Source organism: Dendrobates tinctorius, unplaced genomic scaffold (genome assembly GCF_039654945.1).
Source record: "Dendrobates tinctorius isolate UK_male_01 unplaced genomic scaffold, ASM3965494v1 ptg000432c, whole genome shotgun sequence".
NCBI lineage: Eukaryota > Metazoa > Chordata > Amphibia > Anura > Dendrobatidae > Dendrobates > Dendrobates tinctorius.
In genome coordinates, this window is record NW_027362095.1 from 666,281 (window position 1) to 792,695 (window position 126,415).

At 46.1% G+C, this 126,415-nt stretch overlaps 25 non-coding genes across 25 annotated transcripts; all 25 read left to right on the forward strand.

The window, feature by feature from the left end:
- Positions 1 to 5,697: 5,697 nt before the first annotated feature.
- Positions 5,698 to 5,770, forward strand: TRNAV-CAC (transfer RNA valine (anticodon CAC)). The gene has a single exon. It is a non-coding gene; the product is annotated as a tRNA-Val (tRNA).
- A 1,097-nt stretch (positions 5,771 to 6,867) lies between these two features.
- Positions 6,868 to 6,940, forward strand: TRNAL-CAA (transfer RNA leucine (anticodon CAA)). The gene has a single exon. It is a non-coding gene; the product is annotated as a tRNA-Leu (tRNA).
- Positions 6,941 to 7,037: 97 nt separating this feature from the next.
- TRNAV-UAC (transfer RNA valine (anticodon UAC)) lies at positions 7,038 to 7,110 on the forward strand. Its single transcript has one exon. It is a non-coding gene; the product is annotated as a tRNA-Val (tRNA).
- A 768-nt stretch (positions 7,111 to 7,878) lies between these two features.
- Positions 7,879 to 7,951, forward strand: TRNAV-AAC (transfer RNA valine (anticodon AAC)). Its single transcript has one exon. It is a non-coding gene; the product is annotated as a tRNA-Val (tRNA).
- Positions 7,952 to 8,366: 415 nt separating this feature from the next.
- On the forward strand, positions 8,367 to 8,439 carry TRNAV-UAC (transfer RNA valine (anticodon UAC)). Its single transcript has one exon. It is a non-coding gene; the product is annotated as a tRNA-Val (tRNA).
- Positions 8,440 to 8,695: 256 nt separating this feature from the next.
- TRNAV-UAC (transfer RNA valine (anticodon UAC)) lies at positions 8,696 to 8,768 on the forward strand. Its single transcript has one exon. It is a non-coding gene; the product is annotated as a tRNA-Val (tRNA).
- A 7,202-nt stretch (positions 8,769 to 15,970) lies between these two features.
- On the forward strand, positions 15,971 to 16,043 carry TRNAV-CAC (transfer RNA valine (anticodon CAC)). The gene has a single exon. It is a non-coding gene; the product is annotated as a tRNA-Val (tRNA).
- Positions 16,044 to 25,364: 9,321 nt separating this feature from the next.
- Positions 25,365 to 25,437, forward strand: TRNAV-CAC (transfer RNA valine (anticodon CAC)). The gene has a single exon. It is a non-coding gene; the product is annotated as a tRNA-Val (tRNA).
- Positions 25,438 to 31,585: 6,148 nt separating this feature from the next.
- Positions 31,586 to 31,658, forward strand: TRNAV-UAC (transfer RNA valine (anticodon UAC)). The gene has a single exon. It is a non-coding gene; the product is annotated as a tRNA-Val (tRNA).
- A 927-nt stretch (positions 31,659 to 32,585) lies between these two features.
- On the forward strand, positions 32,586 to 32,658 carry TRNAV-CAC (transfer RNA valine (anticodon CAC)). Its single transcript has one exon. It is a non-coding gene; the product is annotated as a tRNA-Val (tRNA).
- A 938-nt stretch (positions 32,659 to 33,596) lies between these two features.
- On the forward strand, positions 33,597 to 33,669 carry TRNAV-AAC (transfer RNA valine (anticodon AAC)). The gene has a single exon. It is a non-coding gene; the product is annotated as a tRNA-Val (tRNA).
- Positions 33,670 to 33,945: 276 nt separating this feature from the next.
- TRNAV-UAC (transfer RNA valine (anticodon UAC)) lies at positions 33,946 to 34,018 on the forward strand. Its single transcript has one exon. It is a non-coding gene; the product is annotated as a tRNA-Val (tRNA).
- A 942-nt stretch (positions 34,019 to 34,960) lies between these two features.
- TRNAV-AAC (transfer RNA valine (anticodon AAC)) lies at positions 34,961 to 35,033 on the forward strand. The gene has a single exon. It is a non-coding gene; the product is annotated as a tRNA-Val (tRNA).
- Positions 35,034 to 40,158: 5,125 nt separating this feature from the next.
- Positions 40,159 to 40,231, forward strand: TRNAV-AAC (transfer RNA valine (anticodon AAC)). Its single transcript has one exon. It is a non-coding gene; the product is annotated as a tRNA-Val (tRNA).
- Positions 40,232 to 40,317: 86 nt separating this feature from the next.
- On the forward strand, positions 40,318 to 40,390 carry TRNAV-CAC (transfer RNA valine (anticodon CAC)). Its single transcript has one exon. It is a non-coding gene; the product is annotated as a tRNA-Val (tRNA).
- A 4,747-nt stretch (positions 40,391 to 45,137) lies between these two features.
- Positions 45,138 to 45,210, forward strand: TRNAV-AAC (transfer RNA valine (anticodon AAC)). Its single transcript has one exon. It is a non-coding gene; the product is annotated as a tRNA-Val (tRNA).
- Positions 45,211 to 45,296: 86 nt separating this feature from the next.
- Positions 45,297 to 45,371, forward strand: TRNAV-CAC (transfer RNA valine (anticodon CAC)). The gene has a single exon. It is a non-coding gene; the product is annotated as a tRNA-Val (tRNA).
- A 20,942-nt stretch (positions 45,372 to 66,313) lies between these two features.
- Positions 66,314 to 66,386, forward strand: TRNAV-UAC (transfer RNA valine (anticodon UAC)). The gene has a single exon. It is a non-coding gene; the product is annotated as a tRNA-Val (tRNA).
- Positions 66,387 to 67,483: 1,097 nt separating this feature from the next.
- Positions 67,484 to 67,556, forward strand: TRNAV-UAC (transfer RNA valine (anticodon UAC)). The gene has a single exon. It is a non-coding gene; the product is annotated as a tRNA-Val (tRNA).
- A 9,025-nt stretch (positions 67,557 to 76,581) lies between these two features.
- TRNAV-UAC (transfer RNA valine (anticodon UAC)) lies at positions 76,582 to 76,654 on the forward strand. Its single transcript has one exon. It is a non-coding gene; the product is annotated as a tRNA-Val (tRNA).
- Positions 76,655 to 77,909: 1,255 nt separating this feature from the next.
- Positions 77,910 to 77,982, forward strand: TRNAV-CAC (transfer RNA valine (anticodon CAC)). The gene has a single exon. It is a non-coding gene; the product is annotated as a tRNA-Val (tRNA).
- Positions 77,983 to 101,248: 23,266 nt separating this feature from the next.
- On the forward strand, positions 101,249 to 101,321 carry TRNAV-CAC (transfer RNA valine (anticodon CAC)). Its single transcript has one exon. It is a non-coding gene; the product is annotated as a tRNA-Val (tRNA).
- Positions 101,322 to 102,429: 1,108 nt separating this feature from the next.
- On the forward strand, positions 102,430 to 102,503 carry TRNAV-AAC (transfer RNA valine (anticodon AAC)). Its single transcript has one exon. It is a non-coding gene; the product is annotated as a tRNA-Val (tRNA).
- Positions 102,504 to 113,886: 11,383 nt separating this feature from the next.
- TRNAV-AAC (transfer RNA valine (anticodon AAC)) lies at positions 113,887 to 113,959 on the forward strand. Its single transcript has one exon. It is a non-coding gene; the product is annotated as a tRNA-Val (tRNA).
- A 9,221-nt stretch (positions 113,960 to 123,180) lies between these two features.
- TRNAV-AAC (transfer RNA valine (anticodon AAC)) lies at positions 123,181 to 123,253 on the forward strand. Its single transcript has one exon. It is a non-coding gene; the product is annotated as a tRNA-Val (tRNA).
- Positions 123,254 to 126,415: the final 3,162 nt, after the last annotated feature.

Consider the following 126,415-nt stretch of genomic DNA (forward strand, 5'->3'; position numbering starts at 1 on the left):
GTGAGCTGGACTTGAGAGCTGCATATGGTGGAAGTAGCGGTGGACAGGGCGGACTGAGAGAGGGTTGATGATGGTGATGGAGTTGGTGTTCTTTCTGATGGCCTAGAATCAGTCTTTCGTTGATATAACAGTGGGATTCCCTGACTGCTGTGGCCTTGCAACGACACCTCAACATTTGCTGCTGTGCTAACCGGTGGGCTTACAGTGGGGGAAACAATGTAGCGTTGCTGACTACCTTCGTTGTGATCAGTTGCACATGTGGCACTTGAGGTTTGGTGTTGTGTCCACGCTTGCAAGTGCTTGCTGGTTAAATGTCTAAGCATGCAACTGGTATTCAAATTTTTCAGATTTTTCCCTCGGCTAAAGGTCTTTGCGCACTTCTTACAGATAACCTTGGCCTGATCATGAGGATTTTGTTCAAAAAAGTGCCACACTGCACTCTTCCTACTTTGGCAGACATTTTGCGGCCTAGCACGCTGTGATCTTTTGACCCTCTGGACAAGCTGTCCAGCAACTCTTTTGATGTTTGGAACCTGTCTTTGGAGTGCTCCGGGCCTGCCAGATAACAGCTGTTGCGATGTCGATGTCTGCTGTGGATGCTCCTCATCTGAGCTATTGGAAGCAGCACCCTCTTCCCCCAATGGATGCCAATCTGGGTCAACAACTGGGTCATCCATCACCTCCTCTTCTATGTCATGTGCACCTTTCTCTGTGTCACCGTGTATGGTGGTATAGTGTGCGGGAAGGGGCACCTGAGTCTCATCAGGGTCAAAATCTGGCTCTGTACACTGCGAGGACAATGTAGTGCTCTGAGTGAATGTACCAGCAGAATCATCCATCAGCGGCTGTGCATCAGTGCACTCCATGTCAGATTCATCTTGGCCTGGGTAATTCACCATTTGACTTGATAATCCAGGCATGGTATGTGAAAACAGCTCCATGGAGTAATCAGTAGTATGGCCTGCGTCATCCTTCAATCTTGGTTGGGGTGAAGGACACAAGGAAAGGTGTGGTTCATGAACATGAGCCTCCAATGACGACTCAGTGCTTTTACTTTTTACAACTGAAGAAGAGGAGGCGATAGAGCTGGAGGCTGAGTCAGCAATGTAAGACAAAACTTTTTCCTGATGCTCTGCCTTTAAAAGCGGTTTGCCAACTCCTAGAAAACTAAGCGTTCGAGGCCTTATGTAGCCAGACGATGACGCAGGGTCAGCACCTCCTGCATTCGGTCCTATTTTGCTCTTGCCACTACCATCAGATCCACCACCAACACCATCATTACCAGCTGCCAACCCCCGCCCAATTCCACGGCCTCTTCCACCATCCTTCCTCATTTTTGGTAGAAATGTAGACAAAGTCCTACAAACTATATAGTAATGTAAAACAAGGTACAAGGTGTCTATAGGACAGGGGAGATTTAGAATTTCTGCACACACTTGTGGACAGTGGACACTTTTGGATTGTGTGAGGCCCACTGATATCTGAGCGCTATGTGACACGCTCGATGGCACAGCTGCCGGTGACCAAAGTGACGAGAGGATAATGGAGATTTTGAATCTCTGCGTACACTTTTGGACACTGGACACTTGTGGATTGTGTGAGGCCCACTGATATCTGAGCGCTATGTGACACGCTCGATGGCACAGCTGCCTGTGACCAAAGTGACGAGAGGATAATGGAGATTTTGAATCTCTGCGTACACTTTTGGACACTGGACACTTGTGGATTGTGTGAGGCCCACTGATATCTGAGCGCTATGTGACACGCTCGATGGCACAGCTGCCTGTGACCAAAGTGACGAGAGGATAATGGAGATTTTGAATCTCTGCGTACACTTTTGGACACTGGACACTTGTGGATTGTGTGAGGCCCACTGATATCTGAGCGCTATGTGACACGCTCGATGGCACAGCTGCCTGTGACCAAAGTGACGAGAGGATAATGGAGATTTTTAATCTCTGCGTACACTTTTGGACACTGGACACTTGTGGATTGTGTGAGGCCCACTGATATCTGAGCGCTATGTGACACGCTCGATGGCACAGCTGCCTGTGACCAAAGTGACGAGAGGATAAGGGAGATTTTGAATCTCTACGTACACTTTTGGACACTGGACACTTGTGGATTGTGTGAGGCCCACTGATATCTGAGCGCTATGTGACACGCTCGATGGCACAGCTGCCTGTGACCAAAGTGACGAGAGGATAATGGAGATTTTGAATCTCTGCGTACACTTTTGGACACTGGACACTTGTGGATTGTGTGAGGCCCACTGATATCTGAGCGCTATGTGACATGCTCGATGGCACAGCTGCCTGTGACCAAAGTGAAGAGAGGATAATGGAGATTTTGAATCTCTGCGTACACTTTTGGACACTGGACACTTGTGGATTGTGTGAGGCCCACTGATATCTGAGCGCTATGTGACACGCTCGATGGCACAGCTGCCTGTGACCAAAGTGACGAGAGGATAATGGAGATTTTGAATCTCTGCGTACAATTTTGGACACTGGACACTTGTGGATTGTGTGAGGCCCACTGATATCTGAGCGCTATGTGACATGCTCGATGGCACAGCTGCCTGTGACCAAAGTGAAGAGAGGATAATGGAGATTTTGAATCTCTGCGTACACTTTTGGACACTGGACACTTGTGGATTGTGTGAGGCCCACTGATATCTGAGCGCTATGTGACACGCTCGATGGCACAGCTGCCTGTGACCAAAGTGACGAGAGGATAATGGAGATTTTGAATCTCTGCGTACACTTTTGGACACTGGACACTTGTAGATTGTGTGAGGCCCACTGATATCTGAGCGCTATGTGACACGCTCGATGGCACAGCTGCCTGTGACCAAAGTGATGAGAGGATAATGGAGATTTTGAATCTCTGCGTACACTTTTGGACACTGAACACTTGTGGATTGTGTGAGGCCCACTGATATCTGAGCGCTATGTGACACGCTCGATAGCACAGCTGCCTGTGACCAAAGTGACGAGAGGATAATGGAGATTTTGAATCTCTGCGTTCACTTTTGGACACTGGACACTTGTGGATTGTGTGAGGCCCACTGATATCTGAGCGCTATGTGACACGCTCGATGGCACAGCTGCCTGTGACCAAAGTGACGAGAGGATAATGGAGATTTTGAATCTCTGCGTACACTTTTGGACACTGGACACTTGTAGATTGTGTGAGGCCCACTGATATCTGAGCGCTATGTGACAGGCTCGATGGCACAGCTGCCTGTGACCAAAGTGACGAGAGGATAATGGAGATTTTTAATCTCTGCGTACACTTTTGGACACTGGACACTTGTGGATTGTGTGAGGCCCACTGATATCTGAGCGCTATGTGACACGCTCGATGGCACAGCTGCCTGTGACCATAGTGACGAGAGGATAATGGAGATTTTGAATCTCTGCGTACACTTTTGGACACTGGACACTTGTGGATTGTGTGAGGCCCACTGATATCTGAGCGCTATGTGACATGCTCGATGGCACAGCTGCCTGTGACCAAAGTGACGAGAGGATAATGGAGATTTTGAATCTCTGCGTACACTTTTGGACACTGGACACTTGTAGATTGTGTGAGGCCCACTGATATCTGAGCGCTATGTGACACGCTCGATGGCACAGCTGCCTGTGACCAAAGTGACGAGAGGATAATGGAGATTTTGAATCTCTGCGTACACTTTTGGACACTGGACACTTGTAGATTGTGTGAGGCCCACTGATATCTGAGCGCTATGTGACACGCTCGATGGCACAGCTGCCTGTGACCAAAGTGACGAGAGGATAATGGAGATTTTGAATCTCTGCGTACACTTTTGGACACTGGACACTTGTAGATTGTGTGAGGCCCACTGATATCTGAGCGCTATGTGACACGCTCGATGGCACAGCTGCCTGTGACCAAAGTGACGAGAGGATAATGGAGATTTTGAATCTCTGCGTACACTTTTGGACACTGGACACTTGTGGATTGTGTGAGGCCCACTGATATCTGAGCGCTATGTGACACACTCGATGGCACAGCTGCCTGTGACCAAAGTGACGAGAGGATAATGGAGATTTTGAATCTCTGCGTACACTTTTGGACACTGGACACTTGTGGATTGTGTGAGGCCCACTGATATCTGAGCGCTATGTGACACACTCGATGGCACAGCTGCCTGTGACCAAAGTGACGAGAGGATAATGGAGATTTTGAATCTCTGCGTACACTTTTGGACACTGGACACTTGTGGATTGTGTGAGGCCCACTGATATCTGAGCGCTATGTGACACGCTCGATGGCACAGCTGCCTGTGACCAAAGTGACGAGAGGATAATGGAGATTTTGAATCTCTGCGTACACTTTTGGACACTGGACACTTGTGGATTGTGTGAGGCCCACTGATATCTGAGCGCTATGTGACACGCTCGATGGCACAGCTGCCTGTGACCAAAGTGATGAAAGGATAATGGAGATTTTGAATCTCTGCGTACACTTTTGGACACTGGACACTTGTGGATTGTGTGAGGCCCACTGATATCTGAGCGCTATGTGACAGGCTCGATGGCACAGCTGCCTGTGACCAAAGTGACGAGAGGATAATGGAGATTTTGAATCTCTGCGCACACTTTTGGACACTGGACACTTGTGGATTGTGTGAGGCCCACTGATATCTGAGCGCTATGTGACACGCTCGATGGCACAGCTGCCTGTGACCAAAGTGACGAGAGGATAATGGAGATTTTGAATCTCTGCGCACACTTTTGGACACTGGACACTTGTGGATTGTGTGAGGCCCACTGATATCTGAGCGCTATGTGACACGCTCGATGGCACAGCTGCCTGTGACCAAAGTGACGAGAGGATAATGGAGATTTTGAATCTCTGCGTACACTTTTGGACACTGGACACTTGTGGATTGTGTGAGGCCCACTGATATCTGAGCGCTATGTGACACGCTCGATGGCACAGCTGTGACAAAAGTGACTAGAGGATAAGGGAGATTGGATTGCTTTTAAAAAAGCAGTTTGCAGAGCAGTGGGTAAACAGCAATGCCAGCGTGTCAGGAAGCCTTAAAAGGCAGCCCAACAACCAACACCACTGATACACCACAATATAGCCTCCCCTTGCACTGCACACACAGTGACTTGTGTGTTGTGCAGGCCAAATCGCTAGCAGCAGAAGCAGTTTTTTTGTCTTCTTCCCTGCCTAACGCTCTCCCTACAGAATCAGCAGCAACCTCTCCCTATACTAAGATCGGCAGAAGTAAGATGGCGGTCGGCGTGCACGCCCTTTTATACCCCCTGTGACGCCCACCAAAGCAAGCCAATCACTTGCATGCCATTCTGAAAGATGGTGGTGACCCGTGCCTAGGTCATCACGTTGCCCACATTGTCCGTGGATCCTGATTGGCTGAAAAAGAGCCCAAAACAAACTTTTGAAACGCGACTTTGGCGCGTAAGTCGCCGACCTCGTGGCCGACCTCATCCTAGGGTCGGGTTTCGTTTCATGAAACCCGACTTTTGAATTTTTTCGACCCGTTTCGCTCAACTCTAGTTATCACGTTCGCCTAACACGCGAAAGGTCCCCAGATCGAAACTGGGCAGAAACACGCTTTTACACTTTGGTATCCAAGCTTTTGACTTTCAGTTCTTGATCTCGATTGCTTGTTGTCACCACAGTAAGCACTTGCATCCGGTTTCTGTAGTGTAGCGGTTATCACGTTCGCCTCACACGCGAAAGGTCCCCAGTTCGAAACTGGGCAGAAACACAGCTTTTTCTCTTGGAAAACGATCTTTTTGACTTTCAGTGCTTGTTCTTTATTGCTTGCCATGACCACAGCATTTTTTTTTTGTTTGAATCGGTTGGTTTCTGTAGTGTAGCGGTTATCACGTTCACTTTACACGCGAAAGGTCCTCAGTTCGAAACTGGGCATAAACACAGCTTTTCTCTTGCAAACTAGTGCTTTTGACAATGAGTGCTTGATCTTTAATGCTTGCCATGACCACAGTAAACGCTCTTGTCTGGTTACTGTAGTGTAGTGATTGTCCTGTTTGCCATCCTCCTGAAAGTTCCCTGTTTTGATCCCGGGCAGAAACATGTGGCTTTTCTTTATTTTGATCACAAACGTATATTGTTGGCTTAATTAGCCTTAGTTAGCATATTCTATTGCTGGTTTAATGAGCATTACTTTTACCAATGTGATTATTTCTACCCGATTTTGCTTTTGGCAAGCATATGTGTTTTTGACAGTGTCTAAGTGTTCCTAATTCAAGTAACACCTGATAGGATCAAGGTGCGAAAGCAGGCATCTAGGTGCTTTTTCTTTTTGGCTTTTGGACAAAGGCATGAGAATGTTTTGTGGAGCATGGTTTTGTTTCCCTGTTTGTTCTTTTTTTCCAATAGCCTGACAAATGAAAGGTTCCTGTGTTGCAAAATGCACTTTGTCCTGTCTTCAGACATAGAGGAAGACCTCTTGACTTTGGCTGGCTGTTTTTTTCTCTTTCAAGTTCATTTCAGCATGTTTAAACATCTTTAGCTTTGCATGGAGTTTCTGAAGTTTAGTTGTTGTCACGTTCACCTCACACGCGAACGGTCCCCAGTTCGAAACTGGATAGAAGCATGACATTAGGCGTTGATATTAAAGCTTTTGATGTTGAGTCTTTGTTCTCGATGACTCGTCATGACCACAGTAACCTTCCACAGCCGGTTTCTGTAGTGCAGTGGTTATCACGTTCGCCTAACACGAGAAAGGTCCCCAGTTCGAAACTGGGCAGAAACCCGCTGTTACCCTTTGGTATCCAAGCTTTTGACTTTCAGTTCTTGATCTCGATTGCTTGTTGTCACCACAGTAAACACTTGCATCCGGTTTCTGTAGTGCAGCGGTTATCACTTTCGCCTCAAACGCGAAAGGTCGCCAGTTCGAAACTGGGCAGAAACACAGATTTTTCTCTTGGAAAACGATCTTTTTGACTTTCAGTGCTTGTTCTTTATTGCTTGCCATGACCACAGCATTTTTTGTGTGTTTGAATCGGTTGGTTTCTGTAGTGTAGCGGTTATCACGTTCGCTTTACACGCGAAAGGTCCTCAGTTTGAAACTGGGCAGAAACACAGCGTTCCTCTTGCAAACTAGCGCTTTTGACAATGAGTGCTTGATGTTTAATGCTTGCCATGACCACAGTAAACGCTCTTGTCTGGTTACTGTAGTGTAGTGATTGTCCTGTTTGCCATCCTCCTGAAAGTTCCCTGTTTTGATCCCGGGCAGAAACATGTGGCTTTTCTTTATTTTGATCACAAACGTATATTGTTGGCTTAATTAGCCTTAGTTAGCATATTCTATTGCTGGTTTAATGAGCATTACTTTTACCAATGTGATTATTTCTACCCGTTTTTGCTTTTGGCAAGCATGTGTGTTTTTGACAGTGTCTAAGTGTTCCTAATTCAAGTAACACCTGATAGGATCAAGGTGCGAAAGCAGGCATCTAGGTGCTTTTTCTTTTTGGCTTTTGGACAAAGGCATGAGAATGTTTTGTGGAGCATGGTTTTGTTTCCCTGTTTGTTCTTTTTCTCCAATAGCCTGACAAATGAAAGGTTCCTGTGTTGCAAAATGCACTTTGTCCTGTCTTCAGACATAGAGGAAGACCTCTTGACTTTGGCTGGCTGTTTTTTTCTTTTTCAAGTTCATTTCAGCATGTTTAAACATCTTTAGCTTTGCATGGAGTTTCTGAAGTGTAGTGGTTGTCACGTTCACCTCAAACGCGAACGGTCCCCAGTTCGAAACTGGATAGAAGCATGACATTAGGCGTTGATATTAAAGCTTTTGACGTTGAGTCTTTGTTCTCGATGGCTCGTCATGACCACAGTAACCTTCCGCAGCCGGTTTCTGTAGTATAGTGGTTATCACGTTCGCCTAACACGCGAAAGGTCCCCAGTTCGAAACTGGGCAGAAACACACTGTTACCTTTTGGTATCCAAGCTTTTGACTTTCAGTTCTTGATCTCGATTGCTTGTTGTCACCACAGTAAGCGCTTGCATCCGGTTTCTGTAGTGTAGCTGTTATCACGTTCGCCTAACACGCGAAAGGTCCCCAGTTCGAAACTGGGCAGAAACACGCTGTTACCCTTTGGTATCCAAGCTTTTGAATTTCAGTTCTTGATCTCGATTGCTTGTTGTCACCACAGTAAGCGCTTGCATCAGGTTTCTGTAGTGTAGCGGTTATCACGTTCGCCTCACACGCAAAAGGTCCCCTGTTCGAAACTGGGCAGAAACACAGCTTTTTCTCTTGGCAAACGATCTTTTTGACTTTCAGTGCTTGTTCTTTATTGCTTGCCATGACCACAGCATTTTTTGGTTGTATGAATCGCTTGGTTTCTGTAGTGTAGCGGTTATCACGTTCGCTTTACACGCGAAAGGTCCTCGGTTCGAAACTGGGCAGAAACACGCTGTTACTCTTTGGTATCCAAGCTTTTGACTTTCAGTTCTTGATCTTGATTGCTTGTTGTCACCACAGTAAGCGCTTGCATCAGGTTTCTGTAGTGTAGCGGTTATCACGTTCGCCTCACACGCAAAAGGTCCCCTGTTCGAAACTGGGCAGAAACACAGCTTTTTCTCTTGGCAAACGATCTTTTTGACTTTCAGTGCTTGTTCTTTATTGCTTGCCATGACCACAGCATTTTTTGGTTGTATGAATCGCTTGGTTTCTGTAGTGTAGCGGTTATCACGTTCGCTTTACACGCGAAAGGTCCTCGGTTCGAAACTGGGCAGAAACACAGCATTCCTCTTGCAAACTAGCGCTTTTGACAATGAGTGCTTGATCTTTAATGCTTGCCATGACCACAGTAAATGCTCTTGTCTGGTTACTGTAGTGTAGTGATTGTCCTGTTTGCCATCCTCCTGAAAGTTCCCTGTTTTGATCCCGGGCAGAAACATGTGGCTTTTCTTTATTTTGATCACAAACGTATATTGTTGGCTTAATTAGCCTTAGTTAGCATATTCTATTGCTGGTTTAATGAGCATTACTTTTACCAATGTGATTATTTCTACCCGTTTTTGCTTTTGGCAAGCATGTGTGTTTTTGACAGTGTCTAAGTGTTCCTAATTCAAGTAACACCTGATAGGATCAAGGTGCGAAAGCTGGCATCTAGGTGCTTTTTCTTTTTGGCTTTTGGACAAAGGCATGAGAATGTTTTGTGGAGCATGGTTTTGTTTCCCTGTTTGTTCTTTTTCTCCAATAGCCTGACAAATGAAAGGTTCCTGTGTTGCAAAATGCACTTTGTCCTGTCTTCAGACATAGAGGAAGACCTCTTTACTTTGGCTGGCTGTTTTTTTCTTTTTCAAGTTCATTTCAGCATGTTTAAACATCTTTAGCTTTGCATGGAGTTTCTGAAGTGTAGTGGTTGTCACTTTCACCTCACACGCGAACGGTCCCCAGTTCGAAACTGGATAGAAGCATGACATTAGGCGTTTATGTTAAAGCTTTTGACGTTGAGTCTTTGTTCTCGATGGCTCGTCATGACCACAATAACCTTCTGCAGCTGGTTTCTGTAGTGTAGTGGTTATCACTTTCGCCTAACACGCGTAAGGTCCCCAGTTCGAAACTGGGCATAAACTCGATGTTACCCTTTGGTATTTAAGCTTTTGACTTTCAGTTCTTGATCTCGATTGCTTGTTGTCACCACAGTAAGCACTTGCATCTTGTTTCTGTAGTGTAGCGGTTATCACGTTCGCCTCACACGCGAAAGTTCTCCAGTTTGAATCTGGGCAGAAACACAGCGTTTCTCTTGCAAACTAGCGCTTTTGACAATGAGTGCTTGATCTTTAATGTTTTCCATGACCACAGTAAACTCTCTTGTCTGGTTACTGTAGTGTAGTGATTGTCCTGTTTGCAATCCTCCTGAAAGTTCCCTGTTTTGATCCCAGGCAGAAACATGTGTCTTTTCTTTATTTTGATCACAAATGTATATTGTTGGCTTAATTAGCATTAGTTAGCATATTCTATTGCTGGTTTAATGAGCATTACTTTTACCAATGTGATTATTTCTACCCGTTTTTGCTTTTGGCAAGCATGTGTGTTTTTGACAGTGTCTAAGTGTTCCTAATTCAAGAAACACCTGATAGGAACAAGGTGCGAAAGCAGGCATCTAGGTGCTTTTTCTTTTTGGCTTTTGGACAAAGGCATGAGAATGTTTTGTGGAGCATGGTTTTGTTTCCCTGTTTGTTCTTTTTTCCAATAGCCTGACAAATGAAAGGTTCCTGTGTTGCAAAATGCACTTTGTCCCGTCTTCAGACATAGAGGAAGACCTCTTGACTTTGGCTGGCTGTTTTTTTCTTTTTCAAGTTCATTTCAGCATGTTTAAACATCTTTAGGTTTGCATGTAGTTTCTGAAGTGTAGTGGTTGTCACGTTCACCTCACACGCGAACGGTCCCCAGTTCGAAACTTGATAGAAGCATGACATTAGGCGTTGATACTAAAGCTATTGACGTTGAGTCTTTGTTCTCGATGGCTCGTCATGACCACAGTAACCTTCCGCAGCCGGTTTCTGTAGTGTAGTGGTTATCACGTTCGCCTAACACGAGAAAGGTCCCCAGTTCGAAACTGGGCAGAAACACGATGTTACCCTTTGGTATCCAAGCTTTTGACTTTCAGTTCTTGATCTCGATTGCTTGTTGTCACCACAGTAAGGGCTTGCTTCTGGTTTCTGTAGTGTAGAGGCTATCACTTTCACCTCACACGCGAAAGGTCCCCAGTTCGAAACTGGGCAGAAACACAGCTTTTCTCTTGGAAAACGATCTTTTTGACTTTCAGTGCTTGTTCTTTATTGCTTGCCATGACCACAGCACTTTTTGTTTTTTTGAATCGGTTGGTTTCTGTAGTGTAGCGGGTATCACGTTAACTTTACACGCGGAAGGTCCTCACTTCGAAACTGGGCAGAAACACAGCATTTCTCTTGCAAACTAGTGCTTTTGACAATGAGTGCTTGATCTTTAATGCTTGCCATGACCACAGTAAACGCTCTTGTCTGGTTACTGTAGTGTAGTGATTGTCCTGTTTGCCATCCTCCTGAAAGTTCCCTGTTTTGATCCCGGGCAGAAACATGTTGCTTTTCTTTATTTTGATCACAAACGTATATTGTTGGCTTAATTAGCCTTAGTTAGCATATTCTGTTGCTGGTTTAATGAGCATTACGTTTACCAATGTGATTATTTCTACCCTTTTTTGCTTTTGGCAAGCATGTGTATTTTTGACAGTGTCTAAGTGTTCCAGGGGAAGAGTCTTGAGGAGATCATTTGCATATTCCCAGTGCCTTCTGGGATAAGTGAAGAGTCTCCGTGAGCTCAACGATCACTGGGTTTTGGCCGTTGCAGCTGAAAAGAGGAAATCGGAAAATTTTTTGCTCATCTTTCATCATTTTTAAGAAATCTCAAGATGGAAGAGGCCAGGAGCCATTTGGTGAGCTGCATTTCTTGCTACATGTTTACAGATTTACCAGTGGAAAAGCCAAACTTCTCTTGCCACAAATGCAAGCTTGTGACCCTGTTGGAGGAAAAGTTGCAAAATCTCGAAGAGAGGTTAGCTACGTTGAAGATCATTAAGGAAGGTGAAGAGTTCTTGGACAGGGCAGAATTATCTCTTCATGTTACAGAAAGAGAAGAAATTCGAAGTGCACCTGAATAAACAGAGGAATGGAGACATGTGACCCAGAGAAGCAGGAGGATCAGGAGGCAGTCAGCACCCATACTGCTCAGAAACCAGTACCAGGCTCTCACGCAGGAAAATGATGACGAAATACATCAGGATAAGACTTTGCCAACAAACAGCAACCTTGTACGCCTTCAGAGTCCTCCTAGATGGAGAAAGAAAAATGTTGTGAAGAAGAAACGGAGAGCGGTGGTCATGGGGGATTCCCTGTTGAGAGGAACAGAGGCCGCTATCTGCAGACCGGATATAACTTCAAGAGAAATGTGCTGTCTTCCAGGTGCAAAAATTAAAGATGTGTCTGACAGGATATCAGGACTCTTCAGACCTACAGATGACTATCCATTCCTGCTACTACATGTGGTAACAAATGACACCGCAAGAAACGACCTGGAAACCATCTGCAGAGACTTTGAAGACTTAGGCAAGAAAGTGAAAGAACTGGGAGCGCAGGTGGTCTTCTCTTCCATCCTCCCAGTGGATGGCCATGGAACAAGGAGGTGGAATAAGATTCTGCAGGTGAACAACTGGCTACGTCGATGGTGCCGTCAGCAACGATTTGGATTTCTGGATCACGGAGTGAACTACTTATACGATGGACTACTTGCTAGAGATGGGGTGCACCTTACGAAGACTGGAAAGCATGTATTTGGAAGTCGCCTTGCTACACTTGTAAGGAGAGCTTTAAACTAGAACAACATGGGAAGGGAAGCAAAAGACCAGAAAAAGCCATACACCTGACAAATGCTATTGAGAACTCTGCTATTAGAAGTGGAAAGGAAGAACAAAGACGAAAGAATCTAATTAATAAAAATATTGGAGAAAGAGAAACCAATCACAAACTAAAATGTTTCTATACTAATGCACAAAGCATGGGCAACAAACAAGGAGAATTGGAACTACTAACACAGGAAAAGAAATATGATGTCATTGGAATCACCGAAACTTGGTGGGACAATACACATGATTGGAATACAAGACTAGAAGGATACAACTTATTTGCAAGAAACAGACTTGATAAACGAGCAGGGGGTGTCGCATTGTATGTTAGAAACGCGTATATCTGCACAGAGATTGAAGCTTCAGAGACTGGGAGTTCTGTGGAAACTGTTTGGGTAAGAATACAAGGACAGAACAATGGAAAGGACACCATTGTAGGCATTTACTACAGGCCGCCTGTGCAAGCTGAAGATATGGATGAACTCTTTATGCATCAAATGGCCAAGTTCTCCAAAAAATATGACATAGTTGTCATGGGAGATTTCAACTATCCAGACATTTGTTGGGAATCTCTCTCAGGCAAAACTAACAGGTCAAGGAAATTCTTATCCTCTCTTGCTGACAACTTTATCTTCCAAAAGGTAAGGGAGAAAACAAGGGGAACTGCTACCTTGGATCTAATCCTTATAAAACAGGGAGGAAATGGTTGAGGAGGTAAAAGTGGCTGGGACCCTAGGAGGTAGCGATCATGCTATTTTAGAATTTTGGATAACTAGAGGCGGAAGACCTGTGAAGACTCAGACGTCAAGGTTAGATTTCAGAAAGGCAGATTTTAAGGGATTCAGAAAGAGAATTGGAGGGATCCAATGGCTGGATATCCTTAAAGACAAAAATGTCCAGGAAGGATGGGAAATCTTGAAAAATGAAATTCTCAAAGCACAGTTGTTAACAATTCCGAAAAGAGGGAAGAATAGGAAGCATTTAAGGAAACCAGGATGGATGAACACAGAACTTAAGCACATGCTAAAAAGGAAGAAAAAAATGTTTATAAAATGGAAAGAGGGAGGCATATCTAAAGAAGAATATAATTCTGTCTGCAGAACCTGCAGGGCACAAATCAGATTAGCTAAAGCTGAAAATGAATTGAGGCTTGCAAGAGATGTCAAAAGCAATAATAAAGGATTTTGGGGATATGTCAAAAGTAAAAGAAAAGTCAAAGATGCTATAGGATTTTTACAGGATGAAAATGATGAAATGGTAAGACAGGATGTTGAGAAGGCTGAACTTTTAAATTCCTATTTTGCATCTGTTTTCTCTCAGAAAGGAAATGTAACATCAACTGTTATTCACTGTGCTATTAAGGGAATAGAAGAATCCAGGATATCTATAAACAGAACGATAGTGAGAAAACACTTAGCTAACCTAAATGAATTCAAGTCTCCAGGTCCAGATGAATTACACCCCAGAGTACTGAAGGAGATAGCAGAAGAAATTTTTGAACCCCTCTCCATAATCTTTGAAAATTCTTGGAGAACAGGAGAAGTGCCAGAAGACTGGAGAAGAGCAAATGTTGTTCCTATCTTCAAAAAGGGGAAGAAGGTGGACCCAGGCAACTATAGGCTGGTGAGTCTGACTTCTATACCAGGAAAGATCTTTGAACAAATTATTAAACAACATGTATGTCAGTACCTGGATAAGAATGAAGTGATTAAACAGAGTCAGCATGGGTTTCTAACTAATAAGTCATGTCAGACTAACTTAATTTCCTTCTATGACGGTATCACTGATTGGGTGGATCAAGGAAATGCTGTAGATATAGTATATCTTGACTTCAGCAAAGCATTTGACAAAGTCTCTCATACAATCCTTATTGAAAAAATGACTAAGTATGGAATGGACAAGGCAACTGTTAGGTGGATTCATAACTGGCTTAGTGATCGGACCCAAAGAGTGGTCGTAAATGGCTGCACATCCAGTTGGAAGAATGTCTCAAGTGGGGTACCACAGGGCTCTGTCCTGGGCCCTGTATTGTTCAACATCTTTATCAATGATTTAGATGAAGGAATTGAGGGTAAACTGATTAAATTTGCTGATGACACAAAGCTAGGAGGGATAGCTAATACTAGAGAAGAGAGAGAGAGGATTCAAAAAGATTTAAATAAACTGGAGAAGTGGGCAGCAACTAACAGAATGGTTTTTAACAGGGAGAAATGCAAAGTACTACATCTGGGCAATAAAAATGAAAAAAGCATATATAGAATGGGAGGAATAGGGCTAAGTGACAGCACATGTGAAAAAGACTTGGGTATACTAATAGATCACAGACTGAATATGAGTCAACAGTGTGATGCAGCAGCAAAAAAGGCAAATGCAAATCTAGGATGTATTAACAGAAGCATACAGTCTAGATCACGTGAAGTCATTATTTCCCTCTACTCCTCTTTGGTCAGACCTCATCTGGAATATTGTGTCCAGTTTTGGGCACCACATTTTAAAAAAGACATCAACAAACTGGAGCAAGTTCAGAAAAGAGCGACCAGAATGGTGACCGGTCTGCAAACCCTGTCTTATGAGGAAAGGTTGCAGGATTTGGGAATGTTTAGTTTGCAAAAGAGAAGACTGAGAGGAGACTTAATAGCTGTCTACAAATATCTAAAGGGCTGTCACATTGTAGAAGGATCAACTTTATTCTCATTTGCACAAGAAAAGACTAGAAGCAATGGGATGAAACTGAATGGGAGGAGACACAGATTAGATATTAGAAAAAACTTGATGACAGTTAGAGTGATCAATGAGTGGAACAGGCTGACACGAGAAGTAGTGAGTTCTCCTTCATTGGAAGTCTTCAAACAGAGGCTGGACAGATATCTGAATGGGATGATTTAGCGAATCCTGCTTTGAGCAGGGGGTTGGACCAGATGCCCCAGGAGGTCCCTTTCAACTCTATGATTCTAATTCAAGTAACACCTGATAGGATCAAGGTGCGAAAGCAGGCATCTAGGTGCTTTTTCTTTTTGGCTTTTGGACAAAGGCATGAGAATGTTTTGTGGAGCATGGTTTTTGTTTCCCTGTTTGTTCCTTTTCTCCAATAGCCTGACAAATGAAAGGTTCCTGTGTTGCAAAATGCACTTTGTCCTGTCTTCAGACATAGAGGAAGACCTCTTGACTTTAGCTGAATGTTTTTTTCTTTTTCAAGTTCATTTCAGCATGTTTAAACATCTTTAGCTTTGCATGGAGTTTCTGAAGTGTAGTGGTTGTCACGTTCACCTCACACGCGAACGGTCCCCAGTTCGAAACTGCATAGAAGCATGACATTAGGCGTTGATATTAAAGCTTTTGACGTTGAGTCTTTGTTCTCGATGGCTCGTCATGACCACAGTAACCTTCCACAGCCGGTTTCTGTAGTGTCGTGGTTATCACGTTCGCCTAACACGCGAAAGGTCCCCAGTTCGAAACTGGGCAGAAACACGCTGTTACCCTTTGGCATCCAAGCTTTTGACTTTCAGTTCTTGATCTCAATTGCTTGTTGTCACCACAGTAAGCACTTGCATCAGGTTTCTGTAGTGTAGCGGTTATCACTTTCGCCTCACACGCGAAAGGTCCCCAGTTCGAAACTGGGCAGATACACGCTGATAGGCTGGTTTCACATTTACGTTTTTTTTCGCGGTATTTTAGCGCTAAATAGCGCATGCATTTTTTTTCTCCTATACTTTGCATGGGATGCGCTTATGTGCGCATACACATGCGTTTGTACTCTTTTTACCGCGCATGCGTTTTTTTGCGGTATGCGCTCGGGCGCACAAAATGCAACCTGTTGCATTTTTTGAGCGTCCGACTTGCCTCAAAACAATGCATGCACGCGCAATGCATTTTTTTACAGCAAGACACCCATTATAAGTCTATGGTGAGCATATGTGCGCATTGGCATGCTTATGTATGCTTTTTTTGCACATGCGTTTTTTTTTTTACCATTAGTTTAGACAATGGAATTTAGGGGTTTGGGTTAGAGTTAGGGTTAGTTAAGGGGGTTTAGGGTTAGGGTTAGGGTTAGGGTCAGGGTCAGGGTTAGGATCAGGGTATGGTTTGGTTAAGGGTTAGGGTTAGGGTCAGGGTCAGGGTTAGGGTTAGGATCAGGGTATGGTTTGGTTAAGGGTTAGGGTTAGGGTTAGGGTCAGGGCTAGGGTCAGGGTCAGGGTTAGGGTTAGGATCAGGGTATGGTTTGGTTAAGGGTTAGGGTTAGGGTCAGGGTCAGGGTTAGGGTTAGGGTTAGGATCAGGGTATGGTTTGGTTAAGAGTTAGGGTTAGGGTTAGGGTCAGGGTTAGGGTTAGGGTTAGGGTCAGGGTCAGGGTTAGTGTCAGGGTTAGGGTCAGGGTTAGGGTTAGGGTCAGGGTCAGGGTTAGGGTTAGGGTCAGGGTTAGGGTTAGTAAAGTCATGGTTTGGGTTAGTGTGAGAGGCCACCTAATGTTGGAAAAAAACGCAAACGCGGTAAAAACGCACTAAAAACGCATACAAACGCATAAAAACGCTGCATTTTTTCATGCATGCTCATAATAATGCTTGAAAAAAACGCAGCATCTGTATGCTTTTTTATGCGTTTTTTAAACTAGCCTTGCCCTTTGGTATCCAAGCTATTGACTTTCAGTTCTTGATCTCGATTGCTTGTTGTCACCACAGTAAGTGCTTGCATCCGGTTTCTGTAGTGTAGCCGTTATCACGTTCGCCTCACACGTGACAGGTCCTCAGTTCGAAACTGGGCTGAAACACTGCTTTTCTCTTGGAAAACGATCTTTTTGACTTTCAGAGCTTGTTCTTTATTGCTTGCCATGACCACAGCATTTTTTGTTTTTTTTTGAATCGGTTGGTTTCTGTAGTGTAGCGGTTATCACTTTCGCTTTACACGCGAAAGGTCCTCAGTTCGAAACTGGGCAGCAGGGCCGCCATCAGGGCATTACTGCCCTTACTACTGTATGGGGCCCCATGAACAGTAGCAAAAGGAGAGGCCCGGAAGCGCTGGCAGGCTGGGCCCTCCTCTCTTGATACTGCTGTTTGGGCTACAGGTGCAATAGGTCATGGCCGCTGCAAGCCAGATACCTAACAACACCGCGGTGATTTAAAGATACACCTACAGTGTTGTTAGTGAATGCGGCGGCCAGAATTCAGTGCTGTACCTTTAAAGCAGCAGCAGGACCAAGTGCATCATGGTCCTGACGCAGGTCATGTGACACACTGCGCGCTCTTCTTCATTCTCCAGCAGAGCAGCAACATGTCATGTTTCTGGGAGACAGAAGATGCTGAAATCGGCAGAGGCAGAGGAGGTGGGCAGTGTGCCAGGACTTGCAGGAAGTTGCAGAGGGGAGTGAGGTGAGGAGATGGCAATCTGCTGAGGAGATGGGAGGTTGCTGAGGTGAGGAGATGGGAGGCTGCTGAGGTGAGGAGATGGGAGGCTGCTGAGGTGAGGAGATGGGAGGCTGCTGAGGTGTGGAGATGGGAGGCTGCTGAGGTGTGGAGATGGGAGGCTGCTGAGGTGAGGAGATGGGAGGCTGCTGAGGTGAGGAGATGGGAGGCTGCTGAGGTGAGGAGATGGGAGGCTGCTGAGGTGAGGAGATGGGAGGCTGCTGAGGTGTGGAGATGGGAGGCTGCTGAGGAGAGGAGATGGGAGGCTGCTGAGGTGTGGAGATGGGAGGCTGCTGAGGTGTGGAGATGGGAGGCTGCTGAGGTGTGGAGATGGGAGGCTGCTGAGGAGAGGAGATGGGAGGCTACTGAGGTGAGGAGATGGAGGCTGGTGAGGAGATGGGAGGCTGCTGAGGAGATGGGAGGCTACTGAGGTGAGGAGATGGAGGCTGGTGAGGAGATGGGAGGCTGCTGAGGAGATGGGAGGCTGCTGAGGTGAGGAGATGGGAGGCTGCTGAGGTGTGGAGATGGGAGGCTGCTGAGGAGAGGAGATGGGAGGCTGGTGAGGAGATGGGAGGCTGCTGAGGAGATGGGAGGCTGCTGAGGTGAGGAGATGGGAGGCTGCTGAGGAGAGGAGATGGGAGGCTACTGAGGAGAGGAGATGGAGGCTGGTGAGGAGATGGGAGGCTGCTGAGGAGATGGGAGGCTGCTGAGGAGAGGAGATGGGAGGCTGCTGAGGAGAGGAGATGGGAGGCTGCTGAGGAGATGGGAGGCTGCTGAGGAGAGGAGATGGGAGGCTGCTGAGGAGAGGAGATGGGAGGCTGCTGAGGAGAGGAGATGGGAGGCTGCTGAGGTGTGGAGATGGGAGGCTGCTGAGGTGTGGAGATGGGAGGCTGCTGAGGAGAGGAGATGGGAGGCTGCTGAGGTGTGGAGATGGGAGGCTGCTGAGGTGAGGAGATGGGAGGCTGCTGAGGAGATGGGAGGCTGCTGAGGAGAGGAGATGGGAGGCTGCTGAGGTGTGGAGATGGGAGGCTGCTGACGTGTGGAGATGGGAGGCTGCTGAGGTGTGGAGATGGGAGGCTGCTGACGTGTGGAGATGGGAGGCTGCTGAGGAGAGGAGATGGGAGGCTACTGAGGTGAGGAGATGGAGGCTGGTGAGGAGATGGGAGGCTGCTGAGGAGATGGGAGGCTGCTGAGGAGATGGGAGGCTGCTGAGGTGAGGAGATGGGAGGCTGCTGAGGTGTGGAGATGGGAGGCTGCTGAGGTGTGGAGATGGGAGGCTGCTGAGGAGAGGAGATGGGAGGCTGCTGAGGTGAGGAGATGGAGGCTGGTGAGGAGATGGAAGGATGCTGAGGAGATGGGAGGCTGCTGAGGTGAGGAGATGGGAGGCTGCTGAGGAGAGGAGATGGGAGGCTGCTGAGGAGAGGAGATGGGAGGCTACTGAGGTGAGGAGATGGAGGCTGATGAGTAGATGGGAGGCTGCTGAGGAGATGGGAGGCTGCTGAGGAGAGGAGATGGGAGGCTGCTGAGGAGAGGAGATGGGAGGCTGCTGAGGAGAGGAGATGGGAGGCTGCTGAGGTGTGGAGATGGGAGGCTGCTGAGGAGAGGAGATGGGAGGCTGCTGAGGTGTGGAGATGGGAGGCTGCTGAGGTGTGGAGATGGGAGGCTGCTGAGGTGAGGAGATGGGAGGCTGCTGAGGTGTGGAGATGGGAGGCTGCTGACGTGTGGAGATGGGAGGCTGCTGAGGAGAGGAGATGGGAGGCTACTGAGGTGAGGAGATGGAGGCTGGTGAGGAGATGGGAGGCTGCTGAGGAGATGGGAGGCTGCTGAGGTGAGGAGATGGGAGGCTGCTGAGGTGAGGAGATGGGAGGCTGCTGAGGAGAGGAGATGGGATGCTGCTGAGGAGAGGAGATGGGAGGCTGCTGAGGTGTGGAGATGGGAGGCTGCTGAGGTGTGGAGATGGGAGGCTGCTGAGGAGAGGAGATGGGAGGCTGCTGAGGTGTGGAGATGGGAGGCTGCTGAGGTGAGGAGATGGGAGGCTGCTGAAGAGATGGGAGGCTGCTGAGGTGAGGAGATGGGAGGCTGCTGACGTGTGGAGATGGGAGGCTGCTGACGTGTGGAGATGGGAGGCTGCTGAGACGACCAAAAAAATTCTAGAATTCCACTTTTTTCAATTTCAACGCACTTTGAATTTTTTTCCCATTTTCGAGTACGCTATTTGATAAAGCCAATCATGTCATTCAAAAGTACAACTCGTCCTGCAAAAAACAAGCCCTCACACGGCCATATTGATGGAAAAATAAAAAGTGGGTATATATGACTGGGAAACATCTTTATTTGGGAAACTAGCTGAAGAGCCCGGCGCTGCCCGGGCATAGTAACTAACTGTGGTTAGTTATAGCAAATTATAATTATCCGCCATCCCATAGTCCCGTGCCCATATACCCATCATACATATCCTCCATCCCATAGTCCCATGCCCATATACTCATCATACATATCCTCCATCCCATAGTCCCATGCCCATATACCCATCATACATATCCTCCATCCCATAGTCCCATGCCCATATACCCATCATACATATCCTCCATCCCATAGTCCCATGCCCATATACCCATCATACACATCCTCCATCCCATAGTCCCATGCCCATATACCCATCATACATATCCTCCATCCCATAGTCCGGTGCCCATATACCCATCACACATCCTCCATCCCATAGTCAACCATAGTGACATCATAATGAGGGGCGGGGCTTGATGCGCACACACTGGTTCCCCAGTATGCAAATAGGGGCATTATAACATCACAATGAGGGGCGGGGCTTGACGCGCACACACTTTTTCCTCATTATGTAGATAGGGGCAAAATTGGTGAATTGGAACGCACGGGGTTAAAATTTTGCCTCACAACATAGCCTAGGACACTCTCGGGTCCAGACGTGTGACGTGTGACATTTTGTGGCTGTAGCTGCGACGGTGCAGATGCCTATCCCGGACATACACACACACACTTTGAGCTTTCTATATTAGATTGTTCTGCGCTCGCACTGCGGTGCATGGACTGGGCGCCGATCTCCTGGCCTGCATCCTCATACATGCTGTGAGGCTGCTGAGTTCTAGTCAGGAGACCGGCGGCCCGTCCATGTACTGCGGTCCGAGCGCAGATCGATATCCACCGACAGCTTCATACATGTACAGAAAACAATACAATAATCTACAATCAGAAATACAGATTATAAAAAAAATCACAATCTGGTTTCAATTATTTTTTAAAAAAGTATGTGACTCATTTCCTTAACCCCTTACCTACAATTGACGTAATATTCCGTCCATGTGACCCTGGACCTAATTACCATGGACGGAATATTACGTCATCGCGATCAGCGGCGCCCACGTGGTGAGCGCCGCTGATCGCGGCCGAGTGTCAGCTAATTATCATAGCTGACACCCGGCACAATGTGTCAGGGACGGACACGATCGCGGTGTACCGGGGGTTAAAAGGAAGCATCGGCAGGGAGGGGGCTCCCTCCGTGCTTCCCTGAGCCCCCCACGGCAGCGCAATGTGCAGCGCTGCTGCGGGGGGCTCTTTCCCTGCAGGTCCCCGGATCCAATATGGCGACGGGGACCTCCGGGGGCCTGCAGGAAGCTGGCTTCCTCAGTGCCTGCAAAGCGCAGGCATGAGGAAGCCTGTGCAGTGCCTGTGACAGATCGCTGATCTGTCACAGTGATCTGTGATGTGACAGATCAGCGATCTGTCACAGGACAGTTATGTCCCCCCTGGGACATTGTAATAAAGTAAAAAAAAAATTAAAAAAAGTGTAAAAATAATAAAAAAAAAATCGCTAAATAAATTCAAAAAAAAAAAAAAAATATTCCCCAAAAAATTCATTTTTTGCAAATAAAAAAACCCAAAAACAATAAAAGTACACATATTTGGTATCGCCGCGTCCGTAACGACCCGCCCTATAAAACTGTCCCAATAGATAACCCCTTAAGTGAACCCCTTAAAAAATAAAAATAAAAAACGAAGCAAAAAATAATGATTTATTATCCTACCGCCGAACAAAAAGTGCAATAACGCGCGATCAAAAAGACGCATATAAATATCCATGGTACCGCTGAAAACGTCATCTTGTCCAGCAAAAAACAAGCCACCATACAGCATCATCAGCGAAAAAATAAAAAAGTTATAGCTCGCAGAATAAAGTGATGCAAAAATAATTATTTTTTATATAAAATTGTTTTCATTGCATAAAAGCGCCAAAACATAAAAAAATGACCTAAATGAGGTATCGCTGTAACCGTACTGAACCGAAGAATAAAACTGCCTTATAAATTTTACCGCACCCGGAACGGCATAAACGCACCACCCAAAAGAAATTCATGAAACGCTGGTTTTTGTTCATTCTGCGTCCCAAAAAACGAAATAAAAAGCAATCAAAAAATGTCACATGCCCAAACATGATACCAATAAAAGCGTCAACTCGTCCCGCAAAAAATAAGACCTCACATGACTCGGTGGGTCAAAATATGGAAAAATTATAGCTCTCAATATGTGGTGATGCAAAAACTATTTTTACAATAAAAAGCGTCTTTTAGCGTGCGACAGCTGCCAAACATAAAAACCGCCATAAATAGTAAATCAAACCCCCCGTTATCACCCCCTTAGTTAGGGAAAAATAATAAAATTAAAAAAATGTATTTATTTCCATTTTCCCATTAGGGCTAGGGTTAGGGCTAGGGCTAGGGTTAGGGCTAGGGTTAGGGTTAGGGTTAGGGCTAGGGTTAGGGCTAGGGTTAGGGTTAGGGCTAGGGTTAGGGCTAGGGTTAGAATTGGGGGTTTCCACTATTTGCGTACATGAGGTGCTCTCCAAACGCAACATGGCGTCTGATCTCAATTCCAGCCAATTCTGCGTTGAAAAAGTCAAATGGTGCTCCTTCCCTTCCAAGCTCTGCCATGCACCCAAACAGTGTTTTACCCCCTCATATGGGGTATCAGCCTACTCAGGACAATTTGCAAAACTACTTTTGGGGTCCTATTTCTCCTGTTGCCCTTAGGAAAATAAAAATTTTGGGGCAAAAATATCATTTTTGTGGAAAAAAAATGTTTTGTTATTTTCACGCCTGGGCGTTATAAACTTCTGTGAAGCCCTTGTGGGTTCAAAGTTCTCACCACACATCTAGATAAGTTCTTTGGGGGGTCTAGTTTCAAAAATGGGGTCACTTGTGGGGGGTTTCCACTGTTTAGGTACATCAGGGGCTCTCCAAACGCGACATGGCGTCCGATCAGAATTCCAGCCAATTTGCATTGAAAAAGTCAAACGGCGCTCCTTCCATTCTGAGCTCTGCCATGCGCCGAAACAGTGGTTCCCTCCCACATATCAGGTATCAGCGTACTCAGGACAAATTGCACAATAATTTTTGCAGTCCAATTTCTCCTGTTACCCTTGGTAAAATAAAAAAAATTGAACCTGAAGTAATTTTTTTTGTGAAAAAAAGTTAAATGTTAATTATTTTTAAATATTCAAAAAATTCCTGTGACGCACCTGAAGGGTTAATAAACTCCTTGAATGTGGTTTGTGAATGTGGCACCTTAAGGGGTGCAGTTTTTAGAATGGTGTCACTTTTGGGTATTTTCTATCATATAGACCCCTCAAAGTGGCTTCAAATGTGATGTAGTCCGTAAAAATAAAATGGTGTTGCAAAAATGAGAGATCGCTGGTCAACTTTTAACCCTTATATCTTACTAACAAATAAAAATTTTGGTTCCAAAATTGTGCTGATGTAAAGTAAACATGTGGCAAATGTTACTTATTAAGTTTTTTGTGTGCCATATCTCTGTGGTTTACGGGCATAAAAATTCAAAGTTGGAAAATTGCGGAATTTTCAAAATTTTCGCCAAATTTCCGTTTTTCTCACAAATAAACGCAAGTTATATGAATGAAATTTTACCACTAACATGAAGTACAATATGTCACGAGAAAAGAATGTCAGAATCACCGGGATCCATGGAAGCGTTTCAGAGTTATTACCTCATAAAGGGACAGTGGTCAGAATTGTAAAAATGGGCCCGGTAGTTAACGTGCAAACCACCCTTGGTAGTGAAGGGGTTAAAGAAAAAGAAAAATATACCTAAACAGAGTATTGGGTATTTTAACAAATGATTAATAAGTTACAGTACAGTAGAGCTCATCCAAAAGAGTCTACCTTGTTGTGGTGGCGGCTTAAAATTCTTTTGGCCAGAACAAAAGCTGCTGGCTATATGTATGATCTGGGAAATGTTAATGTGTGATTGTTGAGGACGTGGTGCAGAAGTGGAGTTTTTCCAAGAGTGGGTAGTGGGACTCTTGAGGGGTGGAGGCAGGGCTGGGGTGGAGCCTGGACGGAGTCTCAAGGGGGTCCAAACATTTTTACAGTATGGTGCCCTGAAATTCCTAATGGCAGCCCTGCTGGGAAGAAACACAGCGTTTCTCTTGCAAACTAGCGCTTTTGACAATGAGTGCTTGATCTTTAATGCTTGCCATGACCACAGTAAACGCTCTTGTCTGGTTACTGTAGTGTAGTGATTGTCCTGTTTGCCATCCTCCTGAAAGTTCCCTGTTTTGATCCCGGGCAGAAAAATGTGGCTTTTCTTTGTTTTGATCCCAAACGTATATTGTTGGCTTAATTAGCATTAGTTAGCATATTCTATTGCTGGTTTAATGAGCATTACTTTTACCAATGTGATTATTTCTACCCGTTTTTGCTTTTGGCAAGCATGTGTGTTTTTGACAGTGTCTCAGTGTTCCTAATTCAAGTAACACCTGATAGGATCAAGGTGCGAAAGCAGGCATCTAGGTGCTTTTTCTTTTTGGCTTTTGGACAAAGGCATGAGAATGTTTTGTGGAGCATGGTTTTGTTTCCCTGTTTGTTCTTTTTCTCCAATAGCCTGACAAATGAAAGGTTTCTGTGTTGCAAAATGCACTTTGTCCTGTCTTCAGACATAGAGGAAGACCTCTTGACTTTGGCTGGATGTTTTTTTATTTTTCAAGTTCATTTCAGCAAGTTTAAACATCTTTAGCTTTGCACGTAGTTTCCGAAGTGTAGTGGTTGTCACGTTCATCTTACACGTGAACGGTCCCCAGTTCGAAAATGGATAGAAGCATGACCTTAGGCGTTGATATTAAAGCTTTTGACGTTGAGTCTTTGTTCTCGATGGCTCGTCATGACCACAGTAACCTTCCGCAGCCGGTTTCTGTAGTGTAGTGGTTATCACGTTCGCCTAACACGAGAAAGGTCCACAGTTCGAAAATGGATAGAAGCATGACCTTAGGAGTTGATATTAAAGCTTTTGACGTTGAGTCTTTATTCTCGAAGGCTCGTCATGACCACAGTAACCTTCTGCAGCCGGTTTCTGTAGTGTAGTGGTAATCACGTTTGCCTAACACGCGAAAGGTCCACAGTTTGAAACTGGGCAGAAACACGCTGTTACCCTTTGGTATCCAAGCTTTTGACTTTCAGTTCTTGATCTCGATTGCTTGTTGTCACCACAGTAAGCACCTGCTTCTGGTTTCTGTAGTGTAGCGGTTATCATGTTTGCCTCACACGCGAAAGGTCCCCAGTTCGAAACTGGGCAGAAACAAGGCTTTTCTCTTGGAAAATGATCTTTTTGACTTTCATTGCTTGTTCTTTATTGCTTGCCATGACCACAGCATTTTTTGTTGTTTTGAATTGGTTGGTTTCTGTAGTGTAGCTGTTATCATGTTCGTTTTACATGCGAAAGGTCCTCAGTTCGAAACTGGGCAGAAACACAGCGTTTCTCTTGTAAACTAGTGCTTTTGACAATGAGTGCTTGATCTTTAATGCTTGCCATGACCACAGTAAACGCTCTTGTCTGGTTACTGTAGTGTAGTGATTGTCCTGTTTGCCATCCTCCTGAAAGTTCCCTGCTTTGATCCCGGGCAGAAACACGTGGCATTTCTTTATTTTGATCACAAACGTATATTGTTGGCTTAACCCCTTCCTGACATGAGACGTACTATCCCGTCCACAGTACCCGGGCCCGTATGACCGGGGACGGGATAGTATGTCTACCGCGATCAGCGGCGCCCACGTGGTGAGCGCCGCTGATCGCGGCCGGGTGTCAGCTGATTATCACAGCTGACACCCGGCACAATGTGTCAGGGGCGGTCACGGACCGCCCCCGACACGTTAACCCCTTGCACACCGCGATCAAACATGATCGCGGTGTACCGGGGGTTAAAGGGAAGCATCGGCAGGGAGGGGGCTCCCTCCGTGCTTCCCTGAGCCCCCCACGGCAGCGCAATGTGCAGCGCTGCTGCGGGGGGCTCCTTTCCTCCAGGCCCCCGAATCCAAGATGGCGACGGGGGCCTTCGGGGGCCTGGGGAAGCTGGCTTCCTCAGTGCCTGCAAAGCGCATGCATGAGGAAGCCTTGTGCACTGCCTGTGACAGATTGCTGATCTGTCACAGTGATCTGTGATGTGACAGATCAGCGATCTGTCACAGGACAGTGATGTCCCACCTGGGACTATGTAATAAAGTTAAAAAAAATATTAAAAAAAAGTGTAAAAATAAATTAAAAAAAATCGCCAAATAAATTAGTAAAAAAAAAAAAAAATATTCCCCAATAAATTCATTTTTTGAAAATAATAAAAAAAAAAACAATAAAAGTACACATATTAGGTATCGCCGCGTCCGTAACGACCTGCCCTATAAAACTGTCCCAATAGTTAACCCCTTTAGCGAACCCCTTAAAAAACAAAAATAAAAAACGAAGCAAAAAATAATGATTTATTTTCATACCGCCAAACAAAAAGTGCAATAACGCGCGATCAAAAAGACGCATATAAATATCCATGGTACCGCTGAAAACGTCATCTTGTCCCGCAAAAAACAAGCCGCCACACAGCATCATCAGCAAAAAAATAAAAAAGTTATAACTCGCAGAATAAAGCGATGCAAAAATAATTATTTTTTATATAAAATAGTTTTCATTGCATAAAACTGACAAAAACATAAAAAAACGACCTAAATGAGGTATCGCTGTAACCGTACTGACCCGAAGAATAAAACCGCTTTATCAATTTTACCGCACGCGGAACGGTGTAAACGCACCCCCCCCAAAAGAAATTCATGAAACGCTGGTTTTTGTTCATTCTGCGTCACAAAAATCGGAATAAAAAGCGATCAAAAAATTTCACGTGCCCGAAAATGGTACCAATAAAAACGTCAACTCGTCCCGCAAAAAATAAGACCTCACATGACTCGGTGGATCAAAATACGGAAAAATTATAGCTCTCAATATGTGGTGATGCAAAAACTATTTTTACAATAAAAAGCGTCTTTTAGCGTGCGACAGCCGCCAAACATAAAAACCGCCATAAATAGTAAATCAAACCCCCCGTTATCACCCCCTTAGTTAGGGAAAAATAATAAAATAAAAAAATGTATTTATTTCCATTTTTCCATTAGGGTTAGGGCTAGGGGTGTGTTGGGGTAGGGTTAGGGTAGGGTTAGGGTTAGGGCTAGGGCTAGGGCTAGGGCTAGGGCTAGGGTTAGGGCTAGGGTTAGGGCTAGGGTTAGGGCTAGGGCTAGGGTTAGGGCTAGGGTTAGGGCTAGGGTTAGGGGCGTGTTGGGGTTCGGGTTGGAGTTAGAATTGGGGGTTTCCACTGTTTGGGCACATCAGGGGCTCTCCAAATGCAACAAGGCGTCTGATCTCAATTCCAGCCAATTCTGAGTTGAAAAAGTCAAATGGTGCTCCTTCCCTTCCAAGCTCTGCTATGCGCCCAAACAGTGTTTTACCCCCACATGTAGGGTATCAGCCTACTCAGGACAAATTGCAAAACAATTTTTGGGGTCCAATTTCTCCTGTTACCCTTAGGAAAATAAAAAATTGGGGGCAAAAATATCATTTTTGTGGAAAAAAATGATTTTTTTATTTTCACGTCCGAGCGTTATAAACTTCTGTGAAGCACTTGGGGGTTCAAAGTGCTCACCACACATCTAGAAAAGTTCCGTGGGGGTCTAGTGTCCAAAATGGGGTCACTTGTGGGGAGTTTCAATAGTTTAGGTACATCAGGGGCTCTCCAAACGCACATGACACCCGCAGACCATTCCATCAAAGTATGCATTCCAAAACGTCACTGCTTCCCTTCCAAGCCCCGACGTGTGTTCATACAGTAGTTTTCTCCCACATATGGGAAATCAGCGTACTCAGGACAAATTGGACAACAAGTTTTGGGGTCCAATTTCTCCTGGTACCCTTGGGAAAATAAAAAAATGGTGACTAAAAGATCATGTTTGTGGAAAAAATACGAATTTTTTATTTTCACGCCCGGGCGTTGTAAACTTCTGTGAAGCACTGGGGGGGTCAAAGTGCTCACCACACATCTAGATAAGTTCCTTGGGGGGTCTAGGTTACAAAATGGTGTCATTTGTGGGGGGTTTCCACTGTTTAGGTACATTAGGGGCTCTCCAAAGGCAACATGACACCCGCAGACCATTCCATCAAAGTCTGCATTCCAAAACGTCACTACTTCCCTTCCGAGCCCCGACGTGTGCCCATACAGTAGTTTTCTCCCACATATGGGGTATCAGCATACTCAGGACAAATTGGACAACAACTTTTGGGGTCCAATTTCTCCTGGTACCCTTGGGAAAATAAAAAAATGGTGACTAAAAGATCATGTTTGTGGAAAAAATACGAATTTTTTATTTTCACGCCCGGGCGTTGTAAACTTCTGTGAAGCACTGGGGGGGTCAAAGTGCTCACCACACATCTAGATAAGTTCCTTGGGGGGTCTAGTTTACAAAATGGTGTCATTTGTGGGGGGTTTCCACTGTTTAGGTACATTAGGGGCTCTCCAAAGGCAACATGACACCCGCAGACCATTCCATCAAAGTCTGCATTCCAAAACGTCACTACTTCCCTTCCGAGCCCCGACGTGTGCCCATACAGTAGTTTTCTCCCACATATGGGGTATTGATACTCAGGACAAATTGGACAACAACTTTTGGGGTCCAATTTCTCCTGGTACCCTTGGGAAAATAAAAAAATGGTGACTAAAAGATCATGTTTGTGGAAAAAATACGAATTTTTTATTTTCACGCCCGGGCGCTGTAATCTTCTGTGAAGCACTGGGGGGGTCAAAGTGCTCACCACACATCTAGATAAGTTCCTTGGGGGGTCTAGTTTACAAAATGGTGTCATTTGTGGGGGGTTTCCACTGTTTAGGTACATTAGGGGCTCTCCAAAGGCAACATGACACCCGCAGACCATTCCATCAAAGTCTGCATTCCAAAACGTCACTACTTCCCTTCCGAGCCCCGACGTGTGCCCATACAGTAGTTTTCTCCCACATATGGGGTATCAGCATACTCAGGACAAATTGGACAACAACTTTTGGGGTCCAATTTCTCCTGGTACCCTTGGGAAAATAAAAAAATGGTGACTAAAAGATCATCTTTGTGGAAAAAATACGAATTTTTTATTTTCACGCCCGGGCGTTGTAAACTTCTGTGAAGCACTAGGGGGGTCAAAGTTCTCACCACACATCTAGATAAGTTCCTTAGGGGGTCTATTTTCCAAAATGGTGTCATTTGTGGGGGGTTTCCACTGTTTTGGTACATCAGGGGTTTTCCAAACGCGACATGGTGTCCGATCTCAATTCCAGCCAAAAACGTCAAGTGGCGCTGCTTCCCTTCCGAGCTCTGCCATGCGCCCAAATAGTGGTTTACCCCCACATGTGGGGTATCAGCGTACTCAGGACAAATTGCACAATAACTTTTAGGGTCCTGTTACCCTTGGGAAAATAAGAATTGAGGGTGAAAAGATCATTTTTGTGGAAAAAAATATGATTTTTTAATTGTATGGCTTTATGTTATAAACTTCTGTGAAGCCCATGGGGGTTCAAAGTTCTCACCACACATCTAGATAAGTACCTTGGGGGGTCTAGTTTCCAAAATGGGGTCACTTGTAGGGGGTTTCCACTGTTTAGGTACATCAGGGACTCTCCAAACGTGACATGGCGTCCAATCTGAATTCCAGCCAATTTTGCATTGAAAAAGTCAAACTGCGCTCCTTCCATTCTGAGCTCTGCCATGCGCCGAAACAGTCGTTCCCCCCCACATATCAGGTATCTGCGTACTCAGGACAAACTGCACAATAACTTTTGCAGTTCAATTTCTCCTGTTACCCTTGGTAAAATAAAAAAAATTGAACCTGAAGTATTTTTTTTACGAAAAAAAGTTAGATGTTCATTTTTTTTAAAATATTCAAAAAATTTCATGTGATGCACCTAAAGGGTTAATAAACTTCTTGAATGTGGTTTTGAGCACCTTAAGGGGTGCAGTATTTAGAATGGTGTCACTTTTGGGTATTTTCTATCATATAGACCCCTCAAAGTGGCTTCAAATGTGATGTGGTCCTAAAAATAAAATGGTGTTGTAAAAATGAGAAATTGCTGGTCAAATTTTAACCCTTATAACTTCCTAACAAAAAAAAATTTTGGTTCCAAAATTGTGCTGATGTAAAGTAATCATGTGGGAAATGTTAGTTATCAAGTTTTTTGTGTGCCGTATCTCTGTGATTTAAGGGCATAAAAATTCAAAGTTGGAAAATTGCAAAATTTTCAAAATTTTCGCCAAATTTCCGTTTTTCTCACAAATAAACGCAAGTTATTTGAATGAAATTTTACCACTAACATGAAGTACAATATGTCACGAGAAAACAATGTCAGAATCACCGGGATCCATGGAAGCGTTTCAGAGTTATTACCTCATAAAGGGACAGTGGTCAGAATTGTAAAAATTGGCCTGGTCATGAACGTGCAAACCACCCTTGGGGGTGAAGGGGTTAATTAGCCTTAGTTAGCATATTCTATTGCTGGTTTAATGAGCTTTACTTTTACCAATGTGATTATTTCTACCCGTTTTTGCTTTTGGCAAGCATGTGTGTTTTTGACAGTGTCTAAGTGTTCCTAATTCAAGTAACACCTGATAGGATCAAGGTGCGAAAGCAGGCATCTAGGTGCTTTTTCTTTTTGGCTTTTGGACAAAGGCATGAGAATGTTTTGTGGAGCATGGTTTTGTTTCCCTGTTTGTTCTTTTTCTCCAATAGCCTGACAAATGAAAGGTTCCTGTGTTGCAAAATGCACTTTGTCCTGTCTTCAGACATAGAGGAAGACCTCTTGACTTTGGCTGGCTGTTTTTTTCTTTTTCAAGTACATTTCAGCATGTTTAAACATCTTTATCTTTGCATGTAGTTTCTGAAGTGTAGTGGTTGTCAAGTTCACCTCACACGCCAACGGTCCCCAGTTCGAAACTGGATAGAAGCATGACATTAGGCGTTGACATTAAAGCTTTTGTCGTTGAGTCTTTGTTCTCGATGGCTCGTCATGACCACAGTAACCTTCCGCAGCCGGATTCTGTAGTGTAGTGGTTATCACGTTCGCCTAACACACCAAAGGTCCCCAGTTCTAAACTGGGCAGAAACACGCTGTTACCCTTTGGTATCCAAGCTTTTGACTTTCAGGTCTTGATCTCGATTGCTTGTTGTCACCACAGTACGCGCTTGCTTCCGGTTTCTGTAGTGTAGCGGTTATCACTTTCGCATCACACGCGAAAAGTCCCCAGTTCGAAACTGGGCAGAAACACAGCTTTTGTCTTGGAAAACGAGCTTTTTGTCTTGGAAAACGATCTTTTTGACTTTCAGTGCTTGTTCTTTATTGCTTGCCATGACCACAGCATTTTTTGCTTGTTTGTATCGGTTGGTTTCTGTAGTGTAGCGGTTATCACGTTCGCTTTACACGCGAACGGTCCTCAGTTCGAAACTGGGCAGAAACACAGCGTTCCTCTTGCAAGCTAGTGCTTTTGACAATGAGTGCTTGATCTTTAATGCTTGCCATGACCACAGTAAACGCTCTTGTCTGGTTACTGTAGTGTAGTGATTGTCCTGTTTGCCATCCTCCTGAAAGTTCCCTGTTTTGATCCCGGGCAGAAACATGTGGATTTTCTTTATTTTGATCACAAACGTATATTGTTGGCTTAATTAGCCTTAGTTAGAATATTCTATTGCTGGTTTAATGAGCATTACTTTTACCAATATCATTATTTCTACCCGTTTTTGCTTTTGGCAAGCATGTGTGTTTTTGACAGTGTCTAAGTGTTCCTAATTCAAGTAACACCTGATAGGATCAAGGTGCGAAAGCAGGCATCTAGGTGCTTTTTCTTTTTGGCTTTTGGACAAAGGCATGAGAATGTTTTGTGGAGCATGGTTTTGTTTCCCTGTTTGTTCTTTTTCTCCAATAGCCTGACAAATGAAAGGTTCCTGTGTTGCAAAATGCACTTTGTCCTGTCTTCAGACATAGAGGAAGACCTCTTGACTTTGGCTGGATGTTTTTTTCTTTTTCAAGTTCATTTCAGCATGTTTAAACATCTTTAGCTTTGCATGGAGTTTCTGAAGTGTAGTGGTTGTCACGTTCACCTCACGCGCGAACGGTCCCCAGTTAGAAACTGGATAGAAGCATGACATTAGGCGTTGATATTAAAGCTTTTGACGTTGAGTCTTTGTTCTCGATGGCTCGTCATGACCACAGTAACCTTCCGCAGCCGGTTTCTGTAGTGTAGTGGTTATCACGTTCGCCTAACACGCGAAAGGTCCCCAGTTCGAAATTGGGCTGAACCACGCTGTTACCATTTGGTATCCAAGCTTTTGACTTTCAGTTCTTGATCTCGATTGCTTGTTGTCACCACAGTAAGCGCTTGCATCCGGTTTCTGTAGTGTAGCGGTTATCACGTTCGCCTCACACGCGAAAGGTCCCCAGTTCGAAACTGGGCAGAAACACAGCTTTTTCTCTTGGAAAATGATCTTTTTGACTTTCAGTGCTTGTTCTTTATTGCTTGCCATGACCACAGCATTTTTTGTTTGTTTGAATCGGTTGGTTTCTGTAGTGTAGCGGTTATCACGTTCGCTTTACACGTGAAAAGTCCTCAGTTTGAAACTGGGCAGAAACACAGCGTTCCTCTTGCAAACTAGCGCTTTTGACAATGAGTGCTTGATCTTTAATGCTTGCCATGACCACAGTAAACCCTCTTGTCTAGTTACTGTAGTGTAGTGATTGTCCTGTTTGCCATCCTCCTGAATGTTCCCTGTTTTGATCCCGGGCAGAAACATGTGGCTTTTCTTTATTTTGATCACAAACGTATATTGTTGGCTTAATTAGCCTTAGTTAGCATATTCTATTGCTGGTTTAATGAGCATTACTTTTACCAATGTGATTATTTCTACCCGTTTTTGCTTTTGGCAAGCATGTGTGTTTTTGACAGTGTCTAAGTGTTCCTAATTCAAGTAACACCTGATAGGATCATGGTGCGAAAGCAGGCATCTAGGTGCTTTTTCTTTTTGGCTTTTGGACAAAGGCATGAGAATGTTTTGTGGAGCATGGTTTTGTTTCCCTGTTTTTTCTTTTTCTCCAATAGCCTGACAAATGAAAGGTTCCTGTGTTGCAAAATGTACTTTGTCCTGTCTTCAGACATAGAGGAAGACCTCTTGACTTTGGCTGGCTGTTTTTTTCTTTTTCAAGTTCATTTCAGCTTGTTTAAACATCTTTATCTTTGCATGGAGTTTTTGAAGTGTAGTGGTTGTCACGTTCACCTCACACGCGAAAGGTCCTCTGTTCGAAACTGGATAGAAGCATGACATTAGGCGTTGATATTAAAGCTTTTGACGTTGAGTCTTTGTTCTCGATGGCTCGTCATGACCACAGTAACCTTCCGCAGCCGGTTTCTGTAGTGTAGTGGTTATCACGTTCGCCTAACACGCGAAAGGTCCCCAGTTCGAAACTGGGCAGAAACACGCTGTTACCCTTTGGTATCCAAGCTTTTGACTTTCAGTTCTTGATCTCGATTGCTTGTTGTCACCACAGTAAGCGCTTGCATCCGGTTTCTGTAGTGTAGCGGTTATCACGTTTGCCTCACACGCGAAAAGTCCCCAGTTCGAAACTGGGCAGAAACACAGCTTTTGTCTTGGAAAACGAGCTTTTTGTCTTGGAAAACGATCTTTTTGACTTTCAGTGCTTGTTCTTTATTGCTTGCCATGACCACAGCATTTTTTGTTTGTTTGAATCGGTTGGTTTCTGTAGTGTAGCGGTTATCACGTTCGCTTTACATGCGAAAGGTCCTCAGTTCGAAACTGGGCAGAAACACAGCGTTCCTCTTGCAAACTAGTGCTTTTGACAATGAGTGCTTGATCTTTAATGCTTGCCATGACCACAGTAAACGCTCTTGTCTGGTTACTGTAGTGTAGTGATTGTCCTGTTTGCCATCCTCCTGAAAGTTCCCTGTTTTGATCCCGGGCAGAAACATGTGGCTTTTCTTTATTTTGATCACAAACGTATATTGTTGGCTTAATTAGCCTTAGTTAGCATATTCTATTGCTGGTTTAATGAGCATTACTTTTACCAATGTGATTATTTCTACCCGTTTTTGCTTTTGGCAAGCATGTGTGTTTTTGACAGTGTCTAAGTGTTCCTAATTCAAGTAACACCTGATAGGATCATGGTGCGAAAGCAGGCATCTAGGTGCTTTTTCTTTTTGGCTTTTGGACAAAGGCATGAGAATGTTTTGTGGAGCATGGTTTTGTTTCCCTGTTTGTTCTTTTTCTCCAATAGCCTGACAAATGAAAGGTTCCTGTGTTGCAAAATGCACTTTGTCCTGTCTTCAGACATAGAGGAAGACCTCTTGACTTTGGCTGGCTGTTTTTTTCTTTTTCAAGTTCATTTCAGCATGTTTAAACATCTTTAGCTTTGCATGGAGTTTCTGAAGTGTAGTGGTTGTCACGTTCTCCTCACACGTGACAGGTCCCCAGTTCGAACCTGGGCAGAAACACAGCTTTTTTTTCTCTTGGAAAACGATATTTTTGACTTTCAGTGCTTGTTCTTTATTGCTTGCCATGACCACAGCATTTTTTGTTTTTTTTGAATCGGTTGGTTTCTGTAGTGTAGCGGTTATCACGTTTGCTTTACACACGAAAGGTCCTCAGTTCGAAACTGGATAGAAGCATGACATTAGGCGTTGATGCTAAAGCTTTTGACGTTGAGTCTTTGTTCTCGATGGCTCGTCATGACCACAGTAACCTTCCGCAGCTGGTTTCTGTAGTGTAGTGGTTATCACGTTCGCCTAACACGCGAAAGGTCCCCAGTTCGAAACTGGGCAGAAACACGATGTTACCCTTTGGTATCCAAGCTTTTGACTTTCAGTTCTTGATCTCGATTGCTTGTTGTCACCACAGTAAGCACTTGCTTCTGGTTTCTGTAGTGTAGAGGCTATCACGTTCACCTCACACGCGAAAGGTCCCCAGTTCGAAACTGGGCAGAACCACAGCTTTTCTCTTGGAAAACGATCTTTTTGACTTTCAGTGCTTGTTTTTTATTGCTTGTCATGACCACAGCACTTTTTGTTTTTTTGAATTGGTTGGTTTCTGTAGTGTAGCGTGTATCATGTTCGCTTTACACGCGGAAGGTCCTCACTTCGAAACTGGGCAGAAACACAGCGTTTCTCTTGCAAACTAGCGCTTTTGACAATGAGTGCTTGATCTTTAATGCTTGCCATGACCACAGTAAACGCTCTTGTCTGGTTACTGTAGTGTAGTGATTGTCCTGTTTGCCATCCTCCTGAAAGTTCCCTGTTTTGATCCCGGGCAGAAACATGTGTCTTTTCTTTATTTTGATCACAAACGTATATTGTTGGCTTAATTAGCATTAGTTAGCATATTCTATTGCTGGTTTAATGAGCATTACTTTTACCAATGTGATTATTTCTACCCTTTTTTGCTTTTGGCAAGCATGTGTGTTTTTGACAGTGTCTAAGTGTTCCAGGGGAAGAGTCTTGAGGAGATCATTTGCATATTCCCAGTGCCTTCTGGGATAAGTGAAGAGTCTCCGTGAGCTCAACGATCACTGGGTTTTGGCCGTTGCAGCTGAAAAGAGGAAATCGGAAAAATTTTTGCTCATCTTTCATCATTTTTAAGAAATCTCAAGATGGAAGAGGCCAGGAGCCATTTGGTGAGCTGCATTTCTTGCTACATGTTTACAGATTTACCAGTGGAAAAGCCAAACTTCTCTTGCCACAAATGCAAGCTTGTGACCCTGTTGGAGGAAAAGTTGCAAAATCTCGAAGAGAGGTTAGCTACGTTGAAGATCATTAAGGAAGGTGAAGAGTTCTTGGACAGAGCAGAATTATCTCTTCATGTTACAGAAAGAGAAGAAATTCGAAGTGCACCTGAATAAACAGAGGAATGGAGACATGTGACCCAGAGAAGCAGGAGGATCAGGAGGCAGTCAGCACCCATACTGCTCAGAAACCAGTACCAGGCTCTCACGCAGGAAAACGATGACGAAACACATCAGGATAAGACTTTGCCAACAAACAGCAACCTTGTACGCCTTCAGAGTCCTCCTAGATGGAGAAAGAAAAATGTTGTGAAGAAGAAACGGAGAGTGGTGGTCATGGGGGATTCCCTGTTGAGAGGAACAGAGGCCGCTATCTGCAGACCGGATATAACTTCAAGAGAAATGTGCTGTCTTCCAGGTGCAAAAATTAAAGATGTGTCTGACAGGATATCAGGACTCTTCAGACCTACAGATGACTATCCATTCCTGCTACTACATGTGGGAACAAATGACACCGCAAGAAACGACCTGGTAACCATCTGCAGAGACTTTGAAGACTTAGGCAAGAAAGTAAAAGAACTGGGAGCGCAGGTGGTCTTCTCTTCCATCCTCCCAGTGGATGGCCATGGAACAAGGAGGTGGAATAAGATTCTGCAGGTGAACAACTGGCTACGTCGATGGTGCCGTCAGCAACGATTTGGATTTCTGGATCACGGAGTGAACTACTTATACGATGGACTACTTGCTAGAGATGGGGTGCACCTTACGAAGACTGGAAAGCAGGTATTTGGAAGTCGCCTTGCTACACTTGTAAGGAGAGCTTTAAACTAGAACAACATGGGAAGGGAAGCAAAAGACCAGAAAAAGCCATACACCTGACAAATGCTATTGAGAACTCTGCTATTAGAAGTGGAAAGGAAGAACAAAGACGAAAGAATCTAATTAATAAAAATATTGGAGAAAGAGAAACCAATCACAAACTAAAATGTTTCTATACTAATGCACAAAGCATGGGCAACAAACAAGGAGAATTGGAACTACTAACACAGGAAAAGAAATATGATGTAATTGGAATCACCGAAACTTGGTGGGACAATACACATGATTGGAATACAAGACTAGAAGGATACAACTTATTTGCAAGAAACAGACTTGATAAACGAGGAGGGGGTGTCGCATTGTATGTTAGAAACGCGTATATCTGCACAGAGATTGAAGCTTCAGAGACTGGGAGTTCTGTGGAAACTGTTTGGGTAAGAATACAAGGACAGTACAATGGAAAGGACACCATTGTAGGCATTTACTACAGGCCGCCTGTGCAAGCTGAAGATATGGATGAACTCTTTATGCATCAAATGGCCAAGTTCTCCAAAAAATATGACATAGTTGTCATGGGAGATTTCAACTATCCAGACATTTGTTGGGAATCTCTCTCAGGCAAAACTAACAGGTCAAGGAAATTCTTATCCTCTCTTGCTGACAACTTTATCTTCCAAAAGGTAAGGGAGAAAACAAGGGGAACTGCTACCTTGGATCTAATCCTTATAAACAGGGAGGAAATGGTTGAGGAGGTAAAAGTGGCTGGGACCCTAGGAGGTAGCGACCATGCTATTTTAGAATTTTGGATAACTAGAGGCGGAAGACCTGTGAAGACTCAGACGTCAAGGTTAGATTTCAGAAAGGCAGATTTTAAGGGATTCAGAAAGAGAATTGGAGGGATCCAATGGCTGGATATCCTTAAAGACAAAAATGTCCAGGAAGGATGGGAAATCTTGAAAAATGAAATTCTCAAAGCACAGTTGTTAACAATTCCGAAAAGAGGGAAGAATAGGAAGCATTTAAGGAAACCAGGATGGATGAACACAGAACTTAAGCACATGCTAAAAAGGAAGAAAAAAATGTTTATAAAATGGAAAGACGGAGGCATATCTAAAGAAGAATATAATTCTGTCTGCAGAACCTGCAGGGCACAAATCAGATTAGCTAAAGCTGAAAATGAATTGAGGCTTGCAAGAGATGTCAAAAGCAATAATAAAGGATTTTGGGGATATGTCAAAAGTAAAAGAAAAGTCAAAGATGCTATAGGATTTTTACAGGATGAAAATGATGAAATGGTAAGACAGGATGTTGAGAAGGCTGAACTTTTAAATTCCTATTTTGCATCTGTTTTCTCTCAGAAAGGAAATGTAACATCAACTGTTATTCACTGTGCTATTAAGGGAATAGAAGAATCCAGGATATCTATAAACAGAAAGATAGTGAGAAAACACTTAGCTAACCTAAATGAATTCAAGTCTCCAGGTCCAGATGAATTACACCCCAGAGTGCCAGAAGACTGGAGAAGAGCAAATGTTGTTCCTATCTTCAAAAAGGGGAAGAAGGTGGACCCAGGCAACTATAGGCTGGTGAGTCTGACTTCTATACCAGGAAAGATCTTTGAACAAATTATTAAACAACATGTATGTCAATACCTGGATAAGAATGAAGTGATTATACAGAGTCAGCATGGGTTTGTAACTAATAAGTCATGTCACACTAATTTAATTTCCTTCTATGATGGTATCACTGATTGGGTGGATCAAGGAAATGCTGTAGATATAGTATATCTTGACTTCAGCAAAGCATTTGACAAAGTCTCTCATACAATCCTTATTGAAAAAATGACTAAGTATGGAATGGACAAGGCAACTGTTAGGTGGATTCATAACTGGCTTAGTGATCGGACCCAAAGAGTGGTCGTAAATGGCTGCACATCCAGTTGGAAGAATGTCTCAAGTGGGGTACCACAGGGCTCTGTCCTGGGCCCTGTATTGTTCAACATCTTTATCAACGATTTAGATGAAGGAATTGAGGGTAAACTGATTAAATTTGCTGATGACACAAAGCTAGGAGGGATAGCTAATACTAGAGAAGAGAGAGAGAGGATTCAAAAAGATTTAAATAAACTGGAGAAGTGGGCAGCAACTAACAGAATGGTTTTTAACAGGGAGAAATGCAAAGTACTACATCTGGGCAATAAAAATGAAAAAAGCATATATAGAATGGGAGGAATAGGGCTAAGTGACAGCACATGTGAAAAAGACTTGGGTATACTAATAGATCACAGACTGAATATGAGTCAACAGTGTGATGCAGCAGCAAAAAAGGCAAATGCAATTCTAGGATGTATTAACAGAAGCATACAGTCTAGATCACGTGAAGTCATTATTTCCCTCTACTCCTCTTTGGTCAGACCTCATCTGGAATATTGTGTCCAGTTTTGGGCACCACATTTTAAAAAAGACATCAACAAACTGGAGCAAGTTCAGAAAAGAGCGACCAGAATGGTGACCGGTCTGCAAACCCTGTCTTATGAGGAAAGGTTGCAGGATTTGGGAATGTTTAGTTTGCAAAAGAGAAGACTGAGAGGAGACTTAATAGCTGTATACAAATATCTAAAGGGCTGTCACATTGTAGAAGGATCAAATTTATTCTCATTTGCACAAGGAAAGACTAGAAGCAATGGGATGAAACTGAATGGGAGGAGACACAGATTAGATATTAGAAAAAACTTGTTGACAGTTAGAGTGATCAATGAGTGGAACAGGCTGACACGAGAAGTAGTGAGTTCTCCTTCATTGGAAGTCTTCAAACAGAGGCTGGACAGATATCTGACTGGGATGATTTAGCGAATCCTGCTTTGAGCAGGGGGTTGGACCAGATGGCCCAGGAGGTCCCTTCCAACTCTATGATTCTAATTCAATTAACACCTGATAGGCTCAAGGTGCGAAAGCAGGCATCTAGGTGCTTTTTCTTTTTGGCTTTTGGACAAAGGCATGAGAATGTTTTGTGGAAAATGGTTTTGTTTCCCTGTTTGTTCTTTTTTCCAATAGCCTGACAAATGAAAGGTTCCTGTGTTGCAAAATGCACTTTGTCCTGTCTTCAGACATAGAGGAAGACCTCTTGACTTTGGCTGGCTGTTTTTTTCTTTTTCAAGTTCATTTCATCATGTTTAAACATCTTTATCTTTGCATGGAGTTTCTGAAGTGTAGTGGTTGTCACGTACATCTCACACGCGAACGGTCCCCAGTTCGAAACTGGATAGAAGCATGACATTAGGCGTTGATATTAAAGCTTTTGACGTTGAGTCTTTGTTCTCGATGGCTCGTCATGACCACAGTAACCTTCCCCAGCCGGTTTCTGTAGTGTAGTGGTTATCACGTTCGCCTAACACGCGAAAGGTCCCCAGTTCGAATCTGGGCAGAAACACGCAGTTACCCTTTGGTATCCAAGCTTTTGACTTTCAGTTCTTGATCTCGATTGCTTGTTGTCACCACAGTAAGCGCTTGCATCCGGTTTCTGTAGTGTAGCGGTTATCAAGTTCGCCTCACACGCGAAAGGTCCCCAGTTCGAAACTGGGCAGAAACACAGCTTTTTCTCTTGGAAAACGATCTTTTTGACTTTCAGTGCTTGTTCTTTATTGCTTGCCATGACCACAGCATTTTTTGCTTGCTTGAACCGGTTGGTTTCTGTAGTGTAGCGGTTATCACATTTGCTTTACAGGCGAAAAGTCCTCAGTTCGAAACTGGGCAGAAACACAGCGTTCCTCTTGCAAACTAGCGCTTTTGACAATGAGTGCTTGATCTTTAATGCTTGCCATGACCACAGTAAACGCTCTTGTCTGGTTACTGTAGTGTAGTGATTGTCCTGTTTGCCATCCTCCTGAAAGTTCCCTGTTTTGATCCCGGGCAGAAACATGTGGCTTTTCTTTATTTTGATCACAAACGTATATTGTTGGCTTAATTAGCCTTAGTTAGCATATTCTATTGCTGGTTTAATGAGCATTACTTTTACCAATGTGATTATTTCTACCCGTTTTTGCTTTTGGCAAGCATGTGTGTTTTTGACAGTGTCTAAGTGTTCATAATTCAAGTAACACCTGATAGGATCAAGGTGCGAAAGCAGGCATCTAGGTGCTTTTTCTTTTTGGCTTTTGGACAAAGGCATGAGAATGTTTTGTGGGTCATGGTTTTGTTTCCCTGTTTGTTCTTTTTCTCCAATAGCCTGACAAATGAAAGGTTCCTGTGTTGCAAAATGCACTTTGTCCTGTCTTCAGACATAGAGGAAGACCTCTTGACTTTGGCTGGCTGTTTTTTTCTTTTTCAAGTTCATTTCAGCATGTTTAAACATCTTTAGCTTTGCATGGAGTTTCAGAAGTGTAGTGGTTGTCACGTTCACCTCACACGCGAACGGTCCCCAGTTCGAAACTGGATAGAAGTGTAGTGTCGGTGGTGGTGGGGTGGTCCTACTTTTATACCGCGCAGAGATGACAACAGAGACACGATGGAGGCAGATTCTGGGTGCAACAGGTCCAAGTTTATTTCTTCACTTGCCGTCCGACTGACGGCACACCTCGCGGCCCTCCGTTTCCAGAGCCGCTTCTCACACCGTACACTGGAGACGTGTCTGCACACACCGTCCCCTCCTTTACTGTCGACGCTCCTGACAGTTCCGTCACTGTGGCCACCTTTGGCCCATTAACCAACAGCGCTTCTACTGCTCAGTCGTCGTGTCACATACGGTGTCTTACACCCAGTACCTCGTCTCAACTGCGGTCCTTTCCTGTCAGGACCACCCCCCTGATGTCCTCTCTCCTCAGTCCCCCTGGTCTGGATTCTCCTCAGGGCACACAGACTGGCGTAGTCCTCCTGTCACCTGGGCTTCCCCTGGGGACTGGATCTTTCTGGAACCCTCCCTCAGTATTTATAACTCCCCCGGTTCCTTGAAACTGTCACTCTAACTGTCACCACGCCCCCCATGACCAACGGTTTCTAAAGCCCTAAGCTGCTGTAAAGTCCTTTGCTCACACTCCACCCTGCCATCTAATGGTCATCCCAAGGTACTGCACGTCCACTACACTTTCCTAGTTGTTTCCCCACTGTAATCACTGACTCCTACCTACACTGTGCAAACCTATCTTTCTTCACTCTGACTAGTCCGTCCATCCGTCAGGTCACCTTCCCTACACTCCCCCTTCCTTTGTCCATTGTCGTCCTCGACAATCGTCATCCCTGCCTTCGTCGTTCTGAATCTACACCTACATTCTGTTGTCGGACCAGAAGTTGAGCCAAACCCACTATCTGCGGGGGCCGAACCATACTGGGAGCACTATGCTCTGAGCAGCCTACTGCTACTCACCAGCGCGCACGCCACATGACAATGTCTTTCAAATTGGGCAAGGTACACCCGTATTCTCTCTACGGCGTGTATCTTTCCCCTACTCTCCCCTACTGTTACCTTTCACTATCCGGTACGCCATGATCGAGGCCACTCACCTACCAGATCATTGCCGGCGCCCGCCTTTCCTTCTTCAGGGGTGTCCGTGGTGTTGGGGACCTGACCTAGGACGGCTGTCTTTCTCACGTCTTCCAACTCATTTTCCTTCTTTCAATTACATGTCATGGTCGGCGTCCCGGTCTCCCAGACCTCCTCAACTCTTAGATCCCTACCGGATCTCACACTTTCCTTTGGTCCCGCAGACCTTCCCTTACCCGGACCTGTTGCATTTACTTTGGCATATTATACATTAAACAACTTTATAATAGCACAAGTACCCATTTTTATAATTTTTTTTTTCTTGCTTTTAAAACCAAAATATAACATAACATTGCAAGTCTCCTTTCCTCCTCCCTTCCTTGGACATGGACACTCCCTCTCTTCTAAGTATCCCGCGCTCTGTCAGTCTAAAAAGTAAACACAATCTATCCTGTAAGAGGAACATAGAAAAACAGACATAAAAATCACAGATAAACATTTCTTTTTTTTTTTAAAAGCTGACCGCGAACTGTCCTTTTGACCTGCACAACGAACTCCTGACAGTTCAATCCTCCTTTCGGTGGTCAGTAGTATGGAACCCCACAACCGTGGAGCTCCCAGGATGCAAGAAGTGTCCCTTTCTGCAAGATAGTATAAACGAGCCATCCCGGGGGTCGTGCAGCCGCCATGCCAGCCTCTCCCCTCTCATGGAGCAGGTTCCAGACTTCCTGCCCCCTGGCCCTCTTCTTCTCTATAACTCCTGCGACCCAAACAGAGGGTCCGGCATGAGCCCTGGAGTCCGGTGGGCGGGACTTAACCGAGGAAGGACGTGGATCAGAGGCGGCCGATGATTCCTGCAGCTCAACAGCCGCTGGGGCCAGGTGGCAAATGGGGACAACCGGGTCCTTGGAGGCTGGAATCACAAGGCCCACTAAGTCGGCCGCAGTCGACTTCAGCAGCGGCATAACCGCGGCCTCAGGACAGGCCGCATCCACTACTTCCAATGGAGCCGGAGTAACGGCCGGTTCCAACGACGCAGCTGCTATCAGCAGGGGGAACGCAGCAGCGTCTTCTTTGGATGACTTCCGCACTGGCGGCTCCAGGCGGGGTACCTCAGGGACTTGAGCAGGGGCCTCGCACAACTCTGCATACACCACTGGGCCCGATGTACCCAGGCCTTCCGGTGCGCAGGGGGCAGCGTGCTGCGGCGGAATGATGAGGGCCGCTGGCGGAGGCACTAGTGGTGCCGGGGGTACTCTCACCTTCCCCGGCGCTGCGGCCTCCATCACATCAATACGTGGCTTCACCCGCAGCCTCCGTCCCTTGCTCCACTGTCCCGCGGGTTTTTCCCCTAAACTCGGGGGCTCCGCTGAGAAGTCCTCTGCTGGTATTGGTGGCGGCCGTTTTCGCTGACTCCGCTCAGGCTCCGCTCCCCAGCTCAGCATCCCGCTGCTCTCCCGTGGCTCTGAGGGCGACTTCTGGCACAGCTCCATCCCCTGCCGCCACTGCCACTCTAGGCGGCCGATGCCCCGACACCTGCAGAGTCTCATACCGTCCGTTGGGCAGCACTCGAATGGCATCAGACAGCCGCAGCCAAGTTTTTCTTCTGTGCCACTCCCTCTGTGAGGTGAGGTGTCGGCAGGCCTCTCCACCATCCTGTCAGGGTCCAATATATGGAAGCGTCGATTTCCAGGCACATACTGCTTCCTTTTGGGGTACGTTGGAGGGGGTCCCAGTCCATTCAACACGACTGCAAACACCCGGACCTCTCCTCTGCGCTGAAGCAACACCGCCATACTGCACAGTACCTGGTACCGCCCCGGATCCTCTGCTGGCCACACAGATCCGCCACAGCGCTTCCCATTTGTATTCCACAGGTAGGTCATTTGTAATCCACAGGTAATTGTAATCCAAACAGAGTAGTCCAAGTCCTTTTCCATTCTTTGAGGCAGGTCTGCCGCAGAAGATGAGGTATTAGCGGCGGCGATCCTGCTGACTACGCCAAATGTAGGGTCGGTGGTGGGGTGCTGAGCTGGGGGGGTGGTCCTACTTTTATACCGCGCAGAGATGACAACAGAGACACGATGGAGGCAGATTCTGGGTGCAACAGGTCCAAGTTTATTTCTTCACTTGCCGTCCGACTGACGGCACACCTCGCGGCCCTCCGTTTCCAGAGCCGCTTCTCACACCGTACACTGGAGACGTGTCTGCACACACCGTCCCCTCCTTTACTGTCGACGCTCCTGACAGTTCCGTCACTGTGGCCACCTTAGGCCCATTAACCAACAGCGCTTCTACTGCACAGTCGTCGTGTCACATACGGTGTCTTACACCCAGTACCTCGTCTCAACTGCGGTCCTTTCTTGTCAGGACCACCCCCCTGACGTCCTCTCTCCTCAGTCCCCCTGGTCTGGATTCTCCTCAGGGCACACAGACTGGCGTAGTCCTCCTGTCACCTGGGCTCCCCCTGGGGACTGGATCTTTCTGGAACCCTCCCTCAGTATTTATAACTCCCCCGGTTCCTTGAAACTGTCACTCTAACTGTCACCACGCCCCCCATGACCAACGGTTTCTAAAGCCCTAAGCTGCTGTAAAGTCCTTTGCTCACACTCCACCCTGCCATCTAATGGTCATCCCAAGGTACTGCACGTCCACTACACTTTCCTAGTTGTTTCCCCACTGTAATCACTGACTCCTACCTACACTGTGCAAACCTATCTTTCTTCACTCTGACTAGTCCGTCCATCCGTCAGGTCACCTTCCCTACAGAAGCATGACATTAGGCGTTGATATTAAAGCTTTTGACGTTGAGTCTTTGTTCTCGATGGCTCGTCATGACCACAGTAACCTTCCGCAGCCGGTTTCTGTAGTGTAGTGGTTATCACGTTCGCCTAACACGCGAAAGGTCCCCAGTTCGATACTGGGCAGAAACACGCTGTTACCCTTTGGTATCCAAGCTTTTGACTTTCAGTTCTTGATCTTGATTGCTTGTTGTGACCACAGTAAGCGCTTGCATCTGGTTTCTGTAGTGTAGCGGTTATCACGTTCGCCTCACACGCGAAAGGTCCCCAGTTCGAAACTGGGCAGAAAGACAGCTTTTCCTCTTGGAAAACGATCTTTTTGACTTTCAGTGCTTGTTCTTTATTGCTTGCCATGACCACAGCATTTTTTGTTAGTTTGAATTGGTTGTTTTCTGTAGTGTAGCGGTTATCACGTTTGCTTTACACGTGAAAAGTCCTCAGTTCGAAACTGGGCAGAAACACAGCGTTCCTCTTGCAAACTAGCGCTTTTGACAATGAGTGCTTGATCTTTAATGCTTGCCATGACCACAGTAAACGCTCTTGTCTGGTTACTGTAGTGTAGTGATTGTCCTGTTTGCCATCCTCCTGAAAGTTCCCTGTTTTGATCCCGGGCAGAAACATGTGGCTTTTCTTTATTTTGATCACAAACGTATATTGTTGGCTTAATTAGCCTTAGTTAGCATATTCTATTGCTGGTTTAATGAGCATTACTTTTACCAATGTGATTATTTCTACCCGTTTTTGCTTTTGGCAAGCATGTGTGTTTTTGACAGTGTCTAAGTGTTCCTAATTCAAGTAACACCTGATAGGATCAAGGTGCGAAAGCAGGCATCTAGGTGCTTTTTCTTTTTGACTTTTGGACAAAGGCATGAGAATGTTTTGTGGAGCATGGTTTTGTTTCCCTGTTTGTTCTTTTTCTCCAATAGCCTGACAAATGAAAGGTTCCTGTGTTGCAAAATGCACTTTGTCCTGTCTTCAGACATAGAGGAAGACCTCTTGACTTTGGCTGGCTGTTTTTTTCTTTTTCAAGTTCATTTCAGCATGTTTAAACATCTTTAGCTTTGCATGGAGTTTTTGAAGTGTAGTGGTTGTCACGTTCACCTCACACGCGAATGGTCCCCAGTTCGAAACTGGATAGAAGCATGACATTAGGCGTTGATATTAAAGCTTTTGACATTGAGTCTTTGTTCTCGATGGCTCGTCATGACCACAGTAACCTTCCACAGCCGGTTTCAGTAGTGTAGTGGTTATCACTTTCGCCTAACACGCGAAAGGTCCCCAGTTCGAAACTGGGCAGAAACACGCTGTTACTCTTTGGTATCCAAGCTTTTGACTTTCAGTTCTTGATCTCGATTGCTTGTTGTCACCACAGTAAGCGCTTGCATCTGGTTTCTGTAGTGTAGCGGTTATCACGTTCACCTCACACGCCATAGGTCCCCAGTTCGAAACTGGGCAGAAACACAGCGTTCATCTTGGAAAACGATCTTTTTGACTGTCAGTGCTTGTTCTTTATTGCTTGCCATGACCACAGCATTTTTTGTTTGTTTGAATCTGTAGGTTTCTGTAGTGTAGCGGTTATCACGTTCGCCTCACACGCCATAGGTCCCCAGTTCGAAACTGGGCAGAAACACAGCTTTTCTCTTGCAAACTAGCGCTTTTGACAATGAGTGCTTGATCTTTAATGCTTGCCATGACCACAGTAAATGCTCTTGTCTGGTTACTGTAGTGTAGTGATTATCCTGTTTGCCATTGTCGGGATCCCTCAGATATCTCTTTCTTCTGAAGGACCGATGTTCTTGCGTGTAAGGCACCATATGTCTCTAATTGATTGCTCCGTCGAGAAGGATAACACAGACACAAGCTGTATAATACCACTCTGGATGCCTGCCAAGACGCCTCTGGCTTATCAGTTAGGCTTCCATCTTTTATAGCAAAGAATTTAAACATTTACAGACATGCGCAGTATAAAAAATGATTTCCCAACTTGTTTTCTACAAAGAATGTCATGTAGGCTAAAAAGCAGGAGTATTTGACCTTGGTTCACAAGGGAACAGAAAAGATAAGTTTTAAACAAGAAAATGCAACATAGACAGAACTCAATTTAACTCCTTCAGTTCCTATCATTCCCCCCTTTGACATCTTTATTCTTCACAATCTGGAACACTGGATCCTGCAACGACAGCTGATAGTGCCCTATTCACCAGGTACTATCCCAGGCCGACGGGTTGCCCGAGGGAGACAGGTATCTTCTTTTACCCTCTCCATCCCCCAGTTACTAAGGCCACGTCTGTCATCACAAGAGTACGCTCCTTCATGCCAGAAATGAGATGTCAACCTAAAACCCCTACTGGTAACCATTTATATGCATTGTCTCCACATATCCAGTACATGTCACTAGGTAGGTCCCATAGGGCTGAATGTTGTAATACCAGTCTATGAACCAAATCTATGAACGCAGATACATTCTGAAGCATACACCAATTTGGAAGTTGTCCTAAAGGGCTACAATAGCCTACATCGGGATTTCCACAGGTGGGAATTCCTTTCTCATATCCAGATGACTCGTTGCAAGGTATATTACCTGAAATATTAAAACAAGTTTCATTATTGCCCTGGGGAAATAAATTGGAATACTCCCAGGACGTGTTATGCAACCTTCTTTCTAGCAGTATTGGTTTGAAGGCATCAGTAGAGTGGGAAGTTACATTAAAACTAACTTGTAGGCCATACATTGGAATTTGCCCCAGGTAGGTTAATCGAGTTCTATTCCTGGGTACCCGAGCCCCCCCTTTATATGCCAGATATTGAAGGTGTGCATTACTTCCTGAAAGGTTACCCTGCCACCAAGGGTATCCTACCCATCCCACAATAGGTATTCCAACAGTTGTGTTCCATAACTTCACATTATTTGTGGCATTATTAGCAAGTGTATCAGAACAACTGGTCCAGGCAAATAATTCCTCGGGTGGCACAGGAATAACAAGGAACGGAATACTAGTGGCTGATACTGGTGAATGTGTGCAGATCCAGCAATCTGCTGGAGGCTGAGTGTCATTTAACCTATCATTCAGTAATTTTTCATGATGTTGTATAAACTTATTATTCAAGGACATTGGAGAATTTAGACTGTCCCATGCAGCTACCATTATTACAGATAATGCAACAAAACTAAACCAAAACATTATGCACTCTTATGCTTTGTTAATTCCTGTGGCTAGTTTGCAATGTGATGCGTGGATCCAGGTTGGTCGTCCTTCCAACTTAACAGAAGTAGGCGTTGTCAGGAGTATTTGGTAAGGTCCCTGATATCGGGGTTCAAGGGTCTTTCTGGAGTGTTTCTTGACATATACGTAATCACCAGGTTGCAGACAGTGAGTTCCTTCCACACTATCTGGATCTGGAATGGAAGAGAAAACTAGAGAATGCATTTGAGTTAAATGCTTTTGCAACTGGATTACATAACTTGTCAAATTATCCACATTGAGTGTTAAGACCTGTGGGTAGTACAACCCTGTGTTTGGTGGTCTTCCAAACAGTATCTCGAAGGGTGACAGTTTAGCTTTCCCCATGGGTGTGTACCCTACTGAGAATAATGCTAATGGGAGACACTCTGGCCATGGTCTATGGGTCTGCTCCATGGTTTTCTGTATTTTCATTTTTAGTGTCCCGTTCATTCTTTCTACCTTCCCTGAACTCTGTGGGTGGTAGGGTGTATGAAATGCTTGTTCTACACCTATCATTTGCATTACATTTTGCATTACCTCAGCAGTAAAGTGTGTACCTCTGTCTGATTCAATTGTTTCAGGGACACCGAATCGTGGTACTAGTTCCATCACCAGTTTCTTTGCAGTAGCTCGAGCTGTAGCCGTTTTCACCGGGTAGGCCTCTGGCCATCCAGAGAAGAGATCTACACATACTAGGATATTTGCATACACTCCTACCTTGGTAGCTGTATGTCGTCAATCTGCCGTCTCTGAAATGGGTAGAGAGGCCTAGGTGTCGCTTTCTTAGGGACTTTTACTGTTTTACCTGGGTTGTGCTGTGCACAGATGAGGCATGATTGTACAAGTTTCGCGGCTGCGTAACTGAAACCAGGAGCGATCCAGAAGGCATCTACCATGGCACACATGTGACTTTTTGAGGTGTGATTGGGGCCATGTGCTGCTTGCGCCATGATTGGGAACAGGGACTTTGGTGGGCACATTTTATCCTTATTCTCCCATACTCCATTTGAGTTCAGCTCAGCTCCTAGTCTCCCCTGGTGTACCTTCTCTGTTTGGGCAGCCTTTTGCTGGAGGGATTTCAGGACATCTAGACCCAATGTGGCTGGAATACGCTGACTCCCCGCCACCGTCCACTGCTCTCTCTAGGCTGCCTTGTGCTATTTTAGCAGCCTCGTTCGCCCTTCTATTGCCCTCTACCTCCACGGAGTCACCTTTGTGTGTGCTTTTACCTTGACAATGCCAAACTGGACTGGTAACATCAATGCCTCCATCAATTGTTTCACCAGCTCTGCATTTTTAATGGGCTTCGAATCTGTGAAAATATTAGCGACTTTACCTGCAGCAGCTCTACACGCCTCAGTGAGTGCCTTCAACTCTGCCTCCTGCGCCGACATGTGAGGAGAGAGTGGTTCCGCTCGGATTACCTCATGTCAGTATACTACTGCATATCCAGTGTAGAATCGTCCATCCTGGTGGTATCTGGGGCCATCTACAAAAAAGAAACTCAAAGTCTGCATTAGGAACAGGTTTTTCATGAATGTGTGCAAACCCAACTGTCTCCTGACTCATCAGTTCTATGCAGACATGTTCATGCGTCATGTCAAAGTATCCTTCCTCACTTGCTAATACGGTCACCAATTCCCCCTTTTCTGAATCCACAGGCAGGAGGGTGGCTGGATTCAGAACGTTACATCTTGTGAGGAGTGACATACTCAGGAATTAGTAGAGCACACTCAAGTTGGAGCTATCTGGCCATAGACAGATGTTTTGGTTGAACTTGTAGGAGTATGGCATGGATGTCATGTGGGGAATAGATTGTCAAAAGAAACGTCAGTGTCATCTCACATGCCTTCCCTATTACGTCTCCACTTTTTTCCTTGTGCTCCAGCATACATGACAGGTCGTTTTATTGTCCTTGTTTGCTCAATTTCTTTAGCTACCTTAAGGAGGTCTTTCAGATCTACATGTCTCCATTCAGGTCTGGCTGTCTGTACTGCGTCTCGTAAGTCTTTGTTCATACCGTCAATGAATGCATTCACCAGTATTCTAACATCAAGTGGGTTTATGCAAATGTACCCCATGTCTGCCCATTTCAGCTGTAACCGTCCAAAGTACATCTCTACACTCTCTCCTTTTTGCTGTGTCACATTAGTCAGGAGTACAGACTGCTCTGATTGTTCCACTGCAGCCCATTGTCTTAGTGACTCACAGTACGTCTCCCCAGATCGTGCAGATTTATCATCCATGCCCCAAGCCTGATTCTTTGTCACATCTGTGTGTGTCTTAATTATATGTCCTAGTGCGTCACCTGCCTTTAAACTCACCAACCTCTCTAGGTCTGCCCAGGTACACTTATATGTCTGCTGTACTTCCTTTATGTGTCTGTAAAACAGGAATGGTTGGTCTTCAGGGTCAGGCAGCTGCTTCAGCAAAGCTAGCTGGTCAGAGGGGCTCCAGGGACAATACTCCTGCATCTTTCTTATTCTAGTCACACTTCTAGGTCCTGATGGGGTTGGTCGTCTGATGTCTACTGTCAGCTTACTCCTCAAGGGCCAATGTCCCCACTACCCACTATCCACACTATTATGTCAGCTTCTTATGATCTTGTCTGGATAGGATTTAGTGCAATTCGCTTAGGTCAGTAGCACAGGTCACACAAGTAGCTATTCAGTCTGGGTTTGTCTGAGTCTGACCACAGTGTTTACAAGTCCATCTGTTTTGTCTGGGTCTCTGGTTACACTTTGTCAATCAAACATTCATAATACACCTTCCATACTGCTGCACATTCTCAAGCATCATTTATTCACTTGCTATTTTCTTCCCTTGTCTGTGCCTTTTTGTACATCCAAACATTCACACTCTAGTATTTTTGCCTTTTTCAATATTTGTCCCACTTGTTTTACTGCTTCCTTCCTGCTCTGTCTTTTGTAATTTGACACAATTTGCTATACAAATCAATCACACAACTAGAAGCAGGTTCAAACACATTAATGACCAAGCAATCACTTACAATGACCAAACAATCACTTACAATTCCCTTCTAAATTAGGCACCATATCTTACTTTTAACTTCCAATCTTCAATTAAGTACTGTTGCTTTAAAATGCACAAATCTTTCAGCGCGTACCTTACGGATAGAATTACAGAGAATTTTGAGCACAGCTCACACTCAGCAGAGATAAGAGCGAAGGGAGAAGAAAAACTGCGCAGCGCCATCTTTCCTCCCTCCCGTCAGAATGCAGCGTCGTCCTTCACAGAATTCTGTAGTTCTTTAGACTTATCAAAATCAATTTCTACAAAGAAACTCAAAATCACGGGATTTCACTGTAAGGGTAGATAACTGTATAATGAGATTAACCATGCCTTGCCCTTTTTCTGGCCAAATGCATTCAGGAAACTTTACAATGTAATGCCACATATAACACGAACTATATCATTACTCAATTCATTCAGTCTCAGATGTAGATTTGAAATATCTATAACGCATCTGTCCGGGATTCCACCACAACTAGAAAGGTCACAAATCTCTTGACACAAAAATGATGTGTGATGATTCATTCATACGTGCTCATTCACTGATTTTTTTTTTTTGATTTTTTTTTTACTCAATTACTCATCTCTCATCTTATTCAAAGGTTCTCATAGACATATATACAAGGATTCACACAGCCTGCCTATCTTGCACTTTGGATTTGATTAATACTTTTTCCAGGTTCTTTGCTGCACTACTTCCATATCTATCCTCAATTATATCACATAACCGGTCTCCTTCTTCAGGTGTCTTTCCCTGACTGTTCCCCATCTTTCTATCCTGTTTCTCTTGTTTCTTCCTGTTAGTCCCCTGCCTTAGGTGGTGTATTGGGTAAGCTCAAGACTAGGCTCTACTATACCTCGTTACCTTCTTCCTAAGGTGCCAACAGGTTAAACGGGGTGTCTGTTCCTCCTTGTACTACGTGTCTCGTGTACTTATATGCTAGGTAGCATCCGAACAGTAACACTCCCACAACACACAGGATTGTAAACAAAGTATCCATTTATCGGGGTTCTTCAGTCATATCCTGTCACAGGCTCATTTCGTGGTCCTGTGCTCATTCGGTCACACTCTTATCTGTCACAAGGTTTATTCGTAAAGGGTGTTGATTTAAGCTTAGGCGGTGACCTCCCCGAAAGGACGCTGTCACATGACCCAGTTAGGCAATATCACCACTCTTTGAACGAATACCTACTGTGCAGCTTATTTGTCTACTTTCCACAGTCCTTCAAATCAAGGCAGTCACTCAACAACCTCCTCTATTCCTAGTGCGGAACCGTCTATTGTGAAAAACTTGTCCGTCCGGGCTGCGCAGTATGAACTGTTCACCCAGCCTTATATTCCGTAATGTCAGACCTCTCAACATGTCACTCAATGGGACATGTGTATTCAATGCTAACAATACCCACCACTGTTCTCCCTTCTTGAAGTGATGAAACTTTTTATGTTTGTGTCTGGGGTTGTCCCTGCAAATGTCCAATCACCATACCCGTTATGATTTGCATCAGTTCTTCTCCTAAAAATAGCAGTACACAGGCAGAATCTGCAATAGCCTCTCATTCGGACAGGAATTACATATGCGTGTCACACCCGATTTCCTCAGAGTTCTTATATGGACCTAATTTTATGGCCCCCTCCTCTACTAGATTCCCCTTGATACGGACCTTAGTTATAATGATAGATTATGAAGAGCAGAGAAGAGAAGAATTGATCTCTTACCTGGCCAGGTGTTTAGGTCTGCTGTTCACAATTTCATCAGTAACTGGAGTGGTCTGTAGATCGGATAGTCTTGGAGAGGTGCATATATAAGGTCCCTGTTTCGGGCGCCAGGAAACTGTCGGGATCCCTCAGATATCTCTTTCTTCTGAAGGACCGATGTTCTTGGGTGTAAGGCACCATATGTCTCTAATTGATTGCTTCGTCGAGAAGGATAACACAGACACAAGCTGTATAATACCACTCGGGATGCCTGCCAATACGCCTCTGGCTTATCAGTTAGGCTTCCATCTTTTATAGCAAAGAATTTAAACATTTACAGACATGCGCAGTATAAAAAATGATTTCACAACTTGTTTTCTACAAAGAAAGTCATGTAGGCTAAAAAGCAGGAGTATTTGACCTTGGTTCACAAGGGAACAGAAAAGATAAGTTTTAAACAAGAAAATGCAACATAGACAGAACTCAATTTAACTCCTTCAGTTCCTATCACCATCCTCCTGAAAGTTCCCTGTTTTGATCCCGGGCAGAAACATGTGGCTTTTCTTTATTTTGATCACAAATGTATATTGTTGGCTTAATTAGCATTAGTTAGCATATTCTATTGCTGGTTTAATGAGCATTACTTTTACCAATGTGATTATTTCTACCCGTTTTTGCTTTTGGCAAGCATGTGTGTTTTTGACAGTGTCTAAGTGTTCCTAATTCAAGTAACACCTGATAGGATCAAGGTGCGAAAACAGGCATCTAGGTGCTTTTTCTTTTTGGCTTTTGGACAAAGGCATGAGAATGTTTTGTGGAGCATGGTTTTGTTTCCCTGTTTGTTCTTTTTCTCCAATAGCCTGACAAATGAAAGGTTCCTGTGTTGCAAAATGCACTTTGTCCTGTCTTCAGACATAGAGGAAGACCTCTTGACTTTGGCTGGCTGTTTTTTTCTTTTTCAAGTTCATTTCAGCATGTTTAAACATCTTTAGCTTTGCATGGAGTTTCTGAAGTGTAGTGGTTGTCACTAGAGTTGAGCGACTTTTGGTTTTTTAGGGTCGCGTTTCGTTTCGTGAAACCCGACTTTTCCAAAAGTCGGGTCGAGCAAGATCGTCCGATTATAGGGAGAAGTCGGGGTCGTCCCGAAACACGAATCCCAATGTAAGTCAATGGGGAATAAAAGTCGGCAGTGAGAGGAGGACAGGAAACACACCTACAGTGCCCATTTGAATGCCAAAAGCATCAATTCTTCTTACTTAAGCTTGTCAACCTTAATTAACTTCATAATACAAGTTACGCACTGAAAAATGGGGGTTATTTGGCTAAATTTGTGGGGGGGAGGGCTGGCTGCAGGTTTTCATGTGCCCTGGGCGAAAGAGCGCCCCTTTAACACATACCACAACTCATCATGCTCCGATACGGCAGAGAAATAGCGGTATAGTACAATGAAAAATACCTCAATTTTTACATCTCATGACGAGGCCCATCTATTTCTCCATACAAAATCATTGGTCCCATATAATGTTTGAAACAGTATATGATGAGCTCCACATAATGCTACAGTATATGTTGGTCCCCATGGATGAAGCTCCACTGTCTTATGGGCCCAAATAATGCTCCAAACATAATGGGCCCCATTTCTAATGCTCTAGTGTATAATGGGCCCTGTAAATGCTGCTCCAGTGTCTGATGTCCACCTTTGGAATGTTCCAGTGTATGGTGGGCCCCATCTATCATTCTCCAGAGTATAGTGCGCCTCAAAAATTGCTGTCCCAACATAGAAAACAATCAAATAAGTCTCCTCGCTAGGGAATCCCTGTACTTGTCTGGACAGGTGCTGTAGCTTGCTTAACAGCTCGCCAGCCGTTCTCACGCCCAGTATGGATTGCACGTGATTGCACAAAGGTTAGAAAGGGTACCGTATCCCTGGATAACATGTATGGATAGCGTACACATTCAAAATATATGTCTATACAGCATGAGGCAGGCTCAGACGGTGTTAGGGCCAGTATGGATTGCACGTCATTGCACAAAGGTTAGAAGGGGTACCGTATCCCCGGATAACATGTATGGATAGCGTACACATTCAAAATATATGTCTTTACAGCATGAGGCAGGCTCAGAGAGTGTTAGGCCCAGTATGGATTGCACGTCATTGCACAAAGGTTAGAAGGGGTACCGTATCCCCGGATAACATGTATGGATAGCGTACACATTCAAAATATATGTCTATACAGCATGAGGCAGGCTCAGACGGTGTTAGGCCCAGTGTGGATTGCACGTCATTGCACAAAGGTTAGAAAGGGTACCGTATCCCCGGATAACATGTATGGATAGCGTACACATTCAAAATATATGTCTATACAGCATGAGGCAGGCTCAGATGGTGTTAGGCCCAGTATGGATTGCACGTCATTGCACAAAGGTTAGAAGGGGTACCGTATCCCCGGATAACATGTATGGATAGCATACACATTCAAAATATATGTCTATACAGCATGAGGCAGGCTCAGACGGTGTTAGGCCCAGTATGGATTGCACGTCATTGCACAAAGGATAGAAGGGGTACCGTATCCCCGGATAACATGTATGGATAGCGTACACATTCAAAATATATGTCTATACAGCATGAGGCAGGCTCAGACGGTGTTAGGCCCAGTATGGATTGCACGTCATTGCACAAAGGTTAGAAGGGGTACCGTATCCCCGGATAACATGTATGGACAGCGTACACATTCAAAATATATGTCTATACAGCATGAGGCAGGCTCAGACGGTGTTAGGCCCAGTATGGATTGCACGTCATTGCACAAAGGTTAGAAGGGGTACCGTATCCCCGGATAACATGTATGGATAGCGTACACATTCAAAATATATGTCTATACAGCATGAGGCAGGCTCAGACGGTGTTAGGCCCAGTATGGATTGCACGTCATTGCACAAAGGTTAGAAGGGGTACGGTATCCCCGGATAACATGTATGGATAGCGTACACATTCAAAATATATGTCTATACAGCATGAGGCAGGCTCAGACGGTGTTAGGCCCAGTATGGATTGCACGTGATTGCACAAAGGTTAGAAAGGGTACCGTATCCCTGGATAACATGTATGGATAGCGTACACATTCAAAATATATGTCTATACAGCATGAGGCAGGCTCAGACGGTGTTAGGCCCAGTATGGATTGCACGTCATTGCACAAAGGTTAGAAGGGGTACCGTATCCCCGGATAACATGTATGGATAGCGTACACATTCAAAATATATGTCTATACAGCATGAGGCAGGCTCAGACGGTGTTAGGCCCAGTATGGATTGCACGTCATTGCACAAAGGTTAGAAAGGGTACCGTATCCCTGGATAACATGTATGGATAGCGTACACATTCAAAATATATGTCTCAGGAGGCAGGCTCAGACGGTGTCAGGCACAGTATGGATTTGACGGCCCAGATTGCACAGCGGAGGAGCAGGGAGAGGTAAAGATTGCAAATGCTGGGGCCCTTGCCAAGCAAGGGGGGCCCACTCGTGGGCGTCGGTACTGGCACTGGGCCCCTCATAGTACAGCGGTGTGTCTGACGGCGGGTGTGCACCACCACCGTCAGAGACACTTGATTGCACTATGAGGGACCCTGTGCCAGTGCCCGCGCCCAAGAGTCGGCCTACCCACCTGTCCAGGGCAACGGCACTCGCACGGTGTCGTGCGTTAGGTGGTGACCCCGGCCATGGGGGGGAGGCAGCACAGTTAGGGAGTTTTAGAAAGTGGCATATGTTGATGTTGGACATTCAACTGATGCAAAAGGCGAAATAGGTGAAGTACCAGGAAGAGGTGGACCAAAGCAAGCCATTTTTCTGTCACCCTATGTGTCATCAGGGGAAGGTGGGACAAAATCCTTGGAAACCCATGCATGGTTCATGTTAATGAAGGCTAGATCATCCACATTTTGGGTTGACAGACGGGTCCTTTTTTCTGTCAGGATTGATCCAGCTGCACTGAAGACTCTTTCCGATATCACAGTTGCAGCTGGGCAAGCGAGCTCCTGTAAGGCATATTGTGCCAATTCAGGCCAGGTGTCCATTTTAGGGGCCCAATAGTCAAAGGGGAATGACCTGTGTGGGAGAACATCGATATGGGAGGAAAAGTAGTTTGTAACCATAGTTGACAACTGCTGTCTCCTGTCACTTTCCATCAATGCAGTATTACCAGTTGTGTGAGCGGTATTTGAAAAATCAGTCCACAACATTGTGATGAAACCCCTGTCTCCAACGCCACTTCTGCTGTGTGCACCACGAACACCTCTGCCAAGCTGCCCCCGGCCCGTACGGCTCGTGTGAGAACCATCACCGCTGCTGTGTGCTGGGAATGCCTCAAGCAACCGATTTACCAGAGTTGCTTGTTTATTAGCCAATATTAGGTCAAGGTTCTCCTGTGGCATGATGTTTTGTAATTTGCCTTTATAGCGTGGATCCAGGATGCTGGCCAACCAGTAGTCGTCATCGTTCATCATTTTGGCTATGCGGGGGTCCCTTTTTAGGATCCGCAAGGCATAATCTGACATGTGGGCCAATGTTCCCGGTGTCAATGATGCACTGCGAGTGCTGGGTGGAGGAGCACTTTCTGGCAAATCCACATCCCTCCAGTCATGCACAAACCCTGTACCAGACCTTGCCACGCCAACATTTTCACTTGCCCCACGAGATGCATCCTCCTCCCCTAAGTAATCATCCCCATCATCCTCCTCCTCCTCCTCTTCTTCCTCCACCTCGTCCAGGAGAGGTCCCTGAGCAGACAATGGCTGAATGTCATCAAGGATTCCCTCCTCCTCTTCCTCCTCATCAACATTGGCTGCAGACGCCTGCTCCTTAAGGTGCGTCAAAGTTTGCATGAGCAGACGCATAAGTGGGATGCTCATGCTTAGGATGGCGTCGTCTGCGCTTACGAGCCGTGTGCATTCCTCAAAACACTGAAGGACTTTACAAAGGTCTTTCAGCTTCGACCACTGCACGCCTGTCAACTCCATGTCTGCTCTCAAAGTGCCTGGCCGTGTATCCTCCCACAAATGCATTATGGCCTGCCTCTGCTCGCACAGCCGCTCTACCATGTGCAGGGTGGAGTTCCACCTTGTTGCAATGTCGATAATGAGGCGGTGGTTGGGAAGGTGGAGCAATCGCTGCAGCTTCTGCATACGAACGGAGTGTACAGGCGACCGGCGGATGTGCGCACACAGTCTTCGCACCTTCTGGAGCAGGGCTGTTAACTCCGGATAATTTTTGAGGAAGCACTGCACCACCAGGTTCAAGGTGTGAGCCAAGCAAGGTATGTGGCTGAGTTTTGAAAGGGCTATGGCTGCCACAAAATTACGGCCGTTATCACTAACTACCTTGCCTGCCTCAAGATGTACACTGCCCAGCCATGACTCAGTTTGTAGCTTCAAGTACTCGGCCAGCACCTCGGCGGTGTGTCTGTCGCCCAAACACATCATCTGCAACACAGCCTGCTGACGCTTTCCACTAGCTGCTCGATAGGGGGACACATCGTGTGCAACAGTGGCAGCTGCAGATGGAGTGCTCGTACGACTGCGCTCTGTGGACGAGCTGTCGCTTCTGGAGGAGGAGGAGGAGGAGGGTCGAACGCCTACAGCCAACTGTTTCCTATACCGTGGGCTAGGCAGCACTGTCCCACCACCGCTGTCCCCTGTGGACCCTGCATCCACCACATTAACCCAGTGCGCAGTGATGGACACGTAACGGCCCTGGCCATGCCGACTGGACCATGCATCAGTTGTGAGGTGCACCTTTCCGCTCACTGACTGCTTGAGTGCATGGACAATGCGGTCTTTCACATGATGGTGGAGGGCTGGGATGGCTTTGCGAGAGAAGAAGTGGCGACTGGGTAGGTCATAGCGTGGTACTGCATAGGCCATGAGTTCGCGGAAAGCTGTGCTTTCCACCAACCGAAAGGGCATCATCTCAAACGAGATTAGTTTGGCAATGTGGGCGTTCAAACCCAGTGTACGCGGATGAGAGACTGAGTACTTTCTTGACCTACTCATAGTGTCTGGGAGGGTGAGCTGGACTTGAGAGCTGCATATGGTGGAAGTAGCGGTGGACAGGGCGGACTGAGAGAGGGTTGATGATGGTGATGGAGTTGGTGTTCTTTCTGATGGCCTAGAATCAGTCTTTCGTTGATATAACAGTGGGATTCCCTGACTGCTGTGGCCTTGCAACGACACCTCAACATTTGCTGCTGTGCTAACCGGTGGGCTTACAGTGGGGGAAACAATGTAGCGTTGCTGACTACCTTCGTTGTGATCAGTTGCACATGTGGCACTTGAGGTTTGGTGTTGTGTCCACGCTTGCAAGTGCATGCTGGTTAAATGTCTAAGCATGCAACTGGTATTCAAATTTTTCAGATTTTTCCCTCGGCTAAAGGTCTTTGTGCACTTCTTACAGATAACCTTGGCCTGATCATGAGGATTTTGTTCAAAAAAGTGCCACACTGCACTCTTCCTACTTTGGCAGACATTTTGCGGCCTAGCACGCTGTGATCTTTTGACCCTCTGGACAAGCTGTCCAGCAACTCTTTTGATGTTTGGAACCTGTCTTTGGAGTGCTCCGGGCCTGCCAGATAACAGCTGTTGCGATGTCGATGTCTGCTGTGGATGCTCCTCATCTGAGCTATTGGAAGCAGCACCCTCTTCCCCCAATGGATGCCAATCTGGGTCAACAACTGGGTCATCCATCACCTCCTCTTCTATGTCATGTGCACCTTTCTCTGTGTCACCGTGTATGGTGGTATAGTGTGCGGGAAGGGGCACCTGAGTCTCATCAGGGTCAAAATCTGGCTCTGTACACTGCGAGGACAATGTAGTGCTCTGAGTGAATGTACCAGCAGAATCATCCATCATCGGCTGTGCATCAGTGCACTCCATGTCAGATTCATCTTGGCCTGGGTAATTCACCATTTGACTTGATAATCCAGGCATGGTATGTGAAAACAGCTCCATGGAGTAATCAGTAGTATGGCCTGCGTCATCCTTCAATCTTGGTTGGGGTGAAGGACACAAGGAAAGGTGTGGTTCATGAACATGAGCCTCCAATGACGACTCAGTGCTTTTACTTTTTACAACTGAAGAAGAGGAGGCGATAGAGCTGGAGGCTGAGTCAGCAATGTAAGACAAAACTTTTTCCTGATGCTCTGCCTTTAAAAGCGGTTTGCCAACTCCTAGAAAACTAAGCGTTCGAGTCCTTATGTAGCCAGACGATGACACAGGGTCAGCACCTCCTGCATTCGGTCCTATTTTGCTCTTGCCACTACCATCAGATCCACCACCAACACCATCATTACCAGCTGCCAACCCCCGCCCAATTCCACGGCCTCTTCCACCAGCCTTCCTCATTTTTGGTAGAAATGTAGACAAAATCCAACAAACTATATAGTAATGTAAAACAAGGTACAAGGTGTCTATAGGACAGGGGAGTTTTAGAATTTCTGCACACACTTGTGGACAGTGGACACTTGTGGATTGTGTGCGGCCCTCTGATATCTGAGCGCTATGTGACACGCTCGATGGCACAGCTGCCTGTGACCAAAGTGACGAGAGGATAATGGAGATTTTGAATCTCTGCGTACACTTTTGGACACTGGACACTTGTGGATTGTGTGAGGCCCACTGATATCTGAGCGCTATGTGACACGCTCGATGGCACAGCTGCCTGTGACCAAAGTGACGAGAGGATAAGGGAGATTTTGAATCTCTGCGTACACTTTTGGACACTGGACACTTGTGGATTGTGTGAGGCCCACTGATATCTGAGCGCTATGTGACACGCTCGATGGCACAGCTGCCTGTGACCAAAGTGACGAGAGGATAATGGAGATTTTGAATCTCTGCGTACACTTTTGGACACTGGACACTTGTGGATTGTGTGAGGCCCACTGATATCTGAGCGCTATGTGACACGCTCGATGGCACAGCTGCCTGTGACCAAAGTGAAGAGAGGATAATGGAGATTTTGAATCTCTGCGTACACTTTCGGACACTGGACACTTGTGGATTGTGTGAGGCCCACTGATATCTGAGCGCTATGTGACACGCTCGATGGCACAGCTGCCTGTGACCAAAGTGACGAGAGGATAATGGAGATTTTGAATCTCTGCGTACACTTTTGGACACTGGACACTTGTGGATTGTGTGAGGCCCACTGATATCTGAGCGCTATGTGACACGCTCGATGGCACAGCTGCCTGTGACCAAAGTGACGAGAGGATAATGGAGATTTTGAATCTCTGCGTACACTTTTGGACACTGGACACTTGTAGATTGTGTGAGGCCCACTGATATCTGAGCGCTATATAACACGCTCGATGGCACAGCTGCCTGTGACCAAAGTGACAAGAGGATAATGGAGATTTTGAATCTCTGCGTTCACTTGTGGACACTGGACACTTGTGGATTGTGTGAGGCCCACTGATATCTGAGCGCTATGTGACACGCTCGATGGCACAGCTGCCTGTGACCAAAGTGACAAGAGGATAATGGAGATTTTGAATCTCTGCGTACACTTTTGGACACTGGACACTTATAGATTGTGTGAGGCCCACTGATATCTGAGCGCTATGTGACACGCTCAATGGCACAGCTGCCTGTGACCAAAGTGACGAGAGGATAATGGAGATTTTGAATCTCTGCGTACACTTTTGGACACTGGACACTTGTGGATTGTGTGAGGCCCACTGATATCTGAGCGCTATGTGACACACTCGATGGCACAGCTGCCTGTGACCAAAGTGACGAGAGGATAATGGAGATTTTGAATCTCTGCGTACACTTTTGGACACTGGACACTTGTGGATTGTGTGAGGCCCACTGATATCTGAGCGCTATGTGACACGCTCGATGGCACAGCTGCCTGTGACCAAAGTGATGAGAGGATAAGGGAGATTGGATTGCTTTTAAAAAAGCAGTTTGCGGAGCATTGGGTAAACAGCAATGCCAGCGTGTCAGGAAGCCTTAAAAGGCAGCCCAACAACCAACACCACTGATACACCACAATATAGCCTCCCCTTGCACTGCACACACAGTGACTTGTGTGTTGTGCAGGCCAAATCGCTAGCAGCAGAAGCAGTTTTTTTGTCTTCTTCCCTGCCTAACGCTCTCCCTACAGAATCAGCAGCAACCTCTCCCTATACTAAGATCGGCAGAAGTAAGATGGCGGTCGGCGTGCACGCCCTTTTATACCCCCTGTGACGCCCACCAAAGCAAGCCAATCACTTGCATGCCCTTCTGAAAGATGGTGGTGACCAGTGCCTAGGTCATCACGTTGCCCACAGTGTCCGTGGATCCTGATTGGCTGAAAAAGAGCGCAAAACAAACTTTTGAAACGCGACTTTGGCGCGTAAGTCGCCGACCTCGTGGCCGACCTCATCCTAGGGTCGGGTTTCGTTTCATGAAACCCGACTTTGCCAAAAGTCGGCGACTTTTGAATTTTTTCGACCCGTTTCGCTCAACTCTAGTTATCACGTTCGCCTAACACGCGAAAGGTCCCCAGTTCGAAACTGGGCAGAAACATGCTGTTACCCATAGAATCATAGAATCATAGAATCATAGAATCTTAGAGTTGGAAGGGACCTCCTGGGCCATCTGGTCCAACCCCCTGCTCAAAGCAGGATTCGCTAAATCATCCCAGTCAGATGTCTGTCCAGCATCTGTTTGAAGACTTCCATTGAAGGAGAACTCACCACTTCTCGTGGCAGCCTGTTCCACTCATTGATCACTCTAACTGTCAAAAAGTTTTTTCTAATATCTAAACTGTGTCTCTTCCCATTCAGTTTCATCCCATTGCTTCTAGTCTTTCCTTGTGCAAATGAGAATAAAGTTGATCCTTCTACAATGTGACAGCCCTTTAGATATTTGTAGACAGCTATTAAGTCTTCTCTCAGTCTTCTCTTTTGCAAACTAAACATTCCCAAATCCTGCAACCTTTCCTCATAAGACAGGGTTTGCAGACCGGTCACCATTCTGGTCGCTCTTTTCTGAACTTGCTCCAGTTTGTTGATGTCTTTTTTAAAATGTGGTGCCCAAAACTGGACACAATATTCCAGATGAGGTCTGACCAAAGAGGAGTAGAGGGAAATAATGACTTCACGTGATCTAGACTGTATGCTTCTGTTAATACATCCTAGAATTGCATTTGCCTTTTTTGCTGCTGCATCACACTGTTGACTCATATTCAGTCTGTGATCTATTAGTATACCCAAGTCTTTTTCACATGTGCTGTCACTTAGCCCTATTCCTCCCATTCTATATATGCTTTTTTCATTTTTATTGCCCAGATGTAGTACTTTGCATTTCTCCCTGTTAAAAACCATTCTGTTAGTTGCTGCCCACTTCTCCAGTTTATTTAAATCTTTTTGAATCATCTCTCTCTCCTCTCTAGTATTAGCTATCCCTCCTAGCTTTGTGTCATCAGCAAATTTAATCAGTTTACCCTCAATTCCTTCATCTAAATCGTTGATAAAGATGTTGAACAATACAGGGCCCAGGACAGAGCCCTGTGGTACCCCACTTGAGACATTCTTCCAACTGGATGTGCAGCCATTTACGACCACTCTTTGGGTCCGATCACTAAGCCAGTTATGAATCCACCTAACAGTTGCCTTGTCCATTCCATACTTAGTCATTTTTTCAATAAGGATTGTATGAGAGACTTTGTCAAATGCTTTGCTGAAGTCAAGATATACTATATCTACAGCATTTCCTTGATCCACCCAATCAGTGATACCGTCATAGAAGGAAATTAAGTTAGTCTGACATGACTTATCAGTTACAAACCCATGCTGACTCTGTTTAATCACTTCATTCTTATCCAGGTATTGACATACATGTAGTTTAATAATTTGTTCAAAGATCTTTCCTGGTATAGAAGTCAGACTCACCGGCCTATAGTTGCCTGGGTCCACCTTCTTCCCCTTTTTGAAGATAGGAACAACATTTGCTCTTCTCCAGTCTTCTGGCACTTCTCCTGTTCTCCAAGAATTTTCAAAGATTATGGAGAGGGGTTCAAAAATTTCTTCTGCTATCTCCTTCAGTACTCTGGGGTGTAATTCATCTGGACCTGGAGACTTGAATTCATTTAGGTTAGCTAAGTGTTTCCTCACTATCTTTCTGTTTATAGATATCCTGGATTCTTCTATTCCCTTAATAGGACAGTGAATAACAGTTGATGTTGCATTTCCTTTCTGAGAGAAAACAGATGCAAAATAGGAATTTAAAAGTTCAGCCTTCTCAACATCCTGTCTTACCATTTCATCATTTTCATCCTGTAAAAATACTATAGCATCTTTGACTTTTCTTTTACTTTTGACATATCCCCAAAATCCTTTATTATTGCTTTTGACATCTCTTGCAAGCCTCAGTTCATTTTCAGCTTTAGCTAATCTGATTTGTGCCCTGCAGGTTCTGCAGACAGCATTATATTCTTCTTTAGATATGCCTCCCTCTTTCCATTTTATAAACATTTTTTTCTTCCTTTTTAGCATGTGCTTAAGTTCTGTGTTCATCCATCCTGGTTTCCTTAAATGCTTCCTATTCTTCCCTCTTTTCGGAATTGTTAACAACTGTGCTTTGAGAATTTCATTTTTCAAGATTTCCCATCCTTCCTGGACATTTTTGTCTTTAAGGATATCCAGCCATTGGATCCCTCCAATTCTCTTTCTGAATCCCTTAAAATCTGCCTTTCTGAAATCTAACCTTGACGTCTGAGTCTTCACAGGTCTTCCACCTCTAGTTATCCAAAATTCTAAAATAGCATGGTCGCTACCTCCTAGGGTCCCAGCCACTTTTACCTCCTCAACCATTTCCTCCCTTTGGTATCCAAGCTTTTGACTTTCAGTTCTTGATCTCGATTGCTTGTTGTCTCCACAGTAAGCGCTTGCATCCGGTTTCTGTAGTGTAGCTGTTATCACGTTCGCCTCACACTCAAAAGGTCCCCACTTCGAAACTGGGCAGAAACACAGCTTTTTCTCTTGGAAAACGATCTTGTTGACTTTCAGTGCTTGTTCTTTATTGCTTGCCATGACCACAGCATCTTTTGTTTGTTTGAATCGGTTTGTTTCTGTAGTGTAGCGTTTATCACGTTTGCTTTACACGCGAAAGGTCCTCAGTTCGAAACTGGGCAGAAACACAGCGTTCCTCTTGCAAACTTGCGCTTTTGACAATGAGTGCTTGATCTTTAATGCTTGCCATGACCACAGTAAACGCTCTTGTCTGGTTACTGTAGTGTAGTGATTGTCCTGTTTGCCATCCTCCTGAAAGTTCCCTGTTTTGATCCCGGGCAGAAACATGTGGCTTTTCTTTATTTTGATCACAAACGTATATTGTTGGCTTAATTAGCCTTAGTTAGCATATTCTATTGCTGGTTTAATGAGCATTACTTTTACCAATGTGATTATTTCTACCCGTTTTTGCTTTTGGCAAGCATGTGTGTTTTTGACAGTGTCTAAGTGTTCCTAATTCAAGTAACACCTGATAGGATCAAGGTGCGAAAGCAGGCATCTAGGTGCTTTTTCTTTTTGGCTTTTGGACAAAGGCATGAGAATGTTTTGTGGAGCATGGTTTTGTTTCCCTGTTTGTTCTTTTTCTCCAATAGCCTGACAAATGAAAGGTTCCTGTGTTGCAAAATGCACTTTGTCCTGTCTTCAGACATAGAGGAAGACCTCTTGACTTTGGCTGGCTGTTTTTTTCTTTTTCAAGTTCATTTCAGCATGTTTAAACATCTTTAGCTTTGCATGGAGTTTCTGAAGTGTAGTGGTTGTCACGTTCACCTCACATGCGAACGGTCCCCAGTTCGAAACTGGATAGAAGCATGACATTAGGTGTTGATATTAAAGCTTTTGACGTTGAGTCTTTGTTCTCGATGGCTCGTCATGACCACAGTAACCTACCGCAGCCGTTTTCTGTCGTGTAGTGGTTATCACGTTAGCCTAACACGCGAAAGGTCCCCAGTTTGAAACTGGGCAGAAACACGCTGTTACCCTTTGGTATCCAAGCTTTTGACTTTCAGTTCTTGATCTCGATTGCTGGTTGTCACCACAGTAAACGCTTGCATCCGGTTTCTGTAGTGTAGCGGTTATCACGTTCGCCTCACACGCGAAAGGTCCCCAGTTCGAAACTGGGCAAAAGCACAGCTTTTTCTCTTGGAAAACGATCTTGTTGACTTTCAGTGCTTGTTCTTTATTGCTTGCCATGACCACAGCATTTTTTGTTTGTTTGAATAGGTTGGCTTCTGTAGTGTAGCGGTTATCACGTTCGCTTTACACGCGAAAGGTCCTCAGTTCGAAACTGGGCAGAAACACAGCATTCCTCTTGCAAACTAGCGCTTTTGACAATGAGTGCCTGATCTTTAATGCTTGCCATGACCACAGTAAACGCTCTTGTCTGGTTACTGTAGTGTAGTGATTGTCCTGTTTGCCATCCTCCTGAAAGTTTCCTGTTTTGATCCCGGGCAGAAACATGTGGCTTTTCTTTATTTTGATCACAAACGTATATTGTTGGCTTAATTAGCCTTAGTTAGCATATTCTATTGCTGGTTTAATGAGCATTACTTTTACCAATGTGATTATTTCTACCCGTTTTTGCTTTTGGCAAGCATGTGTGTTTTTGACAGTGTCTAAGTGTTCCTAATTCAAGTAACACCTGATAGGATCAAGGTGCGAAAGCAGGCATGTAGGTGCTTTTTCTTTTTGGCTTTTGGACAAAGGCATGAGAATGTTTTGTGGAGCATGGTTTTGTTTCCCTGTTTGTTCTTTTTCTCCAATAGCCTGACAAATGAAAGGTTCCTGTGTTGCAAAATGCACTTTGTCCTGTCTTCAGACATAGAGGAAGACCTCTTGACTTTGGCTGGCTGTTTTTTTCTTTTTCAAGTTCATTTCAGCATGTTTAAACATCTTTAGCTTTGCATGGAGTTTCTGAAGTGTAGTGGTTGTCACGTTCACCTCACACGCGAACGGTCCCCAGTTCGAAACTGGATAGAAGCATGACATTAGGCGTTGATATTATAGCTTTTGACGTTGAGTCTTTGTTCTCGATGGCTCGTCATGACCACAGTAACCTTACGCAGCCGGTTTCTGTAGTGTAGTGGTTATCACGTTCGCCTAACACGCGAAAGGTCTCCAGTACGAAACTTGGCAGAAACACGCTGTTACTCTTTGGTATCCAAGCTTTTGACTTTCAGTTCTTGATCTCGATTGCTTGTTGTCACCACAGTAAGCACTTGCATCCGGTTTCTGTAGTGTAGCGGTTATCACGTTCGCCTCACTTGCGAAATGTCCTCAGTTCGAAACTGGGCTGAAACACAGATTTTTCTCTTGGAAAATGATCTTTTTTACTTTCAGTGCTTGTTCTTTATTGCTTGCCATGACCACAGCATTTTTTGCCTTTTTGAATCGGTTGGTTTCTGTAGTGTAGCGGTTATCACGTTCGCATTACACGCGAAAGGTCCTCAGTTCGAAACTGGGCAGAAACACAGCATTTCTCTTGCAAACTAGCGCTTTTGACAATGAGTGCTTGATCTTTAATGCTTGCCATGACCACAGTAAACGCTCTTGTCTGGTTACTGTAGTGTAGTGATTGTTCTGTTTGCCATCCTCCTGAAAGTTCCCTGTTTTGATCCCGGGCAGAAACATGTGGCTTTTCTTTATTTTGATCACAAACGTATATTGTTGGCTTAATTAGCCTTAGTTAGCATATTCTATTGCTGGTTTAATGAGCATTACTTTTACCAATGTGATTATTTCTACCCGTTTTTGCTTTTGGCAAGCATGTGTGTTTTTGACAGTGTCTAAGTGTTCCTAATTCAAGTAACACCTGATAGGATCAAGGTGCTGTCGGGAACCCTCAGATTACTCTTTCATCTGAAGGACCGATGTTCTTAGGTGTGAAGCACCATATGTCTCTAATCAATTGCTCCGTCGATAAGGATAACACAGACACGGGCTGTATAATACCACTCGGGATGCCTGCCAAGACACCTCTGGCTTATCAGTTAGGCTTCCGTCTTTTATAGTAAAGAATTTAAACATTTACAGACATGCACAGTACAAATGATTTCACAACTTGTTTTCTACAAAGAAAGTCACTTAGGCGAAAAAGCAGAGGTATTTGACCTTGGTTCACAAGGGAGACGTCTGAGACATCTCCTCGAAGAACAGATAAGGTTTTAAACAAGAGAATGCAACATAGACAGAACTCAATTTAACTCCTTCAGTTCCTATCATTCCCCCCTTTGACATCTTCATTTTCCACAATCTGGAACACTGGATCCTGCAACAACAGCGGATAGTGGCTCGTTCACCAGGTACTATCCCAGGCCGACGGGTTGCCCAAGGGAGACAGGTCTTCTACCTTCTCCATCCCCCAGATACTGAAGCCACGTCCATCATTGCAAGAGTACGCTCCTTCATGCCAGAAATGAGATGTCAATCTAGGACTCAAAGGAATAATAGTTAAATTCTTGTTGTTTACAGTCAAACTTCCTTATCTATTTCTACATCTTTTCTTGCATACAGAGATACACCAAAAAACAAGTTTCAATAGCACATATATTACGAAGATACAAACAACAATACGTAATAGACTTAGTATAATCCCAGTTATCCAGCCTCCAATACCCTTAAACCAATTAGCTGGATTAAGAAAGGAGAATGTATCTGACCACCAACTATCCTTAGTACCATCATTGTCTTTATCGTACTGATCTCTAAGTTTTTGAACATCCTCTATTTTCAATTTTAACTTTATAATGCTGTTGGGATCTATATAATGACAGCAAGCTGGTCCGATGACTTGACACATACCTCCTTGCGCTGCAGGTAAATAATCTAATACTATGGTATGCTGATTAGTGGCTATGATGAGCTGATTTTGGACAGCAACGGTGGTGTTCAATATATCCAATATATCCCATATTTGGTCATCTAAGTAATCTGTAGCCCTGACTAATTTATCCCACATTTGAGTAATCATAGGATAAATAAAAATAGAACTGACAATTTTATTAGCCACACTCATCTGCACTATATGTGGTCTCCCAGAGAGGCGAGGTGTATTGTCAGCAGCTCTTTTGTACAACGTGTGTTTAGGTATGCTCTGAGTATTCAACTGGTCATTCGGAATAACAAAGGTAGCTGGAGTCAAACGACCCAGAGTACAAGCACCTTTTATCCCTACTGGCAACCATTTATATGCATTGTCTCCACATATCCAGTACATGTCACTAGGTAGGTCCCATAGGGCTGAATGTTGTAATACCAGTCTATGAACTAAATCTATGAGCGCAGATACATTCTGAAGCATACACCAATTTGGAAGTTGTCCTAAAGGGCTACAATACCCTACATCGGGATTTCCACAGGTGGGAATTCCTTTCTCATATCCAGATGACTCGTTGCAAGGTATATTACCTGAAATATTAAAACAAGTTTCATTATTGCCCTGGGGAAATAAATTGGAATACTCCCAGGACGTGTTATGCAACCTTCTTTCTAGCAGTATTGGTTTGAAGGCATCAGTAGAGTGGGAAGTTACATTAAAACTAACTTGTAGGCCATACATTGGAATTTGCCCCAGGTAGGTTAATCGAGTTCTATTCCTGGGTACCCAAGCCCCCCCTTTATATGCCAGATATTGAAGGTGTGCATTACTTCCTGAAAGATTACCCTGCCACCAAGGGTATCCTACCCATCTCACAATAGGTATTCCAACAGTTGTGTTCCATAACTTCACATTATTTGTGGCATTATTAGCAAGTGTATCAGAACAACTGGTCCAGGCAAATAATTCCTCGGGTGGCATAGGAATAACAAGGAACGGAATACTAGTGGCTGATACTGGTGAATGTGTGCAGATCCAGCAATCTGCTGGAGGCTGAGTGTCATTTGACCAATCATTCAGTAATTTTTCATGATGTTGTATAAACTTATTATTCAAGGACATTGGAGCATTTAGACTGTCCCACGCAGCTACCATTATTACAGATAATGCAACAAAACCAAACCAAAACATTATGCACTCTTATGCTTTGTTAACTCCTGTGGCTAGTTTGCAATGCGATGCGTGGATCCAGGTTGGTCGTCCTTCCAACTTAACAGAAGTAGGCGTTGTTAGGAGTACTTGGTAAGGTCCTTGATATCGGGGTTCAAGGGTCTTTCTGGAGTGTTTCTTGACATATACGTAATCACCAGGTTGTAGACAGTGAGTTCCTTCCACACTATCTGGATCTGGAATGAAAGAGAAAACTAGAGAATGCATTTGAGTTAAATGCTTTTGCAACTGGATTACATAACTTGTCAAATTATCCACATTGAGTGTTAAGACCTGTGGGTAGTACAACCCTGTGTTCGGTGGTCTTCCAAACAGTATCTCGAAGGGTGACAGTTTAGTTTTCCCCGTGGGTGTGTACCTTACTGAAAATAATGCTAATGGGAGACACTCTGGCCATGGTCTATGGGTTTGTTCCATGGTTTTCTGTATTTTCAATTTTAGTGTCCCGTTCATTCTCTCTACCTTCCCTGAACTCTGTGGGTGGTAGGGTGTATGAAATGCTTGTTCTACACCTATCATTTGCATTACATTTTGCATTACCTCAGCAGTAAAGTGTGTACTTCTGTCTGATTCAATTGTTTCAGGGACACCGAATCGTGGTACTAGTTCCATCACCAGTTTCTTTGCAGTGGCTCGAGCTGTAGCCGTTTTCACCGGGTAGGCCTCTGGCCATCCAGAGAAGAGATCTACACATACTAGGATATTTGCATACACTCCTACCTTGGTAGCTGTATGTCGTCAATCTGCCGTCTCTGAAATGGGTAGAGAGGCCTAGGTGTCGCTTTCTTAGGGACTTTTACTGTTTTACCTGGGTTGTGCTGTGCACAGATGAGGCATGATTGTACAAGTTTCGCGGCTGCGCAACTGAAGCCAGGAGCGATCCAGAAGGCATCTACCATGGCACACATGTGACTTTTTGAGGTGTGATTGGGGCCATGTGCTGCTTGCGCCATGATTGGGAACAGGGACTTTGGTGGGCACATTTTATCCTTATTCTCCCATACTCCATTTGAGTTCAGCTCAGCTCCCAGTCTCCCCCGGTGTACCTTCTCTGTTTGGGCAGCCTTTTGCTGGAGGGATTTCAGGACATCTAGACCCAATGTGGCTGGAATACGCTGACTCCCCGCCACCGTCCACTGCTCTCTCTAGGCCGCCTTGTGCTATTTTAGCAGCCTCGTTCGCCCTTCTATTGCCCTCTACCTCCACGGAGTCACCTTTGTGTGTGCTTTTACCTTGACAATGCCAACCTGGACTGGTAACATCAATGCCTCCATCAATTGTTTCACCAGCTCTGCATTTTTAATGGGCTTCGAATCTGTGAAAATATTAGCGACTTTACCTGCAGCGGCTCTACACGCCTCAGTGAGTGCCTTCAACTCTGCCTCCTGCGCCGACATGTGAGGAGAGAGTGGCTCCGCTCGGATTACCTCATGTGAGGATACTACTGCATATCCAGTGTAGAATCGTCCATCCTGGTGGTATCTGGGGCCATCTACAAAAAAGAAACTCAAAGTCTGCATTAGGAACAGGTTTTTCATGAATGTGTGCAAACCCAACTGTCTCCTGACTCATCAGTTCTATGCAGACATGTTCATGCGTCATGTCAAAGTATCCTTCCTCACTTGCCAATACGGTCACCAATTCCCCCTTTTCTGAATCCACAGGCAGGAGGGTGGCTGGATTCAGAACGTTACATCTTTTGAGGGTGACATACTCAGGAATTAGTAGAGCACACTCAAGTCGGAGCTGTCTGGCCATAGACAGATGTTTTGGTTGAACTTGTAGGAGTATGGCATGGATGTCATGTGGGGAATAGATTGTCAAAAGAAACGTCAGTGTCATCTCACATGCCTTCCCTATTACGTCTCCACTTTTTTCCTTGTGCTCCAGCATACATGACAGGTCGTCTTATTGTCCTTGTTTGCTCAATTTCTTTAGCTACCTTAAGGAGGTCTTTCGGATCTACATGTCTCCATTCAGGTCTGGCTGTCTGTACTGCGTCTCGTAAATCTTTGTTCATACCGTCAATGAATGCATTCACCAGAATTCTAACATCAAGTGGGTTTATGCAAATGTACCCCATGTCTGCCCATTTCAGCTGTAACCGTCCAAGGTATATCTCTACTCTCTCTCATCTTTGCTGTGTCACATTAGTCAGGAGTACAGACTGCTCTGATTGTTCCACGGCAGCCCATTGTCTTAGTGACTCACAGTACGTCTCCCCAGATCGTGCAGATTTATCATCCATGCCCCAAGCCTGATTCTTTGTCACATCTGTGTGTCTTAATTATATGATCTAGTGCGTCACCTGCCTTTAGACTCACCAACCTCTCTAGGTCTGCCCAGGTACACTTATATGTCTGCTGTACTTCCTTTATGTGTCTGTAAAACTGTAAAACGGGAATGGTTGGTCTTCAGGGGCAGGCAGCTGCTTCAGCAAAGCTAGCTGGTCAGAGGGGCTCCAGGGATAATACTCCTGCATCTTTCTTATTCTAGTCACACTTCTAGGTCCTGATGGGGTTGGTCGTCTGATGTCTACTGTCAGCTTACTCCTCAAGGGCCAATGTCCCCACTACCCACTATCCACACTATTATGTCAGCTTCTTATGATCTTGTCTGGATAGGATTTAGTGCAATTCTCTTAGGTCAGTAGCACAGGTCACACAAGTAGCTATTCAGTCTGGGTTTGTCTGAGTCTGACCACAGTGTTTACAAGTCCATCTGTTTTGTCTGGGTCTCTGGTTACACTTTGTCAATCAAACATTCATAATACACCTTCCACACTGCTGCACATTCTCAAGCATCATTTATTCACTTGCTATTTTCTTCCCTTGTCTGTGCCTTTTTGTACATCCAAACATTCACACTCTGGTATTTTTGCCTTTTTCAATATTTGTCCCACTTGTTTTACTGCTTCCTTCCTGCTCTGTCTTTTGTAATTTGACACAATTTGCTACACAAATCAATCACACAACTAGAAGCAGGTTCAAACACATTAATGACCAAGCAATCACTTACAATTCCCTTCTAAATTAGGCACCATATCTTACTTTTAACTTCCAATCTTCAATTAAGTACTGTTGCTTTAAAATGCACAAATCTTTCAGCGTGTACCTTACGGATAGAATTACAGAGAATTTTGAGCACAGCTCACACTCAGCAGAGATAAGAGCGAAGGGAGAAGAAACTGCGCAGCGCCATCCTTCCCCCCTCCCGTCAGAATGCAGCGTCGTCCTTCACAGAATTCTGTAGTTCTTTAGACTTATCAAAATCAATTTCTACAAAGAAACTCAAAATCACGGGATTTCACTGTAAGGGCAGATAACTGTATAATGAGATTAACCATGCCTTGCCCTTTTTCTGGCCAAATGCATTCAGGAAACTTTACAATGTAATGCCACATATAACACGAACTACACTCACTGGCCACTTTATTAGGTACACCTGTCCAACTGTGTGTTAAGACTTAATTTCTAATCAGCCAATCACATGGCGGCAACTCAGTGCATTTAGGCATGTAGACATGGTCAAGACAATCTCCTGCAGTTCAAACCGAGCATCAGTATGGGGAAGAAAGGTGATTTGAGTGCCTTTGAACGTGGCATGATTGTTGGTGCCAGAAGGGCTGGTCTGAGTATTTCAGAAACTGCTGATCTACTGGGATTTTCACGCACAACCATCTCTAGGGTTTACAGAGAATGGTCCGAAAAAGAAAAAAAATCCAGTGAGCGGCAGTTCTGTGGCCGGAAATGCCTTGTTGATGCCAGAGGTCAGAGGAGAATGGGCATACTGGTTCGAGCTGATAGAAAGGCAACAGTGACTCAAATTGCCACCCGTTACAACCAAGGTAGGCAGAAGAGCATCTCTGAACGCACAGTGCGTCGAACTTTGAGGCAGATGGGCTACAGCAGCAGAAGACCACACTGGGTACCACTCCTCTCAGCTAAGAACAGGCATCTGATGGCTACTTTCAGCAGGATAATGCGCCATGTCATAAAGCTCGAATCATCTCAGATTGGTTTCTTGAACATGACAATGAGTTCACTGTACTCAAATGGCCTCCTCAGTCACCAGATCTCAATCCAATAGAGCATCTTTGGGATGTGGTGGAACGGGAGATTCGCATCAGGGATGTGCAGCCGACAAATCTGCGCCAACTGTGTGATGCCATCATGTCAATATGGTCCAAAATCTCTGAGGAATGCTTCCAGCACCTTGTTGAATCTCTGCCACGAAGAATTGAGGCAGTTCTGAAGGCAAAAGGGGGTCCAACCCGTTACTAGCATGGTGTACCTAATAAAGTGGCCAGTGAGTGTATATCATTACTCAATTCATTCAGTCTCAGATGTAGATTTGAATTATCTATAACGCATCTGTCCGGGATTCCACCACAACTAGAAAGGTCACAAATCTCTTGACACAAAAATGATGTGTGATGATTCATTCATACGTGCTCATTCACTGATTTTTTTTTTTTTTTTTTTTTTTACTCAATTACTCATCTCTCATCTTATTCAGAGGTTCTCATAGACATATATACAAGGATTCACACAGCCTGCCTATCTTGCACTTTGGATTTGATTAATACTTTTTCCAGGTTCTTTGCTGCACTACTTCCATATCTATCCTCAATTATATCACATAACCGATTTCCTTCTTCAGGTGTCTTTCCCTGACTGTTCCCCATTTTATCTTTTATTCTTATCCTGTTTCTCTTGTTGTCTTCCTGTTAGTCCCCTGCCTTAGGTGGTGTATTGGGTAAGCTCAAGACTAGGCTCTACTATACCTCGTTACCTTCTTCCTAAGGTGCTAACAGGCTAAATGGAGTGTCTGTTCCTCGGTGTACTACGTGTTTCGTGTACTTATATGCTATGTAGCATCCGAACAGAAATACTCCCACAACACACAGGATTGTAAACAAAGTGTCCATCTATCGGGGTTCTTCAGTCATATCCTGTCACAGGCTCATTTCGTGGTCCTGTGCTCATTCTATCACACTCTTATCTGTCACAAGGTTTATTCGTAAAGGGTGTTGATTTAAGCTTAGGCGGTGACCTCCCCGAAAGGACGCTGTCACATGACCCAGTTAGGCAATATCACCACTCTTTGAACGAATACCTACTGTGCAGCTTATTTGTCTACTTTTCACAGTCCTTCAAATCAAGGCAGTCACTCAACAACCTCCTCTATTTCTAGTGCGGAATCGTCTATTGTGAAAAACTTGTCCGTCCGGGCTGCGCAGTATGAACTGTTCACCCAGCCTTATATTCCGTAATGTCAGACCTCTCCCATTTTGATTTGCATCAGCTCTTTTTCTAAAAATAGCTGTGCACAGACAGAACCTACAGTAACCTCTCATTCGAGCAGAAATTACATATGCGTGTCACACCCGATTTCCTCAGAGTTCTTATATGGACCTGATTTTACGGCCCCCTCCTCTACTAGATTCCCCTTTATACGGACCTTAGTTATAATGATAGATTATAAAGAGCAGAGAAGAGAAAAATTGATCTCTTACATGGCCAGGTGTTTAGGTCTGCTGTTCACAATTTCATCAGTAACTGGAGTGGTCTGTAGATCGGGTAGTCTTGGAGAGGTGCCTATATCAGGTCCCTGTTTCGGGCGCCAGGAAACTGTCGGGATACCTCAGATTACTCTTTCATCTGAAGGACCGATGTTCTTAGGTGTGAAGCACCATATGTCTCTAATCAATTGCTCCGTCGAGAAGGCTAACACAGACGCGGGCTGTATAATACCACTCGGGATGCCTGCCAAGACGCCTCTGGCTTATCAGTTAGGCTTCCGTCTTTTATAGTAAAGAATTTAAACATTTACAGACATGCGCAGTACAAATGATTTCACAACTTGTTTTCTACAAAGAAAGTCACTTAGGCAAAAAAGCAGAGGTATTTGACCTTGGTTCACAAGGGAGATGTCTGAGACATCTCCTCGAAGAACAGATAAGGTTTTAAACAAGAGAATGCAACATAGACAGAACTCAATTTAACTCCTTCAGTTCCTATCAGTGCGAAAGCAGGCATCCAGGTGCTTTTTCTTTTTGACTTTTGGACAAATGCATGAGAATGTTTTGTGGAGCATGGTTTTGTTTCCCTGTTTGTTCTTTTTCTCCAATAGCCTGACAAATGAAAGGTTCCTGTGTTGCAAAATGCACTTTGTCCTGTCTTCAGACATAGAGGAAGACCTCTTGACTTTGGCTGGCTGTTTTTTTCTTTTTCAAGTTCATTTCAGCATGTTTAAACATCTTTAGCTTTGCATGGAGTTTCTGAAGTGTAGTGGTTGTCACGTTCGCCTCACACGCGAAAGGTCCCCAGTTCGAAACTGGGCAGAAACACAGCATTTTCTCTTGGAAAACGATCTTTTTGACTTTCAGTGCTTGTTCTTTATTGCTTGCCATGACCACAGCATTTTTTAGTTGTTTGAATTGGTTGGCTTCTGTAGTGTAGCGGTTATCACGTTCGCTTTACACGCGAAAGGTCCTCAGTTCGAAACTGGGCAGAAACACAGCGTTCATCTTGCAAACTAGTGCTTTTGACAATGAGTGATTGATCGTTAATGTTTGTCATGACCACAGTAAACGCTCTTGTCTGGTTACTGTAGTGTAGTGATTGTCCTGTTTGCCATCCTCCTGAAAGTTCCCTGTTTTGATCCCGGGCAGAAACATGTGGCTTTTCTTTATTTTGATCACAAACGTATATTGTTGGCTTAATTAGCCTTAGTTAGCATATTCTATTGCTGGTTTAATGAGCATTACTTTTACCAATGTGATTATTTCTACCCGTTTTTGCTTTTGGCAAGCATGTGTGTTTTTGACAGTGTCTAAGTGTTCCTAATTCAAGTAACACCTGATAGGATCAAGGTGCGAAAGCAGGCATCTAGGTGCTTTTTCTTTTTGGCTTTTGGACAAAGGCATGAGAATGTTTTGTTGAGCATGGTTTTGTTTCCCTGTTTGTTCTTTTTCTCCAATAGCCTGACAAATGAAAGGTTCCTGTGTTGCAAAATGCACTTGGTCCTGTCTTCAGACATAGAGGAAGACCTCTTGACTTTGGCTGGCTGTTTTTTTCTTTTTCAAGTTCATTTCAGCATGTTTAAACATCTTTATCTTTGCATGGAGTTTCTGAAGTGTAGTGGTTGTCACGTTCACCTCACACGCGAACGGTCCCCAGTTCAAAACTGGATAGAAGCATGACATTAGGCATTGATATTAAAGCTTTTGACGTTGAGTCTTTGTTCTCGATGGCTCGTCATGACCACAGTAACCTTCTGCAGCTGGTTTCTGTAGTGTGGTGGTTATCACGTTCGCCTAACACGTGAAAGGTCCCCAGTTCGAAACTGGGCAGAAACACGCTGTTACCATTTGGTATCCAAGCTTTTGACTTTCAGTTCTTGATCTCGATTGCTTGTTGTCACCACAGTAAGCACTTGCATCCTGTTTCTGTAGTGTAGCGGTCATGACGTTTGCCTCACACGCGAAAGGTCCCCAGTTCGAAACTGGGCAGAAACACAGCTTTTTCTCTTGGAAAACGATCTTTTTGACTTTCAGTGCTTGTTCTTTATTGCTTGCCATGACCACAGCATTTTTTGTTTGTTTGAATCGGTTGGTTTCTGTAGTGTAGCGGTTTCACGTTCGCTTTACACGCGAAAGGTCCTCAGGTCGAAACTGGGCAGAAACACGCAGTTACCCTTTGGTATCCAAGCTTTTGACTTTCAGTTCTTGATCTCGATTGCTTGTTGTCACCACAGTAAGCACTTGCATCCTGTTTCTGTAGTGTAGCGGTCATCACGTTTGCCTCACACGCGAAAGGTCCCCAGTTCGAAACTGGGCAGAAACACAGCTTTTTCTCTTGGAAAACGATCTTTTTGACTTTCAGTGCTTGTTCTTTATTGCTTGCCATGACCACAGCATTTTTTGCTTGTTTGAATCGGTTGGTTTCTGTAGTGTAGCGGTTTCACGTTCGCTTTACATGCGAAAGGTCCTCAGGTCGAAACTGGGCAGAAACACAGCGTTTCTCTTGCAAACTAGCGCTTTTGACAATGAGTGCTTGATCTTTAATGCTTGCCATGACCACAGTAAACGCTCTTGTTTGGTTACTGTAGTGTAGTGATTGTCCTGTTTGCCATCCAACTGAAAGTTCCCTGTTTTGATCCCGGGCAGAAACATGTGGCTTTTCTTTATTTGATTCACAAACGTATATTGTTGGCTTAATTAGCCTTAGTTAGCATATTCTGTTGCTGGTTTAATGAGCATTACTTTTACCAATGTGATTATTTCTACCCGTTTTTGCTTTTGGCAAGCATGTGTGTTTTTGACAGTGTCTAAGTGTTCCTAATTCAAGAAACACCTGATAGGATCAAGGTGCGAAAGCAGGCATCTAGGTGCTTTTTCTTTTTGGCTTTTGGACAAAGGCATGAGAATGTTTTGTGGAGCATGGTTTTGTTTCCCTGTTTGTTCTTTTTCTACAATAGCCTGACAAATGAAAGGTTCCTGTGTTGCAAAATGCACTTTGTCCTGTCTTCAGACATAGAGGAAGACCTCTTGACTTTGGCTGGCTGTTTTTTTCTTTTTCAAGTTCATTTCAGCATGTTTAAACATCTTTATCTTTGCATGTAGTTTCTGAAGTGTAGTGGTTGTCACGTTCACCTCACACGCGAACGGTCCCCAGTTCGAAACTGGATAGAAGCATGACATTAGGCGTTGAAATTAAAGCTTTTGACGTTGAGTCTTTGTTCTCGATGGCTCGTCATGACCACAGTAACCTTCCGCAGCCAGTTTCTGTAGTGTAGTGGTTATCACTAGAGTTGAGTGACTTTTGGTTTTTTAGGGTCGCGTTTCGTTTCGTGAAACCCGACTTTTCCAAAAGTCGGGTCGAGCAAGATCGTCCGATTAAAGGGAAAAGTCGGGGTCGTCCCGAAACACGAAACCCAATGTAAGTCAATGGGGAATAAAAGTCGGCAGTGAGAGGAGGACAGGAAACACACCAACAGTGCCCATTTGAATGCCAAAAACATCAATTCTTCTTACTTAAGCTTGTCAACCTTAATTAACTTCATAATATAAGTTACGCACTGAAAAATGGGTGTTATTTGGCTAAAGTTGTGGGGGGGGAGGGCTGGCTGCAGGTTTTCATGTGCCCTGGGCGAAAGAGCGCCCCTTTAACACATACCACAACTCATCATGCTCCGATACGGCAGATAAATAGCGGTATAGTACAATGAAAAATACCTCACTTTTTACATCTCATGACGAGGCCCATCTATTTCTCCATACAGAATCATTGGTCCCATATAATGTTTGAAACAGTATATGATGAGCTCCACATAATGCTACAGTATATGTTGGTCCCCATGGATGAAGCTCCACTGTCTTATGGGCCCAAATAATGCTCCAAACATAATGGGCCCCATTTCTAATGCTCTAGTGTATAATGGGCCCTGTAAATGCTGCTCCAGTGTCTGATGTCCACCTTTGGAATGTTCCAGTGTATGGTGGGCCCCATCTATCATTCTCCAGAGTATAGTGCTCCCCAAAAATTGCTGTCCCAACATTGAAAACAATCAAATAAGTCTCCTCGCTAGGGAATCCCTGTACTTGTCTGGACAGGTGCTGTAGCTTGCTTAACAGCTCGCCAGCCGTTCTCACGCCCAGTATGGATTGCACGTGATTGCACAAAGGTTAGAAAGGGTACCGTATCCCTGGATAACATGTATGGATAGCGTACACATTCAAAATATATGTCTATACAGCGTGAGGCAGGCTCAGACGGTGTTAGGCCCAGTATGGATTGCACGTCATTGCACAAAGGTTAGAAAGGGTACCGTATCCCCGGATAACATGTATGGATAGCGTACACATTCAAAATATATGTCTATACAGCATGAGGCAGGCTCAGACGGTGTTAGGCCCAGTATGGATTGCACGTCATTGCACAAAGGTTAGAAAGGGTACCGTATCCCCTGATAACATGTATGGATAGCGTACACATTCAAAATATATGTCTATACAGCATGAGGCAGGCTCAGACGGTGTTAGGCCCAGTATGGATTGCACGTCATTGCACAAAGGTTAGAAAGGGTACCGTATCCCTGGATAACATGTATGGATAGCGTACACATTCAAAATATATGTCTATACAGCATGAGGCAGGCTCAGACGGTGATAGGCCCAGTATGGATTGCACATCATTGCACAAAGGTTAGAAAGGGTACCGTATCCCTGGATAACATGTATGGATAGCGTACACATTAAAAATATATGTCTATACAGCATGAGGCAGGCTCAGACGGTGTTAGGCCCAGTATGGATTGCACGTCATTGCACAAAGGTTAGAAAGGGTACCGTATCCCCGGATAACATGTATGGATAGCGTACACATTCAAAATATATGTCTATACAGCATGAGGCAGGCTCAGACGGTGTTAGGCCCAGTATGGATTGCACGTCATTGCACAAAGGTTAGAAAGGGTACCGTATCCCCGGATAACATGTATGGATAGCGTACACATTCAAAATATATGTCTATACAGCATGAGGCAGGCTCAGACGGTGTTAGGCCCAGTATGGATTGCACGTCATTGCACAAAGGTTAGAAAGGGTACCGTATCCCCGGATAACATGCATGGATAGCGTACACATTAAAAATATATGTCTATACAGCATGAGGCAGGCTCAGACGGTGTTAGGCCCAGTATGGATTGCACGTCATTGCACAAAGGTTAGAAAGGGTACCGTATCCCCGGATAACATGTATGGATAGCGTACACATTCAAAATATATGTCTATACAGCATGAGGCAGGCTCAGACGGTGTTAGGCCCAGTATGGATTGCACGTCATTGCACAAAGGTTAGAAAGGGTACCGTATCCCCGGATAACATGTATGGATAGCGTACACATTCAAAATATATGTCTATACAGCATGAGGCAGGCTCAGACGTTGTTAGGCCCAGTATGGATTGCACGTCATTGCACAAAGGTTAGAAAGGGTACCGTATCCCCGGATAACATGTATGGATAGCGTACACATTCAAAATATATGTCTATACAGCATGAGGCAGGCTCAGACGGTGTTAGGCCCAGTATGGATTGCACGTCATTGCACAAAGGTTAGAAAGGGTACCGTATCCCCGGATAACATGTATGGATAGCGTACACATTCAAAATATATGTCTATACAGCATGAGGCAGGCTCAGACGGTGTTAGGCCCAGTATGGATTGCACGTCATTGCACAAAGGTTAGAAAGGGTACCGTATCCCCGGATAACATGTATGGATAGCGTACACATTCAAAATATATGTCTATACAGCATGAGGCAGGCTCAGACGTTGTTAGGCCCAGTATGGATTGCACGTCATTGCACAAAGGTTAGAAAGGGTACCGTATCCCCGGATAACATGTATGGATAGCGTACACATTCAAAATATATGTCTATACAGCATGAGGCAGGCTCAGACGGTGTTAGGCCCAGTATGGATTGCACGTCATTGCACAAAGGTTAGAAAGGGTACCGTATCCCTGGATAACATGTATGGATAGCATACACATTCAAAATATATGTCTCAGGAGGCAGGCTCAGACGGTGTCAGGCACAGTATGGATTTGACGGCACAGATTACACAGCGGAGGAGCAGGGAGAGGTAAAGATTGCAAATGCTGTGGCCCTGCCCAAGCAAGGGGGGCCCACTCTTGGGCATCGGTACTGGCACTGGGCCCCTCATAGTACAGCGGTGTGTCTGACGGCGGGTGTGCACCACCACCGTCAGAGACACTTGATTGCACTATGAGGGACCCTGTGCCAGTGCCCGCGCCCAAGAGTCGGCCTACCCACCTGTCCAGGGCAACGGCACTCGCACGGTGTCGTACGCTAGGTGGTTACCCCGGCCATGAGGGGGAGGCACCACAGTTAGGGAGTTTTAGAAAGTGGCATATGTTGATGTTGGACATTCAGCTGATGCAAAAGGCGAAATAGGTGAAGTACCAGGAAGAGGTGGACCAAAGCAAGCCATTTTTCTGTCACCCTATGTGTCATCAGGGGAAGGTGGGACAAAATCCTTGGAAACCCATGCGTGGTTCATTTTAATGAAGGTTAGATCATCCACATTTTGGGTTGACAGACGGGTCTTTTTTTCTGTCAGGATTGATCCAGCTGCACTGAAGACTCTTTCCGATAGCACACTTGCAGCTTGGCAAGCGAGCTCCTGTAAGGCATATTGGGCCAATTCAGGCCAGGTGTCCAGTTTAGCGGCCCAATAGTCAAAGGGGAATGACCTGTGTGGGAGAACATCAATATGGGAGGAAAAGTAGTTTGTAACCATAGTTGACAACTGCTGTCTCCTGTCACTTTCCATCGATGCAGTATTACCAGTTGTGTGAGCGGTATTTGAAAAATCAGTCCACAACATTGTCATGAAACCCCTGTCTCCAACGCCACTTCTGCTGTGTGCACCACGAACACCTCTGCCAAGCTGCCCCCGGCCCGTACGGCTCATGTGAGAACCATCACCGCTGCTGTGTGCTGGGAATGCCTCAAGCAACCGATTTACCAGAGTTGCTTGTTTATTAGCCAATATTAGGTCAAGGTTCTCCTGTGGCATGATGTTTTGTAATTTGCCTTTATAGCGTGGATCCAGGATGCTGGCCAACCAGTAATCGTCATCGTTCATCATTTTGGCAATGCGGGGGTCCCTTTTTAGGATCCGCAAGGCATAATCTGACATGTGGGCCAATGTTCCCGGTGTCAATGATGCACTGCGAGTGCTGGGTGGAGGAGCACTTTCTGGCAAATCCACATCCCTCCAGTCACGCACAAACCCTGTACCAGACCTTGCCACGCCAACATTTTCACTTGCCCCACGAGATGCATCCTCCTCCCCTAAGTAATCATCCCCATCATCCTCCTCCTCCTCCTCCTCCTCTTCTTCCTCCACCTCGCCCAGGAGAGGTCCCTGAGCAGACAATGGCTGAATGTCATCAAGGATTCCCTCCTCCTCTTCCTCCTCATCAACATTGGCTGCAGACGCCTGCTCCTTAAGGTGCGTCAAAGTTTGCATGAGCAGACGTATAAGTGGGATGCTCATGCTTAGGATGGCGTCGTCTGCGCTTACCAGCCATGTGCATTCCTCAAAACACTGAAGGACTTTACAAAGGTCTTTCAGCTTCGACCACTGCACGCCTGTCAACTCCATGTCTGCTCTCAAAGTGCCTGGCCGTGTATCCTCCCACAAATGCATTATGGCCTGCCTCTGCTCGCACAGCCGCTCCACCATGTGCAGGGTGGAGTTCCACCTTGTTGCAATGTCGATAATGAGGCAGTGGTTGGGAAGGTGGAGCAATCGCTGCAGCTTCTGCATGCGAACGGAGTGTACAGGCGACCGGCGGATGTGCGCGCACAGTCTTCGCACCTTCTGGAGCAGGGCTGTTAACTCCGGATAATTTTTGAGGAAGCACTGCACCACCAGGTTCAAGGTGTGAGCCAAGCAAGGTATGTGGCTGAGTTTTGAAAGGGCTATGGCTGCCACAAAATTACGGCCGTTATCACTAACTACCTTGCCTGCCTCAAGATGTACACTGCCCAGCCATGACTCAGTTTGTCGCTTCAAGTACTCGGCCAGCACCTCGGCGGTGTGTCTGTCGCCCAAACACATCATCTGCAACACAGCCTGCTGACGCTTTCCACTAGCTGCTCGATAGGGGGACACATCGTGTGCAACAGTGGCAGCTGCAGATGGAGTGCTCGTACGACTGCGCTCTGTGGACGAGCTTTCGCTTCTGGAGGAGGAGGAGAAGAAGGAGGAGGGTGGAACGCCTACAGCCAACTGTTTCCTATACCGTGGGCTAGGCAGCACTGTCCCACCACCGCTGTCCCCTGTGGACCCTGCATCCACCACATTAACCCAGTGCACAGTGATGGACACGTAACGGCCCTGGCCATGCCGACTGGACCATGCATCAGTTGTGAGGTGCACCTTTCCGCTCACTGACTGCTTGAGTGCATGGACAATGCGGTCTTTCACATGATGGTGGAGGGCTGGGATGGCTTTGCGAGAGAAGAAGTGGCGACTGGGTAGGTCATAGCGTGGTACTGCATAGGCCATGAGTTCGCAGAAAGCTGTGCTTTCCACCAACCGAAAGGGCATCATCTCAAACGAGATTAGTTTGGCAATGTGGGCGTTCAAACCCAGTGTACGCGGATGAGAGACTGAGTACTTTCTTGACCTACTCATAGTGTCTGGGAGCGTGAGCTGGACTTGAGAGCTGCATATGATGGAAGTAGCGGTGGACAGGGCGGACTGAGAGAGGGTTGATGATGGTGATGGAGTTGGTGTTCTTTCTGATGGCCTAGAATCAGTCTTTCGTTGATATAACAGTGGGATTCCCTGACTGCTGTGGCCTTGCAACGAAACCTCAACATTTGCTGCTGTGCTAACCGGTGGGCTTACAGTGGGGGAAACAATGTAGCATTGCTGACTACCTTCGTTGTGATCAGTTGCACATGTGGCACTTGAGGTTTGGTGTTGTGTCCACGCTTGCAAGTGCATGCTGGTTAAATGTCTAAGCATGCAACTGGTATTCAAATTTTTCAGATTTTTCCCTCGGCTAAAGGTCTTTGCGCACTTCTTACAGATAACCTTGGCCTGATCATGAGGATTTTGTTCAAAAAAGTGCCACACTGCACTCTTCCTACTTTGGCAGACATTTTGCGGCCTAGCACGCTGTGATCTTTTGACCCTCTGGACAAGCTGTCCAGCAACTCTTTTGATGTTTGGAACCTGTCTTTGGAGTGCTCCGGGCCTGCCAGATAACAGCTGTTGCGATGTCGATGTCTGCTGTGGATGCTCCTCATCTGAGCTATTGGAAGCAGCACCCTCTTCCCCCAATGGATGCCAATCTGGGTCAACAACTGGGTCATCCATCACCTCCTCTTCTATGTCATGTGCACCTTTCTCTGTGTCACCGTGTATGGTGGTATAGTGTGCGGGAAGGGGCACCTGAGTCTCATCAGGGTCAAAATCTGGCTCTGTACACTGCGAGGACAATGTAGTGCTCTGAGAGAATGTACCAGCAGAATCATCCATCAGCGGCTGTGCATCAGTGCACTCCATGTCAGATTCATCTTGGCCTGGGTAATTCACCATTTGACTTGATAATCCAGGCATGGTATGTGAAAACAGCTCCATGGAGTAATCAGTAGTATGGCCTGCGTCATCCTTCAATCTTGGTTGGGGTGAAGGACACAAGGAAAGGTGTTGTTCATGAATATGAGCCTCCAATGACGACTCAGTGCTTTTACTTTTTACAACTGAAGAAGAGGAGGCGACAGAGCTGGAGGCTGAGTCAGCAATGTAAGACAAAACTTTTTCCTGATGCTCTGCCTTTAAAAGCGGTTTGCCAACTCCTAGAAAACTAAGCGTTCGAGGCCTTATGTAGCCAGACGATGACGCAGGGGCAGCACCTCCTGCATTCGGTCCTATTTTGCTCTTGATACTACCATCAGATCCACCACCAATACAATCATTACCAGCTGCTAACCCCCGCCCAATTCCACGGCCTCTTCCACCAGCCTTCCTCATTTTTGGTAGAAATGTAGACAAAATCCATCAAACTATATAGTAATAAGAAAAAAGAGAAAAAAGGTGTCTATAGGACAGGGGAGATTTAGAATTTCTGCACACACTTGTGGACAGTGGACACTTTTGGATTGTGTGAGGCCCACTGATATCTGAGCGCTATGTGACACGCTCGATGGCACAGCTGCCTGTGACCAAAGTGACGAGAGGATAATGGAGATTTTGAATCTCTGCGTACACTTTTGGACACTGGACACTTGTGGATTGTGTGAGGCCCACTGATATCTGAGTGCTATGTGACATGCTCGATGGCACAGCTGCCTGTGACCAAAGTGACGAGAGGATAATGGAGATTTTGAATCTCTGCGTACACTTTTGGACACTGGACACTTGTAGATTGTGTGAGGCCCACTGATATCTGAGTGCTATGTGACACGCTCGATGGCACAGCTGCCTGTGACCAAAGTGAAGAGAGGATAATGGAGATTTTGAATCTCTGCGTACACTTTTGGACACTGGACACTTGTAGATTGTGTGAGGCCCACTGATATCTGAGCGCTATGTGACACGCTCGATGGCACAGCTGCCTGTGACCAAAGTGACGAGAGGATAATGGAGATTTTGAATCTCTGCGTACACTTTTGGACACTGGACACTTGTGGATTGTGTGAGGCCCACTGATATCTGAGCGCTATGTGACACGCTCGATGGCACAGCTGCCTGTGACCAAAGTGACGAGAGGATAATGGAGATTTTGAATCTCTGCGTACACTTTTGGACACTTGTAGATTGTGTGAGGCCCACTGATATCTGAGCGCTATGTGATACGCTCGATGGCACAGCTGCCTGTGACCAAAGTGACGAGAGGATAATGGAGATTTTGAATCTCTGCGTACACTTTTGGACACTGGACACTTGTGGATTGTGTGAGGCCCACTGATATCTGAGCGCTATGTGACACGCTCGATGGCACAGCTGCCTGTGACCAAAGTGACGAGAGGATAATGGAGATTTTGAATCTCTGCGTACACTTTTGGACACTGGACACTTGTGGATTGTGTGAGGCCCACTGATATCTAAGCGCTATGTGACACGCTCGATGGCACAGCTGCCTGTGACCAAAGTGACGAGAGGATAATGGAGATTTTGAATCTCTGCGTACACTTTTGGACACTGGACACTTGTGGATTGTGTGAGGCCCACTGATATCTGAGCGCTATGTGACACACTCGATGGCACAGCTGCCTGTGACCAAAGTGACGAGAGGATAATGGAGATTTTGAATCTCTGCGCACACTTTTGGACACTGGACACTTGTAGATTGTGTGAGGCCCATTGATATCTGAGCGCTATGTGACACGCTCGATGGCACAGCTGCCTGTGACCAAAGTGACGAGAGGATAATAGAGATTTTGAATCTCTGCGTACACTTTTGGACACTGGACACTTGTGGATTGTGTGAGGCCCACTGATATCTGAGCGCTATGTGACATGCTCGATGGCACAGCTGCCTGAGACCAAAGTGACGAGAGGATAATGGAGATTTTGAATCTCTGCGTACACTTTTGGACACTGGACACTTGTAGATTGTGTGAGGCCCACTGATATCTGAGCGCTATGTGACACGCTCGATGGCACATCTGCCTGTGACCAAAGTGACGAGAGGATAATGGAGATTTTGAATCTCTGCGTACACTTTTGGACACTGGACACTTGTAGATTGTGTGAGGCCCACTGATATCTGAGCGCTATGTGACACGCTCGATGGCACAGCTGCCTGTGACCAAAGTGACGAGAGGATAACGGAGATTTTGAATCTTTGCGTACACTTTTGGACACTGGACACTTGTGGATCGTGTGAGACCCACTGATATCTGAGCGCTATGTGACACGCTCGATGGCACAGCTGCCTGTGACCAAAGTGACGAGAGGATAATGGAGATTTTGAATCTCTGCGTACACTTTTGGACACTGGACACTTGTGGATTGTGTGAGGCCCACTGATATCTGAGCGCTATGTGACACACTCGATGGCACAGCTGCCTGTGACCAAAGTGACGAGAGGATAATTGAGATTTTGAATCTCTGCGTACACTTTTGGACACTGGACACTTGTGGATTGTGTGAGGCCCACTGATATCTGAGCGCTATGTGACACACTCGATGGCACAGCTGCCTGTGACCAAAGTGACGAGAGGATAATGGAGATTTTGAATCTCTGTGCACACTTTTGGACACTGGACACTTGTAGATTGTGTGAGGCCCACTGATATCTGAGCGCTATGTGACAGGCTCGATGGCACAGCTGCCTGTGACCAAAGTGACGAGAGGATAATGGAGATTTTTAATCTCTGCGTACACTTTTGGACACTGGACACTTGTGGATTGTGTGAGGCCCACTGATATCTGAGCGCTATGTGACACGCTCGATGGCACAGCTGCCTGTGACCAAAGTGACGAGAGGATAATGGAGATTTTGAATCACTGCGTACACTTTTGGACACTGGACACTTGTGGATTGTGTGAGGCCCACTGATATCTGAGCGCTATGTGACATGCTCGATGGCACAGCTGCCTGTGACCAAAGTGACGAGAGGATAATGGAGATTTTGAATCTCTGCGTGCACTTTTTGACACTGGACACTTGTAGATTTTGTGAGGCCCACTGATATCTGAGCGCTATGTGACACGCTCGATGGCACAGCTGCCTGTGACCAAAGTGACGAGAGGATAATGGAGATTTTGAATCTCTCCGTACACTTTTGGACACTGGACACTTGTAGATTGTGTGAGGCCCACTGATATCTGAGCGCTATGTGACACGCTCGATGGCACAGCTGCCTGTGACCAAAGTGACGAGAGGATAATGGAGATTTTGAATCTCTGCGTACACTTTTGGACACTGGACACTTGTGGATTGTGTGAGGCCCACTGATATCTGAGCGCTATGTGACACGCTCGATGGCACAGCTGCCTGTGACCAAAGTGGCGAGAGGATAATGGAGATTTTGAATCTCTGAGTACACTTTTGGACACTGGACACTTGTAGATTGTGTGAGGCCCACTGATATCTGAGCGATATGTGACACGCTCGATGGCACAGCTGCCTGTGACCAAAGTGACGAGAGGATAATGGAGATTTTTAATCTCTGCGTACACTTTTGGACACTGGACACTTGTGGATTGTGTGAGGCCCACTGATATCTGAGCGCTATGTGACACGCTCGATGGCACAGCTGCCTGTGACCAAAGTGACGAGAGGATAATGGAGATTTTGAATCTCTGCGTACACTTTTGGACACTGGACACTTGTGGATTGTGTGAGGCCCACTGATATCTGAGCGCTATGTGACACACTCGATGGAACAGCTGCCTGTGACCAAAGTGACGAGAGGATAATGGAGATTTTGAATCTCTGCGTACACTTTTGGACACTGGACACTTGTGGATTGTGTGAGGCCCACTGATATCTGAGCGCTATGTGACACACTCGATGGCACAGCTACCTGTGACCAAAGTGACGAGAGGATAATGGAGATTTTGAATCTCTGCGCACACTTTTGGACACTGGACACTTGTAGATTGTGTGAGGCCCACTGATATCTGAGCGCTATGTGACACGCTCGATGGCACAGCTGCCTGTGACCAAAGTGACGAGAGGATAATGGAGATTTTGAATCTCTGCGTACACTTTTGGACACTGGACACTTGTGGATTGTGTGAGGCCCTCTGATATCTGAGCGCTATGTGACACGCTCGATGGCACAGCTGCCTGTGACCAAAGTGACGAGAGGATAATGGAGATTTTGAATCTCTGCGTACACTTTTGGACACTGGACACTTGTGGATTGTGTGAGGCCCACTGATATCTGAGCGCTATGTGACATGCTCGATGGCACAGCTGCCTGTGACCAAAGTGACGAGAGGATAATGGAGATTTTGAATCTCTGCGTACACTTTTGGACACTGGACACTTGTAGATTGTGTGAGGCCCACTGATATCTGAGCGCTATGTGACACGCTCGATGGCACAGATGCCTGTGACCAAAGTGACGAGAGGATAATGGAGATTTTTAATCTCTGCGTACACTTTTGGACACTGGACACTTGTGGATTGTGTGAGGCCCACTGATATCTGAGCGCTATGTGACACGCTCGATGGCACAGCTGCCTGTGACCAAAGTGACGAGAGGATAATGGAGATTTTGAATCTCTGTGTACACTTTTGAACACTGGACACTTGTGGATTGTGTGAGGCCCACTGATATCTGAGCGCTATGTGACACGCTCGATGGCACAGCTGCCTGTGACCAAAGTGACGAGAGGATAATGGAGATTTTGAATCTCTGCGTACACTTTTGGACACTGGACACTTGAGGATTGTGTGACGCCCACTGATATCTGAGCGCTATGTGACACGCTCGATGGCACAGCTGCCTGTGACCAAAGTGACGAGAGGATAATGGAGATTTTGAATCTCTGCGTACACTTTTGGACACTGGACACTTGTGGATTGTGTGAGGCCCACTGATATCTGAGCGCTATGTGACACGCTCGATGGCACAGCTGCCTGTGACCAAAGTGACGAGAGGATAATGGAGATTTTGAATCTCTGCGTACACTTTTGGACACTGGACACTTGTGGATTGTGTGAGGCCCACTGATATCTGAGCGCTATGTGACACGCTCGATGGCACAGCTGCCTGTGACCAAAGTGACGAGAGGATAATGGAGATTTTGAATCTCTGCGTAAACTTTTGGACACTGGACACTTGTGGATTGTGTGAGGCCCACTGATATCTGAGCTCTATGTGACACGCTCGATGGCACAGCTGCCTGTGACCAAAGTGACGAGAGGATAATGGAGATTTTGAATCTCTGCGTACACTTTTGGACACTGGACACTTGTGGATTGTGTGAGGCCCACTGATATCTGAGCGCTATGTGACACGCTCGATGGCACAGCTGCCTGTGACCATAGTGACGAGAGGATAATGGAGATTTTGAATCTCTGCGTACACTTTTGGACACTGGACACTTGTGGATTGTGTGAGGCCCACTCATATCTGAGCGCTATGTGACACGCTCGATGGCACAGCTGCCTGTGACCAAAGTGACGAGAGGATAATGGAGATTTTGAATCTCTGCGTACACTTTTGGACACTGGACACTTGTGGATTGTGTGAGGCCCACTGATATCTGAGCTCTATGTGACAGGCTCGATGGCACAGCTGCCTGTGACCAAAGTGACGAGAGGATAATGGAGATTTTGAATCTCTGCGCACACTTTTGGACACTGGACACTTGTGGATTGTGTGAGGCCCACTGATATCTGAGCGCTATGTGACACGCTCGATGGCACAGCTGCCTGTGACCAAAGTGACGAGAGGATAATGGAGATTTTGAATCTCTGCGTACACTTTTGGACACTGGACACTTGTAGATTGTGTGAGGCCCACTGATATCTGAGCGCTATGTGACACGCTCGATGGCACAGCTGCCTGTGACCAAAGTGACGAGAGGATAATGGAGATTTTGAATCTCTGCGTACACTTTTGGACACTGGACACTTGTGGATTGTGTGAGGCCCACTGATATCTGAGCGCTATGTGACATGCTCGATGGCACAGCTGCCTGTGACCAAAGTGACGAGAGGATAATGGAGATTTTGAATCTCTGCGTACACTTTTGGACACTGGACACTTGTAGATTGTGTGAGTCACACTGATATCTGAGCGCTATGTGACACGCTCGATGGCTCAGCTGCCTGTGACCAAAGTGACGAGAGGATAATGGAGATTTTGAATCTCTGCGTACACTTTTGGACACTGGACACATGTGGATTGTGTGAGGCCCACTGATATCTGAGCGCTATGTGACATGCTCGATGGCACAGCTGCCTGTGACCAAAGTGACGAGAGGATAATGGAGATTTTGAATCTCTGCGTACACTTTTGGACACTGGACACTTGTAGATTGTGTGAGGCACACTGATATCTGAGCGCTATGTGACACGCTCGATGGCTCAGCTGCCTGTGACCAAAGTGACGAGAGGATAATGGAGATTTTGAATCTCTGCGTACACTTTTGGACACTGGACACATGTGGATTGTGTGAGGCCCACTGATATCTGAGCGCTATGTGACACGCTCGATGGCACAGCTGCCTGTGACCAAAGTGACGAGAGGATAATGGAGATTTTGAATCTCTGCGTACACTTTTGGACACTGGACACTTGTGGATTGTGTGAGGCCCACTGATATCTGAGCGCTATGTGACACGCTCGATGGCACAGCTGCCTGTGACCAAAGTGACGAGAGGATAATGGAGATTTTGAATCTCTGCGTACACTTTTGGACACTGGACACTTGTGGATTGTGTGAGGCCCACTGATATCTGAGCGCTATGTGACACACTCGATGGCACAGCTGCCTATGACCAAAGTGACGAGAGGATAATGGAGATTTTGAATCTCTGCGCACACTTTTGGACACTGGACACTTGTAGATTGTGTGAGGCCCACTGATATCTGAGCGCTATGTGACACGCTCGATGGCACAGCTGCCTGTGACCAAAGTGACGAGAGGATAATGGAGATTTTGAATCTCTGCGTACACTTTTGGACACTGGACACTTGTGGATTGTGTGAGGCCCACTGATATCTGAGCGCTTTGTGACACGCTCGATGGCACAGCTGCCTGTGACCAAAGTGACGAGAGGATAATGGAGATTTTGAATCTCTGCGTACACTTTTGGACACTGGACACTTGTAGATTGTGTGAGGCCCACTGATATCTGAGCGCTATGTGACAGGCTCGATGGCACAGCTGCCTGTGACCAAAGTGACGAGAGGATAATGGAGATTTTTAATCTCTGCGTACACTTTTGGACACTGGACACTTGTAGATTGTGTGAGGCCCACTGATATCTGAGCGCTATGTGACAGGCTCGATGGCACAGCTGCCTGTGACCAAAGTGACGAGAGGATAATGGAGATTTTTAATCTCTGCGTACACTTTTGGACACTGGACACTTGTGGATTGTGTGAGGCCCACTGATATCTGAGCGCTATGTGACACGCTCGATGGCACAGCTGCCTGTGACCAAAGTGACGAGAGGATAATGGAGATTTTGAATCTCTGTGTACACTTTTGAACACTGGACACTTGTGGATTGTGTGAGGCCCACTGATATCTGAGCGCTATGTGACACGCTCGATGGCACAGCTGCCTGTGACCAAAGTGACGAGAGGATAATGGAGATTTTGAATCTCTGCGTACACTTTTGGACACTGGACACTTGAGGATTGTGTGACGCCCACTGATATCTGAGCGCTATGTGACACGCTCGATGGCACAGCTGCCTGTGACCAAAGTGACGAGAGGATAATGGAGATTTTGAATCTCTGCGTAAACTTTTGGACACTGGACACTTGTGGATTGTGTGAGGCCCACTGATATCTGAGCGTTATGTGACACGCTCGATGGCACAGCTGCCTGTGACCAAAGTGACAAGAGGATAATGGAGATTTTGAATCTCTGCGTACACTTTTGGACACTGGACACTTGTGGATTGTGTGAGGCCCACTGATATCTGAGCGCTATGTGACACGCTCGATGGCACAGCTGCCTGTGACCAAAGTGACGAGAGGATAATGGAGATTTTGAATCTCTGCGTACACTTTTGGACACTGGACACTTGTGGATTGTGTGAGGCCCACTGATATCTGAGCGCTATGTGACACGCTCGATGGCACAGCTGCCTGTGACCATAGTGACGAGAGGATAATGGAGATTTTGAATCTCTACGTACACTTTTGGACACTGGACACTTGTGGATTGTGTGAGGCCCACTGATATCTGAGCGCTATGTGACACGCTCGATGGCACAGCTGCCTGTGACCAAAGTGACGAGAGGATAATGGAGATTTTGAATCTCTGCGTACACTTTTGGACACTGGACACTTGTGGATTGTGTGAGGCCCACTGATATCTGAGCGCTATGTGACAGGCTCGATGGCACAGCTGCCTGTGACCAAAGTGACGAGAGGATAATGGAGATTTTGAATCTCTGCGCACACGTTTGGACACTGGACACTTGTGGATTGTGTGAGGCCCACTGATATCTGAGCGCTATGTGACACGCTCGATGGCACAGCTGCCTCTGACCAAAGTGACGAGAGGATAATGGAGATTTTGAATCTCTCCGTACACTTTTGGACACTGGACACTTGTAGATTGTGTGAGGCCCACTGATATCTGAGCGCTATGTGACACGCTCGATGGCACAGCTGCCTGTGACCAAAGTGACGAGAGGATAATGGAGATTTTGAATCTCTGTGTACACTTTTGAACACTGGACACTTGTGGATTGTGTGAGGCCCACTGATATCTGAGCGCTATGTGACACGCTCGATGGCACAGCTGCCTGTGACCAAAGTGACGAGAGGATAATGGAGATTTTGAATCTCTGCGTACACTTTTGGACACTGGACACTTGAGGATTGTGTGACGCCCACTGATATCTGAGCGCTATGTGACACGCTCGATGGCACAGCTGCCTGTGACCAAAGTGACGAGAGGATAATGGAGATTTTGAATCTCTGCGTAAACTTTTGGACACTGGACACTTGTGGATTGTGTGAGGCCCACTGATATCTGAGCGTTATGTGACACGCTCGATGGCACAGCTGCCTGTGACCAAAGTGACAAGAGGATAATGGAGATTTTGAATCTCTGCGTACACTTTTGGACACTGGACACTTGTGGATTGTGTGAGGCCCACTGATATCTGAGCGCTATGTGACACGCTCGATGGCACAGCTGCCTGTGACCAAAGTGACGAGAGGATAATGGAGATTTTGAATCTCTGCGTACACTTTTGGACACTGGACACTTGTGGATTGTGTGAGGCCCACTGATATCTGAGCGCTATGTGACACGCTCGATGGCACAGCTGCCTGTGACCATAGTGACGAGAGGATAATGGAGATTTTGAATCTCTACGTACACTTTTGGACACTGGACACTTGTGGATTGTGTGAGGCCCACTGATATCTGAGCGCTATGTGACACGCTCGATGGCACAGCTGCCTGTGACCAAAGTGACGAGAGGATAATGGAGATTTTGAATCTCTGCGTACACTTTTGGACACTGGACACTTGTGGATTGTGTGAGGCCCACTGATATCTGAGCGCTATGTGACAGGCTCGATGGCACAGCTGCCTGTGACCAAAGTGACGAGAGGATAATGGAGATTTTGAATCTCTGCGCACACGTTTGGACACTGGACACTTGTGGATTGTGTGAGGCCCACTGATATCTGAGCGCTATGTGACACGCTCGATGGCACAGCTGCCTGTGACCAAAGTGACGAGAGGATAATGGAGATTTTGAATCTCTCCGTACACTTTTGGACACTGGACACTTGTAGATTGTGTGAGGCCCACTGATATCTGAGCGCTATGTGACACGCTCGATGGCACAGCTGCCTGTGACCAAAGTGACGAGAGGATAATGGAGATTTTGAATCTCTGCGTACACTTTTGGACACTGGACACTTGTGGATTGTGTGAGGCCCACTGATATCTGAGCGCTATGTGACACGCTCGATGGCACAGCTGCCTGTGACCAAAGTGACGAGAGGATAATGGAGATTTTGAATCTCTGCGTACACTTTTGGACACTGGACACTTGTAGATTGTGTGAGGCCCACTGATATCTGAGCGCTATGTGACACGCTCGATGGCTCAGATGCCTGTGACCAAAGTGACGAGAGGATAATGGAGATTTTGAATCTCTGCGTACACTTTTGGACACTGGACACATGTGGATTGTGTGAGGCCCACTGATATCTGAGCGCTATGTGACACGCTCGATGGCACAGCTGCCTGTGACCAAAGTGACGAGAGGATAATGGAGATTTTGAATCTCTGCGTACACTTTTGGACACTGGACACTTGTGGATTGTGTGAGGCCCACTGATATCTGAGCGCTATGTGACACACTCGATGGCACAGCTGCCTGTGACCAAAGTGACGAGAGGATAATGGAGATTTTGAATCTCTGCGCACACTTTTGGACACTGGACACTTGTAGATTGTGTGAGGCCCACTGATATCTGAGCGCTATGTGACACGCTCGATGGCACAGCTGCCTGTGACCAAAGTGACGAGAGGATAATGGAGATTTTGAATCTCTGCGTACACTTTTGGACACTGGACACTTGTGGATTGTGTGAGGCCCACTGATATCTGAGCGCTATGTGACACGCTCGATGGCACAGCTGCCTGTGACCAAAGTGACGAGAGGATAATGGAGATTTTGAATCTCTGCGTACACTTTTGGACACTGGACACTTGTAGATTGTGTGAGGCCCACTGATATCTGAGCGCTATGTGACAGGCTCGATGGCACAGCTGCCTGTGACCAAAGTGACGAGAGGATAATGGAGATTTTTAATCTCTGCGTACACTTTTGGACACTGGACACTTGTGGATTGTGTGAGGCCCACTGATACCTGAGCGCTATGTGACACGCTCGATGGCACAGCTGCCTGTGACAAAAGTGACGAGATTATAATGGAGATTTTGAATCTCTGCGTACACTTTTGGACACTGGACACTTGTGGATTGTGTGAGGCCCACTGATATCTGAGCGCTATGTGACACGCTCGATGGCACAGCTGCCTGTGACCAAAGTGACGAGAGGATAATGGAGATTTTGAATCTCTGCGTACACTTTTGGACACTGGACACTTGTAGATTGTGTGAGGCCCACTGATATCTGAGCGCTATGTGACACGCTCGATGGCACAGCTGCCTGTGACCAAAGTGACGAGAGGATAATGGAGATTTTGAATCTCTGCGTACACTTTTTGACACTGGACACTTGTAGATTGTGTGAGGCCCACTGATATCTGAGCGCTATGTGACACGCTCGATGGCACAGCTGCCTGTGACCAAAGTGACGAGAGGATAATGGAGATTTTGAATCTCTGCGTACACTTTTGGACACTGGACACTTGTAGATTGTGTGAGGCCCACTGATATCTGAGCGCTATGTGACACGCTCGATGGCACAGCTGCCTGTGACCAAAGTGACGAGAGGATAATGGAGATTTTGAATCTCTGCGTACACTTTTGGACACTGGACACTTGTGGATTGTGTTAGGCCCACTGATATCTGAGCGCTATGTGACACGCTCGATGGCACAGCTGCCTGTGACCAAAGTGACGAGAGGATAATGGAGATTTTGAATCTCTGCGTACACTTTTGGACACTGGACACTTGTAGATTGTGTGAGGCCCACTGATATCTGAGCGCTATGTGACACGCTCGATGGCACAGCTGCCTGTGACCAAAGTGAAGAGAGGATAATGGAGATTTTGAATCTCTGCGTACACTTTTGGACACTGGACACTTGTGGATTGTGTGAGGCCCACTGATATCTGAGCGCTATGTGACACGCTCGATGGCACAGCTGCCTGTGACCAAAGTGACGAGAGGATAATGGAGATTGTGAATCTCTGCGTACACTTTTGGACACTGGACACTTGTGGATTGTGTGAGGCCCACTGATATCTGAGCGCTATGTGACACACTCGATGGCACAGCTGCCTGTGACCAAAGTGACGAGAGGATAATGGAGATTTTGAATCTCTGCGTACACTTTTGGACACTGGACACTTGTGGATTGTGTGAGGCCCACTGATATCTGAGCGCTATGTGACACACTCGATGGCACAGCTGCCTGTGACCAAAGTGACGAGAGGATAATGGAGATTTTGAATCTCTGCGCACACTTTTGGACACTGGACACTTGTAGATTGTGTGAGGCCCACTGATATCTGAGCGCTATGTGACACGCTCGATGGCACAGCTGCCTGTGTCCAAAGTGACGAGAGGATAATGGAGATTTTGAATCTCTGCGTACACTTTTGGACACTGGACACTTGTGGATTGTGTGAGGCCCACTGATATCTGAGCGCTATGTGACACACTCGATGGCACAGCTGCCTGTGACCAAAGTGACGAGAGGATAATGGAGATTTTGAATCTCTGCGTACACTTTTGGACACTGGACACTTGTGGATTGTGTGAGGCCCACTGATATCTGAGCACTATGTGACACGCTCGATGGCACAGCTGCCTGTGACCAAAGTGACGAGAGGATAATGGAGATTTTGAATCTCTGCGTACACTTTTGGACACTGGACACTTGTGGATTGTGTGAGGCCCACTGATATCTGAGCGCTATGTGACACGCTCGATGGCACAGCTGCCTGTGACCATAGTGACGAGAGGATAATGGAGATTTTGAATCTCTGCGTACACTTTTGGACACTGGACACTTGTGGATTGTGTTAGGCCCACTGATATCTGAGCGCTATGTGACACGCTCGATGGCACAGCTGCCTGTGACCAAAGTGACGAGAGAATAATGGAGATTATGAATCTCTGCGTACACTTTTTGACACTGGACACTTGTGGATTGTGTGAGGCTCACTGATATCTGAGCGCTATGTGACACGCTCGATGGCACAGCTGCCTGTGACCAAAGTGACGAGAGGATAATGGAGATTTTGAATCTCTGCGTACACTTTTGGACACTGGACACTTGTAGATTGTGTGAGGCCCACTGATATCTGAGCGATATGTGACAGGCTCGATGGCACAGCTGCCTGTGACCAAAGTGACGAGAGGATAATGGAGATTTTTAATCTCTGTGTACACTTTTGGACACTGGACACTTGTGGTTTGTGTGAGGCCCACTGATATCTGAGCGCTATGTGACACGCTCGATGGCACAGCTGCCTGTGACCAAAGTGACGAGAGGATAATGGAGATTTTGAATCTCTGCGTACACTTTTGGACACTGGACACTTGTGGATTGTGTGAGGCCCACTGATATCTGAGCGCTATGTGACACACTCGATGGCACAGCTGCCTGTGACCAAAGTGACGAGAGGATAATGGAGATTTTGAATCTCTGCGTACACTTTTGGACACTGGACACTTGTGGATTGTGTGAGGCCCACTGATATCTGAGCGCTATGTGACACGCTCGATGGCACAGCTGCCTGTGACCAAAGTGACGAGAGGATAATGGAGATTTTGAATCTCTGCGTACACTTTTGGACACTGGACACTTGTGGATTGTGTTAGGCCCACTGATATCTGAGCGCTATGTGACACGCTCGATGGCACAGCTGCCTGTGACCAAAGTGACGAGAGGATAATGGAGATTATGAATCTCTGCGTACACTTTTGGACACTGGACACTTGTGGATTGTGTGAGGCTCACTGATATCTGAGCGCTATGTGACACGCTCGATGGCACAGCTGCCTGTGACCAAAGTGACGAGAGGATAATGGAGATTTTGAATCTCTGCGTACACTTTTGGACACTGGACACTTGTAGATTGTGTGAGGCCCACTGATATCTGAGCGATATGTGACAGGCTCGATGGCACAGCTGCCTGTGACCAAAGTGACGAGAGGATAATGGAGATTTTTAATCTCTGCGTACACTTTTGGACACTGGACACTTGTGGATTGTGTGAGGCCCACTGATATCTGAGCGCTATGTGACACGCTCGATGGCACAGCTGCCTGTGACCAAAGTGACGAGAGGATAATGGAGATTTTGAATCTCTGCGTACACTTTTGAACACTGGACACTTGTGGATTGTGTGAGGCCCACTGATATCTGAGCGCTTTGTGACACGCTCGATGGCACAGCTTCCTGTGACCAAAGTGACGAGAGGATAATGGAGATTTTGAATCTCTGCGTACACTTTTGGACACTGGACACTTGAGGATTGTGTGAGGCCCACTGATATCTGAGCGCTATGTGACACGCACGATGGCACAGCTGCCTGTGACCAAAGTGACGAGAGGATAATGGAGAATTTGAATCTCTGCGTACATTTTTGGACACTGGACACTTGTAGATTGTGTGAGGCCCACTGATATCTGAGCGCTATGTGACACGCTCGATGGCACAGCTGCCTGTGACCAAAGTGACGAGAGGATAATGGAGATTTTGAATCTCTGCGTACACTTTTGGACACTGGACACTTGTGGATTGTGTGAGGCCCACTGATATCTGAGCGCTATGTGACACGCTCGATGGCACAGCTGCCTGTGACCAAAGTGACGAGAGGATAATGGAGATTTTGAATCTCTGCGTACACTTTTGGACACTGGACACTTGTGGATTGTGTGAGGCCCACTGATATCTGAGCGCTATGTGACACGCTCGATGGCACAGCTGCCTGTGACCAAAGTGACGAGAGGATAATGGAGATTTTGAATCTCTGCGTACACTTTTGGACACTGGACACTTGTGGATTGTGTGAGGCCCACTGATATCTGAGCGCTATGTGACACGCTCGATGGCACAGCTGCCTGTGACCAAAGTGACGAGAGGATAATGGAGATTTTGAATCTCTGCGCACACTTTTGGACACTGGACACTTGTAGATTGTGTGAGGCCCACTGATATCTGAGCGCTATGTGACACGCTCGATGGCACAGCTGCCTGTGACCAAAGTGACGAGAGGATAATGGAGATTTTGAATCTCTGCGTACACTTTTGGACACTGGACACTTGTGGATTGTGTGAGGCCCACTGATATCTGAGCGCTATGTGACACGCTCGATGGCACAGCTGCCTGTGACCAAAGTGACGAGAGGATAATGGAGATTTTGAATCTCTGCGTACAATTTTGGACACTGGACACTTGTGGATTGTGAGAGGCCCACTGATATCTGAGCGCTATGTGACACGCTCGATGGCACAGCTGTGACAAAAGTGACTAGAGGATAAGGGAGATTGGATTGCTTTTAAAAAAGCAGTTTGCAGAGCAGTGGGTAAACAGCAATGCCAGCGTGTCAGGAAGCCTTAAAAGGCAGCCCAACAACCAACACCACTGATACACCACAATATAGCCTCCCCTTGCACTGCACACACAGTGACTTGTGTGTTGTGCAGGCCAAATCGCTAGCAGCAGAAGCAGTTTTTTTGTCTTCTTCCCTGCCTAACGCTCTCCCTACAGAATCAGCAGCAACCTCTCCCTATACTAAGATCGGCAGAAGTAAGATGGCGGTCGGCGTGCACGCCCTTTTATACCCCCTGTGACGCCCACCAAAGCAAGCCAATCACTTGCATGCCATTCTGAAAGATGGTGGTGACCCGTGCCTAGGTCATCACGTTGCCCACAGTGTCCGTGGATCCTGATTGGCTGAAAAAGAGCGCAAAACAAACTTTTGAAACGCGACTTTGGCGCGTAAGTCGCCGACCTCGTGGCCGACCTCATCCTAGGGTCGGGTTTCGTTTCATGAAACCCGACTTTTGAATTTTTTCGACCCGTTTCGCTCAACTCTAGTTATCACGTTCGCCTAACACGCGAAAGGTCCCCAGATCGAAACTGGGCAGAAACACGCTGTTACCCTTTGGTATCCAAGCTTTTGACTTTCAGTTCTTGATCTCAATTGCTTGTTGTCACCACAGTAAGCACTTGCATCCGGTTTCTGTAGTGTAGCGGTTATCACGTTCGCCTCACACGCGAAAGGTTCTTAGTTCGAAACTGGGCAGAAACACAGCTTTTTCTCTTGGAAAACGATCTTTTTGACTTTCAGTGCTTGTTCTTTATTGCTTGCCATGACCACAGCATTTTTTGCTTGTTTGAATCGGTTGGTTTCTGTAGTGTAGCGGTTATCACGTTCGACTCACACGCGTATAGGTCCCCAGTTCGAAACTGGGCAGAAACACAGCTTTTTCTCTTGGAAAACGATCTTTTTGACTTTCAGTGCTTGTTCTTTATTGCTTGCCATGACCACAGCATTTTTTGTTTGTTTGAATCGGTTGGTTTCTGTAGTGTAGCTATTATCAAGTTTGCTTTACACACGAAAGGTCCTCAGTTCGAAACTGGGCAGAAACACTGCGTTCCTCTTGCAAACTAGCGCTTTTGACAATGAGTGCTTGATCTTTAATGCTTGCCATGACCACAGTAAACGCTCTTGTCTGGTTACTGTAGTGTAGTGATTGTCCTGTTTGCCATCCTCCTGAAAGTTCCCTGTTTTGATCCCGGGCAGAAACATGTGGCTTTTCTTTATTTTGATCACAAACGTATATTGTTGGCTTAATTAGCCTTAGTTAGCATATTCTATTGCTGGTTTAATGAGCATTACTTTTACCAATGTGATTATTTCTACCCGTTTTTGCTTTTGGCAAGCATGTGTGTTTTTGACAGTGTCTAAGTGTTCCTAATTCAAGTAACACCTGATAGGATCAAGGTGCGAAAGCAGGCATCTAGGTGCTTTTTCTTTTTGGCTTTTGGACAAAGGCATGAGAATGTTTTGTGGAGCATGGTTTTGTTTCCCTGTTTGTTCTTTTTCTCCAATAGCCTGACAAATGAAAGGTTCCTGTTTTGCTAAATGCACTTTGTCCTGTCTTCAGACATAGAGGAAGACCTCTTGACTTTGGCTGGCTGTTTTTTTCTTTTTCAAGTTCATTTCAGCATGTTTAAACATCTTTAGCTTTGCATGGAGTTTCTGAAGCGTAGTGGTTGTCACGTTCACCTCACACGCGAACGGTCCCCAGTTCGAAACTGGATAAAAGCATGACATTAGGCGTTGATATTAAAGCTTTTGACGTTGAGTCTTTGTTCTCGATGGCTCGTCATGACCACAGTAACCTTCCACAGCCGGTTTCTGTAGTGTAGTGGTTATCACGTTCGCCTAACACGCGAAAGGTCCCCAGTTCGAAACTGGGCAGAACCACGCTGTTACTCTTTGGTATCCAAGCTTTTGACTTTCAGTTCTTGATCTCGATTGCTTGTTGTCACCACAGTAAGCGCTTGCATCCGGTTTCTGTAGTGTAGCCGTTATCACTAGAGTTGAGCGAAACGGGTCGAAAAAATTCAAAAGTCGCCGACTTTTGGCAAAGTCGGGTTTCATGAAACGAAACCCGACCCTAGGATGAGGTCGGCCGCGAGGTCGGCGACTTACGCGCCAAAGTCGCGTTTCAAAAGTTTGTTTTGCGCTCTTTTTCAGCCAATCAGGATCCACGGACACTGTGGGCAACGTGATGACCTAGGCACGGGTCACCACCATCTTTCAGAAGGGCATGCAAGTGATTGGCTTGCTTTGGTGGGAGTCACAGGGGGTATAAAAGGGCGTGCACGCCGACCGCCATCTTACTTCTGCCGATCTTAGTATATGGAGAGGTTGCTGCTGATTCTGTAGGGAGCGCGTTAGGCAGGGAAGAAGACAAAAAAACTGCTTCTGCTGCTAGCGATTTGGCCTGCACAACACACAAGTCACTGTGTGTGCAGTGCAAGGGGAGGCTATATTGTGGTGCATCAGTGGTGTTGGTTGTTGGGCTGCCTTTTAAGGCTTCCTGACACGCTGACATTGCTGTTTACCCACTGCTCCGCAAACTGCTTTTTTAAAAGCAATCCAATCTCCCTTATCCTCTAGTCACTTTTGTCACAGCTGTGCCATCGAGCGTGTCACATAGCGCTCAGATATCAGTGGGCCTCACACAATCCACAAGTGTCCAGTGTCCAAAAGTGTACGCAGAGATTCAAAATCTCCATTATCCTCTCGTCACTTTGGTCACAGGCAGCTGTGCCATCGAGCGTGTCACATAGCGCTCAGATATCAGTGGGCCTCACACAATCCACAAGTGTCCAGTGTCCAAAAGTGTACGCAGAGATTCAAAATCTCCATTATCCTCTCGTCACTTTGGTCACAGGCAGCTGTGCCATCGAGCGTGTCACATAGCGCTCAGATATCAGTGGGCCTCACACAATCCACAAGTGTCCAGTGTCCAAAAGTGTACGCAGAGATTCAAAATCTCCATTATCCTCTCGTCACTTTGGTCACAGGCAGCTGTGCCATCGAGCGTGTCACATAGCGCTCAGATATCAGTGGGCCTCACACAATCCACAAGTGTCCAGTGTCCAAAAGTGTACGCAGAGATTCAAAATCTCCACTATCCTCTCGTCACTTTGGTCACAGGCAGCTGTGCCATCGAGCGTGTCACATAGCGCTCAGATATCAGTGGGCCTCACACAATCCACAAGTGTCCAGTGTCCAAAAGTGTACGCAGAGATTCAAAATCTCCATTATCCTCTCGTCACTTTGGTCACAGGCAGCTGTGCCATCGAGCGTGTCACATAGCGCTCAGATATCAGTGGGCCGCACACAATCCACAAGTGTCCAGTGTCCAAAAGTGTACGCAGAGATTCAAAATCTCCATTATCCTCTCGTCACTTTGGTCACAGGCAGCTGTGCCATCGAGCGTGTCACGTAGCGCTCAGAAATCAGTGGGCCTAACACAATCCACAAGTGTCCAGTGTCCAAAAGTGTACGCAGAGATTCAAAATCTCCATTATCCTCTCGTCACTTTGGTCACATGCAGCTGTGCCATCGAGCGTGTCACATAGCGCTCAGATATCAGTGGGCCTCACACAATCCACATGTGTCCAGTGTCCAAAAGTGTACGCAGAGATTCAAAATCTCCATTATCCTCTCGTCACTTTGGTCACAGGCAGCTGTGCCATCGAGCGTGTCACATAGCGCTCAGATATCAGTGGGCCTCACACAATCTACAAGTGTCCAGTGTCCAAAAGTGTACGCAGAGATTCAAAATCTCCATTATCCTCTCATCACTTTGGTCACAGGCAGCTGTGCCATCGAGCGTGTCACATAGCGCTCAGATATCAGTGGGCCTCACACCATCCACAAGTGTCCAGTGTCCAAAAGTGTACGCAGAGATTCAAAATCTCCATTATCCTCTCGTCACTTTGGTCACAGGCAGCTGTGCCATCGAGCGTGTCACATAGCGCTCAGATATCAGTGGGCCTCACACAATCCACAAGTGTACAGTGTCCAAAAGTGTACGTAGAGATTCAAAATCTCCATTATCCTCTCGTCACTTTGGTCACAGGCAGCTGTGCCATCGAGCGTGTCACATAGCGCTCAGATAACAGTGGGCCTCACACAATCCACAAGTGTCCAGTGTCCAAAAGTGTACGCAGAGATTCAAAATCTCCATTATCCTCTCGTCACTTTGGTCACAGGCAGCTGTGCCATCGAGCGTGTCACATAGCGCTCAGATATCAGTGGGCCTCACACAATCCACAAGTGTCCAGTGTCCAAAAGTGTACGCAGAGATTCAAAATCTCCATTATCCTCTCGTCACTTTGGTCACAGGCAGCTGTGCCATCGAGCGTGTCACGTAGCGCTCAGATATCAGTGGGCCTCACACAATCCACAAGTGTCCAGTGTCCAAAAGTGTACGCAGAGATTCAAAATCTCCATTATCCTCTCGTCACTTTGGTCACAGGCAGCTGTGCCATCGAGCGTGTCACATAGCGCTCAGATATCAGTGGGCCTCACACAATCCACAAGTGTCCAGTGTCCAAAAGTGTACGCAGAGATTCAAAATCTCCATTATCCTCTCGTCACTTTGGTCACAGGCAGCTGTGCCATCGAGCGTGTCACATAGCGCTCAGATATCAGTGGGCCGCACACAATCCACAAGTGTCCACTGTCCACAAGTGTACGCAGAGATTCAAAATCTCCATTATCCTCTCGTCACTTTGGTCACAGGCAGCTGTGCCATCGAGCGTGTCACATAGTGCTCAGATAACAGTGGGCCTAACACAATCCACAAGTGTCCAGTGTCCAAAAGTGTACGCAGAGATTCAAAATCTCCATTATCCTCTCGTCACCTTGGTCACAGGCAGCTGTGCCATCGAGCGTGTCACATAGCGCTCAGATATCAGTGGGCCTAACACAATCCACAAGTGTCCAGTGTCCAAAAGTGTACGCAGAGATTCAAAATCTCCATTATCCTCTCGTCACTTTGGTCACAGGCAGCTGTGCCATCGAGCGTGTCAAATAGCGCTCAGATATCAGTGGGCCTCACACAATCCACAAGTGTCCAGTGTCCAAAAGTGTACGCAGAGATTCAAAATCTCCATTATCCTCTCGTCACCTTGGTCACAGGCAGCTGTGCCATCGAGCGTGTCACGTAGCGCTCAGATATCAGTGGGCCTAACACAATCCACAAGTGTCCAGTGTCCAAAAGTGTACGCAGAGATTCAAAATCTCCATTATCCTCTCGTCACTTTGGTCACAGGCAGCTGTGCCATCGAGCGTGTCACATAGCGCTCAGATATCAGTGGGCCTCACACAATCCACAAGTGTCCAGTGTCCAAAAGTGTACGCAGAGATTCAAAATCTCCATTATCCTCTCGTCACTTTGGTCACAGGCAGCTGTGCCATCGAGCGTGTCACATAGCGCTCAGATATCAGTGGGCCTCACACAATCCACAAGTGTCCAGTGTCCAAAAGTGTACGCAGAGATTCAAAATCTCCATTATCCTCTCGTCACTTTGGTCACAGGCAGCTGTGCCATCGAGCGTGTCACATAGCGCTCAGATATCAGTGGGCCGCACACAATCCACAAGTGTCCAGTGTCCAAAAGTGTACGCAGAGATTCAAAATCTCCATTATCCTCTCGTCACTTTGGTCACAGGCAGCTGTGCCATCGAGCGTGTCACATAGCGCTCAGATATCAGTGGGCCGCACACAATCCACAAGTGTCCACTGTCCACAAGTGTACGCAGAGATTCAAAATCTCCATTATCCTCTCGTCACTTTGGTCACAGGCAGCTGTGCCATCGAGCGTGTCACATAGTGCTCAGATAACAGTGGGCCTAACACAATCCACAAGTGTCCAGTGTCCAAAAGTGTACGCAGAGATTCAAAATCTCCATTATCCTCTCGTCACCTTGGTCACAGGCAGCTGTGCCATCGAGCGTGTCACATAGCGCTCAGATATCAGTGGGCCTAACACAATCCACAAGTGTCCAGTGTCCAAAAGTGTACGCAGAGATTCAAAATCTCCATTATCCTCTCGTCACTTTGGTCACAGCTGTGCCATCGAGCCTGTGACATAGCGCTCAGATATCAGTGGGCCGCACACAATCCACAAGTGTCCACTGTCCACAAGTGTGTGCAGAAATTCTAAATCTCCCCTGTCCTATAGACACCTTGTACCTTGTTTTACATTACTATATAGTTTGTTGGACTTTGTCTACATTTCTACCAAAAATGAGGAAGGCTGGTGGAAGAGGCCGTGGAATTGGGCGGGGGTTGGCAGCTGGTAATGATGGTGTTGGTGATGGATCTGATGGTAGTGGCAAGAGCAAAATAGGACCAAATGCAGGAGGTGCTGACCCTGCGTCATCGTCTGGCTACATAAGGCCTCGAACGCTTAGTTTTCTAGGAGTTGGCATACCGCTTTTAAAGGCAGAGCATCAGGAAAAAGTTTTGTCTTACATTGCTGACTCAGCCTCCAGCTCTATCGCCTCCTCTTCTTCAGTTGTAAAAAGTAAAAGCACTGAGTCGTCATTGGAGGCTCATGTTCATGAACCACACCTTTCCTTGTGTCCTTGACCCCAACCAAGATTGAAGGATGACGCAGGCCATACTACTGATTACTCCATGGAGCTGTTTTCACATACCATGCCTGGATTATCAAGTCAAATGGTGAATTACCCAGGCCAAGATGAATCTGACATGGAGTGCACTGATGCACAGCCGCTGATGGATAAATCTGCTGGTACATTCACTCAGAGCACTACATTGTCCTCGCAGTGTACAGAGCCAGATTTTGACCCTGATGAGACTCAGGTGCCCCTTCCCGCACACTATACCACCATACACGGTGACACAGAGAAAGGTGCACATGACATAGAAGAGGAGGTGATGGATGACCCAGTTGTTGACCCAGATTGGCATCCATTGGGGGAAGAGGGTGCTGCTTCCAATAGCTCAGATGAGGAGCATCCACAGCAGACATCGACATCGCAACAGCTGTTATCTGGCATGCCCGGAGCACTCCAAAGACAGGTTCCAAACATCAAAAGAGTTGCTGGACAGCTTGTCCAGAGGGTCAAAAGATCACAGCGTGCTAGGCCACAAAATGTCTGCCAAAGTAGGAAGAGTGCAGTGTGGCACTTTTTTGAACAAAATCCTCATGATCAGGCCAAGGTTATCTGTAAGAAGTGTGCAAAGAACTTTAGCCGAGGGAAAAATCTGAAAAATTTGAATACCAGTTGCATGCTTAGACATTTAACCAGCATGCACTTGCAAGCGTGGACACAACACCAAACCTCAAGTGCCACATGTGCAACTGATCACAACGAAGGTAGTCAGCAACGCTACATTGTTTCCCCCACTGTAAGCCCACCGGTTAGCACAGCAGCAAATGTTGAGGTGTCGTTGCAAGGCCACAGCAGTCAGGGAATCCCACTGTTATATCAACGAAAGACTGATTCTAGGCCATCAGAAAGAACACCAACTCCATCACCATCATCAACCCTCTCTCAGTCCGCCCTGTCCACCGCTACTTCCACCATATGCAGCTCTCAAGTCCAGCTCACCCTCCCAGACACTATGAGTAGGTCAAGAAAGTACTCAGTCTCTCATCCGCGTACACTGGGTTTGAACGCCCACATTGCCAAACTAATCTCGTTTGAGATGATGCCCTTTCGGTTGGTGGAAAGCACAGCTTTCCGCGAACTCATGGCCTATGCAGTACCACGCTATGACCTACCCAGTCGCCACTTCTTCTCTCGCAAAGCCATCCCAGCCCTCCACCATCATGGGAAAGACCGCATTGTCCATGCACTCAAGCAGTCAGTGAGCGGAAAGGTGCACCTCACAACTGATGCATGGTCCAGTCGGCATGGCCAGGGCCGTTACGTGTCCATCACTGTGCACTGGGTTAATGTGGTGGATGCAGGGTCCACAGGGGACAGCGGTGGTGGGACAGTGCTGCCTAGCCCACGGTATAGGAAACAGTTGGCTGTAGGCGTTCGACCCTCCTCCTCCTCCTCCTCCAGAAGCGAAAGCTCGTCCACAGAGCGCAGTCGTACGAGCACTCCATCTGCAGCTGCCACTGTTGCACACGATGTGTCCCCCTATCGAGCAGCTAGTGGAAAGCGTCAGCAGGCTGTGTTGCAGATGATGTGTTTGGGCGACAGACACACCGCCGAGGTGCTGGCCGAGTACTTGAAGCGACAAACTGAGTCATGGCTGGGCAGTGTACATCTTGAGGCAGGCAAGGTAGTTATTGATAACGGCCGTAATTTTGTGGCAGCCATAGCCCTTTCAAAACTCAGCCACATACCTTACTTGGCTCACACCTTGAACCTGGTGGTGCAGTGCTTCCTCAAAAATTATCCGGAGTTAACAGCCCTGCTCCAGAAGGTGCGAAGACTGTGCGCGCACATCCGCCGGTCACCTGTACACTCCGTTCGTATGCAGAAGCTGCAGCGATTGCTCCACCTTCCCAACCACCGCCTCATTATCGACATTGCAACAAGGTGGAACACCACCCTGCACATGGTGGAGCGGCTGTGCGAGCAGAGGCAGGCCATAATGCATTTGTGGGAGGATACACGGCCAGGCACTTTGAGAGCAGACATGGAGTTGACAGGCGTGCAGTGGTCGAAGCTGAAAGACCTTTGTAAAGTCCTTCAGTGTTTTGAGGAATGCACATGGCTGGTAAGCGCAGACGACGCCATCCTAAGCATGAGCATCCCACTTATGCGTCTGCTCATGCAAACTTTGATGTACCTTAAGGAGCAGGCGTCTGCAGCCAATGTTGATGAGGAGGAAGAGGAGGAGGGAATCCTTGATGACATTCAGCCATTGTCTGCTCAGGGACATCTCCTGGACGAGGTGGAGGAAGAAGAGGAGGAGGAGGAGGAGGATGATGGGGATGATTACTTAGGGGAGGAGGATGCATCTCGTGGGGCAAGTGAAAATGTTGGCGTGGCAAGGTCTGGTACAGGGTTTGTGCGTGACTGGAGGGATGTGGATTTGCCAGAAAGTGCTCCTCCACCCAGCACTCGCAGTGCATCATTGACACCGGGAACATTGGCCCACATGTCAGATTATGCCTTGCGGATCCTAAAAAGGGACCCCCCGCATTGCCAAAATGATGAACGATGACGACTACTGGTTGGCCAGCATCCTGGATCCACGCTATAAAGGCAAATTACAAAACATCATGCCACAGGAGAACCTTGACCTAATATTGGCTAATAAACAAGCAACTCTGGTAAATCGGTTGCTTGAGGCATTCCCAGCACACAGCAGCGGTGATGGTTCTCACACGAGCCGTACGGGCCGGGGGCAGCTTGGCAGAGGTGTTCGTGGTGCACACAGCAAAAGTGGCGTTGGAGACAGGGGTTTCATGACAATGTTGTGGACTGATTTTTCAAATACCGTTCACACAACTGGTAATACTGCATCGATGGAAAGTGACAGGAGACAGCAGTTGTCAACTATGGTTACAAACTACTTTTCCTCCCATATCGATGTTCTCCCACACAGGTCATTCCCCTTTGACTATTGGGCCGCTAAACTGGACACCTGGCCTGAATTGGCCCAATATGCCTTACAGGAGCTCGCTTGCCCAGCTGCAAGTGTGCTATCGGAAAGAGTCTTCAGTGCAGCTGGATCAATCCTGACAGAAAAAAGGACCCGTCTGTCAACCCAAATTGTGGATGATCTAACCTTCATTAAAATGAACCACGCATGGGTTTCCAAGGATTTTGTCCCACCTTCCCCTGATGACACATAGGGTGACAGAAAAATGGCTTGCTTTGGTCCACCTCTTCCTGGTACTTCACCTATTTCGCCTTTTGCATCAGCTGAATGTCCAACATCAACATATGCCACTTTCTAAAACTCCCTAACTGTGCTGCCTCCCCCCCATGGCCGGGGTAACCACCTAGCGCACGACACCGTGCGAGTGCCGTTGCCCTGGACAGGTGGGTAGGCCGACTCTTGGGCGCGGGCACTGGCACAGGGTCCCTCATAGTGCAATCAAGTGTCTCTGACGGTGGTGGTGCACACCCACCGTCAGACACACGGCTGTACTATGAGGGGCCCAGTGCCAGTACCGACGCCCAAGAGTGGGCCACCCTTGGTTGGGCAGGGCCCCAGCATTTGCAATCTTTACCTCTCCCTGCTCCTCCGCTGTGTAATATGGGCCGTCAAATCCATACTGTGCCTGACACCGTCTGAGCCTGCCTCCTGAGACATATATTTTGAATGTGTACGCTATCCATACATGTTGTCCAGGGATACGGTACCCTTTCTAACCTTTGTGCAATGATGTGCAATCCATACTGGGCCTAACACCGTCTGAGCCTGCCTCATGCTGTATAGACATATATTTTGAATGTGTACGCTATCCATACATGTTATCCGGGGATACGGTACCCTTTCTAACCTTTGTGCAATGACGTGCAATCCATACTGGGCCTAACACCGTCTGAGCCTGCCTCATGCTGTATAGACATATATTTTGAATGTGTACGCTATCCATACATGTTATCCGGGGATACGGTACCCTTTCTAACCTTTGTGCAATGACGTGCAATCCATACTGGGCCTAACACCGCCTGAGCCTGCCTCATGCTGTATAGACATATATTTTGAATGTGTACGCTATCCATACATGTTATCCGGGGATACGGTACCCTTTCTAACCTTTGTGCAATGACGTGCAATCCATACTGGGCCTAACACCGTCTGAGCCTGCCTCATGCTGTATAGACATATATTTTGAATGTGTACGCTATCCATACATGTTATCCAGGGATACGGTACCCTTTCTAACCTTTGTGCAATGACGTGCAATCCATACTGGGCCTAACACCGTCTGAGCCTGCCTCATGCTGTATAGACATATATTTTGAATGTGTACGCTATCCATACATGTTATCCGGGAATACGGTACCCTTTCTAACCTTTGTGCAATGACGTGCAATCCATACTGGGCCTAACACTGTCTGAGCCTGCCTCATGCTGTATAGACATATATTTTGAATGTGTACGCTATCCATACATGTTATCCGGGGATACAGTACCCTTTCTAACCTTTGTGCAATCACGTGCAATCCATACTGGGCCTAACACCGTCTGAGCCTGCCTCATGCTGTATAGACATATATTTTGAATGTGTACGCTATCCATACATGTTATCCGGGGATACGGTACCCTTTCTAACCTTTGTGCAATCACGTGCAATCCATACTGGGCCTAACACCGTCTGAGCCTGCCTCATGCTGTATAGACATATATTTTGAATGTGTACGCTATCCATACATGTTATCCAGGGATACGGTACCCTTTCTAACCTTTGTGCAATGACGTGCAATCCATACTGGGCCTAACACCGTCTGAGCCTGCCTCATGCTGTATAGACATATATTTTGAATGTGTACGCTATCCATACATGTTATCCAAGGATACGGTACCCTTTCTAACCTTTGTGCAATGACGTGCAATCCATACTGGGCCTAACACCGTCTGAGCCTGCCTCATGCTGTATAGACATATATTTTGAATGTGTACGCTATCCATACATGTTATCCAGGGATACGGTACCCTTTCTAACCTTTGTGCAATCACGTGCAATCCATACTGGGCGTGAGAACGGCTGGCGAGCTTTTAAGCAAGCTACAGCACCTGTCCAGACAAGTACAGGGATTCCCTAGCGAGGAGACTTATTTGATTGTTTTCAATGTTGGGACAGCAATTTTTGGGGAGCACTATACTCTGGAGAATGATAGATGGGGCCCACCATACACTGGAACATTCCAAAGGTGGACATCAGACACTGGAGCAGCATTTACAGGGCCCATTATACACTAGAGCTTTAGAAATGGGGCCCATTATGTTTGGAGCATTATTTGGGCCCATAAGACAGTGGAGCTTCATCCATGAGGACCAACATATACTGTAGCATTATGTGGAGCTCATCATATGCTGTTTCAAACATTATATGGGACCAATGATTCTGTATGGAGAAATAGATGGGCCTCGTCATGAGATGTAAAAAGTGAGGTATTTTTCATTGTATTATACCGCTATTTATCTGCCATATCGGCGCATGATGAGTTGTGGTATGTGTTAAAGGGGCGCTCTTTCGCCCAGGGCACATGAAAACCTGCAACCAGCCCTCCCCCCCACAACTTTAGCCAAATAACACCCATTTTTCAGTGCGTAACTTATATTATGAAGTTAATTAAGGTTGACAAGCTTAAGTAAGAAGAATTGATGCTTTTGGCATTCAAATGGGCACTGTTGGTGTGTTTCCTGTCCTCCTCTCACTGCCGACTTTTATTCCCCATTGACTTACATTGGGTTTCGAGTTTGGGGACGACCCCGACTTTTCCCTATAATCGGACGATCTTGCTCGACCCGACTTTTGGAAAAGTCGGGTTTCACGAAACGAAACGCGACCCTAAAAAACCAAAAGTCGCTCAACTCTAGTCCTCAGTTCGAAACTGGGCAGAAACACAGCGTTTCTCTTGCAAACTAGCGCTTTTGACAATGAGTGCTTGATCTTTAATGCTTGCCATGACCACAGTAAATGCTCTTGTCTGTTTACTGTAGTGATTGTCCTGTTTGCCATCCTCCTGAAAGTTCCCTGTTTTGATCCCAGGCAGAAACATGTGGCTTTTCTTTATTTTGATCACAAATGTATATTGTTGGCTTAATTAGCATTAGTTAGCATATTCTATTGCTGGTTTAATGAGCATTACTTTTACCAATGTGATTATTTCTACCCGTTTTTGCTTTTGGCAAGCATTTGTGTTTTTGACAGTGTCTAAGTGTTCCTAATTCAAGTAACACCTGATAGGATCAAGGTGCGAAAGCAGGCATCTAGGTGCTTTTTCTTTTTGGCTTTTGGACAAAGGCATGAGAATGTTTTGTGGAGCATGGTTTTGTTTCCCTGTTTGTTCTTTTTCTCCAATAGCCTGACAAATGAAAGGTTCCTGTGTTGCAAAATGCACTTTGTCCTGTCTTCAGACATAGAGGAAGACCTCTTGACTTTGGCTGGATCTTTTTTTCTTTTTCAAGTTCATTTCAGCATGTTTAAACATCTTTATCTTTGCATGGAGTTTTTGAAGTGTAGTGGTTGTCACGTTCACCTCACACGCGAACGGTCCCCAGTTCGAAACTGGGTAGAAACATGAAATTATGCATTGATATTAAAGATTTTGACGTTGAGTCTTTGTTCTCAATGGCTCGTTATGACCACAGTAACCTTCCGCAGCCGGTTTCTGTAGTGTAGTGGTTATCGCGTTCGCCTAACACGCGAAAGGTCCCCAGTTCGAAACTGGGCAGAAACACGCTGTTACCCTTTGGTATCCAAGCTTTTGACTTTCAGTTCTTGATCTCGATTGCTTGTTGTCACCACAGTAAGCGCTTGCATCCGGTTTCTGTAGTGTAGCGGTTATCACGTTCGCCTCACACGTGACAAGTCCCCAGTTCAAAACTGGGCAGAAACACAGCTGTTCTCTTGGAAAACGATCTTTTTGACTTTCAGTGCTTGTTCTTTATTGCTTGCCATGACCACAGCATTTTTTGTTTGTTTCAATCGGTTGGTTTCTGTAGTGTAGCGGTTATCACGTTCGCTTTACACGCGAAAGGTCCTCAGTTCGAAACAGGGCAGAAACACAGCGTTCCACTTGCAAACTAGCGCTTTTGACAATGAGTGCTTGATCTTTAATGCTTGCCATGACCACAGTAGACGCTCTTGTCTGGTTACTGTAGTGTAGTGATTGTCCTGTTTGCCATCCTCCTGAAAGTTCCCTGTTTTGATCCCGGGCAGAAACATGTGGCTTTTCTTTATTTTGATCACAAACGTATATTGTTGGCTTAATTAGCCTTAGTTAGCATATTCTATTGCTGGTTTAATGAGCATTACTTTTACCAATGTGATTATTTCTACCCGTTTTTGCTTTTGGCAAGCATGTGTGTTTTTGACAGTGTCTAAGTGTTCCTAATTCAAGTAACACCTGATAGGATCAAGGTGCGAAAGCAGGCATCTAGGTGCTTTTTCTTTTTGGCTTTTGGACAAAGGCATGAGAATGTTTTGTGGAGCATGGTTTTGTTTCCCTGTTTGTTCTTTTTCTCCAATAGCCTGACAAATGAAAGGTTCCTGTGTTGCAAAATGCACTTTGTCCTGTCTTCAGACATAGAGGAAGACCTCTTGACTTTGGCTGGCTGTTTTTTTCTTTTTCAAGTTCATTTCAGCATGTTTAAACATCTTTAGCTTTGCATGGAGTTTCTGAAGTGTAGTGGTTGTCACGTTCACCTCACACGCGAACGGTCCCCAGTTAGAAACAGGATAGAAGCATGACATTAGGCGTTGATATTAAAGCTTTTGACGTTGAGTCTTTGTTCTCGATGGCTCATCATGACCACAGCAACCTTCCGTAGCTGGATTCTGTAGTGTAGTGGTTATCACGTTTGCCTAACACGCGAAAGGTCCCCAGTTCGAAACTGGGCAGAAACACGCTGATAGGCTGGTTTCACATTTACATTTTTTTTCGCGCTAAATAGCGCATGCATTTTTTTTCTCCTATACTTTGCATGGGATGCGCTTATGTGCGCATACACATGCGTTTGTACGCTTTTTACCGCGCATGCGTTTTTTTGCGGTATGCGCTCGGGTGCACAAAATGCAACCTGTTGCATTTTTTGAGCGTCCGACTTGCCTCAAAACAATGCATGCACGCGCAATGCATTTTTTTACAGCAAGACACCCATTATAAGTCTATGGTGAGCATATGTGCGCATTGGCATGCTTATGTATGCGTTTTTTTGCACATGCGTTTTTTTTTTTACCATTAGTTTAGACAATGGAATTTAGGGGTTTGGGTTAGAGTTAGGGTTAGTTAAGGGGGTTTAGGGTTAGGGTTAGGGTTAGGGTTAGGGTCAGGGTCAGGGTTAGGATCAGGGTATGGTTTGGTTAAGGGTTAGGGTTAGGGTCAGGGTCAGGGTTAGGGTTAGGATCAGGGTATGGTTTGGTTAAGGGTTAGGGTTAGGGTTAGGGTCAGGGCTAGGGTCAGGGTCAGGGTTAGGGTTAGGATCAGGGTATGGTTTGGTTAAGGGTTAGGGTTAGGGTCAGGGTCAGGGTTAGGGTTAGGGTCAGGGTTAAGGTTAGGGTCAGGGTTAGGGTTAGGGTTAGGGTCAGGGTTAGGGTTAGGGTTAGGGTCAGGGTCAGGGTTAGGGTTAGGATCAGGGTATGGTTTGGTTAAGGGTTAGGGTTAGGGTCAGGGTCAGGGTTAGGGTTAGGGTTAGGATCAGGGTATGGTTTGGTTAAGAGTTAGGGTTAGGGTTAGGGTCAGGGTTAGGGTTACACGCGAAAGGTCCTCAGTTCGAAACTGGGCAGCAGGGCCGCCATCAGGGCATTACTGCCCTTACTACTGTATGGGGCCCCATGAACAGTAGCAAAAGGAGGGGCCCGGAAGCGCTGGCAGGCCGGGCCCTCCTCTCTTGATACTGCTGTTTGGGCTACAGGTGCAATAGGTCATGGCCGCTGCAAGCCAGATAGCTAACAACACCGCGGTGATTTAAAGATACACCTACAGTGTTGTTAGTGAATGCGGCGGCCAGAATTCAGTGCTGTACCTTTAAAGCAGCAGCAGGACCAAGTGCATCATGGTCCTGACACAGGTCATGTGACACACTGCGTGCTCTTCTTCATTCTCCAGCAGAGCAGCAACATGTCATGTTTCTGGGAGACAGAAGATGCTGAAATCGGCAGAGGCAGAGGAGGCGGGCAGTGTGCCAGGACTTGCAGGAAGTTGCAGAGGGGAGTGAGGTGAGGAGATGGCAATCTGCTGAGGAGATGGGAGGTTGCTGAGGTGAGGAGATGGGAGTCTGCTGAGGTGAGGAGATGGGAGGCTGCTGAGGTGAGGAGATGGAGGCTGCTGAGGTGTGGAGATGGGAGGCTGCTGAGGTGTGGAGATGGGAGGCTGCTGAGGTGAGGAGATGGGAGGCTGCTGAGGTGAGGAGATGGGAGGCTGCTGAGGTGAGGAGATGGGAGGCTGCTGAGGTGAGGAGATGGGAGGCTGCTGAGGTGTGGAGATGGGAGGCTGCTGAGGTGTGGAGATGGGAGGCTGCTGAGGTGTGGAGATGGGAGGCTGCTGAGGAGAGGAGATGGGAGGCTACTGAGGTGAGGAGATGGAGGCTGGTGAGGAGATGGGAGGCTGGTGAGGAGATGGGAGGCTGCTGAGGAGATGGGAGGCTGCTGAGGTGAGGAGATGGGAGGCTGCTGAGGTGTGGAGATGGGAGGCTGCTGAGGTGTGGAGATGGGAGGCTGCTGAGGAGAGGAGATGGGAGGCTACTGAGGTGAGGAGATGGAGGCTGGTGAGGAGATGGGAGGCTGCTGAGGAGATGGGAGGCTGCTGAGGAGATTGGAGGCTGCTGAGGTGAGGAGATGGGAGGCTGCTGAGGAGAGGAGATGGGAGGCTGCTGAGGAGAGGAGATGGGAGGCTACTGAGGTGAGGAGATGGAGGCTGGTGAGGAGATGGGAGGCTGCTGAGGAGATGGGAGGCTGCTGAGGTGAGGAGATGGGAGGCTGCTGAGGAGAGGAGATGGGAGGCTGCTGAGGAGAGGAGATGGGAGGCTGCTGAGGAGAGGAGATGGGAGGCTGCTGAGGTGTGGAGATGGGAGGCTGCTGAGGTGTGGAGATGGGAGGCTGCTGAGGAGAGGAGATGGGAGGCTGCTGAGGTGTGGAGATGGGAGGCTGCTGAGGTGAGGAGATGGGAGGCTGCTGAGGAGATGGGAGGCTGCTGAGGTGAGGAGATGGGAGGCTGCTGACGTGTGGAGATGGGAGGCTGCTGAGGTGTGGAGATGGGAGGCTGCTGACGTGTGGAGATGGGAGGCTGCTGAGGAGAGGAGATGGGAGGCTACTGAGGTGAGGAGATGGAGGCTGGTGAGGAGATGGGAGGCTGCTGAGGAGATGGGAGGCTGCTGAGGAGATGGGAGGCTGCTGAGGTGAGGAGATGGGAGGCTGCTGAGGTGAGGAGATGGGAGGCTGCTGAGGAGAGGAGATGGGAGGCTGCTGAGGAGAGGAGATGGGAGGCTGCTGAGGTGTGGAGATGGGAGGCTGCTGAGGTGTGGAGATGGGAGGCTGCTGAGGAGAGGAGATGGGAGGCTGCTGAGGTGTGGAGATGGGAGGCTGCTGAGGTGAGGAGATGGGAGGCTGCTGAGGAGATGGGAGGCTGCTGAGGTGAGGAGATGGGAGGCTGCTGAGGTGAGGAGATGGGAGGCTGCTGAGGAGAGGAGATGGGAGGCTGCTGAGGAGAGGAGATGGGAGGCTGCTGAGGTGTGGAGATGGGAGGCTGCTGAGGTGTGGAGATGGGAGGCTGCTGAGGAGAGGAGATGGGAGGCTGCTGAGGTGTGGAGATGGGAGGCTGCTGAGGTGAGGAGATGGGAGGCTGCTGAAGAGATGGGAGGCTGCTGAGGTGAGGAGATGGGAGGCTGCTGACGTGTGGAGATGGGAGGCTGCTGACGTGTGGAGATGGGAGGCTGCTGACGTGTGGAGATGGGAGGCTGCTGACATGTGGAGATTGGAGGCTGCTGAGACGACCAAAAAAATTCTAGAATTCCACTTTTTTCAATTTCAACGCACTTTGAATTTTTTTCCCATTTTCGAGTACGCTATTTGATAAAGCCAATCATGTCATTCAAAAGTACAACTCGTCCTGCAAAAAACAAGCCCTCACACGGCCATATTGATGGAAAAATAAAAAGTGGGTATATATGACTGGGAAACATCTTTATTTGGGAAACTAGCTGAAGAGCCCGGCGCTGCCCGGGCATAGTAACTAACTGTGGTTAGTTATAGCAAATTATAATTATCCGCCATCCCATAGTCCCGTGCCCATATACCCATCATACATATCCTCCATCCCATAGTCCCATGCCCATATACCCATCATACATATCCTCCATCCCATAGTCCAGTGCCCATATACCCATCATACATATCCTCCATCCCATAGTCCAGTGCCCATATACCCATCACACATCCTCCATCCCATAGTCAACCATAGTGACAACATAATGAGGGGCGGGGCTTGATGCGCACACACTGGTTCCCCAGTATGCAAATAGGGGCATTATAACATCACAATGAGGGGCGGGGCTTGACGCGCACACACTTTTTCCTCATTATGTAGATAGGGGCAAAATTGGTGAATTGGAACGCACGAGGATAAAATTTTGCCTCACAACATAGCCTAGGACACTCTCGGGTCCAGACGTGTGACGTGTGACATTTTGTGGCTGTAGCTGCGACGGTGCAGATGCCTATCCCGGACATACACACACACACTTTGAGCTTTCTATATTAGATTGTTCTGCGCTCGCACTGCGGTGCATGGACTGGGCGCCGATCTCCTGGCCTGCATCCTCATACATGCTGTGAGGCTGCTGAGTTCTAGTCAGGAGACCGGCGGCCCGTCCATGTACTGCGGTCCGAGCGCAGATCGATATCCACCGACAGCTTCATACATGTACAGAAAACAATACAATAATCTACAATCAGAAATACAGATTATAAAAAAAATCACAATCTGGTTTCAATTATTTTTTAAAAAAGTATGTGACTCATTTCCTTAACCCCTTACCTACAATTGACGTAATATTCCGTCCATGTGACCCTGGACCTAATTACCATGGACGGAATATTACGTCATCGCGATCAGCGGCGCCCACGTGGTGAGCGCCGCTGATCGCGGCCGAGTGTCAGCTAATTATCATAGCTGACACCCGGCACAATGTGTCAGGGACGGACACGATCGCGGTGTACCGGGGGTTAAAAGGAAGCATCGGCAGGGAGGGGGCTCCCTCCGTGCTTCCCTGAGCCCCCCACGGCAGCGCAATGTGCAGCGCTGCTGCGGGGGGCTCTTTCCCTGCAGGTCCCCGGATCCAATATGGCGACGGGGACCTCCGGGGGCCTGCAGGAAGCTGGCTTCCTCAGTGCCTGCAAAGCGCAGGCATGAGGAAGCCTGTGCAGTGCCTGTGACAGATCGCTGATCTGTCACAGTGATCTGTGATGTGACAGATCAGCGATCTGTCACAGGACAGTTATGTCCCCCCTGGGACATTGTAATAAAGTAAAAAAAAAATTAAAAAAAGTGTAAAAATAATAAAAAAAAAAATCGCTAAATAAATTCAAAAAAAAAAAAAAAATATTCCCCCAAAAATTCATTTTTTGCAAATAAAAAAACCCAAAAACAATAAAAGTACACATATTTGGTATCGCCGCGTCCGTAACGACCCGCCCTATAAAACTGTCCCAATAGTTAACCCCTTAAGTGAACCCCTTAAAAAATAAAAATAAAAAACGAAGCAAAAAATAATGATTTATTATCCTACCGCCGAACAAAACGTGCAATAACGCGCGATCAAAAAGACGCATATAAATATCCATGGAACCGCTGAAAACGTCATCTTGTCCAGCAAAAAACAAGCCACCATACAGCATCATCAGCGAAAAAATAAAAAAGTTATAGCTCGCAGAATAAAGTGATGCAAAAATAATTATTTTTTATATAAAATTGTTTTCATTGCATAAAAGCGCCAAAACATAAAAAAAACGACCTAAATGAGGTATCGCTGTAACCGTACTGACCCGAAGAATAAAACTGCCTTATAAATTTTACCGCACCCGGAACGGCATAAGCGCACCACCCAAAAGAAATTCATGAAACTCTGGTTTTTGTTCATTCTGCGTCCCAAAAAACGAAATAAAAAGCGATCAAAAAATGTCACATGCCCAAACATGATACCAATAAAAGCGTCAACTCGTCCCGCAAAAAATAAGACCTCACATGACTTGGTGGGTCAAAATATGGAAAAATTATAGCTCTCAATATGTGGTGATGCAAAAACTATTTTTACAATAAAAAGCGTCTTTTAGCGTGCGACAGCTGCCAAACATAAAAACCGCCATAAATAGTAAATCAAACCCCCCGTTATCACCCCCTTAGTTAGGGAAAAATAATAAAATTAAAAAAATGTATTTATTTCCATTTTCCCATTAGGGCTAGGGTTAGGGCTAGGGCTAGGGCTAGGGTTAGGGCTAGGGTTAGGGTTAGGGTTAGGGCTAGGGTTAGGGCTAGGGTTAGGGTTAGGGCTAGGGTTAGGGCTAGGGTTAGAATTGGGGGTTTCCACTATTTGCGTACATGAGGTGCTCTCCAAACGCAACATGGCGTCTGATCTCAATTCCAGCCAATTCTGCGTTGAAAAAGTCAAATGGTGCTCCTTCCCTTCCAAGCTCTGCCATGCACCCAAACAGTGTTTTACCCCCTCATATGGGGTATCAGCCTACTCAGGACAATTTGCAAAACTACTTTTGGGGTCCTATTTCTCCTGTTGCCCTTAGGAAAATAAAAATTTTGTGGCAAAAATATCATTTTTGTGGAAAAAAAATGTTTTGTTATTTTCACGCCTGGGCGTTATAAACTTCTGTGAAGGCCTTGTGGGTTCAAAGTTCTCACCACACATCTAGATAAGTTCTTTGGGGGGTCTAGTTTCAAAAATGGGGTCACTTGTGGGGGGTTTCCACTGTTTAGGTACATCAGGGGCTCTCCAAACGCGACATGGCGTCCGATCAGAATTCCAGCCAATTTGCATTGAAAAAGTCAAACGGCGCTCCTTCCCTTCTGAGCTCTGCCATGCGCCGAAACAGTGGTTCCCCCCCACATATCAGGTATCAGCGTACTCAGGACAAATTGCACAATAATTTTTGCAGTACAATTTCTCCTGTTACTCTTGGTAAAATAAAAAAAATTGAACCTGAAGTAATTTTTTTTGTGAAAAAAAGTTAAATGTTAATTATTTTTAAATATTCAAAAAATTCCTGTGAGGCACCTGAAGGGTTAATAAACTCCTTGAATGTGATTTTAAGCACCTTAAGGGGTGCAGTTTTTAGAATGGTGTCACTTTTGGGTATTTTCTATCATATAGACCCCTCAAAGTGGCTTCAAATGTGATGTAGTCCGTAAAAATAAAATGGTGTTGCAAAAATGAGAGATCGCTGGTCAACTTTTAACCCTTATATCTTACTAACAAATAAAAATTTTGGTTCCAAAATTGCGCTGATGTAAAGTAAACATGTGGCAAATGTTACTTATTAAGTTTTTTGTGTGCCATATCTCTGTGGTTTAAGGGCATAAAAATTCAAAGTTGGAAAATTGCGGAATTTTCAAAATTTTCGCCAAATTTCCGTTTTTCTCACAAATAAACGCAAGTTATATGAATGAAATTTTACCACTAACATGAAGTACAATATGTCACGAGAAAAGAATGTCAGAATCACCGGGATCCATGGAAGCGTTTCAGAGTTATTACCTCATAAAGGGACAGTGGTCAGAATTGTAAAAATGGGCCCGGTAGTTAACGTGCAAACCACCCTTGGTAGTGAAGGGGTTAAAGAAAAAGAAAAATATACCTAAACAGAGTATTGGGTATTTTAACAAATGATTAATAAGTTACAGTACAGTAGAGCTCATCCAAAAGAGTCTACCTTGTTGTGGTGGCGGCTTAAAATTCTTTTGGCCAGAACAAAAGCTGCTGGCTATATGTATGATCTGGGAAATGTTAATGTGTGATTGGTGAGGACGTGGTGCAGAAGTGGAGTTTTTCCAAGAGTGGGTAGTGGGACTCTTGAGGGGTGGAGGCAGGGCTGGGGTGGAGCCTGGACAGAGTATCAAGGGGGTCCAAACATTTTTACAGTATGGGGCCCTGAAATTCCTAATGGCAGCCCTGCTGGGCAGAAACACAGCGTTTCTCTTGCAAACTAGCGCTTTTGACAATGAGTGCTTGATCTTTAATGCTTGCCATGACCACAGTAAACGCTCTTGTCTGGTTTCTGTAGTGTAGTGATTGTCCTGTTAGCCATCCTCCTGAAAGTTCCCTGTTTTGATCCCGGGCAGAAACATGTGGCTTTTCTTTATTTTGATCACAAATGTATATTGTTGGCTTAATTAGCCTTAGTTAGCATATTCTATTGCTGGTTTAATGAGCATTACTTTTACCAATGTGATTATTTCTACCCGTTTTTGCTTTTGGCAAGCATGTGTGTTTTTGACAGTGTCTAAGTGTTCCTAATTCAAGTAACACCTGATAGGATCAAGGTGCGAAAGCAGGCATCTAGGTGCTTTTTCTTTTTGGCTTTTGGACAAAGGCATGAGAATGTTTTGTGGAGCATGGTTTTGTTTCCCTGTTTGTTCTTTTTCTCCAATAGCCTGACAAATGAAAGGTTCCTGTGTTGCAAAATGCACTTTGTCCTGTCTTCAGACATAGAGGAAGACCTCTTGACTTTGGCTGGATGTTTTTTTCTTTTTCAAGTTCATTTCAGCATGTTTAAACATCTTTAGCTTTGCATGGAGTTTCTGAAGTGTAGTGGTTGTCACATTCACCTCACACGCGAACGGTCCCCAGTTCGAAACTGGATAGAAGCATGACATTAGGCGTTGATATTAAAGCTTTTGACGTTGAGTCTTTGTTCTCGATGGCTCGTCATGACCACAGTAACCTTCCACAGCTGGTTTCTGTAGTGTAGTGGTTATCACGTTCGCCTAACACGCGAAAGGTCCCCAGTTCGAAACTGGGCAGAAACACGCTGTTACCCTTTGCTATCCAAGCTTTTGACTTTCAGTTCTTGATCTCGATTGCTTGTTGACACCACAGTAAGTGGTTGCATCTGCTTTCTGTAGTGTAGCGGTTATCATGTTTGACTCACATGCGAAAGGTCCCCAGTTCGAAACTGGGCAGAAAAACAGCTTTTTCTCTTGGAAAACGATCTTTTTGACTTTCAGTGCTTGTTCTTTATTGCTTGCCATGACCACAGCATTTTTTGCTTGTTTGAATTGGTTGGTTTCTGTAGTGTTGCGGTTATCATGTTTGCTTTACATGCGAAAGGTCCTCAGTTCGAAACTGGGCAGAAACACAGGGTTCCTCTTGCAAACTAGTGCTTTTGACAATGAGTGCTTGATTTTTAATGCTTGCCATGACCACAGTAAACGCTCTTGTCTGGTTACTGTAGTGTAGTGATTGTCCTGTTTGCCATCCTCCTGAAAGTTCCCTGTTTTGATCCCGGGCAGAAACATGTGGCTTTTCTTTATTTTGATCACAAACGTATATTGTTGGCTTAGGCCTCTTTCACACATCAGGTTTTCGGCGTCAGGCACGATCCGGCGCGTTTGACTAAAACCGGATCCGGCGAAATGCAATGCCGGATCCGGATTCCCCCCCATTGACTTGCATTAGAGCCGGATCGAGCCGGATGGCCATGCGTTTTATCCGATTTTCGCCGGATCCGGCAATGTGACGCGATCCGGCGTCTGGAAAAAACGGCTACTGTAACGTTTTTTGTCTCCGGCGAAAAAGCCGGACACGCCGGATCCGGCGTGTCCGGCTTTTTCATACAATGAAAGCCTATGAGCGCCGCAATGCGCCTGATCCGGCGACAGCCGGATCCGGCTTCTTTGGTCTGAGCATGCTCAGTAGCTCTGCCCACAGGACATATATAAAAGCAAGACAATGGGACCCTCAGCCACACCCAACATGCCACCCAAGCCAAGAACCAGGAGCAGGAGAAGGCAGCAGACATCTGCAGCAGCAGCATCATCAGCACCACCCCAAATGGAGCAGCATGCTGAACAACGTGAGGGGAGTCCAGCAGCAGATGAGAGATGGTAATTATCAAATCCCCCATTCCTCCAAACTAGGGCTATGGAATATCAAGATATTCATGGGCCCTTTGTTTCTCTTTATTCAACAGCCGCCCAATAGATGCAGCAGCAGAAACACCACGCACAGCCATGGAGTCTGGCCATGAGGAAGACAGCACAGCTTCTGGGAGCCCTCCCTCCCTCGCATCGTCAGCGTTTGACGGTAAGTTTTTATTTCAAAAATCCATCATCTCTGTAATATATGTGTATTCATTGCCTTTTATTTCAAAACAGGAATCACAAGATGAAGAGGAGCTCCCAGAAGAAGAAGGAAGGGGTGGACAGACACTTGGAGTGGACTCACAATTGGTAAGTTTTTTGCATCAAACGCAGAAACACAACATCACACTACACACAACACATAGAAAACAATGTTCTGCAGACCACACACAGCAAACAAATGCCTACATCCAAAGACATAACATTTTTTGTTTTCTTCTCTAGTCTTCCCAATCTGGTGCTCGGCCAAGAGGTCCTCGCAGTGCCTCCCAGGGTCGTCGGCGACAGCAACGCGGCGGTCACCAGCGTGTAAGTATAAATATTTTTGCTTTGTTTTTTTGCACTTTTTATTTCATTTCTTTTGTGGAGGCTAATTATGTTATTTTTGTCTTTTTCTTTAACAGCCTTCACAGCGTGCTCCCGACTCTGACGGTGAGGATGGAGGGATTGATGTGGACCACCTCATCGATCTCGTCAGAGAAAGGGAGCCACTCTGGAATATGGCTGACCGCCGCCACGCTGACCTGATCGTTACCCAACGACTCTGGGAGGAAATCTGTTCGCTCCTTGTGGACCGCTGGGAGGACCTCGAAGCTCGGGCCCAGATTAAAGAGCGTAAGTATATACAGTACCGGTTGCTTGATTTAAACCAGTGTTTCCCGAACTCCAGTCCTCGTGGTCCCCACGGATCATGTGTTCAGGATTTCTATTTACTTTGGAAATCCTGAAAACATGACCCCTGGGGACCATGAGGACTCGAGTTTGGGAAACACTGATGTTGTATACTAACCACTTTGTCCTTTCTCGTTTCAGGGGAGAGAATTGTGAAGCGGTGGCGGTCTGTGAGGGATCGTTTCAAGAAGGAGTTCAATAAAGAGATGCGGGCCCCGAGTGGATCTGGAGGACGCAGGAGCAAGTACAAGTACGCACGAGCCCTGTCGTTCCTCCGGGAGACAATGCTCACCAGAAGGTAAATATTACACACCACATGTGACAAAAAAAGTTTAGATGTAACTTTTTTTTTCAGCCAGGGCCATACCATGTCACTATTTTAATTGTTTTTTTTTCTCTTTATTCCACAGCACGGTGAGCAGCACTCGGGAACCTGCACGATTGGACCCTTCTGAGGCGATCCCTGAGGAGACCAGCACCGAGGGACACTTCGACCGCCCCGGTACATCTGCACCTTCCCAGCCTTCCCACACATTCGACCCATCTGTCCCATCCACCAGCACAGGAGCATCGTGGCCGCCTACATTACATGAAGCTGCTGGTGAGGAGATCGCTTTCCCTTTACCCCACCCTTCTGCCCCTGCCACCTCTAGTACACCTGCGGGTACTGGGCGGCAGCGGCAGAGGGGTCAGGAAAAGACTTATGCGCCAGAGTTCTTGCATCTGAATGCATCTTTCCAGAACTGTCTAAAAGTCTTGTCAGAGCAAATCTCCGCAGGCTTTCAGCAGATCAACTCCAGCATTCTGGAGGTGAAGACACTTCTGCAAACCATGCATTCAGAAGCAAGATCTTCGCCAAACCACACCTTTTTCAGGTCTGTTGTGGAGCGCATGGAAACGCTCTCTCCTGCCCAGCAGATGCATGTAATGCATTCATGCCACGCTGCTCTCCAGCAAGTTACCTCCCAACCTCCTCCTCCCACCACAGTAGTTCCTCCACCTGCACCCCCTCCAGCGACTTTTCATCCTCCCCCTCCTATTACATCTACACCCCCTCCAGCCACTTTCCATCCTCCCCCTCCTATTACATCTACACCCCCTCCAGCCACTTTCCATCCTCCCCCTCCTATAACATACCATCCACCTCCCCAGCACCAG